Genomic DNA, 121,896 nt, shown 5'->3' on the forward strand with positions numbered 1-121,896 from the left:
CTTCTCTGTGTTTTCTAGTTCATGTTAGATTGCGTTGTGTTGGTGTACAGCAGTCATGCCAATTGAATTTAGGGCTTTGACCAGACTATTCTAGGACATTTCAGTGTACCCCCTTAAACCACTCCAGTTTAGCTTGATCAGTATCTATAGGGTTACTGTCCTGCATCCCAGTATTAAATCTCTGGCAGAGGTTTACTAAGAAATTGCCCAGTATTTGCTGCCATCCATTTTTCATTCAATCCTGACCAGTTTTACAGCCCCTGCAAATGTCTACCCCGCTAACCCCCCCACCCCCCGATGCTGTTATCATCATCATCATGATGTTCTTGGGATAATGTACGTAATTTTTCCAAAAACTATCATTTTACTTTTATTTGACCAGAGAAACTTCTACTGTGAGTTTCAGGAGTCTGCCACATGCTTCTTCATGAACTACAAACGTGATTGATGTTTTCCGTAAGCATTGGCTTTTTTTCCAAACTCTGTGGAGAGTACTGCATCATTTTTAAACCCCAGAACTTTGAATTTCATTGTCAGGCAAGGTCAGCTAAAAACTGAAAAAAATATATGTTCGCTTTACAAGTTCTCAGCTCAGGTCTAAATTAGCATGGAGCTAAGATGAGCGAATCTCGAGCATGTTAGGGTTCGTCTGAATTCTAGAGTTCTCCACTTGATTACTGGTTGCGGAAGAAGTTGGATGCTGCAGTTGAAGGCCTATGTATTCATGATCTCCAAGCAGTATTAGGCCTCATTCACACGTCAGTCTTTTTCATCAGTATTTGTTGATAAGAAAATACTGAATCCTTTGCAATCCGTTGATTTCTATGGTGCTATTAATACATCCTGTTAATTTGCGTTTCCGCAATCCGTGACGCCTAAAAATAGGATAGGTTGTAATGTGATCCACAATTGCGGTGCGGACACTACAATAGAAGTCTATGGGAAAGTGCAAAATTTGCGGAGAGCACATTGCAATCCACAAAACCATCGGTAATTTAGGATCCACATTTTTGTGACAACACCAAGCTTATTTTGCCGTCCCTTTTTTTGTTTTATTTACAACTATACCATTGGGCTATGTTTACACTAAGGAAGTTCGTCAGAAATCACGGCCTTGGTTTCTGCGATACCTACGTAGTGTTGCAGGCTGAGGGAATCCTGGACGGAGTGTATACACATGGTGTATATTCCGTCCGGGGTCCCTAGCAGCGTCGCAAGAAACTGACATTACAGTTTTCTGCTCCCGCTTTTCACTGAATAGAGGCCGCAGAAAACCCTGTCAGTTCAAACAATAGAGTGTGCGGCTCTGGTCGCACGCTCTATTGTGTGCAGTGGGGAGTTCTGATGAGGGTGCGCACGGAAGCTCCTGCATCAGAACTCAGCGGTGCTAAAGATCATCAGGCAGGTACTGCAGTACTGCCAGGTCAAGAAACGTCCAGCCTCTTACCAAATGTGAACATCTTTAGAAGTAAACAGAGAGTAAGGACCTAAAATCTACCTTTTTTTATTTATAATTTTTTTGCTATAAACTATTTAAACTCATACACCTAGTTATTGAACAAGGACAATAATTTATTGTTTTTATTTTCTTTACACAGATCACATATTGCCTGTGGTTGTTGCATCAGCCAGGAAGTCCACCTCTGATACCCATATGCCCTAACAAGGTATATGGATAGTAAACTATACTTTGATTTTTTTAATTTTTTTTTTTAGAAATACAAAAGTGTAAATAAGTCTAACAATTCACTGTCCAACTATTATTTCCCAGGCTATTTATGCTGACCTCCACACATAGTAAACTCTTATTTTTGGCATGCATCCAGTCAGCAGCCCTAATCTACAGTTGTGGTTCAATTAAATAAAATTATTAATTGCAAATGAATGCTCTTCTGTGCAGTGTGCTGTGTATTCCAGTTTTCCGGATATACTGTATTAAAGCTAATAATACAGTATCAGTATTCAAATACTATTGAATGTAAATAAAAATACAAAAAAAATAAAACTTTTCAAGCACAATAGGTATTATATACTGTTAGGGTATAAACCCACACACCGTATATGCAGCAGATATGCAACAAATACGCAGCAGATTTGTTGGTACAGATTTGATGCTGTGTTCAGTTATTTAGATCTAATCTGCTGCGATTTTGCTGCGAGTTTGCTGCGAGTTTGCTGCGTATCGCAGCAGTAAATACGCTGCATATACGGTGTGTGGGTTTATACCCTAAGGCTATGTTCCCACACAGTTTTGCTCAGTATTTTGCAACCAAAACCAGGAGTGGATAGAAACCACAGAAAAGCTACACATTTTTTTTATCCACTTCTGGTTTTGATTGCAAAATACTGAGCAAAATAACTGTGTGGGAACATATTCTGTGGCCAGGTTCACATTACTTGAAACACCGGCCGTTCTGTGACCCGGCCAGGTCACAGAACGGCCGGTGTCAATGAAGATAATCTCGGATGATCTTCATTTGTGCCAAATTGAGATGCGGGTGCATCTGTGTGCACCCACATCCCAATTCACCATAGCTGACAATGGAGAGTGCAGCCAGAGCCGCATTCTCCATTGTGTGACCTGTCAGGCTTGTGCGGCCGCTATTTAATGAATAGTGGCCGCACATTACTGACAAGTCAGTTTTTTGTGCTGCCGCTAGTGATCCTGACCGAAGTGTATACTATGGGGGAGATTAATCAAAGGGTGTAAAATTTAGACTGGTGCAAACTACACACAGCAGCCAATTACAGCTCAGCTTTAGGCAGTGCTGAAAGGAAAGCTGAGCTGTGATTGGCTGCTGCGAGCAGTTTGCACCAGTCTAAATTTTACACCCTTTGATAAATCTCCCCCTATGTGTATACACTCCAGCCGGGATTCCCTCTGCAGTGCACGTAACTTTTGTATTATTAACGGCCATTGTTGCAAACCGGCAACAACGGCCGTGATTAATACACAACTTACGTCATGTGAACATGGCCTAATAGTAAACTTGATCATCCTCATACTCTGTGTTACCATCATTGTGTATTGTGTAAATGTATAGAAACGTGTGTCTTTTGGTCACTTGAAGTAGCACATAGACAGAAACTAATTTCTATAGATAACCGCAGGTATTTTGAATACTAAAGTCCTTTATTTAACAACACAGAAATGTCACAAAAACAACTTTACCGGGCAAATTAATGTGTATTTTTTTTACAGTTTTTTACATGCCCCATAGGTGATTTTTTTTTTCTCATAAATACACTGTTTTCCAAAACTGCTTTTTCCATAACTGCACAAGCATACATATACCTTACACATATATCTGTTAGAAAATGTCATAGATTACAGCACATTTCAGAAATAGGAGAACATCGTGAAGGGATTACATATGAGTGGGCCATAAATTAAAAGGACAAAAAAAAATGCAGTTCCCTTTTTTTAATATAGTAATCATTCTAACATCCAGTAGGAGCTGTCTTTTATTTGCTAGGAACATAGTAGATCTCAGTGTGAGACTGCCAAATTTAATGACAAACAAAATCTGGAACATTTAGTTGCTACATGGAACCAACTGTTTGAAATCACTATGCATCTAGCCATGATCAAAGACCTACTACTGTTATTTTGCTGAAGATAGTCGACCTTAAATGGTATGTTCATTTAACACATTTCTTTCCTCATTATCCGATTACAGATGTAACCAATATAAATATTGTTATTCTTTTGAATTAATTGTAGGAGTTACATGCCAAGATTCTTTAACACAAATAAGCTTCCTTTCCTAATTCGCGAGATAAAATGAAGATTTTACACATTGTAGTGCCTGTTTAGAATAGTACTTTACTACTGTCTGTACCCTATTTTAAAGAACACCTTAACATCGAAAACTTGAACTGAACATCCATTTGTTGAGCCAGGTTGGCTCATATTATGGAGGATGGAAAAGCTATTCATATATTACCAAAATGGCCACATTTCTGCTGTTAGTCACTTATTCTTTTGTGAAACTTTGAGACTAGAGATGATCGAACATGGGGAAAAGTTAGGTTCTATCGAACTCGAACCTTCTACATTTGATTCCCGATGCCTTCCCGTCCCGTGGGGAAGGTGGAGACTGCCTGAGTACCGCCTGGAAAACAGGGATACCGCCTATTACCTAGGCTGTATCCCTGTTTTCCAGGTGGTACTCCGGCAATCTCCACCTTCCCCACGGAACGGGAAGGCATCGGGAATCAAATGTAGAAGGTTCGAGTTTGATAGAACCTAACTTTTCCCCATGTTCGATCATCTCTATTAGAGACTAACAGCAGAAAACATCTACTAGGCAGGTGGGTATGGTAAAAGATATATATAATATATATATATATTTTTTATATATGAGTGAATCAGGTGGCAGGTATTATTGAGCGCCTGCCAACACCAGAAAAGCAGTTTGTTTCCTCCTTTTCACTTTGTTTTCAAGAGTCGTGTATGCTGCAACCTGTAGGAATTCTGTGTGCCACCATATGTTCCAAAATATGGCACAACATCCAATAGCACAGTGCTTGTCAAACTGTGGGGCGCCCAATCGTTTTTTGGGGTGGGGGAGGGGGGGGCATTTTTTACGAAAATGACTATAAGTTGCACAGTCCTTTGCCTGGCTGCAACCACATCTGGTTCAGGAACATTATTGACTCATTTCATACTTATGTTATACAGAGTCTAGGAGACGTTTTTATTTTTTATATTTATTTTTTGCACGGACTTCCACCACAGATGGTGAAGTCCCGGCATCCACTTGGTCAGTCTGTTGAAGCCAAGGCATCACTTTGCTTTGTTGAGTAAGGCTCCAGTAAAAAAAAAAAAAGTTTGAGAAGTGCTGTATAACACATGCCTCCATATGCTTCTGTCGGAAGTCAGAGACACTCAGGTGCAATAGGGCTCAATAGACATCTATAGTTGGCATATTATAGCTAGAGATGATCGAACACCGGAAAAAGTTAGGTTCTATCGAACTCGAACTTTGTCGAACCTTTCGCATTTGATTCCCCATTCCTTCCCGTTCCGTGGGGAAGGAGGAGACAACCCGGGTACTGCCTGGAATTCAGGGATACAGCTTAGGTAATAGGCTGTATCCCGGAATTCGAGGCGGTACTCGGGCTGTCTCCTCCTTCCCCATGGAATGGGAAGGCACCGGAAATCAAATGCGGAAGGTTCGACAAGGTTCAAGTTTGATAGAACCTAACTTTTTCCGGTGTTCGATCATCCCTAATTGTAGCCCCATAAAACTCAGATTTATTGAACACGTGTGTGCATGAACTTATAAACAGGATGTATAATATTAGAAAAGAAAAATAGAAAAAAAGGTTTTGCCTTTTTTGTTTGCCTAAAAAATAGCTCTATCCTTGCTTTTAAGCTATTTATAAGACAACCATGCAGCCCCTTTAAGTTCTATTCTACTAGCTACCCCTACAAACTAGTTTTTGTAGATTTTGTAAATTTTTTAAAAAAGTTTTCTGATCCAAGGGTGGCAAGCACAGCTACTCCAGAGCCCTATAACAAAGCCCTGTGTAGCTCCTATGCTATTTACTGTATAACCTAGTAGAGCCTCACAAGAGTGGAATATCAGTTTAGACTTAACTTACTGGTAATGTAACTATGAAGAACAACAAGTTTTAAATTACCAAAACGTAAAATGAAATACACTAAAATATATTCAGATAAACCATATAGTCCACATTTATAATGTGTGTGTTTTTTTTATATAAATTTAAATCGAAGAATTACAGGATTAGCACTGCAGTAAACCTTCTTTCTTCACTCTCTGTAACGTATAGCTTTAATTGGATTGGGCATGTAAGCAGCACAATTACAATATATAGATCAACCAGTTCTTTAAAACAGAAAGCACACAAAGACATGCAACATTAGGGTATCAGACAGTGAGTACATTGGTAAGAAAAACTGTAGATAGTGTACACCTAATGTAGCTTGAACTGAATCATTTTACATCTCCGATAGAGCAATTACAACTTCCATAAGGCTATGAAAATGAACCAGTAAAAGTGCAAACAAGGCTTTACTTGTGTCTGATTACTAGTAGCGAATTGATACTCCACAACAGTATCTTGTATTGGATAAACAGTAATGTATAAAAAAAAAAATAACAAAAAAAACATAAAAAAAACAACTATTTCGATCGGTAAAGGTGGCTAACCAGATGAAATCATTTCTTACGTGTGTTTTTTTTTTTTTTAAAGCTACCTAAATATTTTAGATCTACTCAATGTAATTTTAAAACATTTATTACAAAAACCCCCCACAAAATTAAAACATTTAAGACTCACTTATAAGATACATACATAGCTAAAACATTAGGTAAAAATATTTATCTGCTGGAGGGGCTTTTCGATCGGTGCTGTTCAGTAGGTCTATAACAAAAAAATCACCCTAAATTGCTACACAGGTATGAAAAAAGTTACACGTTAATGCAACGGCTTTTATCATGGTAAAAAGGAAAACAAAATGGCATAGGCAATTCCAGAGTTGGAGTGATACGACTGACAAGGCATCCCCCGGCAGATATCTAAGGGGCTTTTCAGTAGAAATCTATGTATATAAGCTTTTATTTGGTATTATTTGAGACAAAATAGTTCTATGCATTACATCAGGGACCGATTGAGACGTGGGTCCAGACTATGGGATGTCATTTATTGTGAGATACTCAGCCACTGATTGGTGGAACACACAGTAATTCATTCCATTCTGTGAGGCAGAGGACTTGTTCTGTGTGTACAGTGCCATAGGAGCATAAGGTATGTGCACACTGTGGAATTCTCGCAGATAACTTCACGCGGATTCCGCCACTCACCCTAAAGCGATCTGGCTTGACTGTCCACCTGTCCCATAGACTCCACCCTATGCCCAGGTCAATTTTGCCGTCCGCCCAAAGAATTGACATGTCAATTCTTTGAGTGAACGGTAAAATCTGCCTGAGCATAGAATGGAGTCTATGGGACAAGCGGAGAGTCAAGCGGGAGCACGCGGGGGCGAGCGGCTGAATCCGCGAGAAGTTATCCGCGAGAATACCCTAAGGTGCACCTTCTCAGTTGCGGAGGCCTTGGGCCCCATCCAGTAGCCTCACCACTCAATCCACCCCTGTAATGAATAAAATTTTATATTTAAATCCTTCAGAAAAAAAAAAAATCTTCAAGTCTGGAGTTGCCTGGCTGTATTGGACATGACCTATATATACAGAAATATATTTATATATATCTATATGCATGTTTTACTCTTGTCATTACAGTGAGAATGCATTTATATTTTACAGTGTTTACAGTTACTATAGAAAAACCTAACCAGAAGGCATGTACTCAGTTACATGGTCACAGGACACTTCTGTTTCCCTGAACAAATAATTCAAAAGACTGGTCCGATCGGACAAACTACAATACCATATGCTGCTTTTACTCTGGTCTATAAAGCAGTGAAAGTGGGTCATCTGTGGTAAGTGCTTCTGGGGGGATATCCTCTTAATAACACAAGTGCTCATCTACATAGAGGTCAGAATGTTTGCTTGGATTGCTCCTTAGATACATAAAAAGGGAGAACAGGAAAACATCGCCATCACGGACAGAAGACACTTTCCATACAGTTGACGTATTTGACAATTTTCCTTTCTTTTTTTTTCATTTTGGAATTAAAGGTTTATTTCCTGGGAATGTACAAAATTTATGGCAATTGGGGGAAAAAAAAAAAAATTAAAAAAAAAACACTAAACAAAACAAAAAAATAATAATAATAAAAAAATAAACAGTGCTGTTGTTGCTGTGACTATCCAGCTGGCGAAATAATGTTTAAAGCTAGAATTTATTGCTCCAGATTTTAAGTTGCAGAACCACACTGCTGCTTACAAACTGTTAATCTTCATATAGATGCTCAGACATGATTGTCTCCTTGTGTCTAAACACACAAAATACAAGCTGCTATCTGTACAGTTTACAGTACTGAAACACATATTTGGAAATGAAGTATAGATATGTTAATTTCTCAAAGATACATCATATTACAGCAGGGGTTTTCCCAAATCTCTCCTTTTTGTAGTCACTTTAAAGTAGACAACAATTTCACTGTTAATTATAGCTAAAGTACATTTAAAGAAAGAACCTGTGTACTAAATGTAAGTAAACCAGCCAGGCTCTGGTGATGTTTTTTTTCCCCCTTAGTTTTTGTATTTTTTCGTTTTTTTTTTTTTTTTTTTTTTCTTATTTTAACATTATTCATATTTTTCTTTTGAGGAAACCCCTGTACACAAATGAAAATAGTGTCTCAGCATATTCTTCAGTCACGGACTTAGCAGTTCCCAAAACAAGACCAGTGCTTGTCAATCACTTCAGAGTGCCTTGAAAATATGATATACATCTGCTTAAAAGAACCATCGGAATGCTTCGGCGCTGGGGACCGGTGTTCTCTGCAAATATAAAGAGAAAAGGGTAGGTTACTAGGCGGTAAACAAGACGTCTGCTTCAATATAGATCTAATTGTTTCTATATCACTTTTCGGCAAATTTAAAGTAAATGAACTACTTAAATGTCGATATTTTCATAAATTGCCTCCAGTAAAAAAAATTCTATTAAATCTCTAAAATAATTTATGAATTCAAAACATAAAAATGTTACAATCTGGCACAATGTTAAGGCATCTATATAAAATGTGTTATCTGCTGTTCTAAATTAAGAAGAATACTAAACCTAAAAGAGTTATCCAGCGCTACAAAAACATGGCCACTTTTTCCTCTCTCTTGTTTCCAAATTGGGTGGGGTTTGGGACTCAGTTTCATTGAAGTAAATGGAGCTTAATTGCAAACCACACCTGAACTGGAGGCAAGGGGGAAAAGTGGCCATGTTTTTGTAATGCTGGATAACCCCTTAAAGCTCTTTTCATATACAGCCTAAGGGTACTATTAGGTGGGCCAATGGGGCCTGATAATAAATGTAAATGAGCACCGATCTGCTAGATCGGTGCTCGTATACTGGGCCTATTACACGGCCCAATAATCGTTTAACAAGGGCTGCAGGGACATCGGTAACGATGTCCTTGCAGCCCTTGTTTAAACTTTATACATTACCTATCCATGCTGCAGGGCTTCTCTTCCTCTGTGCTTCTCCCTGGGTCCGCGCGCACCAGCTTCAGAGTGGCCTGTGTCAGCTGACAGGCCACTCAGCCAATCACTGGCCAGGACCGTTGCCTGACACAGGCCACTCTGAAGCTGGTGCGTGCGGACCCGGGGAGAAGCACAGAAGACGAGGAGCCCTGCAGCCTGGATAGGTAATGTATATTGTCAGTCGGCGGCCGCGCACCGCTATTACACGTAGAAGTATCAACGATCAGCCGATGACAACGATCATCGGCTGATCATTGTCTTTATTACACAGAACGATAATCGTCCGAATCGGTCCAATTCAGGCGATTATTGTTCTGTGTAATAGTACCCTAAGGCATATGGTCAAATGATGGCTCTGTACAAGTCTACTAACCTGTTCGTCTACTAACTAACTACTAACTAACTAACTCATCTTACTAACAACTACTGTGTTTAAACTTGGAGGAACACATATGTTTTCTCTCTTGGGTGAAATAATGTATTATGGAAATATTCTCTCCTATAGGATAACTTATAGATTAAGTAGATTGCCTACAGTTCCGTAGTATGGGGATGTTGCGTATGTTGAGTAAGATATAAGTGAAATAATCAAACTGGTCAATGAGGGACATTTACTAAGGAGTCTAATGTGTGCGACTATTCTAATGAGAATTTGTGTATATTTTGTTCCAATAGCTTGTGACTAATTCATTCAAATGTATCACTGCCATAGTGAATCTAAGTAAAAAGTTGCAAAAAAGTCACATAATTGCAAAAATTGCACAAGCCTATTCACTTGGTACTGACTAGAGATGTTCAAACATCAGGAATTTTCGGGTTCGATCGAACTCAAACCTTCTCGAACCTTCGTCATTTGATTCCTGATGCCTTTCCGTTCCGTGGGGAAGGTGGAGACAGCCCGAGTACCGCCTGGAAAACAGGGATACAGCCTAGGTTCGAGAAGGTTTGAGTTCGATTGAACCTGAAAATTCCCGATGTTCGATCATCTCTAGTACTGACCAAACCTAGGCCTGCACCTATTTGTGTGACTTTTTAAAAAGTCGCAAATGATAAATTGGGTGCTAATCCAGACTTACGCAAACTTTTGGTTGAATACTCAAAACAGGTAGATTAAAAAAAAAGTCACATCTAAAAAATATACTGGTTCATAAGTAGAACTTAGACCAAAAATGGGTGAAAAATCTAATTATTCACCAAAAAATAGGCACAAAGCCTTTGTTAAATTCCCCCCAATGTCCCTTTAAAGAGAACATGTGATCGGTGCAAAAAAGTTAAGTTTTTATATCTAGTCTCTGGTGCCTGTGATTCCAATTGTGTTTTTCCTTTCTTGCTACACGCCCACCCAACACACCTGTTCCCAAGATTTAGAGAGGTTTTACTAATTGGTTGACTATCTTTTCACTAAATCAGATGTTATTGCAAAATAAGCAGTGGTTATGTTCACACAATGAACTATTTAAAAAAAAAATAAAACCATTGTTTTTGAATAAAACAACAGCTGTTCTCTTTTTACTGCAATGAAATGCATTGAAATCAGTAGAACAAGGGCTGTTTCTACACAAAGCAATGAACAACCGTTATCCAATACATTGTGTGAAAACAACAGCCGTCGTTGCATTGACTTCAAAACATTTCATTGCAGTTTGAAAAGAACGGCCGTTGCTTTAAAGGAAAACAACGGTCGTTGTTTTCAAAAATAGTATGTTGTGTGAACATAGCCAGTGAATGCTTGGCCAAGAGGACATGATTGGGATGTTCATGATCAGACCTTCTCCACTCTACACGATTCTTGACCCCTTAGCCTCATATTTACACCCCCTTAGCCTAGCATTTACACCCTATTTTGCAATAAAGTTTCTGCCCATCTAACTATTCATTCAAAAGTACAAATTCTCAAAGAAAAATAACCCACTAAAGGTTCTATATCTCAGGAAGCATTGCGAGAAAGTAAAAAGAGGTTGTAAGCAGGGCACCTGAGGCTATAACATGGTATAAAAGACCATGTTATAAGGACATTTCAATTTGAATTGTTTCATTTAATAAGAAAAACACTAAAAAATCTACAATTTTTTAAGCATTTTTTTTCTTAGGTTGGTTATATATAATGCAACAAATGTATGTACCATAGGGGATGCCTCAATAGCTGCTATTAGATGATCTGATCTTAAAGTGACTCTGTACCCACAATCTGAAACCACTTGTACCTTCGGATAGCTACTTTTAATCCAAGATCTGTCCTGGGGTCCGTTTGGCAGGTGATGCAGTTATTGTCCTAAAAAACAGCTTTTAAACTTGCAGCCCGTGCCAAACGGGAGTATCTGTGCCCTAAGTTTGCACCACCCCTCCGTCCCTCCTCCCCACCATCTTCATCATTAGGAATGCTCCAGGCAGATTGTCTCCTATTCGTCAGCTGTGTGAATACTGAACATGGGCTGGATCGTTAAGGCACCTATGCAGTGTTCAGCATGGAGAAAATGTTTCAGTGGCATTCCTAATGATGAAGAGGGCGGGCAGGAGGGACGGAGGGGTGGTGCAAAGTTAGGGAACAGATACTCCCGTTTGGCACGGGCTGCAAGTTTAAAAGTTGTTTTTTAGGACAATAACTGCATCACCTGCTGACCCCAGGACAGATCTTGGATTAAAAGCAGCTATCCAAAGGTACAAGTGGTTTGGGGGGGGGACAGATTGTGGGTACAGAGTCGCTTTAAGGTAGTTCCCTGCCCTATAGATAGTATTGTCTTCACAAACAATCCTATTTTATGGAAAGAGAGGATAATGCTAGCGTGGCTAGTCTGTCCTATTCAAGTCTGGGGGGGTGGGGGGCAAAAAATGTGGCAAATACCAGCAATATGAACATATATTTTCTCAGCCCTTGGGGACCCTGCTCCTCTGTGAAGGCTCGTGTGTAATGCATATGATGAACATAGAGCAGGAGGCTTGCCAACATGATTTTCCTGCCATATACTTAGCAATTATTGCTGTACAGTTAGTAATTATTCCTATTTATAATGTAATAATCTACCAAAATAAACAAAATATAATTCAAATATAAAAAAAATATCAGATGTAGAGAGAATTTCATTTTCATTTCTATTAAGAAATAATTCTATAAGAGAAAATCTGGAAAAGTTGGGAAAAAGGTTAACCCATTAACAAACATCCAATATAACAGTGCCTTAGAAATACAAATTCTCTATATAGTTTAGTAGAGACTACAATTCATAAATAGTATCTGCGCTAGGACCCTATGCCCTCTCTGAAAGTTTACGGTGTTAGAAGAGTAAAAGTAAATTCATGCTAACCTTGTACATTGCATGCTATAGTAAATGTCTGTTATTCTGAAAATAAAAAAGAAAGTATAGATTAACACAGAGCTAAAAAATAAAAAATAAATAAAAAAAAGAACAAAAACACATTCATCTACCATCATTTCTCAACAAACTGCAGGACAAGCAAATTTTACAAGGAAGTAAAATTCCATTCTGCAAGGATTGTTCTATGTTAATTAGGATGCTCAATGCAGTAAAAGAATTAAATAGGGCGAACAACATCCTTCCACTGACTTTCACAAAAATATAGAAGGTGAGGCTAAATTGCTAGAAAATTCTTAAATTTCTATGTCGAAATAATAATTTGTTTTGCGAACAGGTCTAACTTTTTTTTCATGTAAAAATCAAAGGCCTACAAGGTACAAAACTGGAAAAAAAAATTCAAAAAGAGGATCTGAGTAGGCAGCCAAACAAGATTTTGTATGGATATCTAATCATGGCCGTTAACAACTCAAAGAACTGAAAACTGTACAAAACACTTGAGTCTAGGATCAGGAAGATCTCCGTAATTTCTCGATACATTCAGGGTATAAAAAGACATGCAGAATCATGGCAGAAATTTTTGTGGTTATACCATTCATCTAAATGGACGATGTATACATTCATGTCATATGCTTTTAGAAACCACCAATGTACAGTATAAGGCTATGTTCACACAACGATTTTTAATGGCTGTTATTTGATACTCAAAATAATGGCCGTTATTTTGAGTACCAAATAGAGACTTATTTAACATACTTTGGTGGCGGTCATTGCAATGGTATGTTAGTAAAGTACATTGCTCAAGTTTTGGTTGAATGATGGCAGCTTTTAACATTTTTTTGGGGTGTGGCTATTATTAAAAGGCGGCCAAAAAAACATGTCTGCGGCATGTAAATATACCCATAAAGATTTAATTAAAGGTTTTCCTACATGATACAATTGTACCAAACAAATTTTCTGATGCTAGCTATGAAGTTAGATGTATTCAAGAATGCAACATATACTGAGGCAGAATTCTAGCTGAATTTGTGCCAAAATCTACAAAACATGCCTTGCAACCCATATACTATGTATGTTATACTTTCCAAAAGGGTATGCTTCTTAGCCTGGGTTCACATTGCATTTTTGCAATCCATTTTTGTTTTGTCATGCTTTTTTTCCCCCCAGATGTGTTTTTCCATTGATTTATTGAAACAGATGTGTTTTTCTATTGATCCATTGAAACAGATGTGTTTTTCTATTGATCCATTGAAACAGATGCGTTTTTCCATTAATTTCCAATAGGGAAAAAAAAGGATCCTTTTTTTTTTAACAGTCACAAAAATGAGGTCGACTACTTTTTTGTGTCTGTTAAAAAAACTGATCCGTTTTGATCCATTTCTTTTATAATGGAAGTCAATGGAAAAATGGATCAAAACGGATGAACACAAATGCATCTGTTTTTTGCAAAAAGTGGATGAAAAAAACTGATTGCAAAAACACAGTGTGAACCCAGCCTTCCTGCCAAGTAGTTTACTGGGAAGGTGATGTCAATTAAAGGGGTAGTGCGGCGCTAAACAATTATTCACAAAATAACACACATTACAAAGTTATACAACTTTGTATGTTATGTTATGTATCTGAATGGCCCCCATCCTCGTGTTTCCCCCCACCCACGCTAGACCCGGAAGTGTGGTGCATTATACTCACCGCATCTCGTGTCGACCCCCATCCGCCAACTTGGGACAATGATGTCATCTTCGGGTGGCCGGCTGAACCGCTCCATCCGTCCCTTATGCCGGCCCCCCTCTGCCGCGTCATAACTGTGCTCAGCCGTGATTGGCTAAGCACTGTTATGCTCAGCCAATCGCGGCTTAGCAGCTGGCGACGCGGCATGGGGGGGACGGATGGAGCGGTTCGGCCGGCCTCCCGAAGCCTACGTCATTGTCCCAAGATGTCGGACAGGGGTCGACATGAGATGCGGTGAGTATAATGCACCACACTTCCGGGGGTGGCGTGGGTGGGGGGGAAACACGAGGAAGGGGGCCATCCACATACATAACATACATTACAAAGCTGTATAACTTTGTAATGTGTGTTATTTTGTGAATAAATGTTTAGCGCCACACTACCCCTTTAAATTCAACCCTGTGTGCCATACTTTAGTGCAGGAGGATAACTTCATTTTTCAGCAGACTTTTGCATTGAGTTAGTGCGTGGAAACTAACGACCATTGTGGCTATCAATAACATACAGAAGGAGTGGTGATATTGTTTCCTCATGTCACTATTGGACACCCTAAGAAACAGCAGCATGGAGAACATTATAGAGCAGAACTGAGCAGTGTAAGTTGTGAATCTAGCACTGGTTTGAAATAAAACTTGCTGCTCTTGTGTGTATGCCTCTCTCTCTCTCTCTCTCTCTCTCTCTCCCCACCCCTCACTCACTCCCTCTACCTCCTCCTTCTGCAGCACCAGACCCCAACAGCAGTATTAGGGGGAATGTGTAATGAGAAAATAACTTATTGTTCAAATTTGTCTTATAAAATATGTAGAACATATTTTATAAGAATGGTGATTTCTTTATCAATATTATAAAATAATCCTAAAATCTTGCAGTTTTCCTTCTCACCACTGGGCTAAAACTAAGCTGAGACTTCCTGTTGTGTCTGTGGTGATAAGAGGAGGCTGCTGTAAAGTGATCTGTAGAGCATGTGATACTAGCAGATAGATGAGACAATAGCAGCTCCCTGTGGAATGGAGTACACTCAGTTATGTTTCACATCGTCTATGTTCATGAGTCTTGCTGTAAAGCATGTCACTAAATGCTGTTAAAACAGCTGAGACATAGCAATGTACATAAAGTGAAATAAATAAAAAATACAGTCAGAAAATTAGATTAAAAACAGAATAGAATAAAAGGACACTTTTTGTATCTGACTCTAATCAGTAAAAGAAAATTTAGGAGACACATGCCCTTTAGGGTCTAATGGGGACATTTATGAAGACCGGCATACTCGTATGCCGGTCTTACAATAGCCCCCGCCCCTAATTGCCCTGCCGGATTCACTAAGAGGCGCACGCCTCCTAGTGAATTCAGCCTGACCTGCACCTGACATATGGTGGGCACAGAAATCTACACCTGTTCCTGAGGTGTAGATTTCTGCAATGATTTAATTCATGGTAAATCTGGCACTGAAGGAGGCCATACCCTATCATTGCCTTGCCACACCCTTAACAGAAAAAAGGAAAAATTGGCAGCACATCTATGACTCTGTTCACACTGCAGGTTGCACACTGCCTGTGGCTTAAGTACAGAAAAAAAAAAAAAAAAACAGAAGGTGCAACAGCAACCCACAGGTGCAAGGGCTTACCGTACATACTCCTCTCAGTGTACACACGATAAACGCCTGCTCTGTAGATATTAAAAAGTGAGGATCTTAGCAAACTATTTGATCAAACAGAGTGTCCCCTGTCACCAACGTTAAGGTGTCCTCAGAGACATGGTCCCTACTCCAGCATTCTCACACTAGCAATGGCCTCTCCTGGGCTGAATAAGCCTACCACTGGGCAGATAGGGGCCAAATAATCTCTTTTTATAGCACCTTTGGGACATGGGTGGAGTGCAAGCCAAAAGGAGGTAGTCACAACCCCACACCCTCTCCCATCAGGCAAACAAAGGATAGGGCAGGCATACGCCAGGGAGAAGGGACATCTTCTTCCTGGCGTATGCCAGTGGCGCAGCTATCATGAATGCCCCCCTAAACCTTTATAATAGTGCGCTTGGTTCTTTAACTTCTATCAATGTCATCCTGGAGAACCCCTTTAAAGTTAAATAGATGTACAGACTTGGAGCTAAACTTATTTAATTGGAGAAGCATTATGTGCTATGAATGCAGGTGTCTAACCAAATGTTCTCCACTCAAGAGGTAATATCTAATTTTAATAAACTGATCCTGGTTTTATTAAACTCTCAGGCATCTTTGTACGCATTGCTTTTAGGTAACATTTATAAAATGTCAGGAATTAATTTTTTTTTTCCCCCCGAAGATGCTGGAATTTAAGGCATCTGCTCAAAGATGCTACCAATTCTTCAATGTCATCAATTATCCTTTTGGCCTCTGCCAGGAAGATATACCTTGGTTTAGTTTCATAACCTTTGTTTAGTTTTATATCTGCATTTATATATATATATATATATACCATTGCAAACAAAAGTATACCACTTTTTTTTTTTTTTACTGTGGCCGACTGCTGACATGTGCCACCGTAGGGCTATATGCTGGCATATGTTGGTGGTATACGTCAGGGAATACTCTGTTGCATGTGTGGTTTGAACAGAGCCTTATATGTGACTGTATGTTTTTGTGCAGCATATTGTTGATTCCTACGTGACAGTGCGCCTTTAATGCTGAGAGAAAACATACTACTCTAAGATTAGTCTGAGAGCCTTCCAGCAGCAAAGGGATTATTAATATTTAAACGTCAAAAGCGCCGACCTCCCCCACTGTATGCACTCTAGCGCTGGGATGAATGTGTTGCCTTTTATCACTTTCTTTGTTTTGTATTACTGCAAAATACAATGGAAGATCTCAAAGAAGCAATGGATTCTAGACTGGGGACCAGCACAACATTGCATACATTATAGAAAGGGCAGTGAGAGACACATCGAGAGCAGACAGACGGATGATAATGGCGAGAGTCTGACCATTTAACACCATTACGGCTTCACTAGTACTAGATCTCTATTAGTCGCTGTTACTACAATATGCATAAAAAATTACCTTCTGTGAAGGCATAGTCCAAGAACAATATTTTTAGATGTTAGAAGGTCAGATAGATGTGAAGACTGAGAGGTGGACCCACACACTATGTCTCAATTTAGTGACATAACTGGCTGTGATCTCCAGTGATATGAACAGGCGGCTCCATTAATTCACTAACATACTCAATTGCCCATTTCCAAAAACATACTTCGTGCATGCACTATATTTGACCAGTAAAAATAATATTTTCTCTATAACCCCTTCACATCCACAATACATATACATACGTTCCTGCCGCAGATGGCCGTGCAGCAGGAGCGTATATATACGTTCCTGACAGGGGCTTTTGATGTATGCGGGACCTCTGCAGTGTGAGTTGTCTTGCACACATCGGTTTGCCGAGGGCCGGAGATAATGACAGGCAGCTGCGATACCACAACTGCCTGTCATTAACCCCTTAAACGCTGCGATCTATAGCGATCACGGCGTTTAAGGAAGTCAGTGACAGGTCCCAATCAGGGCCCAATTGCTTGTACCGACGGGCGGGGGTAAGTCACTTACCTCCGACCTGTCGAATGGGCCATCTGTGCATAAAGTCAGGCAGTCAGGAAGGCTCTATGCACAGATAGTCGATAACACTGATCTATGCTATACAATTGCAATCTAATTTGCATGTTTTACAGGGAAATATAAGTGTAAAAAAAAGTGTAATTTGAATAAATGTTTTTTAAAAGTATTAAAAAAAAAGTATATAACCCCCCTCCCCCCAATAAAAGTTTAAAATACCTCCTTGACCATTATATAAAAAAAAAAAAAAAAAAAAAGATTACATTATTGTTCCCACACGGTGAACGGCGTGAATGGAAAGAAAAAAGACTAGGATTGCTGATTTTTTTTTTTTTATATATATCAAGAAAAAAATTAATAAAAAGCAACGAAAAACGAAATGAAAATGAAAAACGCTATGGCTCTTAGACGGCGAGGAGGAACATTAATTTGACCCGGACATTTGGGTATCAATGGCCTCAGTCATGAAGGGGTTAGTTTTCAGAGGTAACTAAAACCTGGATGTTGCTCATTAGAACACTAGGAGACCAAACATCATGCAAGTACTGTTCCCTAACCTTTCACCAAGAGAACCACGGGTCCTATATCTCTCTCTCGAAGAACAATAAACCATTGGGGTAACAATAAACCATTCTGTAATTGGCAGTGAGCTCCATGTTTTAGCTAATTGTCTTACCTTCCCCCACACAAAGCATTTATGTGCAGCCTTAAATTAGTTTATTACTACTATAACATCTCTGGAATCCATCTTAACATATGTAAAATCCATCCCTTCCTATTGTCGTATCAGTTAAAACTCTTAATGTTGCTCTGATTCATTCCCATATTGACTACTGCGATTCCTTACTAATCGGCCTTCCCTTCTCTTAACTCTCCTCCCGCCAGTCCATTCTTAATGTATCAGCCAGGCTGATCTCCCTGCCCATCCGCTACTCCTCTGTGCCAGTGACTACATTGGCTCCCTATTAAGCAGCCAATGCAATATAAACCCATAAAGCTCTTCATGGTGCTGCACCTCCCTACATTTGCTCTCTCGTCTCTGTCTACCATCCTACCCGTGCTTTAGGCCTAACATCCTCCATAATCAACACTTCTCACTTCCGCCTATACGGACTTCACCCGAGCTGAACCAGTTCTATTGAATGCTTTGCCTACGGGTACTATTACACAGAACGATAATCGGACAAATCGGCCCTATCCGGCCAAATATTGCTCCGTGTAATAAACACAACGATCAGCCGATGACAACGCATCGCTACGTGTAATAGTGGTGCGCAGTCGGAGGCTGACGATTTCCACTGGGTGGGACCGCTGTGGCCAGTGCTTGGCTGAGCTGCCTGTCAGTTGAGACTGCCACTCTGAAGCTGGAGCTGGCCCTTAAGCCTTATTCCCGGTCCATAAATATGGACAATGTGCTACGGAGTAAGGAGCTCCTGGCATTAGCATTCATCATTGTGCTAGGAGCTCTGAATCCGTTTAAATCTTTGCGCTACTGTACTGACACAGCCATTACTGCACTGACACAGCCTACAGTAAGGTTATCACACTACTACTGCACTTAACATAGATTAGAATATTTCTTGTTTAGGTCATCAACACATAAAGTATCACTCGATAAATGCAGCACCATTTAATTTTTGGCAACAAGTTTAACATCAATGACAGCGTCTACAATATATTATGTATCCATAGATTAAATTGTTATTTGGCAATCCGATAACTCTGAAATATTACCTAGGCTGCCCGAGCCAAAATTCTTACTACTTCTTAATGTGTTTATACATTGGCTGATGATTAGGTAACGAACATCCCTACAACTTTTGTTCCCAATCACTGACCACTGTACACAAACTAGTGATCAGCTGGTAAACACTCATTTGTCGACTGATCGCATCTTTTATATGAACATTCATATCATTGTTTGTCGGCACGTCTCTCTGTATGTAAACTGGGAATTTGCTGCCAACTCCATCAGGAAATATGTTTTAAAAAAGTATTGCAAGAACTATTCTTTGTTCAAATCCTTTTCAATAATTGGAAAATGAAAATGGAATCCAACTCAAACAGGTGCAGATCAGTTTGCTATATGGTCAGTCGGCCATTGTTACAGACAGTACTTCGACCTATGTACTAATATACTACCATAATTATGCCACTTAGATTTACTTGAGATTAGTTGCAGTATCGTGCTATATTCACACATTATGTAAGTTTGTCTGTAATTGCGGATTCGCAATTATGGACAAATTTAGGACCCATTGATTTCAATAGGGCTGTTCACACTGTCCACAGTTTTACGGATCCGTAATCCGCAAAATTTAGTGAAAAGCCCTGAAATAGACTGAAATTATGGATCCATAATTTTTATGGAAGAAACATCTGCAAATCCGCAAAAATTACGGATGAATAATCATTTTAAAACATACCCACCTTTTTTTGCTGATCCACAAAATCAATATGGATTACTGATGCAATACAGATGCAAACCATCAGGTATATTGCTTTAAGGTTTTTACAAGAACAGACTGGCACTGGTGTGGGGATGCCGGTGCTGCTGTTCTTTCTTTGAAACACAGCCTGGTTCCCGTGTATGGTGCCGGTCTATTCCCGGGCTGAAGCACTGGTGGTGGGCCCACCTGCCTCCAGTGTGACAAAACCCCTCCCCTCTGTGATGTGCCTCCATTATGAATAAATTGAGCTGCCTCACAAAGGGTAGGAGTTTCAGCACACTGGGGCCGGCGGACCCACCTCCAATGGGAATAGACAGGCGCTGTGCGCAGGAATCGGGCTGCAGTTCACAAAAAGGATCCCGCCACCGGTGCATATTATACATTCCAGCCAGAATCTCTAACGGTGCCGTAGAAAACTGACATGTTTTCAGTGAATAGCGGCCACAGAAAACATTGTCAGTGCACACAGTGGAGCGAGCGGCTCTGGTAGCACGCTCCATTGTGTGCTGTGGGGAGTTCTGATGCGGGCGCGCACGATGTGCCCGCATCACAACTCAGCGGTGGTAAAGATCATACAGCCGGTACTGCAGTACCGGCCAGGATGATCTTTTCTGAGACTGGCTGTTCCGTGACCCGGCTGGGTCACGGAAGGGCCGGTCTCATACTACGTGTGACCATAGCCTTACAGTGAAAGGTGATGGCAGTATAGAGATAGGATAGGATCAGGCCAAATCAGCCCTCTGATTCACAACGGCCTCGGCACTGGTCACAAAGGATGCCTCCCATATAAAATAAAAAAATCTTGCTGTATCTAGTTAAAAGAAAATCTAGATGATACTTTTCCTTTAATTTTCTGGTTCAGATGCTAATATGTCATTGGTAACTGTTATGAAAAATCATTAAAATGTTGTCTCTGGAAGAAAGTGGCCATGTTTTTCTGGATAAACCCTTTAAGAAGTCACTCTCCAAAAATAATGATCTCTAAATGTGAGAACACTACTAAAAGTTTAAAAACTAAATTATCTGACAAAAGATTTAGGCCCCTTTTACACGTATGTCAATTCTGTTTGCGTAATTTATTGCTATGGCCCCATAGCCACATCCATACATGTTACGGGTCTGTGTTTGGGCTGAGTCTGCAACGCAGAAAAATACTGGCAAGTTATGAAGGGGTTAGTGCAACCGCGAACGGATTGCTGACAATTGTGGAGACATATCCATGCTATAGGCGAGACTATGGATGTGTGAATGTGGCCTTAGGCTACATTGCTAACACCAGTTACCACACTGAGCTACTATAGTGCTTGCTTTGAAATGTGTAGAGAATGGATGCCATATTACAACATGGACTGAAGCTCTGGGATAAGACATCACAAAGCAAGAGAAGACCAGATCACAGGGGGAGATTTATCAGGAGGCCTTGAGGTGTCTTTGTTGCCCATAGCAACCAATCATTTTACCAGGGCTCATATATTTGAAAGCTGAGCTGTGATTGGTTGCTGATTGGTAAGAACATTGATACTGTAAGACCGCTTGATAAATCTTCCCACAGTTTCAGAACAAAATAGATATATTGGGGGAGATTTATCAAACATGGTGTAAAGTAGAACCGTCTCAGTTGTCCCTAGCAACCAATCAGATTCCACCTTTCATTTTCCAAAGAGTCTGTGAGGAATGAAAGGTGGAATCTGATTGGTTGCTAGGGGCAACTGAGCTAGTTCTACTTTACACCATGTTGGATAAATCTTCTCCATTGGCCGAGATTTACTAAAACGTCTACTTCTTATCGGTTTATTTATTATTATTTTTTGGTTATGTTCCCACTGCGTTAGTAAACCAATGGTGGAATGGGCATCACCAACTATGAGCGCAGTAAAGTATACATAAATCATATGACCACAACAAAAGAAGAAAAAGCTGTATATACATTTTTTTTATTGTTGCCAAGAAAAGACATGTTAATAGACAGTAGTCTATTGATAATTATGGCTGCAAATAATGGAGATTTATCAAACATGCTGTAAAGTAAAACTGACTCAGTTGCCCCTAGCAACCAATCAGATTCCACCTTTCATTCCTCACAGACTCTTTGGAAAATGAAAGGTGGAATCTGATTGGTTGCTAGGGGCAACTGAGCCAGTTTCACTTTACACCATGTTTGATAAATCTGCCCCAATGTTCATGAACAAAGCCTAAAGGGGTATTCCACTCAAAATTAACCTTTAATATGTTGTTGCCCTTGCTGAGCACAAAATCGCGCTGTCCCTTCTCGGTATGTGATTGGCTGACTCTGCTATCACCACTGAGACAAGTCGGTATCGGAGGTGAAGGCGGGATCAACTGGTCGGGAACCCAATATGGCTCAAGAGGACACAGGGGGAGCGTAAAAATGTAAGTATAGGCTGTTTGTTATGTTCTCACCAAAGGCAGTAACCAGAGATGAGCAAATTTTCAGTGCTATCAAGGCAAAGTGCTTCACTAGGCTCGGCCATTGGCTTGTCAGCCAGCTGCCTTTGAACTCCATGCTACTTCTCTCTGGGTGCCTGAAAAAGCTGGATCCAGTTTTGGAAAACTGGGAGAAGTTTCCCAGGACTTGATTCAGCTTTTCCAAGCATCTAGAGCGGAGCGGCACAGAGTTTAAAGGGGTATTCTGTCAAACACCTTTTTCTTTCAAATCAACTGGTTTCAGAAAGTTATATAGATTTGTAATTTACTTCTATTTAAAAATCTAAAGTCTTCCAGAACTTAAAAGCTGCTGTATGTCGTGCAGTAAGTGGTGTATTCTTTCCAGTCTGACACAGTGCTCTCGGCTGCCACCTCTGCCAATGTCAAGAACTGTCCAGAGCAGGAAGGGTTTTCTATGGGAATTTGTTACTGCTCTGGACAGTTCTTGACTCTTGGCAGAGGTGGCAGCAGAGAGCAATGTATCAGACTGGAAAGAATACACCACTTCCTGCAGGACATACAGCAGTTGATAAGTATGGGTAGACTTGAGATTTTTAAATAGAATCTATATAATTTTCTGAAACCAGTTGATTTGAAATAAAAAGATTTTCACTGGAGTACCCCTTTTAAGACAGCAAGCTGACCGCCAAGCTTAGTGAACAGCTTCGCTAGTACTGTAAATTCACTCACCCCAAGCAGAAGAACCCTGGATACCTTGTATATGGTTAGGCGTCAGGGGTGAAAATCTGCAGCCACTGCTCTATAGAATAAATAATTTTGCATTATTTTAAAAATTAAAAATGATATTTTATCAGGAAATGTGTATTTTGTATTTATATATTTTTTACTGTTTCCAAAAACCTGTAATGGTATTATGTGGAATAACTGTGCCAGCGAACACGATCTGTCTCTGTAGGATATAAACATAAAGCAGCTTGTTGTCTTATTGCCATAGCCAATATCTATAGAAAAGGAAGCACAACTAAAATATAAATTTTTAATGGGGACGGTTTGTAGAAGAAAAACATTTCCAGGGTGACATATACCAACAAGAAAGAGACATATAAGCAATCGGCAACCAGTGGCCCAAAGATCACATGCGGCCCTTGGTGCTGTCCCTACAGCCCCCGACTCCCATCATTCTATCTGTATGCTGTACATTACAGCAGGGAAGCAGAATGTTCATGCAGCTGTGTACTATAATTCATCTTCACACCCAAGACGGGAGAATTTAACACTTTAATGATCCTGTCAAGGGCTGTGGCGCCACTATACACATTTATAGTAAAATTGATAGGTTATGTCATGAATGTTTACTTGGTGCGAGTTCTACTAATGGAGCCCCTAACCTACCAATCTTGAGGAAAGAGGTTGTGTGTCCTTATATGCAAGACCACCTTTTTGTCTTTACTTACAGCACCACTATACACATTTATGGTACACTGATAGATTGTATTATACATGTTTGTTGCTGTCTGGCTAATGGGACCTCTGCCTTACCAACTCTGGAGGTCCTGTGTCTGCACATGCAAGATCTCTTCCATTTTAGTAGCATGTATGTGTATTCACTTGGATTCTCCAATATCACCTATAAACTATATGTTAGGACTAGGGTACTGGACAACAAGAGACAGGAGAAGCCCTGGCGCTGACGCCTGCCCCGCTGTCCCTGCCTAATTGCCTTGACTACCCTAGGTGGCAGTGGACAACTGGTCAACAGTCCCTAGCCTAAGCAGGTGAAAAATAGAACACAGACAAGACAATACAAAAAACAATTACTCAGGGTCAGAGGTTCGGGTCAGCAACTAGTGGTCAGCACAGCACAATAACGTAATCCAAAAGAGTCTAAAATCAAAGCCAGGAAGTCACGGGGAACCAGAATAACAATCAGTAAGTAATGCTAGGTCAAGATATACTTGGAGGTACAAGGCTCTATAGCAGGCAGGGAATACTAATAGGAAAGAATACTTATGGAGCCCGGAGTCCCAGCTCCAGGCGTGATTGGGGCTGAGACTTCAGCTCCAAGCCGAAACTGACAGCTGACTGGCGGTGCCAGATGCCAGTCAATTAAAATACAAAACACCTTTTGGCTATTGGCCAGGGGCAGTGAAGCCCTGGCCGAGGTTACATCAATAGAAAGAGCCTCTGTGCCTCTAACAAGCGGCAAGGCCAGTCATCAGGGAAACCATCGGCGCGCTCTCTGCACCCAGCTGGGTCGGTTGCCAGGGACGCCATCGGTAAAGGGCCAGCCGCACACTCCAGCGATGCAGGGAGCCGCCCAGCTCCTGACACTATATTACAGTGTTACTGCATATGTGCAGCCACCTCTCTACTGGAGGAAACAAGATAGGTATTCTGGGTGCCTTTTGGAAGTAATTTTATTACGGTTTTTAAATGAAGAAAGGCAAAAAAAGTACATTATTCTATTCCCATCTGGCTGTAATATATACACTCACGGGCCACTTTATTAGGTACACCATGCTAGTAACGGGTTTGACCTTTTGCCTTCAGAACTGCCTCAATTCTTCGTGGCATAGATTCAACAAGGTGCTGGAAGCTTCCTCAGAGATTTTGGTCCATATTGACATGATGGCATCACACAGTTGATGCAGATTTGTCGGCTGCACATCCATGATGCGAATCTCCCGTTCCACCACATCCCAAAGATGCTCTATTGGATTGAGATCTGGTGACTGTGGAGGCCATTGGAGTACAGTGAACTCATTGTCATGTTCAAGAAACCAGTCTGAGATGATTCTAGCTTTATGACATGGCGCATTATCCTGCTGAAAGTAGCCATCAGATGTTGGGTACATTGTGGTCATAAAGGGATGGACATGGTCAGCAACAATACTCAGGTAGGCTGTAGCGTTGCAACGATGCTCAATTGGTACCAAGGGGCCCAAAGAGTGCCAAGAAAATATTCCCCACACCATGACACCACCACCAGCCTGAACCGTAAATACAAGGCAGGATGGATCCATGCTTTCATGTTGTTGACGCCAAATTCTGACCCTACCATCCAAATGTCGCAGCAGAAATCGAGACTCATCAGACCAGGCAACGTTTTTCCAATCTTTTACTGTCCAATTTCGATGAGCTTGTGCAAATTGTAGCCTCAGTTTCCTGTTCTTAGCTGAAAGGAGTGGCACCCGGTGTGGTCTTCTGCTGCTGTAGCCCATCAACCTCAAAGTTCGACGTACTGTGCGTTCAGAGATGCTCTTCTGCCTACCTTGGTTGTAACGGTTGGCTATTTGAGTCACTGTTGCCTTTCTATCAGCTCGAACCAGGCTGCCCATTCTCCTCTGACCTCTGGCATCAACAAGGCATTTCCGCCCACAGAACTGCCGCTCACTGGATGTTTTTTCTTTTTCGGACCATTCTCTGTAAACCCTAGAGATGGTTGTGCGTGAAAATCCCAGTAGATCAGCAGTTTCTGAAATACTCAGACCAGCCCTTCTGGCACCAACAACCATGCCACGTTCAAAGGCACTCAAATCACCTTTCTTCCCCATACTGATGCTCGGTTTGAACTGCAGGAGATTGTCTTGACCATGTCTACATGCCTAAATGCACTGAGTTGCCGCCATGTGATTGGCTGATTAGAAATTAAGTGGTAACGTGCAGTTGGACAGGTGTACCTAATAAAGTGGCCGGTGAGCGTATATACAGATTATAGAAATGAGCGAAGCAAATTTTTGCAAGCTTTGTTTTAAAACTTAATGGCAAAAAAAATTACCCTACCTGTCTGCACTCCCCTGCTGTCTCCTTCTGTAGCTCCAGTGTCTTCTGTGTCTGTCGCCTAAAGCCCACTCAGCCAATTACTGACTGAGACATCTCTGGAGTAACAGCCTGCTCAACCAATTACTGACGGGACAGTAGTGGCCAGTGATTGGAAGAGCTGTCTGTCATTCTCGAAACACAAAAATGACATCACGCTCAGCCAATTACCGGGCACAAAATTATCCCATCTCAGTCAGTCACTAATTGGCTGAGCAGGTTGCCACTCCAGAGATGTCTCAGTCAGTAATTGGCTGAGTGGGCTGGAGGCAGCACAGAAGAGGACACGGAGACACAGAAGACACCATAGACACAGAAGAGGACACAGAGACACAGAAGACACCATAGACACAGAAGAGGACACAGAGACACAGAAGACAACAGAGACACAGAAGAGGAAACCGGGGGAGCGCGGACAGGTACGTATTGCACCAAAACAGCTAAACAATTATTTAGCAGTTTTAGTGCGGTTTGTTAAAGTTCGATTCGCAAGTTTTAAGCCAAAATTTTGCAAACCCGACGAACTCATTTTATTAAAACTTTGCTCATGTCTAATACATATACATATTTATTGATATCCAGGTACTGTATAAGGCCATGTTCACATGGCATAAGACACCGGCCGTTCCGTGTCACCGGGTCACCGAACGGCCGATGTCAGAGAAGATTATCCCAGCCGGTACTGCAGTATTGGCTGGATGATCTTCAATTCTAATGAATTGGGATGCGGGCGCATCCATGCACACCCGCATCCCAATTTCGCCACTGCACACAATGGAGCATGCGTCCAAAGCCGCACACTCCATTTTGTGAACTGACATGTCAGTTTTTTGCGTCACAGCTAAGGATGCCAGTCAGAATGTATACTATGGGTATACACTCCGGCCAGGATTCCATGGACGGCAGCCAAGTTCTGTAGTATTCACAGCCGTTGTTGCCAATTTGTGATTATTACGAAACTTACGTAGTGTGAACATAGCCTAAGCCTGTCTTGAAAAAAACTTGCCAAATTGTGAGCTGAAGGTTATGATTATCTCAGATAAAGTAGCTCACCATCAACAGCAGCCATATATTGGGGGGGGGGGGGCAGAGCTGAAATGGTAATAAACTTGGAATTGAAGGGGTAAGGATATAGATAACAGGGAAGGGGGGACATGGAGGAAAATACATTTTTCATTAAATGCACACAAATACAGGTGAGAGGGGGCACAGAAAGTAGTTTGACCTATACCAATATAGTTGTGTGGACTATAAAAAGAACAGTTTATGTAAATGGATATAACAATCCACAAAAGATGTTTTTCTGTTGATAATATTCACATTTAACAGGCTGCCAAAAACAGCACCTGCATGCTACTGGGAAACCAGCAGGGAGGCTGAAATTTTCTGCAGCGGTTCATAAAATACAGCGCCATTCTTTATAATCATCTGGACAAGGTCACCTTGATAAACCAAAGCTATGTGACATTATTATTATCATTATATACTGCTAATCCATAAAGCCACTCTGTCAGATATCCCATTACCCCCCATGGTGCTGAGCTCAGGATGGTTTCCAAAAATTTGCTTCAGTTTTTTTCATGTAAAAAGGGTGGACTCACACGCACCGCATTCGCAGCAAATTTCACGCTACGAGTTCCTGGCAGTGAAATCCTCTGCAATACTGATTTCTATTTAAGTCTATGGCACTCCATTCCCGCAACATTCCAGTAAAACTATGGATTTACAATGAAGCAAATAATACACCTGTATGCGTTAAGCTCTTAAGCGCCCTCTAGTTGTAGCAGTGTTTACCCATATAGTAATTTGAAGGGATACAGAGATGCATAGAGCTTTGATATACAGTAATAAAAAATTAGTAGGGATAGATTTTTAGACCTAAAAATAAAATTGTGGTGAAAGGATTACCTGACTTATGGAAGAGATACAACATGACTGCAGAAAAATATGTCTTCTCCTCATGTGGTCAACATCACATGAATAAAGTGGCTAGTCATGGTACGGTCCTTCAACCATATCATTTATTTTTTATAAAAAAAAACGTGTAAAACAGATGACAGGTTAGCCTATTATATTGTATCCATTTTTTCTAGGTACCAGAAAGGAAAAAACGTACCACAATGTTATCAACGCAATCTATCTCTATCTATCTATCTATCTCTATCTATATGTCTATCCATCTATCTATCTCTATCTATATGTCTTTCTATCTATCTATCACCTATCTATAGATAGATAGGAGATGGATAGATAGATAGATCTACCTCCTATCATCTATCTATCTTCTATCTATCATCTATCTTTCCATCTTCTATCTATCTATTATCTATCTATCTATCTATCTATCTATCTCCTATCTATTATCTATCTATCTATCTATTATCTATCTCCTATCTATCTATCTTCTTTCATCTATCTATAATCTGTGTTTCTATCTATCTATCTATCTATCTATCTATCTATCTATCTAGATATTTTCAGATAGATGTAGATAGAGATAGGTAGATATGTATAGATATGTAAATAAGAGATAGATAGATAGATAGATAGATAGATAGATAGATAGATAGATAAAAGATATTTAGATGGGTGGAAATTATCCTGGGGGCCCACCAATGAAGAACCAATGAGAAACAACATGTTAGTCAGTGTTTGTACAGGTTCTAAAGCTGGGAGCCTACCGGAGGGCCCTCTGGCGGACCAGTCCAACACTGGATAGATAGATAGATAGATAGATAGATAGATAGATAGATAGGAGATAGATAGATAGATAGATAGATAGATAGATAGGAGATAGATAGATAGATAGATAGATAGATAGATAGATAGATAGATAGATAGGAGATAGATAGATAGATAGATAGATAGGAGATAGAAAGTCATTTCTATATATCTTCTATCTATCTATCTATCTATCTTAAATCACCGACGTATGTATGTATGTATGTATTTATCTCTCTATCTATCTATCTATCTATCTTCTATCATCTATCTATCTAGATATCTACAGATAGATGTAGATAGACAAAGATAGTTAGATATGTATAGATAGATAGATAATTAGACAGAAGATACTGTATATAGAAATATCTATCTATCTCTATACTTGTAGATGTATTTATAATTTTAATTGAGTTAGGGGTACATATATATATCAGGACATTCTGCTGCGTAACCTCTTAGATATAATTGTCCAGATGATGTTCTGTATAACATACAAAGGTCCCTATTACAAGGGAATAAATGCAGCTTTTAGATCTAAAAAGCAGCACATTTAGAAAGCAACGCTATAAGATTTTCCCAAATTACTGCGAGGGTCTTTGTCTCTCTGGGGTAAAGACTGGGCTAATATGACATTATTTCTCTTTTTCCTTTAATGTGATAAAACAGATAGCTGAAAATTGCATTTTATTGATTTTGCTTCTATTCAATAAAATAAGAACCTTTCGAATGAGGAACGCCAAGGACGAGGATAACAATGTGCTGACCAATATTTCTCGTATTTTCTCACCAAAATGGAAGAGGTTATCTGTATAAGAAATTTTTGCTGCCAGACTGAGCACTAGCACATTAGCTGCTACGTGTTGGCCATTTCCTTTCAAGCGGTATAAATTCAAGAGACCCAGCTGGGGAATCAAGCTATTGATGAGATTACGGTGAATTTCTGGATCTCGGTTATGCTTGCAGGGAATCATTATCCTGAGTGACAGGGAAGACAGATTCCCTGGGAAATGAAAGCGGGGGAGGGGGGCGTTAGGGGATCCTGGCAGATCGCCATTGTCTGAGGCAGCCTTCGTCGCTCACGCAGGTGCAAATGCAGGCTACAGCAGCTCTGCTCCCTGGAGAGATAACACATGAAACCTGCAGCCATGACTCCCAGTAAGAGGCAATGCCGTGAAGCTGGGTCAATGAATATATTATGCTCGGAAAACCTGAGCGGAATTGACCTTCACAGGCTTGACAGACATAACCAGCTTTCCTCCAAAATTAAAAACCTTGCACGGTACCGGCGGATTGCATATTACTCCGGCGATATTGATCATGAATATGATGAGAGGGTTATTAAGGGTGCAGTGTTTTTTAAGGACTCTAAATCACACATTTTAAGAGGGGGGGAGGGGGGGACTGCAAATAGCAGCTCTTCATTGTTTTCTCGGAGAATATTTATATATATATATATATATATATATATATATATATATATATATATATAATTTTTAATTAATTTTAAATATAAATAATAATAATAAAAAAAAAGAATTCCGCATTTTGATAACCCCCCTCCACATTGATTATAACCTCTAAACCTTGTTATAGAGTGTAAGCTCTTCATCCTAATGTATACAGCACATCGGTTCGATGCACACTCTCGCAATTATTTGTTTAATGCTCAAGGTAGGGAGCTGACTAGGGGGGTAGGGTTGATTTCCAATTCAGCTACTGGCGTTAAAGGGGTCAGAGGTGACGCCCGCACTGGCAGAATTTGATTTAAGAAGCTTCCAGCTGAGCATAAGTCAGGGAGCGTGGGCTGTGCTGTTATGTCAGGTCCCTGGCTGGATGTCTGGTCACAGATGGATTTACCACAGAGGAGCAGGCTGCACCCTCGTAGACAGCTAGGGCTTCACTATACCACCTTAACGGCTGTACAGTTATATTTATGTGACATGCTCTGCTCCCATCAGCAATATTTATGTCACAGCCTCTTGTCTCTCACCAGGCTCTGCTTGATTGCATTTGTGCACCTGCTCTAGTCTCCAGATGTACAGATATAGACCATGTACCGCACCGTTCTCAAACATATAACATATATACATATAGATAGATAGATAGATAGATAGATAGATAGATAGGAGATAGATAGATAGATAGATAGATAGATAGATAGATAGATAGATAGATAGATAGATAGATAGGAGATAGATAGATAGATAGAAGATAGATAGGAGATAGATAGGTAGATAGATAGAAAGATAGATAGATAGATAGATAATCAATGAGTTTAATATGCGGTATTTAAAATGTTTGTCATATATGTGTATATACATATATATATATATATATATATTTATTATATCTATATCGATATTATATATAGATATATATTAACATTTAAAATAAACATATATTTATTTATATATTTTTTAAATATAAATAAATATATATATATATATATATATATTAATAAAAATGCAAAAAATCCACAGCACTCGTTACAAAAATGATGATCGGGTGCCAACCACGGCACTAAGGGTCCCTCGTGCACAGATATAGATCAGAAAAATCGTGGTAGCACTCCAAGTAGAAGCAATCAGTGGTTTATTTTCCCATAGGCAAACAGCCTATGAGAAAACAAACCACTGATTGCTTCTACTTGGAGTGCTATCACAATTTTTTTGATCTATATCTATATATAGATATATATATATATATAGACATATATACATACACATATATATGATATAAACCATGGGTCTCCAAACTGCGACCCTCCAGTTGTTGTAATACTATTTCCCATCATGCCTGGACAGCCAAATCCAAAGCTTTAGCTGTCCGGGCATGATGGGAATTGTGGTTTTGCAACAGCTGGAGGCCGACAGTTTGGAGGCCCATGATATAAACATTATAAATACCCCTTTTTGAAAAAACTCATAAATAATAATTAAATAATTAGAAGTGTCTATTTCATTACTACTCCCTCAATTCTTAAAGGGGTTGGCCACTTTATAGTAAAATTGTTCAGTGTACAGTATTAGTAAATGTAGTCACTGTATATACTGACAGCAGCTCCCTGTGTACCTCATAGAGCTAAACTCAGACTCCCCTCCTTCAGGCTGTGCTGTCCTGCTCTGTGGTGATTCTGTCCATAAGATGTCCGACATGGAGAAGCATGTGACCCTGCCCTCAGTGTCCACCACTGATCCTGTATATACCTATGGAGGACACTGGGGGGAGGGCATGGTCACATGCTACTTCTTGTCCGACAGACTCACCACAGAGCAGGACAGCCCAGCCTGGAGGAGGGGAGTCTGATATTAGCTCTATGAGGTACACAGGGAGCTGCTGTCAGTACAAACAGTGAGCACACTTACTAATACTGTACACTGAACTATTTTACTATAAAGTGGCCAACCCTTTTAAAGGATTTATGATATTAGAGAAACATGGCCCCTGCATTCCAGAAATAGAGACGCTCTTGCTCATGGTTTGTGTCTGTTATTGCAGCTCCATTCACTTGAATAACCCTAATTAAAGAGTTACTCTGGAGAGAAAAGATGCATATTTTTTTTTAAACCACTTGGTGTCAGAAGATTTGGAAAAGACTTTTATTTAAAAAAAACAAAAACCTCGTTTTCCTGTACTTATCAGCTGATGTACGCTCTGTAGAAAGTGGTGTATTTTTCCCACAGTGCTCTCTGCTGCCACCTCTGTCTGTGACAGGACCTTACCAGAGCATTAAAAAATCCCCATAGAAAACCTCTCCCGCTTTGGGACACTATGGCACCAGCTGATCCGAAAACAAATAGTTTTCTCCAGTGAACCCCTTTAACTGCTATAAACTGACTTTAAACTTTTAGCATATTTGTTCCAGTATATAGGTTTATTCACACATGTTGCTGCAGATTTGTTGCAGGAAGTGATGTATTCTTTCCAGTCTGGAGAGCAGGAGAGGTTTTCTATGGGGATTTACTGCTGTTCTAGACAGTTCCTGACATGTACAGAGGTGGTAGCAGAGAGCACTGTGTCATACTGCAAAGAATACACTGCTTTGTGCAGGACATACAGCAACTAATAAGTACAGGAAGATGTGAGAATTTTTTTTAACAGAAGTAAATTACAAATCTCTGGCTCCAGTGCTGAGAATTGCGGCGGGTCTCTGGCTATCACTGATAGCCGGGACCCGCCGCGGATGACACAGGCGCAACTCCTGCACCTGTGTCATCCTGTGGCGTGAATTAACATAGGCATAGGCTGCAGCGACGTTAATTTACTGCCCAGCAGCAAGAGGGGGTTATTAATAATCTAGTCACTATTTGTGGATATGATACGGAAAAAATGGGCCTTTGTAACAAGCTTGTAGGGTTCTGGCTATATTTCATGAGCAACATAGGTGAATATTTTTAGGCTACAATTCTGTGGCTAATGATTTACAATGAAACATGATTTATATTTATAAGCTTAGGCTACAATGTAATACGGTGCTTACATGATGCAGGCGCAGCTAGTACTGCCTCCACGTGTCATTAGTAATGCCGCAACCTCTGTCATTCATTCACATAATGCAAAAATGTCCTGATAGAGAAGCGAGGATAACCATGGCTGCTAGGCTCAATGAATATTTCAGAAAGTAAGAGGATAATACTATAAATAGGATCAGGGGATTGCGCATGAAAATGTAAGTCAACTACAGGTATAACCCCTATAGGCCCAAGTGCCGCTGTATGGTGCCTTCAAAACACACCATATTTCCCTAGATTGCTTCTTGAAAGAATACATCTCATGCAATGGGATTTCAAGTTGTTAGGATCATCATCATTTCCAAATTATGGCAGATCCACTTTAGGCTGGGACCTGCATCAGGGGACAGGACTGTGGAGGTAATCTCTTCATAGCTGTAACCCCTCTCTCCCCGGACAGAAAGTGCTGCATGTATGGGCCCACACCTTCCCTGCTTAATACTTCCTGCTCCCTGCAGTCTTTGTCAGCCCTTGTGTTTCCCATCCTCTCCATTCCTGTTATAATGTGCCTGCACTTACACTCAGCTATACACACTGCTGCTATAATGTGTCTGCACTTACACTCAGCTATACAGACTGCTATAATGCGCCTGCACTCACAATCAGCTATACACACTGCTGCTATAATGTGCCTGCACTCACACTCAGTGCAGACACATTATAGCAGCAGTGTGTATAGCTGAGTGTGAGTGCAGGCACATTATAGCAGCAGTGTGTATAGCTAAGTGTGAGTGCAGGTGTATTATAGCAGTCTGTATAGCTGAGTGTTAGTGCAGACACATTATAGCAGCAGTGTGTATAGCTAACACTCAGCTATACAGACTGCTATAATACGCCTGCACTCACACTCAGCTATACACACTGCTGCTATAATGTGGCTGCACTTACACTCAGCCATTCACACTGCTGTGTAGGTCTGGCATTCTCACTTCCTGATTGTAGATACAGGACGGAACTGCAGATCTGAAGGGTGTGTTCAGCATGGACCAAACTTTTTTCAGGTTTATGCACTTACTTTACATTATACTCCACATGCTGATTGCTTTACTGTACAGTAACTTATAATATCACATATTCAGCTGTTTCTAAATGTTTGTTTCATCTGTTCTACATGTTATTCAGAATTAAAAAAAAATGTGGGTGTGGAACCAATTGTCTGCATTTCAATGATTTCTTATGGGAAAATTTGCTTTGGTTAAAGAGTGGATTTGGATTACAAGCACGGTCCCGGAACGAATTATGCTCATAATCCAAGGCACCACTGTATAAGAAAAAAAAAGATAATTCCTAATGTATATGTCTGATAAAATAGCTAAATCAGAGGATGTCACTTTTAACAGCCAGTACAGCTACAGCAGGGGTAGGGAACCTTGGCTCTCCAGCTGTTGCAAAACTACAACTCCCACCATGCCTGGACAGCCAAAGCTTTAGCTGTAGTTTTGCAACAGCTGGAGAGCCAGGGTTTCCTACCCCTGCACTACAGCATTGATCCGCTTGTGGCAATGAGGACTATGGGCAGTCCCTGCTAAGGAAGCACAGCCTAGTGGATTTTATAGAGTCTAATACCAAGGCAGACTAAGCAAAAGGGATCTAAAGGAGCGCAAGCTCCTGGGTGCACCTGTTAGAAAGCATGCTACATTAACCGAACATCCCACTTGGCTGCAGATTAAAGGGGTTGTCTCACAAAGATATCCCATGTCCATATGCACAATTATAGCATATGGACCTCACAGAGGGGAGTCCGCCGCTCTCATCTCCCTTCTACCAGTTTCGGTAGAGCCACTAACATACAACAACCTTCAGCATACTCTAGCCTTTATGGCGTTAAATGCATAGCTGTATATTTGCTTCATTGGGTCGGTGCGATGCATAGGATATCCTGCCCAAATGACTTCTTGGGAGCATGCCGTTTCTCTGGGAAACAAAGACAAGAAACCTCTGTGTGCATGTCATTTTACACTTTAGCTTTTTTCTTTTTTTTTTTCTTTTTCCAGGATTCGATGAAAGTCCCCAACAAATTAATTGTACTTAAATGTTGTACAGTGCTTCTATGAGGACTTTATTATAGACCTGTAGTTGTATTTTATAGTAGGAAATACAGTGTTTAAAAAACCCAATGCACATATATATATATATATATATATATATATATATATATATATATACTGTATTTTCCTACGTATAACACTACTTTTTAACCCACTAAAATCATCTACGGCGGGTATCGTCTTATAGGACGCGTGCTGTGAAATTGCAGAACCAGACTGGATAATCTGCGATCGCCACATACGGCGTAGGGCGGAGCAAGCTGCTCCGGTATGGAAAAAAAGAGATATGGTAGAGTGTCCCTGTGTCCAAAAAATCACACCTCTTTCACCCGTCTGGCCGCCCTTGTATCCTACCAATATTACTGTACCTCCTTCACTGTCTCTCAGATCTCGCTGCTGTCTGATGTTTTTTAAATTTTTATTTGGCGTGTGTTGGAAGAGGGGTAGTCCTATACGGTGAGTATATCCCAAACTCTATATTTTAACTGGAAAAGTTGGGGGTCATCTGATATGCTGGAAAATACGGTGTGTGTGTGTATATATATATATATATATATATATATATATATATATATATATACATATATACACACACACACAAAAGTGGTGCAAAGTAGCAGACTCAAAGGTAAATGCTGCCTTTAATACAGCTGTTTGGGTCAACAAAAGGAAAGCAGTTACTTAAAGGGGTTGTCTAAATTATTTAAGCATTTTTTACAGTGTGCTATTGTGATAATATAATAAAACATATGCTACACACACCTGTTTCATCCTCTCTCTGTCCTGCACTGCTGATGCTGCTGCTGTCCTCCCCGGGGGCTTTGGTTATTTCAATGCAGTGATGACATACTCGTATATACAGCAGCCAATGACTGTTAGCAGTGTGTCATTGCCCGTCTATGAAAGAGAGTGCCGCGGCTCTCCACTCAAAGAAGTGACATTCCGCCTAATTTACCCTAACAAGCTTATTTTATATATTTATATTTTATAAATTTTTTTGTGTGTTTTATCAATTTGGACAACCACTTTAAAGGGAATGTGTCATCAGAACATGACCGATTGTTTAAATCAAGATTTTATGTTAAAGTGTAACTATCATTTCCATAAATTCACAAGTTTGTGTCAGTGGGGGTCCGGGTGCTGAGACCCCTACCAATCCTTAAAATGAAGGGGCAAACACCCTCAGCAGCGTGCTCTGACCTTTATCTCCACTCTAAACTGCAATAAAGAGCAGTCTATGGAATTATAATGGAAGCCTTTGGAACTTCCGAAAATTCCGTAAATCTGACTTCTCATAGACTTCCATTATGACCATACACCAGTCGCTGTTTAGAGTGGAAATAAAGAGTGCTGCTTAGCGTGTCTGCCCCTTAGTTCTAGCATTTGGAGAAGGGATGGCAGCACACCAGCACTCAAAATATCGCACCCACGAAATTTGTTAGAGGGACACTTCAAACACTTTTCTTTTACATCATGTGATTAGCTGTACGCAGAATAGGGATTATATACCATTTTTTCTTAGCACAGTAAATAAAGATTTACACATAGACATCAGGAAGGAATGGGAAGACGAAGTAGAGTGGGACACTAAAACATTAAAATATCCTCTAAAAATCAATTGGCCCAGTTTAAGATACTCAACCAAATGTACTCACCAGCAATTTAACAAAAAATGGGACTTACTGTATAGACCGCTCAAACATGGCTGATGCAAATAATTTACATTTAGGGTAGCTTCACACAAACCGGATCCGCAGCGGATTTCACGCTGCAATATGAAGCGAAAAGTAAAGTAAAGTAAAGTTCTAGGGGGGTCACATACCCGGAGCAGAATTTTCATTCTGCTGCAGATATGTGACCCGGACTCTTTAACCCCCTGCCGCCTGCCGCCCCTGCCCGAAGCATACATTACCTGCTTGGCGCCGCGGCTGTCGGAAGCTCCCGGTTCCCTTCCCTCCTCATCAACCAGTGCTGTGCACTGATTGGCTGAGTAGTGAGGGGAGCGGGAAGCTTCACACAGCCGCGGTGCCGAGCAGGTAATGTATGCTTCGGGTCGGGGGCAGCCCTGGAGCATACATCACCTGCTCAAGGCTCCTGCTTGCTTTGGAGCCTGCCGGCATCTTCCAATAGTCAGCCAATCAGTGCGCTGCGGCGGGGCAGCGCACTGATTGGCTGACCGCCAGGAGATGCTGGGAGACCCAGAAGCAAGCAAGAGCCTGAAGCAGGTGATGTATGCTCCAGGCCGGGGGCTGCGGGCAGCGGGGGGTTAAAGGGATCGGGTTACATACCCACAGCGGAATGAAAACTCGCAGCGTGAAATCCACTGTGGATCCGGTACGTGTGAAGCTACCCTTACTGTGGGAATGTTTCTATCTACAAATATTATTAGTGTCACGGTGGTTTACCTTGTCTACAAGTATTATAAGAGAGGTGATAGAGGTGATTTTGAAATACAGCTCAGTGCTAGGTGTATTATCGTGGATGCCCACCTGATCTCCCTAAATATAAGAGGGTAGTACTTAAAGGGGTAGCAGAAGCTTGTCTCTCACTTTCTGAGATTTCATATCCACACACATAGCTGTAGAGTGTCTCCAATATTGTGGAATCACTGTGCAGCTATTGGACATCACATGTGGGCATGCTTAGATGATCACACCTTAGCCCCGCCCCCCCATCTCGGAAGGAAGAATTAAAGAAAGCGTTTCAGCGCAGGCAAGCAGTAGGCTTTAGTCGTCTGCAGACCCTTTAGGCTTCTTCTTATTGCTAAAGTAACCATTTTTAAATCTTGGCTAACACTGGAAGCCCTGTCGGTTATAGAATGGGAAATTCTACTTGTTAAAATACAAAAATATATTAAAAAAAATATATTCTTTGATGGAGCTAAGAAGGGCAATGCTATGTATAAAAATATTTTGGGGAAATTGAATAAGAAATGACAGGTTCAAGAGACGTTTCCTGCGGAAATTTTTCCCGTTCTCTTATACAGATGGGTGGGTTGAGATATATAAAAAAAATATATATATATATATATATATTTTTGGGGATTTTATTTTTAATATTTTTGTAATTTTCTATCTTGCTGTCTATATTATACAATAATCCCGAAATCTTGCAGTTTTCCTTCTCACCACTGGGGCTAAAACTAAGCTAAGACTTCTTGTTCTGTCTGTAGTGATAAGAGGAGGCTGCTGTAAAGTGATATGTACAGCATTACAGTGACATGTGACACCTGTAGATAGATGACATCAGTATAAGACAATAGCAGCTCCCTGTGGAATGACCTCTTCAAAGGTCACAGAGTACGCTCAATAATGTTTCACATCCTTTTAAAGGAGACAGACTATTGTCTTCTATGTCCATGGGACTTGCTGTAAAGCATATCACTAAATGCTGTTAAAAAGAGCTCAGGCAAAATGGCAGCCCCCATATCAATGTACAAAATTATAAGCAGAAAATAGAGACAGTTTGAAAATAAAGAACATATTTCGGTTTCCGACTCTCATCTCAAATTAAAATACAAGAAATAAAAAGTAAAAATCTAGGCAACACTGATACAAACATTTTTTGTTAAAATATCTACAAACAGCTCACTAATTTTCCATTGTGTACACTGAGGTTTTAAAAGGGGTCGTCAGTCCCTTCCTAATGGTTTGGTGTACTTTGCATCCATGATGTGTCCATACGCATTTCTCATGGTTGGAGCCAATTACTGGCCTCAGCGGGGTTGTGCCGCATAATGACCCCTCTTAGCAATATAAATCTTATTGAATCGATACATTTTACATCAGACTCCAAATTAGGTTTAGTTATTGAAAATTGGGTCATAAATGGGCTACACATTCCACCACATATAACCCAATTTGTCACTCATAGCCATCATGTCGGGTTTTAAACGTTCCAAGGCCTTCGTAGAAAACAAGCAACGTGTATAACGTAATGGTACATATGTAACGCTTTCTCCATAGTACGTGTTTCTATGTAGACTGAAATACTACAAAAAAATATAGATTTGGTGAATCATTCACACTTTCTACACAGATACATATGCACTGACGCTGTTATTTTCCATTTAGCTCAATCTAATGCCAATTATAAGAAAATTCCCAGGATTGGTTAATTCTAGAAAACATCTATTTTTGAGGCTATCTCAAAGTAAAGGACACTTTCGTGTTGTCACTGATGAGACGTCTGTTAAACGCAGACAAGATCTTCACACAGCCGCTAATAAGATGCTATCACTTGTCAAAACAATGCAGAAACCTATAGCTGCTGATGTCAGAGGAGATCATCCCTTCTGTGTAATTACAATCAACTGGTGAAAGTGAGGCTGATGAAAACTCTTACGTGTGCAGAAGCCTATGGCAAAAATATACAAGGATGCACTGATTTTCAAAAGCATTGGAACGGGTTTGTTAGTCGTAGGAAGCATGGCTGTTGATCGTTTGCTAAGACGCAAAGAACTCAAAAGAAATGTAAAAGATAAATGCGAGATAAATTTAATACAATGAAAACGATCGAGGCCATGTTAACACCACATAAGTTGTGTATTGATCATGGCCGTTGTTACCGATTTGCAACAACGGCCATGAATAATACAAAACTTCTGTCTATGGGTTCCGTCCGGAGTGTATACACATAGTATACGATCCGGCTAGGATCCCTAGCGGCTGCACATGTTAGTTTTGTGCGGGCGCTATTCATTGAATAGAGGCCGCAGAAGCCTGAGAGGTCACACAATGGAGAGTGCGGTGCCGGACGCACTTTTCATTGTGTTGAATGGTGAACTGGAATGCGGGCGCACACGGATGCACCGCATCTCAATTCAACAGAATTGAAGTAATCCGGCCAGTACTGCAGTACCGTCCGGGATAAACTTCACTGACACCGGCCGTTCTGTGACATGTCTGGGTCACATCGCGGCCGGTGTTATACGTAGTGTGAACCCAGCCTAAAGATAAATATAACACAATAAAAACGATTAAAAAGGTATGTATAATACAATGAAATTAAGTTGAACTCCCCAACCTCGCTCAGCAGTGATCAATAGCCCCGTCCCCCCCAACCTCATTTAGCAGGGATCACTGGCGACAAGCCCCCCCCCAACCTCGCTCAGCAGTGATCAATAGCCCCGCCCCCGCAACCTCATCGGTGATCGATATCCCCTAAAAACAGCCAGGCACACAGCCTCCTTTATCACAAATTTTGCACTCTTAAGTATCAGAGCGGAAAAAAAAATTGCAACCAAAGTAGAAAACTAGACATATTCTGCAGCATAAATGATATTTATTCTATCAGCACATTCTATACTTTGAGCACCTTCCTGCCACTTTACCATATCCATTTTAGTTATCTTAAAAGCAATGTCTATTGTGTCTCAGACAGAGGTTTCATGGTCAGTAACACTATTATTATTCTTTTTAAATGGAACCTGTAAGCATTCCTGACCTATTTATTTTAGTAAGTATTGTACATGCTATGACCTTAATATAACAATTCTGGTACTTCCTTTCTTATACCTCTGTAATGTGCTGTTATTCTTACGTCGTTGAACTGTCACTGTCAGATTGGATTGGATATTGTCAGACAGTATAGGGACATACTCCTAATAGGTAACACCTTTAACCTCTTATAAAATATGTCCGCATTCATGTATACCTAGGGCTGCTGCAGGTTAGCACAACCCCCATGTACATATTTCATGTACAAATTAACTAAACTTTGAGTGACGTTAGCAAGTGGTGACAGGTCCTGACAATCAGCCAGGGAACTATCACCAGTCACGTTGACCAGGGAACACTGTGATTGGTTCGTCATTGCAAACTGACCAATCGCAGTGAAAAGTGACAGGAGGGGATGGCCTCTGACAGTTCAGACCCAGGAGATAAGAACAGCCATGCAGCACAGTAATCACTAACATACACACACACACACATTGCAAATTTATCCCTTCCTACCCTTATTGTCGCCCCTATACCTTGTTGAGAATAGTCTCTCTTATCATCCATTACTGTACCTATAGTCACCCCTGTTACTGTATCTTGTTTTCCCTGTCCCGTTGCTGTACCTGTTCTTCTGTCCTGTTAGTGTACCTGATCACTGCTTCTGTTAATATACCTAATTATCACTTCTCTTGGTGTACCTGATCGCTGTTCCTGTTAGTATACCTGTTACTCCTCTTAGTGTACCTGATCGCTGCTCCTGTTAGTATACCTAACTGTCACTCCTCTTAGTGTACCTGATCGCTACTCCTGTTAGTATACCTAATTGTCACTCCGGTTGGTGTACCTGATCACCGTACCTGTTAGTGTACCTAATTGTCTCTCCTGTTGGTGTTACCCAATCACCACTCATGTTAGTGTACCTAATTGTGGTTCTTATTAGTATACATGATTGTCAATGCTATTACAGTATGTGAAAATGAAAAAGAAATTGCTGCTAAACTTCTATGCCCTATAACATCCCAAAAAGTAAAAGTACCTTAAGGGTATATTCACACGAACGGGTTCGCAGCGAGATTCTCGCTGCGAGCCCGGCAGGTCCTGGCAGTTCCCATACACTACATACTTGCTGCGGTCTAAACGACCGCAGCGAGTATGTAATTCTGCCGCCCTTAACCCCTTCTGCTCCCGCCCGGCTCCCCCGCTGTAAGCATACTTTACCTGTCCTCGCTGCACGGTTCCGGCGTCCTGCTCTCCCGTCCGGCCAATCAGTGGCTGTGGCTGGGCAACACACTAATTGGCCGGGCGGGAGAGCAGGACACCGGACCCGTGCAGCGAGGACAGGTAAAGTATGCTTACAGCGGGGTAGCCGGCCGGGAGCAGAAGGGGTTAAGGGCGGCAGAATTACATACTCGCTGCGGTCGTTTAGACCGCAGCAAGTATGTAGTGTATGGGAACTGCCAGGACCTGCCGGGCTCGCAGCGAGAATCTCGCTGCGAGCCCGTTCGTGTGAATATACCCTAAGGGTGCCTTCACACCTACCGGATCCGCAGCGGATCTCACTTCTGCGGATTCGCAGCGAGATCAGCTGCGGATCCGGTACCATTTACCCCTATGATAGCACATACTCGCAGCAGGATGGACATCCCGCTGTGAATATGTGCTTTAACCCCCCGTTGTCCACAGCCCCGCCGCCGCATCCCCGGCCGCATTAGCCCATCCCCGGCCGCATCCAGCAGCCCGCATCCCCCCATCCCTGGCCGCATCCTGAAGCCCGCTGCCGAGCAGGTACTGTATGCTCTCGGCGGCGGGCTGCAGTGAGGCGCAGCTGCAGTGAGGCGGCCGACTCCTGTCCCGCTCAGATCAGCTGAGCAGGACCGGAGCCGGGAGCCTCACTGCAGCCGCGCCACCGAGCAGGTAATGTATGCTCTCGGCGTCGAGGCTGCAGGATGCCGCCGGGCTGCAGGATGCCACCGCTGCGAGTATGTGTTATCATAGGGGTGAACAGTATCGGATCCACAGCGGTTCTCGCTACGAATTCGCAGAAGTGAGACCCGCTGCGGATCCGGTAGGTGCGAAGGTACCCTTACCAAATATTGCAGACACAGAGTAGACATATTGTAAATGTGAATTACTATCTCATTTGTGTTGTGTGACTGTTTTTTTTTATATAAGCAAAGAATTTCTAACCTAGAAAAATGGTAATTTTTTATAACTTTTGAGAGCTTTTCACAAAGAACAGGTTAATGTATCGACCAAAATGGAGTAGTGGTAACATAATAATGAAAGTATACCCCTAATCATAGTCATCCCGTTCCTGTGATGTCACAACTCCACTTAGAAATGCCCAGAGTGACTAAGGCGGGACATCTCTGCAGTCACTGACTGGCTGAGTGGGTAGTTCCTGTCCAGTTGTGATAACACAGGAAACCCAGAGATACAGACTGGAAGGCATTTTATTATGTATACATGTTTCTTTTAGTTGCATTTGTGCCTTGATCCCTAACTTTGTTTTCTGACCGATTTTGGGGCCATAGCCTTGCTTGAGTAAGGTTTTTAGCAGGGATGGTCCGAACCTGCCGAGGTTCGGGTTCGTACGAACCTGAACTCTCGGCAATGATTCCCGCTGTCTTCCACCTCCATGGAGAGGGTGGATACAGCCGGAGGACCGCCTGGAAAACTGGGATACAGCCTATGGCTATGGCTGTATCCCAGTTTTCCAGGCGGTCCTCCGGCTGTATCCACCCTCTCTACGGAGCGGGCAGACAGCAGGAATCATTGCCGACAGTTCAGGTTCGTACGAACCCGAACCTCGGCAGGTTCGGACCATCCCTAGTTTTTAGTCACACTCCACTGAGTGGGTGGAAAAGAAATCCAGAAGGCAAAAAGTTATTTAAAAAACGTGCTAAATTCATCATACATTCTGTGAAATCATAACTTTAACAAATTTCATAGTGATATAAGGGAAAAAGCGCAAGCTTAAAAAGACACGAATTATAAATCCATCTGTTGTGTCTGTTTGTTCATTAGAAAGGTGTCCTGCTTTCAACATGTCAACATGCAAACATGCAGTGGGCTTGCTATAGAAATTCTGCATCACATCATTTAGGAACGGCAGCATGAAAATACCAGTAGTAGTGAACAGCTTAGAGGAACAGTGCCTTACATAGGTTCATATGTGAGAGATGAAGAAATAACCCTGACAACTTCAGGAACTATTTACAGATGTTGAAAACATGTTGCCAAAAGTTGCTGTCATCAGATGTTGAAAATAAATGACACAGCCAAGCAGCCATGCAGCCTGGGGAGAGGGAGGATAAAAGAAATAACATGCTCTTACCTCCCCCACTCCAGCACCGGTGGCTGTGGCGGTAAGCACTTCCTGGTCTGAGCAGGGACCTGGGTCATGGCGTGTGAGGTCCGCTCAGCCAATCAGTGGCCTTATAGGGGTCCTGCCTCAACTGGCTGAACAGACCTCACACATCACAACCCGGGTCCCCGCTCAGACCAGGAACCAGGAGGACCAGAGCGGTGGTATGCGTCCACCAGCACTGGAGTGGAGGAGGTAAAAGCATGTTATTTCTTTTATCCTCCCCCTTCTCAGAACTTGCCAAAAAAAATGGGTCTAGCCGGACTCCTCCTTTAAAACCTGCTTACTAGAGTACTAGAGATGAGCGAACTTCAAATACGTTCAGGTTTGTCCAATTCTGAGGGTGCGGCCGTTGGCTGAACCAGTGGCTGAAGAAGTTCAATGCAGCCCTAGGGAGTCCTGGAAAACATGGATACAGTCTATGGCCTATAGCTGTATCCATGTTTTTCAGGATTCCTTAGGGCTGTGTCAAACTTCTTCAGCCCCCAATAGTCAAATGGCAAGAGTTCGGGTTCGGACAAGCCCGAACATACTCGACGTTCGCTCATTTCTACTGCAGACCCTTTTAACCTTTTCAGCATTATGCATATGCTAAAGCCATGTGCATGGAACTTGTATAGAGGTACACAGACCCTCTGTGATGTTCTATGGAGCCATGGGCACTGTGCTGCTATATGGTCTGCACCAGGGGCGTAACTACCACGATAGCAGCCATAGCGTCTACTATGGGGCCCGCCACATCAGGGGGCCCCATGGCCTGCTCCTGCAATACACTGGGCCCCCTGAACTGTCATCATTTGCAGTACGTGGTGGCCTCCCGGGTTTTGTAAATGTCCCTTTAACTTCCACACTTCTGAATAGCGCTTGTAGTTATGTAGCTATGACTACACTTGACGGTTTAGTGGTCAAACGGGGGGGGGGGGGGCCCTATCAAAAGTTTGCTATCGGGACCAGACGTTTCTAGTTACGCCCCTGGTCTGTACATATGATACCACACTACTGTGGGCACCTAGGCATCTGATGGAACATGCTACAATTTCAGATCCATCATATCCTATATGAAAACTCTTCCGCACAGACATACAGGGTACAAAAATTCCCCACAAACCTCTATATGTGTCGTATTACAGCTCTGTAAAACTCAGTGCCCTAACATGATCACAAGCCTGAGCCCCACGTTATTATACATGTATGAATATGTTATTACATCTTCTAATGAGGCAAACACCGCTGCAGAATATGCTGCTGCATTATAACTAAAATTCTAACTATGATTAGTAGAAAATGCGAATGTTCATATAGCGACGAGCAATATCGCCCGTATATTTCATCACTATTCTCCAATATTGATAATAGCTGATCAAAAAACGGGAACAAAACTACCGTACATGCAATATATTTCAGGCATGAGTATAAGCAAAAAATAAGCAACCTCCTTAACAGTTCTCCAAGCTGTAGTTAAACATTCAGCCTTTACTGTTACCCTGAGGGTCCTATGTAGTTCCGAATATTTATAGTTCCCCAAAGTAACTGGAACTATTAAATCTATTTCCTAAGAAGAGCCCCAAAATGTGTGACGGGGAACGATAAAAAAAAACGTGCTGGATGGGACTGATTTATAGTAACGGAAAGGATTTACATTTGTCAAATTTATTTCTCAAAAGATAAAAAAATAAGCAACAAATAAACACAAGGCAAATAAGTAATCAGGTAATAAAGAGACGGTGATCCAGAACTGCTCGGAATATTCTAATGATGCCCATTAGGAGGCTCCCGCTGGAGCTGTTCCAGACAGATCCCGGGGAGAGCTAGCCCCAGGGAAGAACCAGAATACACTGGAGAAATTATATCTCTCCCCTTTGGCCTGATACCGCCTCCAAAGAGAAGATGCAGCACATGACCAGACAAAGGGAAGCAAAAGCTGGCGTGCTCAGCTTGCCGCCGCCACCGCCGCTGATATCCTCCCTGTGAGAGACAGAAGGAGATGATGAAGATGATGAACGTGATGATGCACGTAAACAACGACTAATGTAGAAACAAAAACCGATAGAGCCTAGTGCATTATTTACACCCCAGTCAATCCTGATAAAGGTAATGAATGCTATATAGATATTAATTATATTTATAACCTGGAAACGTTTTATGACAGCAAATAGCTGGATATAGCTGCGCAGCTCACAACATGGGATAATTGCAAATCCTGCAGGGTTTCATAATAAGGCCTTTGGCTGTCAACAAACGCAAAATCGCTGCTTTTTTTTTTTTTTTTTTTTACAACAGCCTATGGCAATGATAGTATTCCCCGTAGCTGTGTACATCATTTGAGTTATGCCTTATGTACATGACAGAGCTGTGTGCAGGATTCTTTCCAGGGATAGACGGATACCACTGCAGGGGCTGGATGTGCTGCCATTTGCTGCTTTAGTGATACGTAAGGGAAAGTATCTTGCCGTCCACACTTCTAGGAGAGAAGACGTAGAGATGGAGCATGCCACATTGGTTTTTAGGGATTTGTATGATACTAGACAAAATACCATCTCTCCCTTTTCCGTTAGAGACATGCTTAGGTAGTTTTCATCTTCAGTGTGGGTTCACACTAGAGACGAGCGAACCTCGAGCATGCTCGAGTCCATCCAAACCCGAACTTTCGGCATTTGATTAGCGGTGGCTGCTGAAGTTGGATAAAGCCCTAAGGCTATGTGGAAACCATGGATATAGTCATTGGCTGTATCCATGTTTTCCAGACAACCTTAGAGCTTTATCCAAGTTCAGCAGCCCCAGCTAATCAAACGCTGAAAGTTCGGGTTCGGATCGACTCGAACTCGGTTCGCTCATCTCTAGTTCACACGTATCGTATCCACAGCGGATTTCATGCTGCAAGTTTGCAGTGAAATCCGCTGCAAATACGATCCCTGTGCATACTTTACCTGGTCCGCGCTCCGGCTGCATCTGAGACTCCCGGTCCCCATAGGTCCTGCTCAGCCAATCAGTGCACGGCCTTGTCGCAGTCACTGATTGGCTGGGGGCGGGACCTATGGGGACCGGGAGCCTCAGATGCAGTCGAAGAGTGGAGCAGATAAAGTATGCTCTGGGCGGCGGCGGGTTAAGAACTCGGCATTGACAAACTCGAGTATGCAAATGACAGGGATCGTATCCACAGCAGATATGGTATGTGTGAACTCACTCTTAAAAAGGAAATATAAGCTGAACTCTAACCTGCTGATAGCCCCCTGTAGTGCCGGGGATGCTGAGGAGGAAGGTATATGTCTTATCTTCCCCCTCGGCACCAATCGTGTTAGCGTGCCCCCTATTTCTAACTGTGTAACTGCAACACTACAAATGACCATGGCCTGGATCCAAAGTAATCTGTGATCCTGTTCTTTGCAGCACATTGTCAGCTGAAATACAAAGCAAACACCTGCTGTGTATGGAGTGGGCTCAGCTCTTTAGACAGTTCTATATACCCTTCTTTAGTCATCTGCTATAAATATGTGGCGGATGTTTAAACTGTTAGGAAATTAATAAAAATATATTGCAAAATCTAACATATATATATTAGATTAGAGGCCTTAAAGGGGTTATCCACCTAAGAGTGAAAAAAATGCTATCTGGTCTAACACACCAAGTCCCCCTGATTATTTTGAGCTGTCTCCTGTCTTTCTAGCTGCCGCGGTTCCTGAGTTAAAAGTTTTTCTAAAAGCCAATCTATATCCAAGATAGAAAACTACATTTCCCATCATGCATCTCCCTGATTGGTCCGGTTGTGTACTCGCCCCCTTAGCTTTCTTTCCTGCCCGCTTCTGTCATTATAATTGCACAGTAAACACAGAACAGTTTTTTTCATTGATTTTGCATCACATCACCCTAATATGTATTCCAAACTAGCTGATGATGTAGCAGAGCTGATGCACACATGGTGTAGCTATGTGCTGCATAACGGGCATCTGTTTACCGGGGTGTTTACATAGGTTTAGATCTAGATGCTTGCTGACTGTGAATGAAAACTTTCTAGTTCCATCCAGACTCTGAGAACATCTATAACACAATATACAGAGCTGTGACACAAAGACAGGTACATATACCTGCATTTACTGACGGCAAGCAGAGATAGAACTATAACGTTTCATATTACAGGAACCAGGGGACGCATGTAAGTCTATGGAAGCAGCACAGGTGCATGGAGATGATGCAGATTATATCTCCAGGGGGTCAGGTTACCAAGTTTATAGACAGCTAACAATTGTGCATGTCAAAGGGTTGTCTAAGTGAACAGTCAGTTCTTGATGTTGATGTTTTTGAAGCAGGAAAGATGGGCAAGTAAGGATCTGAGACACTTTGACTAGGGCCAAATTGTGACGACTAGATGACAGTTCTTGTAGGTTGTTCTTGGAATCCAGTCCTTCGTATAAAAGTGGTCAAAGGAAACATAACCTGTGAACCAGGTTCATGAGCAGCCAATGATACACAAGGGAACAAAAACGAGCCTATGTGACCTGATTAGAGGTAAGCGAACCAGGTTCGGGTTCGAGTCGATCCGAACCCGAACGTTCGGTATTTGATTAGTGGCGGCTGCTGAACTTGGATAAAGCTCTAAGGTTGTCCGGAAAACATGGATACAGCCAATGACTATAACCATGATTTCCACATAGCCTTAGGGCTTTATCCAAGTTCAGCAGCCACCGCTAATCAAATGCCGAAAGTTCGGGTTCGGATCGACTCGAGCATGCTCCAGGTTCGCTCATCTCTAGGCCTGATCCCTTTCAAGAGCTATTGTAGCATATGCAGCTAAAAGAGCTAATGCTGTCTCTGATAGAAAAATGTCAGTGCATTGTAGCTTGCTTCATGTGGGGCTGCATGGCCACAGACTGGTGAGAGAACAATGCTGACCCTTGTCTACCAGTAAAAGTGCCTATAATGGGAACATGAGTACAGGAAATAAGGAAATAGTAAGGTAAGCCAGTACAGCAGTGTGGTGTGATGGGTATAACCATTCATGTGGGTGTTATTTCAAGTGTATTTATTGTTATAACTTTAAAAACCTAAATTAAGAGAAGATCTGAAATAAAAGTTTGCAATTTCCATTCTTTTTTTTTTTTTTTTTAGTTATCATAGAAAAAACTGCACTTCCTGTTTTCTGACAGTTTTTTTTTTCCAAAGAGTCAGAGAACAGGAAGTCCTGTGTTTCCCGGGCCATCTGAACGCTCACAGAGAGAAGGCAGTCATGTGATTGATGGACACATTGAGCCGTGACTCTCTGTACAGGCCGGCACTTCATTTGTTTAGTCTGTTTTTTTTTTCAATCAGCACAAGACTAAAAATCTGCCTTAAGGAGACTGGACCTGGATTTCTGGTAAGTACAGCTTTGTTTTACAGCATGATAACAACAACAAAAATGATGAATGTAAATTGCAAATTTGCTTTATATCACATCTACTGTTGATTTAGATGTTAGAGGAGACCTGTCACCCCGGCTGCCGGGGTGAAGCCCCTTATACTTACCCCTTCCTCAAAGTCCCGGACCCCGTCCCGCCGCCGAGAAATCCCAGTCGGAAGCCGTGCGCATGCTCACCAGAGATGAATCCGATACCCATAGAGAATAACTGCTCCAGTCATTCTCTATGGGCGTCGGACTCCTCTCTGGTGAACGCACACGCACGGCTTCCGACGGGGATTTCTCCGCGGCGGGACAGGGTCCAGGACTGGGACTTTGAAGAAGGGGTAAGTATAATGGGCTCCACTGGGGGCTCGGGCGGGCTTCACCCCAGGAGCCGGGGTGACAGGTTCCCTTTAATAGTTATAACGACAGGTACACTTTCAGGGTACAAAAAAATTTTTTATACATACATTTTTTTTTTTTTTTTTAGAAATATTTGCTTAGTTTCCCTTTTATGACACTTTGCTAAAATGAAGAATAAAGATTAGGAATTACTATAAAAAATAAATATGATTTTGGCCCGGTCCAATCCACAGTACATGACTATATTTTTAAATCTGAGCGTTATAATCATGTTCTATAGAATCATCAGCTGCCTAGTGCAGGAACCCATCAATCGTATTTCTCCACACAACATCGCTCCCGGTGACACCCACTGTGCAGGGAACTACAATAAAACCCCATTTACTAGTACTAAACACAGCGGGAAGCATGAGATGTTATGTAGGGAATATGCCAAAGGAACCTCGGCCCCTTTATTCTTGTGACCCCTATGGTGCCAAAGGCCACAACCCAACCATTTTTAATGTTATGCCGTACCCTCATAAGATGACATAGCAGTCAAATATGGGAATACCTCTTTAGTCCCTTCATGACCAAAGGTCATTAATGCAAGGATGTCCATGTCATGTCCATGTCACATTGAAGCAGTGTTCCTCCTTGTCGTCTTAGAGCCATGACGCTGTTATTTTTCCACCTACAAATTTCTTTGCCCCATGAACTATAGTTTTTATTGGTAACATATCGGTGTTAAAGAAAATTTTAAATTTTTTTTTATCAATAATTTAATGATATATAATTTTAAAAAATCTGCAATCCTGGTGTTTTTTACCCTCTTTTCGTTTATGCTGTTCACCTTGCCTGAGGCAGACTCTATGAGAAAATCTGACTGCACAGAGGTAAGTATTCTTCCTCCATCTGTCAGGGAAAGTGATTAGAACCCCTGCAGTCACTCTGAAGGGGATCCAGATTAGTCAGTGAGAGGTATTTAGCTAATTGGGCTGATTTGGTTCCCAGCACTGCATATAGCTCCATGTACCAGCAATGGCAGCAGCTTTATACCTGAAGAAAATAAAGTTTAGTCCCCCGACGCGCGGCAGGGAGAGGGGCGGCAGGTAGTCATCTGGGCGGCTTCCCGCCCATGTCTAGTTACCACTCTCTGCCTGTCAGGGCACTCCCATTACTGGAGCCTCTCCCTGTCAGCCATCCCCGTCACCATCCCTGTTGACGGGGAGGGAGCGGTTACTAGACATGGGCAGGGAGCTGTCCAGATGACTACCTGCTGCATGCGGGGGGATTAAACTTAATTGTCTCCTGTATAAAGCTGCTGCTGTAGCCATGGGCGACACATGCCGCGCACTGCACAGGAGCTTTATACAGCGCTGCAGGGAACCAAATCAGCCCAATTAGACTGATTGGTTCCCTTTACACGCCGTGATCATTATAGGTCGCAGAGATTAAGGGGTAAATGGCTTGTCATTATTACCGGCTCCCAGGGCATTAATGTGTGCCGGGCTGATCCCACTGAAGCAGCCCCGCACACATTAAAACCCTTTATGCCAAAAACATATATATATATATATATATATAGACCAACAAAACACAACAATTCACTGTTCTCCCTGAGTTCAGTGATTGCTGTGTTTTGTTGGTCTATTTATCATTGCTCCAGTAGCCAGAATCCTGCTCCACACTGACGAGGGGCAAATACCCCGAAACTGCAGTCTGTGGATGGATGCCTAGCCTTGGTAGCCCTTGTCTTATGTCGTTATACTCGCCACAGAGTTAGACTTTGACTCACAGGGGCCACCCTGGTGTTTCCCTATCAAGGTCCTAAAGCTCGCAACAGAGTGAGGACCTGAGGGACTACGTATCAGGGTGGTTTGGTGCTCTCCCCACTAGGAGGCACCCCTTGGCAATGGGCTTCCTTCTCTGGAGAGAGGGATATCTGACTATTCCCGTGTTTTGAGACTCGTAACTGAGGCTCCACGGACCCCTTTTTTGCATACATATATATATATATATATATATATATATATATATATATATATATGTATATACATTCCTAATGGATGGGGCATAGGCAGTAGAAATGTATGTAAGTTAAAATTCAGATTGTGCAAAATATATCCTACAAACATGAGTTAAATATCCTCTTTAATCCTATAAAAATTGATTTCGGTAAGAAGCAGACATTGCATATAATGTAGTCTTTCCTTACAATACTTGTTATCTCTATCTGATGAAATCCACCCAAACGTGTTTAATTGTAGATGTGGTAATGTGTCGCAGGGGTAACACTCCGCTGGTGATATGTTAACGCACAGGGATACGAATATGCAATACAAACATAGAAGGAGATAGCAGCCCTCAGTCTGGTGGTTAGAATTCACACGGTTACGGAAATGTAGCAGTAGAAATCCTGCTGCTCGCTTTGTGTCAGTGGGAGATGGAATCAACCAGAAGGATTTGCACTTTGGTTTCTGAAGCATGGCCTGTGGCTACACAGAGGCTAGACCTCCTACATAGCCGGAGCTGTAAAGGGCTGAGCAGCTGTGTGTGGGCCCACCAGAACTGTGCACAGAGGAGTAGATACACATATACAGAGCACGTGGATGTGTCTATACAGCGTGCAACTCTTCTATTATTTGTCGCCGTTCAGCTTTAGAGCTACGTTCTTCTAAATGCATGACAAACAAGTGTCACATGATTAATAATGGATGCCCTATCACATTGCCAGACATTAACAAGTGTGTGAAATTATTAATTATTGTTTCTGCGGAATATATCTCACACTTTGCGTTGTGCAGGTGTTAGTTTTTTTAACAAATGAAATATTGGGCAAATTTAACTATTTGCAGTCATGGCATACAAATCTTACAATAGTTACTTACAATTGGTAAATTCTATTTAGTTCTACAGCTGTGCAGATGCATGTTGGACGAATCCTCTGAATTTTCTGGTGGGACTGACTAACCATCTAATGTATACGGCGCTACCCGTTCTTTTCCGAAAAGTTGATTTAAGGGCAGAGAAGGCATGTTGCATTTTTCAGGGGGATGAGACTCCGACAGAAGTGGCTCCTGAGCTGAGGGTGTACTGTAAGATTGAGGGAGAAGTATAAGCAGAACAAGAGGGTTCAATTGCTCATATGTATAGAAAATAGAAGATTGTCGGCAGAAAAAGACCACTGGGTCCATCTAGTCTGCCCTATAAGTATTTCCCTTATTATAATCTTAGGGGCCTATTCCACGGGAGCGATAATCGGCTGAATCGGCCCCATCCGGCCGATTATCGCTTGGTGGAATAGAGAAAACGATCAGCCGATGATCGTGTCATCAGCTGATCGTTCATTTAGGTTTAAACCTAAAATCATCGTTCGCCACCCTCGCATCGCTACGGTGGAATAGCGGTGTGCGGGGGCGACCGATTCAAGCAGAGCAGCATACATTACCTGTCCGGGCTTCTCCTGCGCTCTGTCTTCCTCCCCGGGTCCCGCACGCAGCATCAGCAGCTCCGGAGCGGCCTGACTGAGCTGTCAGACTGCTCAGCCAATCACTGGCCAGGAACGCCGTGGCCAGTGATTGGCTGAGCGGTCTGACAGCTCAGTCAGGCCGCACTGAAGCTGATGCTGCGAGCGGGACCTGGGGAGGAAGACGGAGCGCAGGAGAAGCCCGGACAGGTAATGTATGCTGCAAGGACATCGGTAAGGATGTGCCTGCAGCCCCCTCGCTTAACGATCATCGGGGCCGTTTACATCGTTGCTCGGCCCGTAGAATAGGGCCCTTAATCTTAGGATAGATATATGTTTATCCCAAGCAGGTTTACCAACCACATCTGCTGGAAGTTTGTTCCAGGCATCTACTACTCTTTCAGTAAAGTAATATTTTCTCACGTTGCTTCTGATCTTTCCCCCAACTAACCTCTCACTGTGTCTTGTTCTTGTTTCTATAAACACTTCCCTCCTGAACCTTATTTAGTACTTTAAAATATCTTAAAGCGACTCTGTACCCACAATCTGCCCCCCCCCCCCCCCCCCAACTGCTTCTACCTTTTAATCCAAGATCTGTCCTGGGGTCCATTCGGCAGGTGATGCAGTTATTGTCCTAAAAAAAACTTTTAAACTTGCAGCCCTGTGTCAAATTGGCGTGGCCTAGAGTGTCTATGCCCTAACATTGCACTGCCTCTCCCTCCCTCCTCACCATTAGGAATGCCCCAGGCAGGATTTTTCCTATTTATCACTTGTCTGAACAGTGCACAGGTGCCTTAACGATCCAGAACATGTGCAGTGTTCAGACAGGTGATGAATAGGAGAAAGTATTCTAGGGGCGTTCCCAATACTGAAGAGGGCGGGGAGGAGGAATGGAGGGGTGTCACAATCCTAGGGAATGGATACTCTAGGCCATGCCAATTTGACAAAGGCTGCAAGTTTAAAACTTGTTTTTTAGGACAATAACTGCATCACCTGCTCAACGGACCCCAGGACAGATCCTGGATTAAAAGCAGCTATCCGAGGGTACAAGTGGTTTGGGGGGGACATATTGTGGGTACAGAGTCACTTTAAAGTTTCGATCATGTCCCCCCTTTCTCTTCTTTCCTTCAAACTATACATATATTACACACAACCAAGTTTACAGTAATCAGAAACCTGCTTGCATCCAGTTCTTATAGTTGCTATCAATAGCAATTTTATTGATATGGAAACCATACACAAGCTGCCATTAATGTTAATTGTATCTCTCTGGACCCGGCACAGCGTGCAATCCATTTGCTGTGGGAAGCTCTGGTATCCATGGAGACGATCATGCCGGGTCGGTAATGGGCGAGACCCCAATTGGATCAGAATCAGAATCGCGTGCAGCACCGACCCGGCATGGTTATCTCCATGGATACCCGAAGTTCTGCGCGCCAAAAAGACTGCACACCGCACCGGGCCCCGTCTGTGTGACACTTTAACGGGTCAAAAGTAAGCTAAATCTACAACATAAGGAACTTTTCTTAATGTGCTGGCTTATACTTCTTATAGTTCAGTCCACACATCTCATAGTGCTGCGTAGATTGCTCTTCAGGAGTTATATGCCTTCTAGTCCCCTCTTATAACAAGCACTATTACAGAGAGAAGCTGTAGCTACATCCACCTCCTCACCCTCTTTCCTGTCGCTGCACGCGCTGTATTACTGCAGACAGATATTTTTGGTGACATAGAAGATTTATGAACATTTACAGAGAGCTCAGGCAGAGGAAAGGGAACTACAGGATGCTAGAAGGTGAAGATGATGCCACTGTCCTACTAATGATATATTTGTATATGTCCTACTACATGTCCTACTAGTCTACACATATAATGGTTGGTAAATTTTAATAGCCATTTCACCATCTCCGTCTACAAGGAAAAAATTAAAAAAAATTAAAAAATGTTCCTGTTTTTACAGGTTCAATGTCATTCAGTTGTCCCTAAACTAATGGGAGTAGCCTAACTTTTATGATGTCTCCCATCATACACTTTACACACCGAGGTAGGAGTCCTGTGCCCCTGAGTGGTCATCCACATTTCCTGTGATTGGAGTCCGTGCATGGACGATGTGCTACGGACCAGAGTTCAGAGCTCATTGCATAATCATTCATTATGATGCTGTGAGCTCCGAAATAGTTACATCTTCGCGCTACTGTACTGATTTAGTATAGTAGCACAGAGATTTAAACATAATGAACGATGATGCAGTGAGTTTTGAAGTCCGATCCGTAGCACATCGTCCGTGCATGGACCGTAAATACAGAACATGTGAAATCTTTCTAGAACATTCTTAGAAATAGACCACACAAAACTGTCACAGCAGACTAGCTTTAAAAAAAAGTTACCGTGTTAACCACAGTTCTCCATATCCCTTACAATGTCCAAAGACTGGATTGTGTCTCTCACATTGTATCGCTGATGTTTAGTAACTATACACTGTAAGGCTATGTTCACACAACGTAAGAGACCGGCCGTTCCGTGACCCGGCTGGGTCACGGAATGGCCGGTCTCTAAAAGATCATCTTTCACGCCACAAAGTTCTGATGCGGGCGCATCAAACTGACATGTCAGTTGTTTGCGGCGCTGCGAGGGATCCCGGCCAGGGCGTATACCATGTGTATATGCTTCGGCCGGGATCCCATAGAAGATAAGGCAACGCATATTTCCGTAGAAAGTATGGCCGTTGTTGCCGATTTCAACAACGGCTGTACTTTTACGAAAATATACATTGTGTGAACATAGCCTGAAAGTCTGTTGTTGGTTGATGTACCTACTCTTTGGCAACCTCTGCCATGCTCCCCTGTCTGCACTGGAATCCGCTGTGAATCTCTTACTGTCAGTCTGAATAGGGTTACACACTTGCATACATTACCTGGTCCGCGCTCCGGCCTCCTCCTATGTCTCCAGGCATCCTGACTTTCCGCTCAGCCAATCAGTGGGAGTGGCAGGACAGCGCACGGATTGGCTGAGTGGGACATCAGAATGCCGGGAGCCACAGGAGAAGGCCGGAGAGCAGACTAGGTCATGTATGCACCATGCCGCTGCGGGTTAAGGGGCCGATGTTTACATACTCAGAGAGGGATGACAATTCTGCTACAAGTGTGTAACCCTATTCAGAATGGCAGTAAGGCATTCACAGCGGATTCCACTGGAGATCCTATACATGTGAATCAACAAATTTCACAAATCGAACAAAAAGAACTTGAAAGGAAATTACAAAGAACCTGTTATTGAGGAAAAGTAATTTAGAAGCGAAGTCAATGTTAACATTTTTGTAACTTAAATAAGAATATATTTTTTTTTTATTTACTTTTTTTTTCACCCTAAAAAACATAGCAACCTTAACTTTGCAAAGTCTGGTTCAACGTTAATAGCTTTGGAACGGATTCCAAGTGGTACCTTGTGTGTCATTCACTTGAGAAATACGGTACTGAACAAATTGCAAAAATGCAAAACACTGAAACCATAGCGGAGCTTTTTATAGCCATGAAATAAATTAAGTAGAAGTCTACGAAGAGGGGAAAAAAAAGTATTCCCATAATATCCGAGTGTAGAAGTTAACAAGCCTGCTGGGATCTTTTTAGCCCCCGCAGAGCTGAGACTTCAACATTATTAAATGTCTGTCGCATCTGAAGTATGGTGCAACATAACTCAATAAACAACGGAAAGCATACGACGCCGGGTGGGGGGGGGGGCTTTAGATTACCCTGCAGAATAATTCAGTTTCAGGACAGGTGTGAGAGAACTAGATACGAGTGACGAGAAGACAACCCTGTGCACTCCTTATAATAAGGTGGTAAACTGTAGAACAGGGATGGGGAACCTTCGGCTCTCCAGCTGTTGCAAAACTACAATTCCCATCGTGCCTGGAAAGGGAAAGATTTAGCTTTGGCTGTCCAGGCATGATCGGAATTGTAGTTTTGCAACAGCTGCAGGGCCGAAGGTTCCCCATCCCTGTTGTAGAACATCAAAATATCTCCAGATTACAGATGGCGACCTCTTACCATGGTCTGAACTCTTTCAATACTAAACCGCATAACTGATGAATATGTAGCGCTATCACCTCTGCCTTAATGCTCCATGCCATGAAGACATATGTTTTGGTGAGCAGAGGGTAAACTAGCGGTTAGGCAATTGCCTTTATGATGTCCCCCATCATTTGTACAACTGACAAAATTTGTTTATAGTGCAGTGCCTGTTTAAATCTAAGGGCCCTATTACACAGGACGATTATCGTACGGAAAATCGTTATCGTTCGAATTTAAATGATAATGGTCCGTGTAATTGCAGGCAACGATCGTTGATCGTTCATTTAGATCTGACCATAAGAATGGTATTACCTGGGATGATTTTTCGGCGATTAACGATAAACAATCTCAAACAACCACTATGACAAACAATCTTAAATCGTTTGCCCTATTACACAGGACGATGATCGTTACTTATGGTCGTTCTTGCGCTCGTCCTTTCATGGCTGATAGACCAGGGAACGACCAAATGACGTGTTATTACACCGAACAAAGTTCGAACAATCGACGATGGAAATAGGTCGAGATTCTATCAAATGATCAACTATTACTCCTTAATCGTTTAATCGTTGCCTGCTATTACACAAAGCGATTATCACTTAAATCCGGCCCTAAAATCTTTGTTAATCGTTCGCTGTAATTCCACATTCTTTTACTAATCGTTCAGTGTAATTCCAAATCGTTCCTCCTTTGGCTATGTTCGCACAACATTTTTTCATCTCCGTTTAAAATGACGTCCGTCTAAAATAACGGACGTCATTTAGCAGCCTGGCCTCCCCTTAGTGCAATGACTGGTGTTTGTACATTATTCTAGTTTGGGATTACTAATAGGCCGTTGGATGCGGCTTAATTGAAAAGTCCATTGAATAATAAAAACGTAGAAAGAACAGTGACAAAAGAAAAACTGTGCGTGAACAACTAATAGAAAACGTCCGCTGTTTGCAAAAGACGTCCGAAAATAATGATCAGGTTCATTATTTTGAATGTTATTCAATGCATTGTGTGCATTGGACGTCCGTCTTCCCATTGACTTCAATGCATTGCCATTGCAGTCAGTTAAATCGCGGCAAAAACTGACTTTTTTAAAATATCAAAATCGGCCGCCTTTTCTTTATTTTTGACGTTGTGTGAACATAGCCTTGTGCTGCAATCAGATGGAGTAAACTATCGTAGTAATGACTATCACTTTGTAAAATATGGAGAACGATTCCAGGTTAAGGATAAATAATCTCGTTTGCTATCTTAATTGTTAATTGTTGAAGATCGCTTTGTCTAATAGAAACCGAATACAACGAGGGACATTTACTAAGAAGTCTAATATGTGCGACTGTTCTAAGGAGGATTCGTGTGTATTTTGTTCCAATATCTTGTGACTGATTTATTAACATGTAGCACTGCCATAGTGACTGCATCTAAGTAAAAAGTCGCAGAAAAAGTTATAAAAAAAGCAAACATTGCGCAAGCATATTCACCAGGTACTGACCAGACATAGGCCTGCACCTGTTTGGGGCAACTTTTTTAAAAAAGTTGCAAATGATGTATTAGGTGCTTATCCCGGATTATGCAAACTTTTTGAATACTCAAAACAGGCAGATTAAAAAAAAATAATTGCATCTAATAAATATTCGCCCATCGAATACTAGTTCATAAATAGAACATAGACCAAAACTGGGTGAAAAGTCCAATTATTAACCTAAAAGTAGGCACAAAACCTTCAATAAATTTCCTTGAAGTAGTGGTAACAAAATTTCTGCTGTTCCAAAATTCCTTCTAATAAGGAAAGCTGAAGAAATATGGAAACAATTGTTAAAATATCTGGAGATAGTTACAATAGCTTAAAACCACAATAAAAGCCATCTCCATAACCTTTCCAATAGGTCCTACCAATGGGCAGGTACTAAACCAAAAAGTCCCAAAACATGGAATAGAAAAATATAAACACTATAGCAGGTCCTTGGTAACACGTCTTTGAAGAACTGGCAGTGATCTGAAGGTCAAGAACGGACAAGAAGACTTGGCGTACCAGAAATCACAATTCTATACTGGTATTTTTATCATGCCTTAGGGAGGAAAAAAGATAAATATTCAAAAGTTTCCTCAAAGACTGATCCTATACCGTGAGATGACACAATATTCACGAGAGTCTGATACTTGTGTTGGAGCCAGTAAATACAGTAAGTGCTTAGACTTTAGTGACAATTTCTAAATACTCTGTTAAAAATAATAACATGAAGCCTTGAAGACTTGGCATCTAGCGGCGGAAGAGTAGCCAAAAAGAATATCTTATAATAATGTCAACAGCCTCTGGATTTGGGCTTCGCTTTGAATTAGAACCTTTGGCTAGCTTTAGACACTTGCGTTTTGAATTCAGCCAATAATTTATATTCAGGTTACTGAGCAGCAACATATAAAAGCTCAGAAATTCTCGCCCATTCCGAGCTCACAGTACAGTCAGATTCAAAAGATTGGCGCTGAGTGCTGCCTCGTATCAGAGGAAATGGGTTTCCTGAACAGGGATCCTAGACTGGCCTCCAAAAACCTGCAGTATTTTTCCCCATCGCCGACTTGAAGGAATTATTATCCTGTGAATAATTATAAAATTTACTCACATAAAAATCACACAACAGGTTCTCATTTGGATTTTTTTTTTAAAAAGCCTTTATACTGTATGTAGATACTGCTATTTTTGCACCTCTTCTGTTCTTTTGATTCCCTCTTTGAACATTCACTTAAAGGAGTTATTCAGCATTACAAAAACAAAGCCACTTTCGTCCAGAGACAGCACCGCTCTTGTCTCCAGGTCAGGTGTGGTTTGTAATTAAAGGGGTACTCCAGCGGGGGGGGGGGGGGGGCACTTTTTTGCTGGGACCGTGGAGGAGGTGGCCGAGGGAAAAGACGTCCACTCACCTCCCCGGTTCCAGCGGCGGGTCCGGCACCGTGGCGCTCCGATGCCCGGTTCCCGTCCGCTTCACGTCTCAGGTCGGAAGCGGCCGGGAACCGGGCACCGGAGCGCCACGATGCGGGACCCGCCGCTGGAACCGGGGAGGTGAGTGGTGCCAGCAAAAAAGTGCCCCCGCTGGAGTACTCCTTTAAGCTCCATTCACTTCAATGAAACTGAGTTACAAAGCCTGCACCCAAACTGGAGACAAGAGTTGTGCTGTCTCTGGAAGAAAGTGGCCATGTTTTCGTAGAGCTGGATAACCCCTTTAAAGGGGACCTGTCCCCCCGGCTGCCGGGGTGAAGCCTGCCTGACCCCCCCCCCCCGGTGAAGCCCCCTATACTTACCCCTTCCTCGAAGTCCCGGACCCCGTCCTGCTGCCGAGCAATCCCCTTTGGAAGCCGTGCACGCACTCACCAGAGATTAGTCCGATCCCATAAAGGATGACTGCTCCAGCCATTCTCTATGGGCGTCTCATCTCTGGTGAGCGCGCGCATGGCTTCTGACTGGGATTTCTCGGCAGCAGGACGGGGACCAGAACTTCGATAGGGGAATAAGTATAAGGGGCTCCACCAGGGGGTCGGGCAGGCTTCACCCCAGCAGCCAGGGTGACAGGTCCCCTTTAATGTGTCTTCTTCAGGGGGTTACACATGTCAGTAGTTCAGCCACACATTGTGAACCCAGGTAGTGGAGAGATTCCTGTTATCATAGAGGCCGGCCATAAAGATTTACTGAACCCAATAGAGGGAATCAAAGATATATCAAGGGGCACCGTAACAGCAATATCCAAAAACAAGAGACACTTTTCAAGAATTATTCCAATTTTAATGTTAATTATGGTGCAACCAATCGCCAGACAGATCATTTAAATCAGATTTTATTATTAATATACACTTTGAGGGAGGGACTGCATCAGCAACAGACAGCCACCATGCTCTGTGCTGGCTATTAAAGGGGTTATCTAGTTAGGTAAAATACATGTTTAATAATTCCCCCTCCTGGAGACTAACAAACTGCTTCATACTTGTTATTGCTTTATCAGTCTCCTTCCCTGAGTTCTGAGTATACTGCCTTCTGCTTAAGACACAGAAAACTTTGGATAGGGTTTGCCAAAAAGGGTAGATCACTGTGAGATCACCAGCAACTTGACCTCAAAGGGGTCACCAGTCATCGGGGAAAACTGGACAGGGACAATGTTTACATGAGCATCTCCAAACGAATGAGGTGTATCTCCATATGTTATCGTATGCTACTGGACAGCATCATGTAGATGTATCTCCATGACAATTATCAACTTGGAAATCATAGCACTTACTTATTAACTGTGCCCTGAGAGGGGGCAATATAAATGTGGAGCTCTGGAGATGACACCCGCAGTCATCTGGAAATACGACACGTGCTTCATCTGTATATAAGCAACGTCTTGTGTATGTGGTAAGCAGTGCTCTACGTTACCAACCACTTAATGTTTCAATAATTTTTATTGACAGGGTTTTTGAATTTTTTTTTTTTCACACAGTACAGCAAGAATGAGCAAGTAAAAAATAATCGTAGCAGGTATAGGGATCAATAATCATACACTAGTGCAGTATGGGGAATCACATTTGAATAAGTGTGGTAGCACGTACTAAACACTTTGTAGTTACCAACCACTTAAGTCGGGTAAAGCATTATGGAACTGCCATAAACTGGATTCCTGCTAGCCTATCAGGCACAAAATATCCTTGCTATAAACTACAGTTTTTTTTTTCAGAAAATAGCACTGAGGTCAAAGTAAGAGAATGGCCTTCATCCTCAGCGCCATGTGAAGCTTCTAACCTGCGGTTTGTTACCAGGGATGGATTTCTCCTAACTACAGGCAGTGAACAGCAGATTACAGAGAAGTGAGACACCTGGTGGCCAAGACTTTTGAGTTTTTTTTTCTAGGGTATGGAGTTATTTTTCATAAATGAAGTGATTTACAAAAATGATAGAAACCACAATGGAATGGATTGGATTATATAATATGCCAGTGCCGGACTTCCCTATTGCTATTAGCAGAGGAGAAAAAACGGTGTACCGGGAAGATGTGAGCGTGTTTGCCTCTTCTAGGAGGGTGAAGGTTGTGTCTAAAAGGTAAATTAAAGCTTTCCTCCTATCCCAGCAGCAGTTCAGTGCTAAGTGTTAACCCTTCCTTGCTGTGCTGCTACTGTGTGCACACAATGCTGCCTCCTGAATTTAATCCCCCCCCCCCCTCATACACACATCAGTCTGCAGACTTGTCTTCAGCAGCGCAGTGTTTGGCCATGCACAGTGTAGACTGTTTAATTCTATGCACTTCCTCCAGTGTTATATTATGACGTAGCAGAAAGGACTAGGTGATGTGACTGGCAAGTGAACTAAGAGAGGAAGTGCCTGTATGAGTACTACTGGCAAACAGCCCAGCTCTGGTCCTGCCCCTTGAAACTTAAAAAAAAAAAAAAGTTATAACTTTGCACCATGGGGAGGGGGGGTCTCTGAGGCTTAAAGGGATTATCCAGATTAGAAAAACATAGCTACTTTTGTTTGCAAAACAGCACCACTACTGTCCCCAGGTTGTGTGTGGTATTACAATTCAGCTCTCTACACTGGAACTAAGCTGCAAAACCACCAGGAGAGGTGCTCTTTCTGAAAAAAAACAGCCATGTTTTTCTAAGCCTGGATAACCCCTTTAATAATAGCAGTGGCAGTGCTAAAATCACCTTTTCACCAAGATGAATGGTTTGTCTAACAAAACCATGCAGGTTTTTTTATTTTTTTTATTTTATCTTTTTGAAGTAGCAGGTAGGCTTTAACAATCACGTGCATATGAGTTTAAAAGCATTTACACCAGCTCCAGTATATTCCAAGTGAAGACTTCCTTGTGGGTCCCTTTCCCTCCTAATCTCTGAATACATTGTGCTGCTTTTGATCAGCCGCAAGCCTCAAAATGTTCAGGAACGTCTGCCATCTGACATAGCCTCAAGAAGTGTCTTTTTAGATAAAACACAAAAGTGTTCACAGACGGAGGGAAATAAAGATATTTTGCAAACCACAAAAGTTTTGTCCAGCTTTAAAGGGGTTATCCAGCACTACAAAAATATGGCCACTTTTCCCCCTCTCTTGTCTCCAGTCCAGGTGTGGTTTGCAATTAAGCTCCATTTACTTCAATGGAACTGAGTTCGAAACCCCCACCCAATCTGGAGACAAGAGAGGGGACAAAAGTAGCCATGTTTTTGTAGCGCTGGATAACCCCTTTAAGAAAACCCCCCAAAAAGGTTCCTTCCAGGATTTTCTCTGTCACTTGCTCTGCTTAGGCCCCTTTAATTATAGGCCAATATGTAAAAATAGTGTATATAAAGAATATACATAGGCAAACGCATTGACCTATCATACAGAAATCTGCTGCTACCTATATGGAAATTTTAAACAAATATTTTACTGTTGGGATTTGACCTCCCAGGTCATGTTAGTCAATGACCACTAATGTGCATGGCTCACTTAAAGGGAGCCTGTCCCCAAGACATTGCTATCTAATCTATCACCATTATGTTATAGAGCTGAGCAGATTGATATATATATCTTTATGGGAAAAGATTCAGTATAACTTGTAACATGTTCATTGAAATCCCTGCCCTAAATAAAGGAGTCCTGTGAGCGGTGTCACTCAATGGATGGGACTCTTCAGCATGGAAAGATCAGAGATTTCAGAAGTTATACTGAATATTTTTCCCATAAAGATATCTATCAATCTGCTCAGCTCTTCCTGTTCTATAGCATGATGCAGATAGCTTAGGTAGCATTTTGCTGGTCATAGGTTCCCTTTAAGGCCTTTTTACATTAGAGAAGTGCTGATCAGCGAGATCAGCAATCATTTGCAATGTCTTTACAAGGCACGATTTATTGAGCAGCCCAGCTGCACAAACATTGTCTGCATCGTTTGTGCGGCCATTTAAAGAAAGGAGACTGACAGCACGGATATATGCATATATCCGTGCTGCCAGTTTACAGATGCCATCACATCAGCAGTTATACTTACCATCAGTGCTGCTGTGATCCAGCATCTTCACCTTCTTCCCGACAGTGTCACATGCCTCCTGCTCTTCGGCCACTGTTTTTTCAGCCCCCACTCCTCCAGCTGTCCGGAGGAGATACAGCGACCTGAGAGCAGAATGGAAGCAGGTGAAGATGCCGGATCACAGCAGCACTGATGGTAAGTATACACTGCTGATGTGATGGCATCTGGAAACTGGTAGCATGGATATATGCATATCCGTACTGTCAGTTTCCCTTTTGCTATCGGCCACACATTTCCTGTTTACACAGGAAGATGTGTGGTCAATAATGATAAATGGTAAAGTGAGCTCTAAGGTTGCGAGCGGGCAAGGATCAGGTGTTTTTTCCGCCCATATAAAAGGCCCTTTAGAGTAAGGCCACATGGGGTGGTATTGAAATAGCCATGATTGATTGTTAATGGTTGTATGGTTTTGTGGATTATATAGGTCTGAACCTGCCGAGGTTCGGGTTCGTACGAACCCGAACTCTCTGCAATGATTCCCGCTGTCTGCCCGCTCCGTGGAGAGGGTGGATACAGCGGGAGAACCGCCTGAAAAACTGGGATACAGCCATACCCATAGGCTGTATCCCAGTTTTCCAGGCGGTCCTCCCGCTGTATCCACCCGCGGGAATCTGATGCCAAGCGTTCGGGTTCATACGAACTTAAACCTCGGCAGGTTCGGACCATCCTTACTGCAAATATAGATATCCATTTAATGTCAGTTTTTCTTGTGGCCGGATGGAACCCAAATACAACGTCCGGATTCATTCAAATACAACGTTTGTTTAGCATAAATCACGGCCGTTGTTGCAAATTGCAACAACGGCCGTGATTTATGCTAAACATACGTTGTGTGAACATGGCCTAATACTTGAGAGCCGCATGAATCTGTAGGTAAATGGCAAAAAAAAAGCTCTGTGCGGCTTTACCCATAACAAGCTATGCAGAGTTACGTATCGTTTTTTGGGAAGAAACGCGGCAGATTTAAGAAATGTCCTCCTCTGCGTCTTCCCTAAAGCTTCTGTATTTGTCTTAATTGTGTCAACAATAAAAGTGTTTCATCTAATGATCAACAATCTCTCGTGACTTCACTAAGTTTATTCATGCCTCAGCGAGAGTGCACATCACTTACATTAGAAAGAGGCGGCTTATGATCTATCAAGATTACTTGAAAAAACTGTGTCACAGGAGGCTGACATCTGCTTCCACGCTATGTGACTGTATCTTAAAGTGAAATCGCCTTAAACATAGCGGATTGATTTCAAGTTGTAACTAGACCGTATATTGGAAGACAAGAAATTCCACATGGACACACTGTACTATATAACATGATTCCAGGTATCTGGCTTACTTTACACTGTTACTGCTCCGGCACAGCCTGAACGTATAGATATTTTATAATGCAGCAATGTAGCAGCATTAGGCTGGGTTCACACTACGTTTTTGCAATCCGTTTAAAAAAAAAAAAAAAAAAAACAGATGAAAATCGGATGTAAAAACGGATGCACGTGTGTGCATCCGTTTTGATCCGGATGAAATGGATCAAAACGGATCCAAAACGGACACAAAAATAAGGTCGACTACGTTTTTGTGTACGTTTAAAAAAACATGATCCGTTTTTTTTTTTTTATAATGGAATTCAATGGAAAAACGGATCAAAGCGCGTGTGCATCCGTTTTTTCCATACATTAAAAAAAAAAAAAAAAAAAAAAAAACGGATTACAAAAACGTAGTGTGAACCCAGCCTTAAAGTGTCACTGTCGTGAATTTTTTTTTTGCAGAAATCAATAGTCCAGGCGATTTTAAGAAACTTTGTAATTGGGTTTATTATCCGAAAAATGCATTTTTATCATGAAAAAGCAGTTTGAAGCTCTCCCCCCTGTCTTCATTGTTCTCCTATGGAGAGAGCTAAAGAAAAGACCAAAACAGGACAACAAAGAGTTAATCTACAAATCCCTCACGGGATATCTCCTGTGACAGTCACCAGTGACCTGTCTGAGCTCGGATTACAGCTGTCACCCAGCTCCGTGCCTGTAATCCTCTGTTATCTGCTTTCTGCTGCCGGCTAACTCCCTCCTTCCTCCTCCCCCCTCCCCTCTCCCTAGAGCAGACAGCGTAGGTCTCCTGCAACAAGTCACAATTTTCAGATTTTTTGGAGTGGATGAAAAAGAGGAAGGAGGGGGGGACCTGGGAAAAGGCTTTTTACATGCAGATAATGGCAGATTTGGCTAATAAACCCAATTATAAAGTTTCTTAAAATCGCCTGGACTATTGATTTCTGCAAAAAAAAAAAAAAAAAAATATGACAGTGACTCTTTAAATGAATAAGATGAATAAGATTTGGGGGGCACAGTATTTTTCACTGTTATACTCAGAGGACTATTTTAACCAGAGGGCACAGTATCTGGCATTATATTTAGGGGTCAAAGCATATGGCGCTATGATACTTAGGGGACACGTTGTGTGTGGCACTATTAAAATAAGGGGGCACGATATAAGACTGAATTGTATTCAGGGGGTACAGCATATGGCACTATCCAGGGGGTACAGAGTGTGGCAGCATTATGTTCAGGGGGCACAGCATTTAGCAGTTTTATATTCAGGGGTTGTACTGTATGGCAGTATTATATTTAGTGAGCACAGTATGTGGTACTACTACATTCACATGCAAAGTGTGTGGCAGTGTTAGATTGAGTGGGCATGGTATGTGGCACTAGGGCGGGGCGATATCGCCAAAAAATAAAATCTACTATTTTTAATTTTTTTTCTCGATTCTCAATTTCATTTTTTTGTGCTAATTACAATGGGTGTAGTAGTAGAGGAATAGTGGTTGAGGGGTGGGGTGGTGTAATAGTAGAGGTATAGAAGATGAGGGGTGGAGTAGTAGATGAAGGGAGTAGCAGTAGTGAAAGTAGTAGTATAAGGAGTGGGAGTAGTAGTAGCCATAGTAGTGGAGGTAGTAGCAATAGTAGTGGCAGGAGTAGTAGTATCAGGAATAAGAGTAGTAGTAGCAATAGTAATGGAAGTAGTAGTACTACGAGTGAGGGTAGTAGTAGCCATAGTAATAGAAGTAGTGGTATCAGGAGTGAAGGTAGTAGTGGCCATAGTAATAGGAGTAATAGTAGCAATAGTAGTTGGAGTACTAGTTTTAGTTAGGTAGAAGTGGTAGGGGAAGGGCGGGGTGCCAGTAAGGCCCCAGGGGCAGCTCAGAGCCCAGCTACTACTGCTGCTGGTTTTGTTGCAGTCGATCGGCTGGCAGCCATCTTATGGGTGCGGGCATAGGGCGGGCATAGGGCGGATGGCAGCAATCGTGTGGGAGTAGGCGTCTTGTGGGTGTGAGTGGCTGCAAGCAGGGGGCCGGCGGCGATCACGTCGGTGCGGCATGCGTTCCCGCTCTGAGCGCCACTGCTCCTCCTACAGGCCGGAGCGCACTTTGTTTTTCTTTTTTGAAAATCAAATTCACAATTTTTTAAATTTTTTTAATCAATTCACAAATTCTAGGCGAATTAAACAAATTAATTTGGGGGCTCAATATTTGGCGGTATTATATTCACCAAAGAATATGGGCACAATGTTTGGCAGTGTTATATTTAGTGGGCACAATGTGTGAGAGTATTATTTTCTGGGGTTCGGTATTTGGCTGTAATATTTTCTGGGGGCTCGATATTTGCCAGTATTTGGCAGAATTATATTCAGGGCACAGTGTGAGGCAGTATTATTTACAGGGTGGCGTGTATGATACTATGAGGATTTTCTTCAGGGGTCCGTTTACATGGGTTGACGCAGTGCCCCAAGCCTTACAAGGCTTACAAGCTTTACAAAGCTCAATCATTCGTGTGGCCTATTAACTTTATGATACTTGCCCACACATTCCTGTTTACATGGGAAAATGTGCAAGCGACTACCGATTCATTTAATGCCTGCACAGAAGCTGCTGTCAGATGATGAACAAGAGGAGGGGAGGGCACCATTTAAATTTTTGCCTCAGGCAGCAAAAAAGCTAGAATCGGCCCTGAGGATAAATGTGTAATCGCTGGGGTCTGACAAACTGGACCCCCAGAGCGGAGCTGCCGAAACAAAAGAACATTTAACTCCACGTACATGTGGCACTATTTGGATTTAGATCCATGGTTCCAGTATATAAAGGAAGCAAGACTAACGGAGACTCTAACATACCAAGTCATTGACCACAAGACTCTGATTCTTGGAACATAAAAAGGAGGAGAACAAGACATAACTTGTAAAAGTAACACGTAAAAGTGTTCTTTTGTTCGCAACTTTTTTTCTGCCTAAACTGCGCGATTTATAGATGACAGTTCACAAGCAAGTGATAAAAAACTTATGGGAAACTGCCAACAATTTAACCCTACAGGATGTTTTGACTGGGAGATTCAAAAATTGGCAGCCAAACACATAGGGGCAGATTTATCAAACATGGTGTTAAGTGAAACAGGCCCAGTTGCCCCTAGCAACCAATCAGATTCCACCTTTCATTTTCCAAAGAGTCTGTGAGGAATGAAAAGTGGAATCTGATTGGTTGCTAGGGGAAACTGAGCCAGTTTTACTTTACACCATGGGGGGATATTTATCAAACATGGGGGGAAGCAAGAAAGTAAAAAAAACTGTTAGATTCAGAGCACTTGAGACTAACTCCATCAATGTATATGTTTTTATTGTGGACTGACCACAGATCCTCTTTGAGCCATTTTTGACACCTGCAATGCCTCAGTCACCCATATTGCAATGAATGCTGTAAATAACCACTTTAATCTCTTAACCCCTAGTTGCACCATGCAGTTATAATACGTCATAGTAGGAGGTTAGTTTATATAACAGTATTATAACTGCGTGGCTTTAGATGCTCGCTGTTTACACAAACAGTGACCGAAAGCCGCAAATAAACTGTCAGCTGATAGCTGACAGTCTAATGTAACTGCCACTGGACCCCCAAAAGAGTTCCAGCATCGGCAATTGCCGGCATTGGTGGATCGGTAACGGTAATTGGTATGGTAAAAAATACATAGGATTACATTTTTAAAAAAAATGTATAGTATGGTACCGTGTTAGCCAGAAAAATCCATATCGTGGTAAATACTTGAAATCAAAGTATTTTAGGAGTGATACCTTTATCGGCCAACAAACAATTGTTAGAGCTGTGAGCTTTCGGGATTCACAAGATCCCTTCGTCAGACAAGTATCACTCCTAAAATACTTTGATTTCAAGTATTTACCATGATATAGGATTACATAGGAATCTCTGCAAAGAAAATGCAAATTTTTACTTTTCACTCTTACTTTGCAGTTATTCCTGTGAAATGCCCAAAGGGTTAAAAAACTGTGTGACTGTAAATTTGAATACTTGAAAGGGTGAAGATTTCAAAATGGGGTAAATTATGGGGGTTTCTAGTATACAGGCCTCCAAAATATACTCCAAAACTGAACTGGTGTCTAAAGAATTTCTCAGTTTGAAATTTTCATGAAAAATGTGAAAATTGCTACTAAACATTAACGGCCTCTGTCATCCTAAAAAAGTAAAAGCCTGTTCACCAAATGCTGTTATTATAAAGTAGACATGTTCTAGATATGAATTAATAAATAATTTATGTAGTATTACTATTTTCCTTATTGGCAGAGACTTTCAAATGTAGAGAAATGCTATTTTTTTTCAATTTTTCACAACATTTTGGAGTTTTTTCACAAAAAAATTCTAAAGTTATAAACCCAAATTTACCACAACATAAAGTAGAATATGTCATGAAAAAAAAACAATCTTGGAATTACAAGGATTGGTTAAAGCATTCCAAAGTTATTGATGCTAAAAGTGACACATGTCATATTTGAAAAATTTGGCCGCGACATAAACGCCAAAACTGGCTGCGTCCCCTAAGGACAGATGGCGAGTATACCCTTCATGCCACAGATAAGAGGGTACAGAGAGGGTGGCCCAACATTCCTGATCTCGCATGGTAAACTCGCACTGATTTCAGAAAGTTATATAGATTTGTAATTTACTTTTATTTAAAAATATCAAGTCTTCCCATAGTTATCAGCTGCTGTATGTCCTGCAGGAAATGTTGTTTTATTTTCAGTCTGACACAGTGCTCTCTGATGACATCTCTGGCCGAGACAGGAACTGTCCAGAGCAGGAGAGACTTTCTATGGAGATTTACTACTGCTGTGAACAGTTCCTGTCTCGGTCAGACTGAAAAGAATACACCACTTCCTGCAGGACATCCAGCGGCTGATAAGTACTAGTAGACTTGAGATTTTTAAATAGAAGTAAATTACAAATCTATATAACTTTCTGAACTCAGTTGATTTGAAAGAAAAAGATTTCTTCTAGATAACCCCTTTAAATGTGTAAACAATACATGCGATCAACAACTAAGAATACAAACAACTGCATATACCTTAATTCCTTCAGATAGGAGCGACAATTGCGGCCTATGGACGACGAGGAAATAATCAGCCTAAAGAATAAATGTCTGAATAATTTGCCAGGAGAGGAAGACTCAAGGATCTCTGGTTCATTTAAGGCTGGATATTCTTTAAGGGGGAAAATAACATTAGATTTCTTTCCCTTGGAGAAGCACTGACCTTGTTCTCCGCCATACTTTACAAGCCACAGTCTCTTTATATAATTGGTATTCACCTGTTATAAACCTTGCACCATGCTCCTCATGATAAGCTCTTCCCTATTTCTAAGTAATCCCCATCTTTTATCCTCAACAAGGCTCAGGAAATGAGGAAATTAACTTTTCCTGTGGTCTCAGGATATTTGCAAAATACATTTATTCAAATACACTTGGGACAAGCCCATGAGTATGCCGAAATATTATTATTATTTTTTTATAGCTGAAAGAATCGATATTCGTAATGGCAACTGCACTACGCCAAACCTGACTGTGTTTTCGGCAGGCGCATCAGGATCAGATTTGATCAGCATGGGTTTGGTGGGTGTTGTCTATTACTTCTATGATTGGTTAAGTATATTTAAAGGGGTAGTTCACAAAAAACTTTCTTTTAAATGAACTGGTTTCAGCAAGTGCCAGAGATTTGTAATTTACTTACATTTTTTTTTTTTGGAGATTTGAAGTACTTATCAGCTACTGTGTGTACTGCAGGAAGTAGTGTATTATCTCCAGTCTGACACAGTGCTCTCTGCTGCCACCTCTGTCCATGTCAGGAACTGTCCAGAGCAGCAGCAAATCCCCATAGAAAACCTCTCCTCTTTAGAATGAAAATAAAACACCACTTCCTACAGGACATACAGCAACTTATAAGTACTGGAAGACTGGAGATTTTTTAATAGAAGTATATTACAAATCTATGTCACTTTCTGGCACCAATTGATTAAAAAGAAGTTTTTTTGTGAACTACCCCTTTAAGGGAAACAGCTCCAGTTGTCTGAATACTCTTCTTTAAAAAGTCATAGCCAAACATATGTAGAGGGATACGTTAGTCTCCAGGATGTAAAGTAACACGTCAATTACCATGCTTATTGTCTTTTTTATTCCTTTTTATGCAAACTTATGTAGCCCCCCGCCTTGAATTAATTTTCTATTTTGATATTATGTATTTTTATTTGTTCGTATCAAATAAAGTTAATATTCTTTCTTAAAGGGAACCTGTCACCCCAGCTGCCGGGGTGAAGCCCAGCCAACCCCCCAGGTGGAGCCCCCTTTCTTGAAGTCCCAGTCCCCATCCCACCGCTGAGAAATCCCTGTGGGAAGCCGTGTGCGTGCTCACCAGAGATGAGTCCGACGCCTATAGAGAATGACTGGAGCAGTGATACTGTATTGGCGTCGGACTCATCTCTGGTGAGCGTATGCACGGCTTCCGACAGGGATTTCTTGGAGGTTGGAAGGGCCTTCACCGGGGGGTCGGGCAGGCTTCACCCCAGCAGCCGGGGTGACAGGTTTCCCTTAAGCTTGTAAAAGAGCAAGAGGAATCAGTCATTGGGTGACAGTCCTTGGGTCTGACCTTATCTTATTCTCATTTCCCTCATAATTTCAGTGATACCCAGTGTGCATATATCAGGGCTCCAGATGGCGACCAAAATGGTCGCCAATGCGACTGATATCTTGCAAATGGCGCCCAGATTTCTGGGCGCCATTTGCGACTGGCCCCGGCGGCGGCTGTCTCTTTAAGGACTTCCGAACGCTGCACCGAAGCACGTGGCGCCTCTGCGGCCGTCCGTCCAATGAATGACGGACGTGCTGGATGACGTGTGCGGGGACACGCTTCTCCAGTGACGTCATCCAGCACGTCCGCCATTCATTGGACGGACGGCCGCAGAGGCGCCACACTCCTCCAGCGCCTCTCTCCCGCTTCTCCTCACCCGGCGGTTGTTCAAGTGCACCCCAGCGGCACCAAGATTGTGGATAGTGTGGGTGAGTACAACCGGAGGGACGGCAGGGGTGGCGGCTGGCCACTAATCTGTGTGGGGGGACCGCGGCCTGGGCGGCTGATTGGTAGTGTCTGTTGTGATGACGGCCAGGTGTGGTAGTCAGTGCGTGTGGGGTGTGGGGGGGGGGGTATGTATAGAATGCACAGTACCACTTCCCTCAGTGTCAGTATGTATAGACTGCACAGTACCACTTCCCTCAGTGTCAGTATGTATAGACTGCACAGTACCACTTCCCTCAGTGTCAGTATGTATAGACTGCACAGTACCACTTCCCTCAGTGTCAGTATGTATAGACTGCACAGTACCACTTCCCTCAGTGTCTGTATGTATATACACTGCACAGTACCACTTCCCTCAGTGTCTGTATGTATATACACTGCACAGTACCACTTCCCTCAGTGTCTGTATGTATATACACTGCACAGTACCACTTCCCTCAGTGTCTGTATGTATATACACTGCACAGTACCACTTCCCTCAGTGTCTGTATGTATATACACTGCACAGTACCACTTCCCTCAGTGTCTGTATGTATATACACTGCACAGTACCACTTCCCTCAGTGTCTGTATGTATACACTGCACAGTACCACTTCCCTCAGTGTCTGTATGTATATACACTGCACAGTACCACTTCCCTCAGTGTCTGTATGTATACACTGCACAGTACCACTTCCCTCAGTGTCTGTATGTATATACACTGCACAGTACCACTTCCCTCAGTGTCTGTATGTATATACACTGCACAGTACCACTTCCCTCAGTGTCTGTATGTATATACACTGCACAGTACCACTTCCCTCAGTGTCTGTATGTATATACACTGCACAGTACCACTTCCCTCAGTGTGTGTGTATGTATACACTGCACAGTACCACTTCCCATATACATTGCCACAGGGGCTATATGTCATCGGCTGCCCCTAGTAGATCATTGCCGGTAAGATGGCAGCTGGCTGAGGGAACACACCGGCAGCAGGGGGGTATATGGTTGTCAAGTTGCAAGTTTCCATCTTGAACGTTTTCAAACTAAGAAAAGAAAGGATCTAAAGGAGGAGGATGCTGCCGTGGCCTCTGCACACAGTAAGTCCCATGTAACATAACATTAATTTTACATGTTTTAAAATGTTGGCGACCAAATATTCTATTTGGCGCCTAAATTTTTCAGGTTAGGAGCCAATGGCTCCTAGGTAAATTTTTTAGTCTGGAGCCCTGTATATATGGCAGAAGCAGGATTTAAAGAAGAACATTTTTATTAAAGTATTGTATTGCCCCCCAAAAGTTATACAAATCACCAATATACACTTATTACAGGCAATTCTTATAAAGTGCTTTTTCCCCTGCACTTACTACTGCATCAAGGCTTCACTTCCTGGATAACATGGTGATGTCACTTCCTGGATAACATGGTGCTGTCACTTCCTGGATAACATGGTGATGTCACTTCCTGGATAACATGGTGATGTCACTTCCTGGATAACATGGTGATGTCATGACCTGACTCCCAGAGCTGTGCGGGCTGTGGCTGCTGGAGAGGATGATGGCAGGGCGACACTAAGGGAAACAGGGCACTGGAGGGACACTGAGCATCCCTCTGCCATCATCCTCTCCAGCAGCCACAGCCGCACAGCTCTGGGAGTCGGGTCGTGACATCACCATGTTATCCGGGAAGTGACATCACCATTTTATCCAGGAAGTGAAGCCTTGATGCAGTAGTAAGTGCAGAGAAAAAAGCACTTTATAAGCATTTCCCTTAATAAGTGTATATTGGTGATCTGTATAACGTTTTGGGGGCAATACAATACTTTCATAAAAAATTTTCCCCGGACTTCTCCTTTAAATCCTGCTTCTGCCATACATATGCACACTGGACTGGGTATCACTAAAATCATAAGGGAAATGAGAATAAGATAAGGTCAGACCCAAGGACTGTCACCTGAGAGGGATCTTATTCCAGCCCTTTGGTGAGTGCACTTGGCTGCGCGCCAATAACAAAGTGAAGACGTGCCTCTAAAAACACCTATTCTCCAATATCCAGTCATTACTATGTTACACTTTACACACCGAGCAGACTGTATACCATGCTAATATGCACACCTGTGTAAAGTAACCCATTATAACTCCATGGACCTCGGTTATTGTATCTACAAAGTTCTATACAGACATAAATCCCACTGAATCAACAGGGAGGAAGGCCTCTTTAACAATTTCAATATAATATTAGGTTTTCTCTGCACTCGGTTTAAAGTCCTAACATCAAGCAGATGGTGGGTGGGACTGAGTATACAGAGGGCTCCATGCCTTAGTCTCACAGATGCTAGGTACACTCTGATAGATACCGGAAAGGAGCTACAGTATATTTGCCAAGTAAACAAAGGTGGATTGATCATTTAATGGCACCGACAAGAGGTTAAGATTCACCTTTGGAACCACTTTAAGCAGTATATTAGACAGGCGCCTACAGTGTATTTCCAGCCTAGTTTTATTGTATATTTTATATATATATATATATATATATTTATGCCTGTGTATGTCCTTGCTGAGTTCTCTCATATATGTGCAGCTACCGGTTGTTCTCTCCTAGGCTGTGACCTCCACTGGAAGAAACAGACATTTACATTATGGCCAGCTTACCTCGGTGTTAGAACAGGGGTGTGGAAGGACAATACAAGGATTGACAGGCAAACTGAAAGAAGAAAAAGAGCAAAAGTAATGAAGAGTGTTCAGGTAGAAAAATGGCAGGCAATGGTTTCAACTTTTCAGGAGGAACAGCTCTGGAATGAATACGTCGGCCCTGATATGCTTAAAGCGAATGTACCATCAGGTACTGTACATTCACTTTAAGTGTTGCATATGAATAGAAGTCAGTGCTGCAGTCATTTTTTTGATTTGCGGCCCGATTCCTGCACACGGCGCTGGTCTATTGGCCAGGCTGCAGAACTATAGGCGAGCTGGCCCGCCCCCAGTGGGAGGAAAACCCCTCCCCTCTGTGACACGAATCCATTAAAATCGATAAAGCCGCCTCACAGAGAGGCGGGAGTTTTCTCACACTGGGGGCGGGCCAATGCTTCAGACTGGGCTGGTGCGCGGCAATAGATCGGCGCTGCGTGTGGGAACTGGTCGCAGTTCAAAAGAAGGACGGCGGCACCGACTTCCCCACACCGGCATCGTTCTAGTCATTTGTAACACTTAAAGCGAATGTACCTGATGGCATAAATGGACACCACATAAACATTTTTTTTTAAAAAGCATGCCAAAACAAAAGAAATATCAAAAGTTTTGATTGGTCGGGGTCTGAGTGTTCAGATCGACAACGATCAAGGCTGAATAAGTCAGTGTGCAGCGTATTCAAAGCGAGTTCGTCTAGGTTACAGACACAGAGCGGGGAGAGGAACATGTGTCTGTGCGGTTGTTTCCCAGCTCGTTCTGCTGATCTGTCAGAGTCTAAACACCTGGACTCTGATCAATAAAAACTTTTTACATGTCTCTTTAAAGGGGGTTATCCAGCGCTACAAAAACATGGCCACTTTTTCCCCTCTCTTGTCTCCAGATGGGGTGGGGTTTGGGACTTGGGGACTTGGGACTTTGGGAGTTGGGACTTTGGGAGTTCCATTGAAGTAAATGGAGCTTAACTGCAAACCACACCTAAAGTGGAGACAAGAGAGGGGGGGGGAGTGGCCATGTTTTTGTAGCGCTGGATAACCTCTTTAAAATGTTGAAAAGTTTTTTTTTTTAAATAAAGGGTACTTTGTAAGGGTTTGTAGGTTACCATTCAAAAAATTCAATAGGTACAACATATGGACAGGTATTTATAGGTTCCATTCCACAACAATGTTTAATTCTTGAAAATGTGTCCTTTACCAAAAATGAAGTCTCACTTTAGCACCAGCCTATGTGCCTCTAAAAATGTTCATAAATATCCCCCCAAGTGTTACCACACCCAGATTTATAAATATGTCTTAAGGTGCGTTTACACGTAACGATTATCGTGCGAATTTGCGCGATAACGATCGAATTCGAACGATAATCGTACGTGTAAACGCAGCGAACGATCAAACGACGAACGAGACATCGTTCGTTTTGATCTTTCAACATGTTATTAAATCGTCGTTCGCAAAAATTTCGCAGATCGTTCCGTGTAAACAGTCTTCGCGCAAGTCCGGCCGCCCGCAGCACAGCCCCGCCCGCCACCCGGCCCCCCGCTCGCAGCCTGGCCCCCCGCTCATCCGCAGCCCCCTGCGCCGGCTCGATCGCCACCCCCACCGCTCTCATCGCCGCCGCTCCAATCGCCCCCCGCCGCAGCTCCGATCGCCCCCGCCGGCCCACGGTCATACGTTACCTGCTCCACGGTCATACGTTACCTGGCTCAGCTCTTCAGTGCACTGATTGGCTGAAGAGGGGCCGTTTGAAATTCCCGACTCCCCTCTTCAGCCAATCAATGCAAGGCAGCACTGATTGGCTGAAGAGGGGAGTCGGGAATTTCAAACGTCTCCTCTTCAGCCAATCAGTGCACTGAAGAGCGGAGCCAGGGATGTCTGAAGACCTGCTGCACGGAGCAGGTAACGTATGACCGCGGGCCGGCGGGGGCGATCGGAGCGGCGGTGACGGGAAGGTGGCGATCGGAGCGGTGGCGCCGGGGGGGGGGGGGGGGGGGGTCGACCGAAGCGGGGGCGGGTGGCGATCAGGGTGGCGGCGATGAGAGCGGCGGGGGTGGCGATCGAGCCGGCGCAGGGGGCTGCGGATGAGCGGGGGGCCGGGCTGCGGGCGTGCGACCGCAAAACGATTTTTCCGTACGAAATATCGTACCGTCTAAACGCTGATCGTTATGAAAAAAAAATTGTTACTCCGACATTGTTAATCGTACGATCGGCCCAATTATCGTTTCGTGTAAACGCACCATTAAACAAGAATTGGTGTAACTTGCCCACAATATCCAATCAGACTAATCTATTAAGAAATGATTAGCTTAAATAATGAAGCAATGTGACTGTGCCACAATTCACACCAGATTGATAAGAAAACCCGACTTTGCCACTAAAAGCCAAAAAGGGGATGTGGCCTCCAGGTTTTCCGAGTCCTCAACATATTCATCCATTTTTTTACAGCCATTTTCAACATGACATTTTTCACAAAGAGAGAGAAGGTGGAGAATAGCAATGTCCTAAACGTGTTGTCCTTATCAGCCTTAGTATTTTAGATGGTTTGTCTCTATAGTCTTTTATATGTGCACAACTTAGCAGGTGATCGCTAGATGTTTTTGGAAATAGTTAGGGATGAGCGCAACTCCTGCATGCACAAGTCAGATCTATTGGCATTTGAATACTGGTGGCTGAAGAAGCTGGATCCAGCCCTAGGACATGTTCACATGGCGTAAGAGACCGGCCGTTCCGTGACTCAAAACAGCCAGTGTCAGAAAAGATCACCCCGGCCGGTACTGCAGTACCGTCCGGATGATCTTTACAGAATTTGGATGTGGGCGCATCCGTGCACGCCCACATCCGAACTCCCCACTGCACACAATGGAGCATGTGGCCGGAGCCGCACGCGCCATTGTGTGAACTGACAGGGTTTTCTGCAGCCGCAATAGCGGCCCCAGAAAATTGACATGTCAGTTTCTTGCAGCGCCGCTAGGGATCCCAACCGGAGTGTATACTATGGGGGAGATTTATCAAACATGGTGTAAAGTGAAACTGGCTTAGTTGCCCCTAGCGACCAATCAGATTCCACCTTTCATTTTCCAAAGAGTCTGTGAGGAATGAAAGGTGGAATCTGATTGGTTTCTAGGGGCAACTGAACCAGTCTGAACCACTTTACACCATGTTTAATAAATCTCCCCTATGTGTATACACTCTGGCCAGGATTCCTTAAAGTAACACTACCTGATAATTATGGAACTTACGTATTTGGGAGTTCAGGAAAAGCTTATGGCTGTATCCATGTTTTCCCAGGTAGCAGGTTTGGATGCAAAGCATTTGGGTTCAGACAAACCCAAGCGTGATCGAGATTCGCTAATCTCTAATAACTAAAGGAAATAAGGTTTCTACACCAACAAAGAAGCAGATTCTTTACTGTAAGAGCAGGGAGATTCGAGACACTCTGCCAAAGGAAATTGCCTTGGTGAACTCACTAAAAGATAGATGTCTTTCTGAAGTACAGTAACACATTACAATCAGTAGATTACTGGAAATGGGTTGCTGGTCTAGGGATTTATTTAAGGAAGATGGGGGGGATTTATCAAACATGGTGTAAAGTAAAATGGTCTCAGTTGCCCCTAGCAACCAATCAGATTCCACCTTTCATTCCTCACAGACCCTTTGGGAAATGAAAGGTGGAATCTGATTGGTTGCTAGGGTCAGCTGAGCCAGTTTCACTTTACACCATGTTTGATAAATCTCCCCCTATGTGTCTTTAGAGGAAAAAATTTTGACAAGTCACAGAGACACATCAAATGTTGTGATCGTATTGTTTAGACCACGACTGATCAGGAGAACAAGGCGGGAGAAGTCCATGTACAGCGCACTCTCCCCAGACTCTGTGTCATGTGACCGGGATGGCTGCATGATGTAAATCTATGGAGCCGTCCAGCTTACACAGACACACAGAAGCTCCGCCCTCTCCCCGCTGGTTCTCCTGATCAGTAGCGGTCCAAACCCTCACTCCCCAACCAATCAAAGGTTTTGACGTGTCTCTATGACATATCAAATGTTTTTTTTTTTAAATTACAGCTACGCTTAATATTTATTTAGTAACGATGCAAAGGATCACATTTATCCTGGCGTACAGGCTAGTTTCATCCAGAAACAGGAAAACTCTTGTCCTTGGTTGGCTGCGGTTTTGTAGCTTCACCGAAGTGAATGGAGCTGTATTGTAATACCACATACCACCTGAGGACAAGGGTGGCGCTGTTCTAGCAAGAAAGTAGCTGTGCTAACATATATTCCGGGGGCTTCCCAGGCACGTACAGAATACATACACAGTGAGGAAGGAGAAACTATACTTGCCTTCAGATATACATATTGCATGGCTCGCCTGTAAATTATTTGTTCACTTTTAATGGGCAGTATGCTTCCAGACAGGTAAACAATAATGTAACTTTTACTTATAAATAGAATATTCAGTTGCCACAGCAACCAGCCACAGCAAGATAGTGTTTAGCGAGACGTCTTACAATAGGTATCAGTTAATGCAGTATCACATTGGCACATTCCGAGGAGGAATCCGTGTATTACATCCAGGTTAGCACAGGCAAAGACTTAGAATAAGGACAGTTTCACACTGTGCAGTTTTTCTCGTGTATTTTTTTTTAAGCCAATACCAGCAGTGGATTGCCTTTATGAAGGGATAGCTCAGCAAAAAAAAAAAATCTTTTAAATCAACCGGTGCCAGAAAGTGCCAGAGATTTGTAATTTACTTCTATTAAAAAATATCTTTCAGTACTTATCAGCTGCTGTATGTCCTGCAGGAAGTGGTGTATTCTTTCCAGTCTGACACAGCGCTCTCTGCTGCCACCTCTGTCCATGTCAGGAACTGTCCAGAGCAGTAACAAATTTAAATAGAAAACCTCTTCTGCTCTCCAGACTGGAAAGTATACACCACTTTCTGCAGGACACACAGCAGCAGATAAGTACTGGATTCTTTTTTTAAATAGAACTAAAAAATACCTGTGACTCTATTTATAATACAAAAGCCGGGGGCTCGATTCAGAGATCAGCGTGGGGTCTCCCACAGGATAGGGGAAAAGTTTATTTTTCCTGGAATACCCCTTTAAGGACTTTGATACTTGCATTTCAAAAGGGTAAACAGATCACAGTCAAGTCCAAGCCTAAGATTAACCCTTTAAGGACATGGCCCATTTTCGTTTTTACGTTTTCGGTTTTTCCTCCTTGTGTTTAAAAGGTCATAGCACTTGCATTTTTTCACCTAGAAACCCACATGACCCCTTATTTCTTGCGTCACTAATTGTACTTTGCAATTACAGGCTGAATTTTTGCATAAAGTACACTGCGAAACCAGAAAAAAATTCAAAGTGTGGTGAAATTGAAAAAAAAAACGCATTTCTTTTATTTGGGGGAAATGTGTTTTTACGCCATTCGCCCTGGGGTAAAACTGACTTGTTATGCATGTTCCTCAAGTCGTTACGATTAAAACGATATATAACATGTATAACTTATATTGTATCTGATGGCCTGTAAAAAATTCAAACCGTTGTTAACCAATATACATTCCTTAAAATCGCTCCATTCCCAGGCTTATAGCGCTTTTATCCTTTGGTCTATGGGGCTGTGCGAGGTGTCATTTTTTGCGCCATGATGTGATCTTTCTATCGGTACCTTGATTGCGCATATACGACTTTTTGATCGCTTTTTATTACATTTTTTCTGGATTTGATGCGACCAAAAATGCGCAATTTTGCACTTTGGGATTTTTTTGCGCTGACGCCGTTTACCGTACGAGATCAGGAATGTGATTAATTAATAGTTCGGGCGATTACGCACGCGGCGATACCAAACATGTTTATTTATTTATTTATTTGTTTACTTTTATTTAAAACCTGGGAAAAGGGGGGTGATTCAGACTTTTATTAGGGGAGGGGGATTTTTACTATTAACAACACTTTTTGTTTTTTTTTTACACATATACTAGAAGCCCCCCTGGGGGACTTCTAGTATATACACTTGGATCTCTCATTGAGATCTCTGCAGCATAGATATGCTGCAGAGATCCATGAGATCGGCACTCGTTTGCTTTCGGCTGCTGCAGCCGGAAGTAAACGAGTGCCGAGCCGAGGACGGCGCCATCTTGGACGCGTCCCCGGCCGGCATCAGTAACGGAGATCGCTCCTCCGGGACAAGGTCCCGGAGGAGCGATCTCCCCCACTAGACACCAGGGAAACGTTGCCTCCGGTAATCGGAGGCAGCTGTCAACTTTGACAGCTGCCTCCGATTAGCTAATTAGCGGGCACGGCGATCGGACCGTGCCCGCTAATAGCGGCGGTCCCGGGCTACACGCGGCACCCGGGATCGCGGCACTTCAAAGCGGGGCCGCCGCGCGGCCCCGCTTTGAAGTGCTAATGAGGACATAGGACGTACCGGTACGTCCTATGTCCTTAAGAGGTTAAAGGAGAAGTCCAGCAATTTTTTTTTATTAAAGTATTGTATTGCCCCCCAAAAGTTATACAAATCACCAATATACACTTATTACGGGAAATGCTTATAAAGTGTTTTTTTCCCTGCACTTACTACTGCATCAAGGCTTCACTTCCTGGATAACATGGTGATGTCACTTCCTGGAAAACATGGTGATGTCACTTCCTGGATAACATGGTGATGTCACTTCCTGGATAAAATGATGATGTCACTTCCTGGATAAAATGGTGATGTCACGACCCGACTCCCAGAGTTGTGCGGGCTGTGGCTGCTGGAGAGGATGATGGCAGGGGGACACTGAGGGACACAGGGCACTGGAGGGACACTGAGCATCCCCCTGCCATCATCCCCTTCACCAGCCACAGCACGCACAGCTCTGGGTGTCGGGTTGTGACATCACCATGTTATCCAGGAAGTGACATCACCATTTTATCCAAGAAGTGACATCACCATTTTATCCAGGAAGTGACATCACCATGTTATCCAGCAAGTGAAGCCTTGATGCAGTAGTACTGTAAGTGCAGGGGAAAAAAAGCACTTTATAAGCATTTCCCGTAATAAGTGTATATTGGTGATTTGTATAACTTTTGGGGCGCAATACAATACTTTCATAAAGATTTTCGCCTGACTTCTCCTTTAAGTCGCACTGTGTGTATTCTAACCACTGCTATTGTTGACTTTTTGGCTATGTTCACACGCTGTACAAACAACGGCCGTTCTGCCATGAACAGCGGTTGTTTAGCGCTACCTACAACCAGAATTAATGATCATGATAATAAATGGTGTAAAGTGGAACTGGCCCAGTTGCCCCTAGCAACCAATCAGATTCCACCTTTCATTCCTCACAGACTCTTTGGAAAATGAAAGGTGGAATCTGATTGGTTGCCGGGGGCAACTGAGCCAGTTTCACTTTACACCATGTTTGATAAATCTCCCCCAGGGTGTCTATTTTTATTTACTTTATCCACTGAAACCTTTGATTTTATTCACTTACTACATTTACTTTCAATTTTTTTTTGCCGAGCTCTTGATAATTTGGTCTTAGGCAGAAGTTCAGTGTAATCGGAGATGGACTGGTCGTCCAGATGACAACACTAAGAAGGGAAAACTACACAAAGGCTGCATTCATACGGTCATATTACGGCGCTGTGTGAATGCCATATATTTGGCAAAGAAAACTGGATTGGATAAAGCCTCGAGAATGCAGGAAAAAATTTCATTCAGACAGTATTTTATTAAGGAATATTTACCATGAGAGGTTCCAATTGCATTTCTTGGAGACCATTTACTAAAACCAAAAATCAATCTTAAGCAGTTAAAGGGCAACTCCAGCAAAAAAAAATCTTTCAAATCAACTGGTGTCAGAAAGTGCCAGAGATTTGTAATTTATTCATTTAAAAAAAAAAATCTAAAGTCTTCCAGTACTTAGTAGCTACTGTATGCCCTACATATGTATGTCTATTACATAAAGAAGCTGATAAGTACTGGAAGACTTGACATTTTTTTAATTATAGTAAATTATAAATCTCTGGCACTTTCTGACACCAGTTGATTTGAAAGACAAAATTTTTTTGCTGGAGATGCCCTTTAAATATGAGAACCAATCAGATTCTAGATCTGATTTCTCACAGAGCTTTGGCAAACATAAGCACTACACTGAGGTATCTTGGGATCCACCGGGGGGGTCGGGCGGGCTCGGCGCTGTGCCCCCGGGTGACAGGTCCTCTTTAACGGATCCGTAAACTTTTAACGTACAAAAAAAGGGGTCAACTAAGGCCTCATTCACATGTGCAGTAATTTTTCTGGACCGCAAAACCTCCCGCTATTTTTATACATGGTCCATATAAATTCATCTGTAATTGCATCCATTTCCATAAAATGCGAACAGTACTAGTTTGCATATAATTGATCCGTGTTTTTTGCAGATATTACAGATGTGACATCTGTGACGTCCGTACAAAACACGGATCCCATAGACTTCTATTAGTAATCTGTACCGCAATCACAATTCGCGTAGAGCATGTCCTTTTTTTTTTTTACAGAACGGAATACGGATCAAAATTAACAATTTAATTTTTTTTACTTTAACTGACAACTTAACTGAACGTGTGAATAAGGCCTAAGTTTTTATGCACGCTAAAAAAAAACTGATCAGTTTTGATCCTTTTAACTGCAAAATTAAAGTCAATGGAAAAAAACTGATCAGAATTAGAGATGAGCGAACCGGGTTCGGGTTCAAGTCCATCCGAACCCAAACTTTCGGCATTTGATTAGCTGGGGTTGCTGAACTTTGATAAAGCTCTAAGTCTGGAAGCTCTTGTCTGGAAAACATGGATACAGCCAATGACTATATCCATGATTTCCACATATTCTTAGGGCTTTATCCAACTTCAGCAGCCACCGCTAATCAAATGCCGAAAGTTCGGGTTCGGATGGACTCCAGCATGCTCCAGGTTCGCTCATCTCTTATCAGAATCTGTCTTTGCATCCGTTCTTTCCATTAAATTAGGGATGGGGAACCTTCGACCCTCCAGCTGTTGCTAAACTACAATTCCCATCATGCCTGGACAGCCAAAGCTTTGGCTGTCCAGGCATGATGGGAATTGTAGTTTTGCAACAGCTAGAGGGCCAAAGGATCCCCATCCATGCATTAAACGGATACGTTAAACCAACTGCAAAAACGCAGTGTGAACCTGGCCTAACCTGCAGACTCCAAGTTCCCTTCGGCTAGTTACACACAGGGGATGAATAAGCACTACTCCAAAATACAGGTCCATGCTGTACTTGTGGCCCAATGTAAAATCACGGATAAAGTTGCGTTCACGTCAAGGTAACAGCCCCTGTGAGACCTGCATGCTTATTACACAGCAGCTCAGCTATATATATATATATATATATATATATATATATATATATATAAGCATACATTTTTCATTAGGTATATTTATTTAGAAAATTTGCAGCACATTAACTATTTAGATGACATAGTACATGGTAAACCTGGATAGATTTATACCGCATCAGGATCATTAGTTTGCATTCATTATTTCACACCACCAGCTATTATTCCGAAGCTCTAATACAGTCTGGGAAACGAGTGGCACGCTGCCAGCAATCGCTGTGTAACTGCTGGGCATGCTATACTGCCTACACAGTTTTTAATCAGTCTACTTCCTCATGTGAGGTTCACAAGCAAGCATGTGGTGTGGAGAAGTAAGCAGTATACTATACCAGAAACCTTAAGAGCCAACTAATCCCTTTTGATTTTATGTGACGCCATGTTCACACAACGTATATTTTCGTAAAAGTTGACAACGGCCGTGATTAATATGAAAATATACGTAACCTTGCTGTCTATGAATTCCGTCTGCCCTCTCCGTGGAGAGGGTGGATACAGCGGAAGGACCGCCTGGAAAACTGGGATACAACCATAACCATAGGCTGTATCCCAGTTTTCCAGGCGGTCCTCCCACTGTATCCACCCGCTGCACGGAGCGGGCAGACAGCCGGAATCGAATGCCGATCGTTCGGGTTCATACGAACCCGAACCTCGGCAGATTCGGACCATCCCTACCGCTATTCATTGAATAGCGGCCGCAGAAAACCCTGTCAGTGCACACAGTGGAGCGAGCGGCTCCGGCCTCACGCTTCATTGTGTGATGTGGTCTGATGTGGGCGCCTACGGATACTGCAAGATCATCCGGCAGATACTGCAGTACCGGCCGGGATGATCTTTTCTGAGACCGGCTGTTCCATGACCTGGCTGGGTCACGTAACGGCCAATCTCTTACCAAGTGTGAACATAGCCTAAGACAGGAAAGGACCTTTAATGGACAAAGTCATCTATACTTCTGATACCCGCCTTTAACAAAACAATAAGAACTGTCTCACAGACTAAGGCCCTGTTCACACAACGTAAAAAAACATTAAACAACGGCTGCCGTTGCAGTTTTGCAACCGCGGCCATTATTTAATGAAGTGGCTTAATACATTAATATGGAATCCCGGACACACTGTATACACTCTGGAAGGGATTCCAAGTGGCTACACCAAAAACTGACATGTCAGTTTTGTGCGGCCACTATTCACTGAATAGTGGCCGCTTAAAAGTGACAGTGCAGACAATGTAAAGTGTGGCTCCGACTGTACTCTACATTGTCAGCTATCAGTCCCCCACCTCCAGCCCGAAATTATTTTTTTGCTTACCCTCAGACCCTTACCCTCCCTCCAGTTTTTTTAGACCGTGCAGTACTATCAGACTAATTCTTTGTTGCTTAAAAATGTCAAAATTGCACAAAATTTTGGTGCAGCTGTTTACCATCTTTTGAGCAGGTTTCAAATTTACTCATGTTTGAGTAAGGGAAAATTGCACAAAATTCTCAATGGTTTTTGCGCACAAATAGATGGAAAAAAAAAATTGCAATTATTAGACTGAATGCTAAATTCCCCCCATTGTTTTTGGCTTCACTTCCACCGTGGACGTTTATAAGAAGCCGATGATGTCACAGAAAGCTTTAGATTTAGAAGTTGAAAAGGATCTAATAAAACATGCAGTAGGTGCAAGCTCCTGAGTAACCTAAGTCATGTGAAATATTTATGGAAAGAATCACGAACGAGCATTCTTCTCAATTATTGTTTTCTTCCTTCTCTATAAAATTCATTAAACAGAATATATTCATTTCATTATGCTACCAAAGGAAAAACCCAATCTCCACCAATGCAAAAAGATGATCAGATATATAAAGGGAGGTGATAAAATCTACACAATTTACATGGTCACTGTCACGTCAAACCAGTTCCCTCCATGATAGCCTACTGTATGTCAGGGATGGGGAACCTTTAGCCCTCCAGCTATTGCAAAACTACAATTCCCATCATGCCTGGACAGCCAAAGCCAAAGCACGGTCTCTATGTTCTTCTAATAAGCTAAAATTTAAATCCTCAATAAACCAAACTTCTCAGATTCCTCAGGCTTAAGGCCCTATTCCACCAACAGATTTGACGACAGATTATCTGCCAAAGATTTGAAGCCAAACCCAGGAACAGACTATAAACAGAGAACAGGTCATAAAGGAAAGACTGAGATTTCTCCTCTTTTCAAATCCACTCCTGGGTTTGGCTTCAAATCTTTGGCAGATCTGTTGGTGGAATAGGGCCTTTATAACATAAATGACCCTGAATGACCACTCCCCTTGTGATGGTTCCCTAAATAGTTTTCATGCACTTAGTATCTGCACACACAGATTGGCTGGCGACCGGTTCCTACACCTGAATGGGCACAACCCTTACATACGAAGGCTGGACTGTTATACAAAGCACTTTCTGCCTTGCAACCCTATTCCTCATAGATTGTAAGCTTTCATGAGCAGGGTCTCATTTGTCTTGTTTCAGTCATTAGTCTGTAATTTTGTCATGTCCGATTGTTCTCATGCCCTCAGAAATGTAAAGCACTGCAGAATTTGTTGGCGCCATATAAACATTATTATTAGAGACAAGCGAAGCAAATCAAGATGCACTGTGAATCGCGCTGTCCATTCCCTTTGTTCTGCGAAACGAATTCCCATTGGTTAGTTAATGAAATCTGCAAAAAAAAAAAAAAAATGGCGGCCGCACTTGCTGTCTGGAGAGAAAGGGTGAGAGAAAGGGTGAGAGAAAGGGATTGATCGTAATCCCTAACGCCCATCCAATCAGCTGCAGGCACATCTGTGATGTCAGCACCTCCCCCTCTATATAAGGCGGTTCAGTAACGGAGGTGGCCAGTCGGCTGTGTGTGGAGGAGAGAGCAGGATGGCAGCAGGCAGTTAGAGCAGAGCAGGGAAAGACTAACAGAACAATATAGGGACAGAGAGAAGAGGAATAACGGAGATTGGATGATTGACATTTTCTTTTTGTGATTTTCCGATATTTGACACTTTTACAACAACATGATTTAACAAATTCGCCCTTCTATAATAGCCCCAGTATTGTAGCTACTATAATTTGGGCTATATTTTGGGATCTTAATGAGTTTGACCGAAAATTCACGAGGCTCACAAAACAAATTTCCGTCTGTTGCACTCATCTCTAGTTATTATTATTTGAGGTGGGGCTTATCATGTGCAATGTGCCAAATAGGGGGAGAGAGAAAGAGAGCTGAGGCTTTCTCCATCCCCCAGAGGGTCCTCGCTGTTCATGAAAGGTAAACCAAGGCTTCCTTCTCATCTCAGCAGAAAGTCAGTGCTTCATATAACCCCCCTTCTTAATTGTGCTGTCTATTCACAAAGCAGAAACAAACACCTTCACTTAGACGGGAGCGGGACCCAGACTGCACCGCCACAGGTAAGTAACAGATCGCTCCTGGGTGGCACCCAGCGGCATTACAATCACACACAACCTGGAGACAGGTGTTGTGCTGTTTTTGCAAGAAAGTAGCTGTTGTTTTTTTTGTAATCCTGGATAACCCCTTTAAACTTTACAAAGATAAGGAATCCTTTCGGCTAGGATAATACAGATGTTCTGCTCTTTCTTTGACAAGCAGAAACCTATTGAACAGTGGACTACTAGACAGAGGGGAACATTTATCAAAAATTCACCCTTGGCATACACCTCAGAAAAAGCACAGTCTAATTTTTTTTGTAGCCTATGCCCAGCTCAAATGATGGGCAGACGGGCAGGAGCACGGCAAGGGTGTGGAGGTGTGGCCTTCTCAGCGCCAAATTTCTCATGGTTTACGCCTAGTAGGTCACACTGGCTTTACTAAAAGGCGTGCAACTGGGGGCCGGGTAAATCCATCCAGGTAACTGGGGCTAGGCTTTATTTAGGATTGGTGTATGAGTAGGCCGATCTGAATAAATCCTCCCGCGAGTTGGCAGTGAGGAGAGACTGAGCATGTGTGTCCACCAGTATTCATCTCAGTAGGTGGACATGCATCTATCATGCAGTATAATCATTCCTCAGGTCATCATCATGACATATTTTTCCTATGTACACTGCAAAGAGATATCTGATGGGCAGACAGGGAGGAGCACAGCAAAGGGGTGGAGGTGTGGCCTTCTCAGCGCTTAATTTCTCATGGTCTACGAATAGTAACAGGTCGCACCGGCTTTACTAAAAGGGCGTGTTCCCAGTCATGTTTTACCCTCCTAGTGGGAGTAGACCCTGACATTAAGGGGTAAGCGTTGATTTGCATATCCGTTCTTCGAAGCATTGTCAATGCACCCTAAATGGCTTAGTTAATAATTTTTTAATGAGGTTGACACAAATTATGATATTTATTAATGGGACGACTCGAAACGCGATAAATAAAACACGATTGATTCCACCAAGATTTGTTTCGTCAGTGAAGCACACTATGTAGGGATTAATATTCAGGTTAAACCAAGCTCATAGTACATGTACTGTATACGGGTGCAGCTTATTTCCCCTTTCACCAGTGAAAACACATGCATGCTCGGTCGAGGGTGCATCTATAAGGGGAATTTGAGAGTAAAAGCTTCTGGCCGAATGCACATTTAGCGACAGCTATCTAAAGTGTATGGGCACCTTTATTCTAACAGACAGATTGTCAGTTATCAATTCTTTCTGCAAAACAGTGTGAATGGTTTGTTTGTGCGCACTAGATAATCGGTGTGGGCGAGACGGCTGTATGCCTATTAGACGAGAAGTGACAGATCACCTCAAACTTTCACTGCTCCACCACTCTATTTAGCTCAGCGCCGGAAGCAGGTTACAGTCCATCAATGCAATACTTGACTTTGGAGATTGTCCAGAGGGTGGATCTAGAAGATCCTATTTAAAGTTAACCTGTACCATTATATTACATACTTTAAAACTGTGCTTGATGAAATTCAGTTTTGACACAGTTAGGGCCCTCGGCCCATCGTTATAACGTTTGAATTTAAACAATTATCGCTCTGTGTAATTGCAGGCAGCGATTGAAAAATCAGCATGTTCGAGTCCATCCGAACCCGAACGATCGGCATTTGATTAGCAGCGGCTGCTGAAGTTGGATAAAGTTCTAAGGTTGTCTGGAAAACATGGATACAGCCAATGACTATATCCATGTTTTCCACAAAGCCTTAGGGCTTTACCCAACTTCAGCAGCCACCACTAATCAAATGCCGAACGCTCGGGTTCGGATGGACTCGAACATGCTCAAGGTTCGCTCATCTCTATTCATATGTCTTTGATTTAGATCTAAACCTAAAATTATCGTTAATCATTCGCTGTAATTCCACGTTCGTTCGCTCAAGTTCTGCATTTGTTCACTAATCGTTCAGTGTAATTGCACATTGTTCATTGTGTTGGATCAGAAGTATCGTAGTAACGATCGTAACAAACGACTATTGTTCTGTGTAATAAGGTGAATGATTTAAGGTTGACGACAAACAATCTCATTAGCGATCATTTATCGTTAGTCATTAAAAATCGCTACGTGTAATAGGACCCATTGGGTCTGTTCACACTGAGTAAAACTGGCGTAATTTTTTGCACGGAGTCCCCGCTGCAGACTCTGCTCGGAATCCCACCTGCCTCAGTGTGTCAATGCAATGCCTCGCGTGTCTCTGCTCTCTGCCCAAAGATTTGACATGTCTCAGGCGAAAATCTACACCTGCGCCTCTTAGTGAATCCGGCAGGGCAAAAGGAGGTGGGGCCTAATTTAAGACGATAAATTCCCCTTCTATATCTATATTCGAATGCATAAATAGGTGGAGAATCAAGAACTCCAAGGCGCACAAGCTAATATGTACAATGGCGCCCCAATGCACTTCGATCAGACTATGACTAAAGGGATATTCCACTCAAACATAACTTTTGATATGTTGCTCCTCATGGTGAGACTAACAATTGCTTCCATACTTGTTATTATCTATTCAGTCTCCTTCCCCCAGTTCTCAGCTGCTGCTTTCTGCTGAAGACATGAAAATCTTTGTGTGAGCTTTTCTCTCTGTCTCTCCCTCTTCACCCCTCCCTTCTGAGACAGCTTGTGTAAACAAGTCCCTATCAGGCTGTATCTGCAACATTGTAGCTTCTTTGTAACTCTGGGAGGGTTAGTCACAGTGAGATCATCAGCAACTTGACCTCTGATTAACCCTCCCAACATTACTGTTTTTAGAGCAGAGTGGTGGTTTGTAACCTAGACAACGAACTGTCAACAATAGAAAGAAAAAAACGGCATTTCAGGAGAAAGAGGCAAATTTGCTAAATGAATGTACTGGCAAAAATATTTAAAGGAGTTATCCAGTTTTCCCCCCTCTCTTGTCTCTAGATTGGGTGCGGTTTCAAACTCAGTTCCATTGAAGTAAATGGAGCTAAATTGTAAACCACACCTGAACTGAAGACGAGAGGGGGAAAAGTGGCCATGTTTTTGTAATGCTGGATAACCCCTTTAACTTGATGAGCCCTACAAGATTAACTAAGTTGGTTGAGATGAGAATACCCCTTTAAACTTTTTCATGTCCCTTAAACCATTCCTGAAAAGCAGCCGAGTACATTATCCTGCTAATAGAGGCAACTGCAATGAGGGAATACTAGTGCCATGAAGGTGAGTGGTAAAGTGTAACTTTCACGTGCCAGAGCACGTTTTAGCAGAACAATGCCCAATGCATGACTGTATCAGGTGTATAATGGGTCTCTCCCTTCCCCTAGGTAAGTGACACACATGATATAACACATGATAACACAATTTATTATACCACACCAGCTTCTTCCCATGCCCTGCAGTTCGCTTCTGATGTTCAAGTGCCCACTGTGCCGGCTTCTGGTGGTGGACAGGGGTCAGCATGCGCACTCCCGACAGCCATGCACCCCATAATCGCAGAGCTGAGATGTACCTGCCATTCTGACACCTTTCTATTATAGCCAGGATTACCTATTAGCAGTTTATGCTACAGTAGCTCTTCTGTGGGATAAGACAAGACAGACATGTCTTCTCTCATGTGCATCAATGAGCCTTTGGCACACATGATCCTGTACATAGTATAAGACAGATGCTGTGGCGGATAGAAGCTGGTGAACATGATGGAGAGGACTCCTTCCCTGCCCTTTGTGCACTTCATATCAATGAAGATATCGGAGAATGCATAGAAGAATGTGACAAGAGATCATTGTGATCAGCTATTTTGTGACTAGGTTATGCTGCCCTTAGAAAGGGCTGCACAGGCCTAGCAACAGATCCACTTTATCGTCACTGGCCTTAGGGCCCTATTACACGGGACGATTATCATGCAAAAAATCATTATATCGTTTGAATTTAAACGATAATCGTTCTGTGTAATTGCAGGCAACGATCGAAAAATCGTTCATATGTCGTTAATCGTTTATTTAGATCTGAACCTAAAATTATTGTTAATCGTTCGCTGTAATTCCACATTCGATCGCTCAAGTTCTGCATTTTCTCACTATCGTTCAGTGTAATTGCACATTGTCCATTTTTTTCTGTGATCAGAAGGAATAAACAATCATAGTAACGATGGCAATAACGATTGTACCTAACGACCATCGTTCTGTGTAATATGGTGAATGATTTCCGGTTAACAAACAATCTCGTTTGCGATCATTTATCGTCAGTCGTTAATCATTAAAAATCGCTCAATGTAATAGGACCCCTGGGCTTGCCCATTTTTCTCGATTTCAACCCCTCGCTGCCTAATGTATCTCCCCCTTTGACGATACCATCGCAACAATAATCAATGTTAATCACTGTACCTGTCAATTTGATCCGAAATTGGAATGTTACGGCCGATCTGCGTACAATGCATAGAAGAATTTAACTTTATTTATAGACAATACACTATTTCGTACCCTGAACCGGATCTTGATGTTACATCCTATACATAAAGTTGCCTCAAGTCAGCTCATATAGTTAAAAATACCTAATGAAGACTGTAGATTGTCACAACATAGCAATTAGTAGCTGTCTGCAAACTACAGGAGGAAGGGAGAGCGCTTCCGTCCCCAGTCATGGGTTTCAGATTCATAGTTAATTGGGTAGAAAATATAAAAACAAATGAATAGCCAAATGCAAAGTACAAGTATAACAAGAATACCCACCATTCCTGTTATACCGTACAATTTATCTGAGAGACGTCGAGAGAGATATAGATGGAGAGAGAGACAGAGAGAGAGAAAGAAAGAAAGAGAGAGTTTTTAGCTTTTTTTCTATTAGGAAATAGAAGTATGCCCTAACTTGTGCTTGGACATGTGCTAGCTAAAAATAAGCTGCCATTTTGAATATATTATTGGCTAATATTATCGAAAAAATTAACATGTCAATCTTAGAGCTTTTTAACCCCATAAATACCAAGCAAATTTAAAATTTTTACACTTTTGTGCCAGGAGCGGCATGGTACAGAGAGTCACGACTAACAATTCCTCACAGTTCATAATCCCAACAAGTACAAGTGAATCCCTACAATATCTGGAACCACAACATGCACCAGTAATTGCCGATACATGTTGTGGTCCCAGATATTGTGGGGATTCTCTTGATGGGACTATGAATTGTCCCACTTTTTTTTTTTTTAATTTGTTTTGTTGTTTGGTGTGACTTTCTACTACTCATGACTATACGTTTATACATTTCTCTACTTTTGACATAGTCGCTTTTGCTGTGGTTGTTTGATTACTGGGGATAACTATTTGCACCTCACTATTATTATTAGCTATGGCTATGTTCATACATAGTGGGCCCTAATGGGGACAGGGACCAATGTGAGCTATATAAAACACTGCGGAATAAGTTAGCGCTATATAACAGGGCTCCAGACTAAAAAATTTACCTAGGAGCCATTGGCTCCTAACCTGAAAAATTTAGGCGCCAAATAGAATATTTGGTCGCCAACATTTTAAAACATGTAAAATTAATGTTATGTTAAATGGGACTTACTGTGTGCAGAGGCCACAGCAGCATCCTCCTTTAGATTCTTTCTTTTCTTAGGCCCAGTTCCCACTGAGGAAAGGTAGCGGAATTCCGCGACAGAATTGTCCGCCGCTGAATGCTGTTAGCCTCCCGCTCATAATGGGAGTCTATGGGAGGCGCGCGCTCCTGCCCTGTCCGCGCTGAAGAATGAACACACACACTGAGGGAAGTGGTACTGTGCAGTGTATATACACACACACACACACACACACTGAGGGAAGTGGTACTGTGCAGTGTATATACACACACACACACACACTGAGGGAAGTGGTACTGTGCAGTGTATACATACAGACACTGAGGGAAGTGGTACTGTGCAGTGTATACATACAGACACTGAGGGAAGTGGTACTGTGCAGTGTATACATACAGACACTGAGGGAAGTGGTACTGTGCAGTGTATACATACAGACACTGAGGGAAGTGGTACTGTGCAGTGTATACATACAGACACTGAGGGAAGTGGTACTGTGCAGTGTATACACACACACACACACACACACACACACACTGAGGGAACTGGTACTGTGCAGTCTATACATACACCCCCCCCCCCCCCCCCCCCGCACTGACTACCGCACCTGGCCGCCATCACAACAGACACTACCAATCAGCCGCCCAGGCCGCGGTCCCCCCACACAGATTAGTGGCCGGCCGCCACCCCTGCCGTCCCTCCGGTTGTACTCACCCACTATCCACAATCTTGGTGCCGCTGGGGTGCACTTGAAGAACCGCCGGGTGAGGAGAGGCGGGAGAGAGGCGCTGGAGGAGTGTGGCGCCTCTGCGGCCGTCCGTCCAATGAATGAAGGACGTGCGGGATGACGTCACTGGAGAAGCGTGTCCCCGCACACGTCATCCAGCACGTCCGTCATTCATTGGACGGACGGCCGCAGAGGCGCCACGTGCTTCGGTGCAGCGTGCGGAAGTCCTTAAAGAGACAGCCGCCGCCGGGGCCAGTCGCAAATGGCGCCCAGATTAATAAATCTGGGCGCCATTTGCAAGATATCAGTCGCATTGGCGACCATTTTGGTCGCCATCTGGAGCCCTGTATAAATAAAGCAGTTATCAATGAAACATGTAAGAAGTGACCATCCCCTTTAACACAAAGGTTGGGTTCACATTACAGAATCCACGTGGATAAGTTTCGGCGCTCGTTCCTGTTCGCAGTGATGCACCTTTGACACCATTCGGCGGGCCGATTCCGCCATCCCCTGAAAGAATTGACACATCAGTTCTTTCGGCGGATAGCGGAATCAGCCCACCCATAGAATGGGAACGAGCGACGGAATCCGCCTGAACTTATCTGCGCGGATTCCGTAGTGTAAACACACCCTCACAGATAATGACGCCAACAGCAATTATTTTTTTTTGTGTAAAAATAATCATGATCAATGGTGGCTTTGCAGTGTATATAAGAAATGAAAGTCAGTCTGGTTAAGTTATGATAATAAAGTGTTTTAAAACATTATTTAATACAGACTGCTGGTACTTGCCCTCATCATCTCCTGCTTGAACTACTCCGCCACCAGAGCAACAAAACGGCCAATTAGCATAATAAATCAATCAATGTTAATATGACAGAAATGGCGGCAAAGATGAAGAAACATCCCTTCATCCTCAGCGCCCTGTGCTCTATAGCGAGATATCAGCAGATTAGATTCTTAGTTTCCCTTTAAAGTTAGTTTGGGAAATAATTGCCACTGGTTTAATTTGTTTATATTATCCAGATTTAAAGTGACACTGTCACCCCCTTTTGTGCATATTGACATCTCTACACAGGTGTAACAGGTAAATTTAGCAGTTTTCACACATTATTTTATATCATACGACATGGTGCTTGTTCAAGTAAAAAGTGATCTTTTATGAACTGCAGATTGTGTTAAGTGGGCGGGGCCTTGCGGCATTAGAGCCACTTAGCCCCACCCACAACGCCACCGCTGGCCCCGCCCCCTTGGCGGCCATTGGTGGGCCGACCTAGAGGGGGTGGGGCCTAGACCTTTAGGCCAGCCTGTTCCAATGGTTGGTGAGGGGGCGGGGCCAACAGTGGCATTGTGGGCAGGGCTAAGTGGCGCTAATGCCGCAATGCCCCGCCCACTTACCATAATCTGCAGTTGATAAAAGATGACTTTTTACTTGAACAAGCACCATGACATATGATATAAAATAAGGTATGAAAACCGCTAAATTTACCCTTTACACCTGTGTAGAGATGTCAGAATGCACAAAAGGGGTGACAGTGTCACTTTAAAAAATTCTTTTATCTTTTAGAAAACCCACATTTGAATACCCTATTAGGGAATTCTGAAACTCCTCCATACACTATCCTCATTTATTAGGGTGCATGCACACTACGCAATCCGTATGACCCGTCGTGGATTCCGTCACTCGTACCCGCCCGTGTCATATACAATTTTCTATTGCCGGGGAGATTCATAGCCTTTGGGCAGATGGTGGAATCGGCCCGGCCATAGAATGGTGTCTATGGAGCCGGCGGAGATGCGTGCCGCCGTGAGCGGGTATGAGCAACGGAATCCGCGGTGGGTCATACACACGGATTCCGTAGTGTGCATGCACCCTTAGGCTATGTTCACACAACGTAAGTTGTGTATTAATCATTGCAGTTGTTGCCGATGTGCAACAACGGCCGTGATTAATACACAACTTATGTGCAGTGCAGTTAGAGGGAATCCCAGACGGAACATATACACATAGTATACACTCCGGCCAGAATCGCTAGTGGCGCCACGAAAAACTGATATGTCAGTTTTCTGCGGCCGCTATTCATCGAATAGTGGCCGCAGGAGACATGTCAATGCAGACAATGGAGCGTGCGGTACGCTCCATTGTATGCAGCGGCAAATTGAGATGCGGGCGCATACTGATGTGCCCGCATCTCAATTAATAATCAGAAATAAAGATGATCCGGCCAATGATCTTCTCTGACACCAGCCGTTCCGTGACCCGGCCAGTGTCTTACGGCATGTGAACATGGCCTTAAAGAGAAAGGCAGCTGTTTATTGCAGCTTGAAAAGACTCTGTACTCACAATCTGACCCCCTAAACCGCTTGAACCTTCGAATAGCTGCTTTTAATCCAAGATCTGTCTTGGGGACCGTTCGGCAGGTGATGCAGTTAATGTCATAAAAAACTACTTTTAAACTGGCAGCCCCGTGCCCTTTGGTCGAGGCTTACATTGTGTATGCATTAGGCTGGCACAACCTCTGTCCCTCCTCCCCACCCTCCTCATCATTAGGAATGCTCCAGGCAGATTGTCTCCTATTCATCAGCTGTGTCAGCCCGGCACATGGGCTGGATCGTTAAGGCACCTGTGTAGTTTTCACTGCAAAGGAAAAGGAAAAATGGTGAAGAGGGTATGGAGGAGGGACGGAGAGGTTGTGCTAGCCTAATGCATACACAAACTAAGTCACGGCCAAAGGGCACGGGGCTGCCAGTTTAAAAGTTGTTTTTACATGACAATAACTGCATCACCTGCCGAACGGACCCCAGGACAGATCTTGGATTAAAAGCAGCTATCTGAAGGTACAAGCGGTTTGGGGGGGGGGGGGGCAGATTGTGGGTACAGAGTTGCTTTAACATTGGGCATCCTGGTAGAGAAAAACCCTGTGATCAGTTTATCATCTTGTAACATTTCTAAGGCTGTGTTCACATATGCTTTCTGCCAGCATAATGGCAATCCCAGCAAAAGACCTAACTGGGATCCTTAAGGTGACGGAAATACCTGCCATGCAACAGATCCAGTATGACCCATGCGTTATGTTTTGTTAGAAACATAAATGGCAACACAAGTGAGAACAGTGCCATATACAAAGAAACAGCACAAACTGGAATTATTTACCAAAAACTAGGCGCAAAGCCCTTGATAAATTTTCCCCATTGTCACTAACATCCTCACACTACATGGTGGCCAATAATTTTGTCAAAAGAAAGAACATTCTAAAGAATATTTTAACAACTACCATTCCCTGTGTAGGAGACACAATGGGGGGAGTTTGATTAATACAGTACTAAAGTTAGATAAACCAGGCCAGACAGAGGTACACTTTGCCACATTTATCACTAAAGTGCAGACTACGTAGACGTTAGTATATATATATATATATATATATATATATATATATATATATATATGTTAAATGCATTTTTCTCATGTTGGCTAGCTTTACTCTGATGTTTTTGAGCCCAAATTATGGTGAACATTAACAATGTGGCTAATCCAGGCCTCAATAAATTAGTCACATCCCTTTTTTTCTAGAACTTTCAAAAACTGCTCATCTCTGAGAAAAAAGAGGGGATAGACAGTGATTTTTCATCCCTTCCAAACCCCTATGTCCACCGACATCATATTTTGTGGGAGTGTCAGGAGAGCCCCATACTATTGAATAAGGGGTTCGGTAGACAAAATTATAAAGTGCATTGGGTTTAGACCAATTGGTTTGCTTAACCCATTTATGTCCATAATATATGTTCCTGCTGCAGTAGAAATGTATATATATATATATACGTACCTGACTGTGAAGGGGTTTCAATGTGTGCCGGGCTGCTCACAGTAAAGCAGCCCGGCACACATTAAAACCTCTTCATATTAATGTCCCAGGAGCTGGAGACAATGATCTGTAGCGATTGTGGCCTTTAAGGTAGTCAGTAACAAATGAAGTACCTGTCACTGATTGATCAGGACAGAGGAAAAATACTTACCTCCGCCCTGACAGATCAGCAATCTTCTCATAGAGTCTGCCCTGTGCAGATTGTCGATACTACTGATCAATGCAATGCAATGGCATAGCATTTATCAGTAAATATAAGAGGGCTTATAAAATGGGGAAAAAAATAAAGGTTTTAAAGATATGGGAAAGCCCCTCCCCCCAATAAAATAGAAATCCCCCCCTTTTCCAATTTTACAAATAAAAATAAAGATTTTTATATTCTAGCGTGCGATCAAAAACTCCTATTTCCACCTAAATGCCACCAATAAAAACTAAAAATCATGCTGCAAAAAATATGCCCCAACCACCCCTGGAGTTGAAAAAATAAAAGCATTATAGCTCTTAGGGTCCTATTACACATAGCGATTTTTAATGATAAACGACTAACGATAAACGATCGCAAATGAGATTGTTTATCATTAACCTAAAATCATTCACTATGTTACACAGAACGATGGTTATTAGTTACGATCGTTACTACGATCGTTATTGCGATCGTTACTATGATCGTTTACTCCTTCTGATCTCAGCAAAACAATGAACAATGTGCAATTACACTGAACGATTAGTGAACAAATGCGGAGCGAATGTGGTATTACAGTGAACAATTAGCGAACGATTATCGATAATTTTAGGTTCAGATCTAAATCAACGATCAACGACACACAACGAGATCATTGCCTGCAATTACACAGAATGATTATCATTTAAATTCGAATGATATAACGAATTTTCGCACGATAATTGTCCTGTGTAATAGGGCTCTTAGAAGAAGAGGAGACGACTGCTTCTTTGTGACCTGGGCATCCGTGCATTAATGACCTTTGGTCATTAAGAGGTTAAAGTGCAATTCAGGTTCCAAACTGCTGCCACTGTCATATACAGTAGCTGTTAGGTCAAGGGGACACATGTTACCTTTTAATATATCTAGTTGTACTTCCAGAACATAGAAGAAGGGTTTTATTCTCCAGTTTGAATAGTCAAAGAGGTTTTACCAAGCCTCTAAAGTGCTGCAGACTGGAATGCCCCATCCCTATATCTTTTTGGCTGACGTTAACCTGCAAGCCATTTTTAAAGCAGGGTCAGATATGGGAGAGGGAGAAATTAGAGCCCTCAACACTTCAGAGACTTGGAAAAGCCTTGGAAAAGCCTCTCTGACTCTTTTAACATGGTTGAAAGACAAACGACAGCAACGATCAGCCGACATGAACGATGTCTATTCCACGGGACGATTATTGGCCGTAACAGCCGATAATCATTCCATGGAATAGGGCCTTAAGCCAGATTTACCAATTTTTCAGAGTCTAAATTTCTATCTCAAATAGCTACCAATCACGGTTCATGTTGAGAAACAAAATCTGAACTGTGATTGGTTGCTCTCTGAGACAGAAATCAGACACATTTCTGATAAATCTGGGCCACAGTGTTGCACCTCAGATCGTGCCTCCTTATAGCCTTCTTTTGGGGCCACTCTGCAAAAAGATAAAATAACACCCTGGGCCAGATTTACTAAGATGGTTGCACATTTTCACGGCAGAGAGTGGCTTTTCAGAAGAATCTGATTTATTAATTTGGCGCAGGGCTGGGCTGGTAATTTTTGGGTGTGATAAACCGGCATAGACTTTTTGGGCGCATTAACCTACATTGTGAGCAGACAATGGAGGGAATTTATTGACAGTGTAGTCGAGGGTTTTTGTGTTAAATTTTGCAAATGTTTGCACAATCATTTGCTCAAAATAATTTTTGAGCTCAAATTTAGATTTTTTTTTTCTTCAAATTTTGACCAAAAAAATTTGCTCAAAAACCCCCCCCAAACTTTTGGGTCCTGGCCCGTCCTTTAAGCGATAAATGTGTGAGGCAGGAGGAAATCATATTTATAGCTAGTCTTTTATTATATGCAACCTTTTACTTTTTGCACAATTTTTTGTGCAAATCTACACATGGTCTGAGCAATTTTATTTTCAAAGTATTACACAGCCTGAGCTGCGCTGTAAACGAGTGTCTAAAAGCTAGATCGACGCTCACAAACAAACCCTATTACATGGCTCAATGATCATGTGTCCATGGCTGCATGAACATCGCTAGATTGTTCTTGCAGCCCTTTGCTAAATTCAGCCATGGGGAGATGAGCCGTCATAGCAGATTATTTTTTGACAGGGTTAAAGGGAATGTTCAGCTGACGAATGAGCAAAGATATGTGCCTGATTTTGGGGATAATCTCTCTGTAATAGGGGCTTAAAGGAGCTATCCAGCACTACAAAAACATGGCCACTTTCTTCCAGGGACAGAACCGCTCTTCTTTCCAGTTTGGGTGCAGGTTTTGCAACACAGTTCCATTGAAGTGCAAACCACACCTGAACTGGAAACAAGAGTAGTGTTGTCTCTCGAAGTAAGTGGCCATGTTTTTGTAGTTTATGCAACTTTGCATGGATTTGCACAAACTTATCATGACTTTCACATGACTTTTTGTAAATCATGCATACTGCACAAAAACTTACGTAGATAATTCTAGCAGTATTCACACTAATAAATGACAAAATGATAAATGCCCCTTCCCCAAAATATTTGTCCACAGAACATGAAACCAAGTAGGAATTTAAATCTCTTTGTCAGGAAAATACTGCGGCAATATGATTGGTCGTTCTCAAGCTCCCACTGTTAGTATATCCATTTTTTCCACTACGTCAATTACAGTAGTTCAGCAATTTATTAGAAATAATGCAGATAGCATCTAGTACCTATGTAGTATTAGTATGTGTAGTAGTAGAAGTAGTATGTGTATGGAGTGGGCTTATAAGCTGAGACCGCTCCATACTTCATACAACCCTTAACACAGCCCAGATTTTATATATATATATATATATATATATATATACAGCCTACACTTTATTTTACAGGTATACTCTCATCTGGGCATGTTTACCCCTTTACATAGGATAGGTGATTAAAAGCTGATCCCTGGAGGTCGAACCACTCCCGAGAAAGGGAATGCCGCCCCCTGCAGTGAATGTAAATGGGGGCCATTGCATCTAATAATCTTTTTTGATGTCAGCAATGACAATCACCAGTCTGATCAGCAGTCCTCAAACCCGCCAAGCAGCCATAATAGTTGCCACTTCACATTTACAACAATACATTGGCTCCAACACTGTCCAGTATGCAGAATATACAGTATGTACTGTAACTAACATGTATTTGCTGGTATAAGGGTCCGTTCCAACTATGGAACCGAATCCTGCCCGCTATGTGTTTTTAAATGGGAGGCCTTGTGCGCCTTCACTCAAAGAATTGACATGCCAGAATTTTGGCGCCGATTCCGTATCGTGAATAAACCCTTAGAACAGTCATTCTTATGGTGTGTTTACACGGAACGATAAATCGTTCGAATTTTCGCAATTACAATCGCATTTGAGCAATAATGGGCTCATGTACACACAGCGATCTTTCATTGTGATCTTTCAACATGTTCTCAAATTGTCGTTGGCTAAAAATTCGCAGATCGCTTCATGTAAACAGTCATTCAAAGATTGACCCTATGTGTGAGATGGGCTTAAGCGATCTTAAAATTGATCGCAATAACGATTTTTCTAACGATTTATTCGTCTAAACACTGATCGTTATAAAAACCAAATTGTCGCTTTAAAATCGTTAAACGATTGATTGGGCGATTTATCGGACCATTATTATTATTATTTACTGAATGTATACAGGAATTATATAATGGGTGAGACACACCTCTAGGCTATGTTCACACTACGTAAAAGTATGGCTGTTGTTGCCATCCCATAGAACAGGCATGTCCAAACTTTTTTCGAAGAGTGCCAAATTTGATGAAGTGAACATGTGCGAGGGCCGACCATTTTACATGCTACATGCTATATGCTTTATAACACAGGCAGATAATAGCAAGCTGTGAAATAGTCGCACATCAGATAATGGAATTATAGCACAGTGAAAGGCAGTCAGGGGTTAATGAAGGGTATGACAGCTTGCTACCACAGATTCCTATATGCTCCCTTTATGTATCGTGAGTGTATAGCCCTGCTTTTCCTTGCCTACAGTAGCCAACTCCTCTTCAGAGAAAACCACTACCTATGTATGGCTGCAGAAATTTTTTGTTCGAGGACCCTGCTGGTCTAACCCTTCTGGAAGAGCAGGGTGGCGTTGGAACTTTTAATATATATTATTTATATAAGTTATATATAACTAAGCTGAGGTCATCAGTCTCCTTGACCTCTGAGGAGTTGTAAGATTCTCCAGCCCTAGAACTCACGACGTGCGAGATCTCCAGCTGGCCGGATCACCGTCAGTACTCAGTACTGAAATCTCGGAAAGCCGAAATCTCGCGATGTCCGAGATGTCAGTACTCAGTACTCTAGTGCACGAAAAAGGAAAGCCGAAATCTCGGACATCGCGAGATTTCGGCTTTACTTTTCCGTGCACTAGAGTGGCGTGGCGACGAGAGCGGCAGCGGCAAAGCCGCAAGGTATCTGCTGCTGCTGGATACCTTGGGGGCCGTAAAAGTTCGGACTTTGGACATGCCTGCCATAGAAGAACACAGCCTGTTCTTCTATGGGATCCCGGCCGGAGCGTATACACACAGTATACGCTCCGTCCGGGATCCCATGCGGCACAGCACAAAACTAACATGTCAGTTTTCTGCTGCCGCAATTCAGTGAACTGCAGCCACAGAAAGACCTGTCAGTTCACACAATGAACCGAGCGGCTCAGGCCACTTGCTTCATTGTGTGCTGTATGAAGTTCTGATGCGGGCGCGCGCTCATGCGCCTGCATCAGAACACTGCGGCCGGAAAGATCAAAGAATTATCTTTGCAGAGACTGGCCGTTCCAAGACCCGGCCAGATCACGGAACGGCCGGTCTCTCACATAGTGTGCACATAGCCCTATAATGTAAGAAGATTAAGAAGAATTGTAGGATTTTATCTTACAAGTAAAAGAAATGTTTCCATCCTAGCAACATACATGGTCTTCATTCCAATCATGTAGTCACTAGGTTTCCTTGTTTTATTTAGTAAAATTCTTCACCTTTAAGAGACAATTTTAAAACTTGGCCTGACTTGTAGAGAATTTCCCTTTTTTTGACTTCCTTCCTGTCTGTCACTGCTTCTCTCCGGCACACTGACATCACAAGGACAGACATAGTGATTTGTTGGCGTAGGATGAGAACACCAATTACGGCCGCTCCTTCGTAGACTGAAATAGCACCCCCCCCAAGCATTAATTATTTAGGAATTCAACGATTATGGTAGGAAGGATTTATGAAGGTCCTAGTAAGCAGCAGCATCACCATCCTCCCCCCTTCTAGTTCTGACCCCATAAACCAATCTATGAAGAAAATAAAAATATATATATATATTTTTTTTGTAATTTATTTTTTCGTCATTGGTTTATGGGGGTCAGAACCTCCCCGAGAGGCGATGTATATAGATAGATCTTCCCTCATTTGTAAATTCATCAGTCTTCCATAAATAATAATAATATGCCGGTAATTCTATAATCTAGCGATGACAGACCATGCAATCATTAGTTGTCAGCTCAGCAGCGGAGCTTAGTGCGGCTGAAAGCATGGTCCCGTGACTCGGTGTCAGACACATCCAGGGTGGGTAATCACATTCATTCATAGAGGACGCACAATCGCATATTTCAAGCCTAATTAATCTCCTCCACAATTCGTTCACACCCAAGTCTATCTATCTGCCCTGAAATGAGAAAAAAAAAAGAGCTGTACAGTGAGATAAATAAAACAATACAGAGCGCACTCTTTAGCTTTCCAAGCCGATGTATAGGCAGAGGTACAAGCCGGTCCCCTAAAGTTTATGGCTAATTCACCCTTGCATGCACCATCTTTACAAGTTGTTTCCTAGAGTCATCTGTCTGGCAGCTGAAATTGGTATGCTGTCTCTGCCTGATGTAATAATGCAAAGGAAAATTTATGCTTCCCTTCTACCAGGTGCTTTACGGAAAGAATTATGTAATCAGCTATTAGATGAGTTTTACTACACAGATGGTAAGGCCTATCACTCATGGCTCCACCGCATCACTGTTTGGGGAGAGGGGACAGTTTCAAGGGCACGAAAACAACGGCGTTATAGGCAGAAGTTATAGTGTAAGATTATCAGACTATAGTGGGTAGGCTGCTTAAAGTGTTACCCCGGCTTTAGTGAATATAGCTTATTCGCTGCATAATAAAACTATGCTGTTATCTCATAGATTTTGTTCACGACGGCCGTTTTTTATCAGATGGATGTCATTTAACGACAAAAGACGGACATTACTTTATAACAGCAGCCGGGATTATATATATATCACCAGCTATACTAATCACAACCCATAGGGAAGAGAAGGACTGCTTCTGGATCCTTTTATTTTAATTATGGACCAACTTTTTACCTATGGCCAGTTTCACATAAGATTAAAGGGGTACTTCAGAGAAAAATTTATTGGTGGCAGAAAGTTATATAGATTTGTAAATTACTTCTATTTAAAAATCTCAAGTATTTAAGTACTTATCAGCTGGTGTATGTCCTGCAGGAAGTGGTGTACTCTTTCCAGTCTGACACAGTGCTCTCTGCTGCCACCTCTGTCTGTGACAGGAACTGTCCAGAGCAGGAGAGGTTTTCTATGGGGATTCACTACTGCTCTAGACAGTTCCTGACATGGACAAAGGTGGCAGCAGAGAGCACTGTGTCAGACTAGAAACAACATACCACTTCCTGCAGGGTATACAGCAGCTGAAATGTAATTTACAAATCTATATAACTTTCTCATACCACTTGATTTGGAAAAAAATATCACTGGAGTAGCCCTTTAAAACAGCCACATTTCTGCATCCATGTTTCAGCCACAAGTCTTGGCCCAACCATGGGCCTAATGGACCAAAGTGAAAGCAACATAGATATGATGATTAGACTGGGGGGCTGGGCTGGAACTTAGAGTCATGACATAAATGCAGAAAAGTTACCATATTACACTGAAACTGGCCAAAATATCCGAAATAGCTGGATGACAACTAATATTACAATTCTTTTAATGAGTTTTCTAACAAATGTAACTAAGAAACAACATGCCATTAGAGGTAAACTTATAGTGCACCTGTCGTTATACTTTTCAAACCCTAAATCAACAGTAGGTGTGATATAAAGCAAGTTTGCAATATACATTCATTATTCTTTTTTTAGTTATCATGGAAAACACAGCACTTCCTGTGTTCAGGTGCTTTGTTTTCTTCAGAGTCTAAACACAGGAAGTCCCGTGTTTTCCAGGCCATCTGAGCGCTTTCATAAAAAGGCAGTCATGTTATTGATGGACACACTAAGCCGTGACTCTCTGTACAGGCCGGGACTTCATGTATTTAGTCTGTTTTTTTCAATTAAAAATCTGCCTTCAGGAGACTGGATCTGGATACAAGTAAGTATAGCTTTGTTTTACATGATAACAAAAAAAAATAATGAATGTATATTGCAAACTTGCTTTTCTACACATCTACTGTTGATTTAGACGTTGAAAGTTATAGCCACACTTTGTAAGAAAGGAACACTTTAAGGCTGGGTTCACACACAGTATATTTCAGGCAGTATTTGGTCCTCATAGCAACCAAAACCAGGAGTGGATTGAAAACACAGAAAGGCTCTGTTCACACAATGTTGAAAAGTGGATGGCCGCCCTATAACGTTAAATCAATGCCATTATTTCAATACCACCGCCGATGTTTTAAAATAACAGCAAATATTTGCCTTAAAATGACGGCCATCCACTCAATTACAACATTATGTGAACAGAGCCTTTTTGTGTTTTCATTCCACTCCTGGTTTTGGTTGCTATGAGGACCTAACATGAGGACCAAATACTGTCTGAAATATACTGTGTGTGAACCCAGCCTAAGGATTAAAAGGTATAGTCACATACCTTTAACAACCCTATTCAGGTTTACAAAAAGATTTTTCATTCACAGAAATTTCTGCAATGAAACTGAAATGAGTAAAAAAAAAAAAAAACAATTTTATCAATTGCACTTCCCCAAACAACCAAAAGATGAAAGACACGCTTTATAAAACATATCTAAAACTTTAACGGATAAAAGGCGAAAGCATAAATAGCAATTCCCTTGTATAAGAGGTGATTACAGTATGTGTTGAGGACTGTCCCTTGCCCTGCACGTCGGCTGTCATACTGCAGTGGTGAATTAGAATTCCTGCTGAGTTTCCTGCTATATTACTGGAACATTGCTGCTTATACTGAAGCTATTTCGATATTCCAAACCTAAAGTCTGTCTGCCTGATGGGTACGTTCACACGCACCGGAACCGCAGCAGATTTCATCTAATTAACTAAACACAGCATCAAATCTGCGCCATCAAATCTGCTGCGGATCTGCTGCGGATCCTGTACGTGTGAACCTACCCTAAAGAAGAAGTCCGGCGGAAATTGTTATTAAGTATTGTATTGCCCCCAAAACTTATACAACTCACCAATATACACTTATTACGGGTAATGCTTATAAAGAGCTTTTTTCCCCTACACTTACTACTGCATCAAGGCTTCACTTCCTGGATAACATGGTGATGTCACTTCCTGGATAACATGGTGATGTCACTTCCTGGATAACATGGTGATGTCACTTCCTGGATAACATGGTGATGTCACCTCCTGGATAAAATGGTGATGTCACTTCCTGGATAACATGGTGATGTCACGACCCGACTCCCAGAGCTGTGCGGGCTGTGGCTGCTGGAGAGGATGATGGCAGGGGGACACTGAGGGACACAGGGCACTGAGAATCCCTCTGCCATCATCTTCTCCAGCAGCCACAGCCCGTACAGCTCTGGGAGCCAGGTCATGACATCACCATTTTATCCAGGAATTGACATCACCATGTTATTCAGGAAGTGACATCACCATGTTATCCAGGAAGTGACATCACCATGTTATTCAGGAAGTGACATCACCATGTTATCCTGGAAGTGAAGCCTTGATGCAGTAGTAAGTGCAGGGAAAAAGCACTTTCTAAGCATTTCCCGTCATAAGTGTATATTGGTGAGTTGTATAACTTTTGGGGGCAATACAATGCTTAAATACTTCTCCTTCTCCTTTACTACATCATGGCTATGAATGAGCTTACTTCCTGGTTGGTTCATGCATAAACCCTGTAACAAGTATAAGTGGAATTGTAGTTTTCCTGGAAATAATAATTGGTAGAAATACTACCAACCTGTATTAGAATAATTAAGAACTAAGATTGGCTGCAGTTTCTTAAAAGTTGTACTCTGATAGTGAGCTCCACATTCCTCCATAGCAACGGTAGCTTTATGAAAGAGCAGAGCATGTGCTGCGGAGGACCACCATGCTGGCATCACTAACATCTGGATGAGGAATTACAGCCTGGGAGGCTGGGCATTTAGTGGCTGAAGCACACTGCCTAATTCATTCTTTTACTGCAGCGGCTAGGCCGACGGCTCCAAAGTTAATGGGCCATCAGTTTCTGTAAGGTATGTCATATTTACGGAAAAGCGGCCTCTGGGATCTGGCTTTATTTACCAAGTGCCGGCGTATTGCACAAAAGGACGCTTATAGACAAATGCAAAAAAAAAGGATCCGAGACTGAACGACAACTAATGAGTCCTGTATGACATACTGTCTGCAACACCTGCACCACAAAGCAATTACACAAGGTGCAACCATAATGGACTGTATTACCAATAATCCTATATAGTACAATACAAGGTTCTGACAAACAAAAATCCCATCAAATATCAGGCAGACCCACATGGTCATGGGCTTTAAAGGGGTACTCTTTTTATTTCAAATCAACTGATGTCAGAAAGTTATATAGATTTATAATCTACTTCTATTTAAAAATCTAAAGTCTTCCCATACTTATCAGCTGCTGTATGTCCTGCAGGAAATGATGTTTTCTTTTAAAGGGGTTGTCCAGCCAAAATGTTCTTTCAAATCAACTGGTGTCAGAAAGTTATACAGATTTGTAATTTACTTCTAGTAAAAATTCTCAAGTCTTCCCATACTTATTAGCTGCTGTATGTCCTGCAGGAAATGTTTTATTTTCAGCCTGACATCTCTGGCCGGGACAGGAACTGTCTAGAGCAAGAGAGGTTTTCTATGGAGATTCATAGAAAACCAAGACAGAGTTCCTGTCTCGGACAGAGGTGGCAGCAGAGAGCACTGCATCAGACTGAAAATAAAACAACAATTCCTGCAGGACATACAGCAACTGATAAGTATGGGAAGACTTAAGATTTTTAAATAAAAGTAAATTAAAAATCTATCTACCTTTCTAAAACCAGTTTATTTGTCGCCAACAATTCCGCTAGATATGTCTATAAGGCAATAAAGATATATGTCCCCACTGACACTATATTCATATACCCTATGAAGACCTGTGTCCTTTATTTCGGCAACCAACATGGCCACAAGCCTTTACAGGAGAACGATCCTAAGGAGGAATATGGGCACATTTTTACATCCTATATTACAGCCACAAAGTCCAGAAACAATTGTAGGTCTAATAGGACCCAAACTATTAGCATAATAGGGATCTATAGGACTCAGGTCACACTTGAGGCCATAGTATGGGCACATAAATGAGGTCTGAAACCAAAAAAGAGCTTCTAGCATAGAGGTAGGGAACCTTGGCTCCCCAGCTGTTGCAAAACTAAAACTTCCATCATGCCTGGACAGCCAAAGCTAAAGCTTTGGCTGTCCAGGCATGATGGGAGTTGTAGTTTTGCAACAGCTGGAGAGACAAGGTTCCCTACCCCTGTTTTATGTCTTTATTTGAAGTGACAGCAGCTCTTCTATGTCCACATGACAACACTCCTTTCCTATGCTCTGGCAAAACTGAGACTGCTCGCAGGGACTGAGATCATGGATTTAAAGCGTCATCCCCATCAATAATCACAGATTAAGAGGCTTGGATAGTGGCAGCTCTGAGTGACATTGAAGGCGGTTCACACAATGTCAGTAAGAAAAGGCCGAACAAGAGCCAGGAAGAAAGATCATAGGGGCAGGAAAGGTGATAAAAGTAAGACACCTTGTATAGGACATTGTGATTTTTCCAATAACCATGATAGGCAATCTCATATTGGATTGCTTAAAGTGAACCTGTCAGTCCTATGAGTTGCAGACAATGATGCAATAATTTGAAATTTACAATTTACTTTTAAAGAGACTATCAGTAAGTTTATCCTGTCCTATACATGAGTAACATAAACTAGTGACAGAGAAGCTGAACAAGATGATGTATCACTTACATTGTTCTCTGCAGCTGATTCAGAGATATCCTACTAAATAACATAGACAATAAGTAGTCCTCTCCATTATGTGCATGAGTTCGGTAGTCCTGGATATTCATGAGAAGCAGGAAACTCCGCCCACCAGCTGCTGATTGGCAGTTATCTATCCATGCTGTGTATAGGCAGCAACTGTCAATCAGCAACTGGAGGGCGGGGGGGGGGGAGGGGTGTGGCAATAATCCTATTCTCCTGCATATTAGGAGAACGGCTGAACAGAATGATGTAAGTAATACACTGATCTGTCCACCATTTCTATCACTAGCTTATGCTGCCCTCATTTAAGGTGGAATAAACCTATTGGCAGATTCCCTTTAAGGAAGCAGGGTCAAACTCCTAGCTTTGCACTTCAGCAGCTTGACCCCACCTCCTTGAAACTTCAGCCCAGAGTTTAAAAAAAAAACTTCTGTTATTGCATCATTGTTTGTCAGCCTCTGTCTGCAGCTCCTAGATGGATTGGCTGACAGATTCACTTTAAATAACCAATAAATAAATCAGAAGACCTGAAGCAATACAAATGTTTTCTACATGCCCAGGACATCCAATGAGTTTGTCAGAGAACTATTATTATAATTATCGCCAACATATACCATCACAATTACGATGCTAAAAGGAGTTTTTCCTGTTTTTACAATCTCTGCTTGTTGTGGAGAACGTATCACATCCAGAGGCTGAAAACTGATCTTCAAGGGTAACCTGGTATGTAGCTTGTCCTGGTTTATTACTCACAAGCTATCCATTTGTTAGTTAGCCCTAGTCATGTTCTCTGCCTTTGGATGTATACAAGGACGCTTCCATTTTCTGACAGTAAGCAAAGATCTTGAAAACGGTGAGAATGTAAAACACGCAAAAAGTTACATAAAAGTTTTATATAAATCCTAAGGCAGTCCTCCAAATCCAGTCATCATGGCCCAACAACAGGTCATGTTTTGAGGATATCCCATTCACAGAACACCTGATGCACTGAGTATAAGGGTACTATTACAAGGGCCGATTACAGCCCCATCATTTTAGTAAACAAGCACCAATCTGCTGGATCAGCGCTCGTTTCCTGGATCTATTAGACGGCCTGATTATCAAACAGTAAGGGTTGCATGGACATCGTTAGCGATGTCTGTGCAGTCTTTGCCCAAACACTTGACACCTTACCTATCCCCGCTCCTGGTCCTCTCTTCTGTGCTCTGCAGCTTCCCAGTCCCGGCGGCAGCGGCGTCTGAGCAGCCTGTCAACTGACAGGTCGCTCAGACGCCATTGCCGCTGGGACTGGGAAGCTGCGGAGCACAGGACAGAAGACGAGGAGCGGGGAGAGGTAAGGTGTCAGGTGTTTGGGGAATCATTCGCTATTAGCTATACTTAGACATAGGTCGACGATTTTAGGTCCTAAAACAATCCTCAAAACATGACCTGTTGGAGAACTGGACATGAGAAGCACTGGCCTAAGGTATCACTGACATCACAACTGTGGTTTCAGGACAACCCATACTACTCATAAGTAGAGGCAACATAGGTGGCCTGGTGTATGGATACACTTTCCGATATTACAAATGACGTCCTCTATAATAACAGCATGCCATCCATGTTACAATGGGTCCTCTACATCCATATAACCATCTACAACAATAAGTTATCACATGTAAAAAAGTGGGTCCAATGCCCGTTTCTTATGGGGAAAAAAAACAAAACACCACCAGCTACCTTGGTAACAAAGCCTATAAAACACATGGGCCCAAGCATTACGTCAACCGATTGTATTTCAGAAAAAGATAGTAGTTTATAATCCAATAAAGTTACCTGGACTGGACCGAATACACTGATGTTATTTTTTTCCAGGCAAGTAAACAATGCACAAACTATAATAAAAACCTCCATAAACTAAAGGGCTGCACACAATAAATCATTCTGTCAACTGGATATTGATTTTGTGGGGTGGGGAAAAGATGAAACTTCCAGCAGTTCAATGGCTTTATTAATATCAATAAAACAATTACCACTTCACTTAGTTTACAACATTCAATGCAGAGACTTATATAAAAATCTTTAGGTGCCCTGGGCTCTACAGAGGCGACACAGACAGAGATGATGGAGGTTAGGAGCCTGAGCCGGCCGCCCATGGGCCATGCTGAGGCTGACTTGACTTTTAGCTGCAGCTGCCACATTGTAATTGCAGGAAGTGTGTGATGGCAGACGTAAAACAAAGCTCATTACTGAATGAGTCCGAGGCTGATCATTTATGAATGAAAGGACTAACCTTCCGTGTCTCATTTACAACAGGAATAGCACAATGTTTCCAGCAAGAAAAAAGTACCTTACATTCATCAAACTCGGGATAAAGCAGCACTGCCTGCATGGCCTACATTGCAAAGCTGACTTAAAGGGTTAAAGGGACACTACACCTAAAGTGGAAAGCTAAAAATAGTTAAGTTATTAAGAGTTGTTCACATTTTTCATATATTTATAAATATATGCTTAAATACAGTTACATGACAATATAATGTAATATAAGTGCACACGGATCACTAAGGGTGTTGTCCAAGGGTAAATAAAAAAAAAATGTTTATATGTGGCTGGGATGGAGTAAAAATAATAATAATTAAAAAAAAAATACTCACCTGCCCTCATTCCCCCACATCTGACACTAATGGTTCTCTAGGATGTACCTGATGATGCACTTTCCCAGCAGGAACTGCGCCAGCCAATCACTGAGTGAGGCAGGACCACTGTGGCTAGTGATTGGCTGAATGGGGCAATGCCTACAGAGACTATGCATCATCAGGACCCAGCTGAAAGAAGCGGGGCCATCGGTATGGCAGCTGTGGTAGATGGGAACAGGAGATTATACATTTTATTTTTACCCCGCCACACATAAAACTTTTTTTTTTTTTATCCCTGGACAACAGTTTTTTTCAAACTTACAATTAAAAACAACAAGAATTAAATGGGGCATTCAGCCTTTTCTCAAAAACTACATGGAGGCACAATGGTAGGGCAAATAAAATGTCCAGTACCACCCCCTGCTCCAGAGTCCCTGGCGGAAGTACCCCAATGACATTTCCATCCACTGAGGTCTCTGTGGTGACATGTAGAGATGAGCGAACCTCGAGCATGCTCGAGTCGATCTGAACCCGAACTTTCGGCATTTGATTAGCGGTGGCTGCTGAAGTTGGATAAAGCCCTAAGGCTATGTGAAAATCATGGGTATAGTCATTGGCTGTATGCATGTTTTCCAGACAACCTTAGAACTTTATCCAAGTTCAGCAGCCCCCGCTAATCAAATGCCGAACGTTTGGGTTCGGATCGACTCGAACCCGGTTCGCTCATCTCTAGTCACATGCAATTGCCTTTACTTGTGACCACTTAGACCAGTGACAGACTGCAGAAAGGGACGTCATCAGGAAACTCCCACACAGGGCCCAGGAGCGGTGGCAGCAATGAACCAATGTAATACTGAAGGGGTGAATATAAGTTTTTTCTTATTTTCTGACCCTGTGTAATTTTGTAAAAAAGCTGTAAAAATCCATTAATATTGAGTAATATAAACTAGTTCTATTAGAGCAGCAGACATACAGACAACTTTTATAAGAGTTAGTTATAAGAGTTGCATGGAATCAGACACCTTGTGGGGTGCATCCAAATTGATGATGCAACCTGGAATTGTAAGGCACTTTTGGTGTTGTGTCCCATTAAGCCTCCGCGCACCCCCTGTGCATACCTGTGTGTCACTTATGTACACCTCGACGAAGCTGAATCTCATCCTGTACTCTCACAGTGATAAAAGTAATGCATGGAAACCAAAAAGCTATTGACCAGACAAAAGGCAAAAAAACAAACAAAAAAAAAACTACCTCTGTAGAACTATAGCAGGCCGATATTGCACTTCATGGTTCAGAACGACAGCAGTTAGTGTACAACAGGTCCATAGCAGCACATTCACACATACACGCACACACATGAGTGTTTTTGGATGTAAGATAAAGTTTATTGCAGATTTCACTCAGCATTAGTTTAGTGGTTTAGGACTTTTACAGGACCAAAAAAATAACATTTTACAAACATTTTCTGTATAATTTAATAGGACTGGGTACAGATACAGCAGCTCTTTTTTTTTTAAACACAATCGTATGACACTGAAAAATCCAGTTAGTTGAGATGATCTAGCAAACACGCACACGCACACGATATACTTGTACCACCCCAGCTGCTTTTACGAGGCAGTGCAGGGTTAATACTTTCTATGTGTGAGGAAAAGTTGTAAAAGTGTCAAGCTGCATGGGCACACACACATACACACCAATAAGCTCTCTGTTCACATCTGGCTGTGCATAAAGGACAACCTCACAACCCTCAGGAGGTATCAGAAAAGGGATAGTGCGTCTTGAAGCCAGACAAGAAGCACTGGAGGGGTGGAGGGATGGGGGGAAGCAGGGAGCTGGGAAGGCAGGGAAAGAAAGAATCATCTCCTCTGACCTCTAGTGAAGTGCCAGGTTTTTTCTTAAGCTCTTCACATTTCCTAAATTTGCAGATCTGGTGTCCAGTTTTGCGGTTCCTGCAACTGCTGCAGACTCCACAGTTGATGAGCCTCTTGCAGGGCACACAGACCCCACACCTTTTCCTCTTCTTCTTGGCAGGGTTCCCGCCGGCTCCCGAAGAATTATTCTGCGGGCAGTCTGCCAGATTGGCAATTTGAAACGCACTGTCTGTGACGGCTGCCGAGGCTGCTGCGGGGGAGTGAAGGGCTGTCATGACGATGACCCCTGGAGGTAATGAGATGCCCCCTAGAGCCGGAATAGCGGAAAAAGTTCCAACGCGTTCAGGGAGATTCATTATCTCTGCTTCAGCGGCGCCGCATTTGAGCTTGTTCATGCATTCCCCTGCCAAAGGTCTGCAGTGTTCAGGGGATAAGGTGGAAAGGAAATTATTATTTGCCATTTGCAACGACTCTGGCGCTCCGCCAGGCTTCCCCAGCCTTTGGGAGTCGTTTCTGTGCATGCTGGTCCTATTAGGGTTGATAGCTGCTGATTTCCTTCCCCAAAGCATTGCATTATCGCAGTTCCAAGGAGACATGCCAATCCGGGCACTGGGGAAGATAGGAGTGGTGATCCTGGCAATCTTAGCAGCCTGAGGGAATGCACCATTGGTTTTGTAAAAGGTAGCAAAGGACCTATACCTCTCCATTTCCGAATTGTAATCCATGAGGCTGTTCAAAGCCCCCTCCACCAGGTTATCCTTGGGGAGCACGGCAGCCTCTGGGTTCTGTCCATTCTCCACGCAAACATTAGTGTTCATATTGGACATCTCTGAGGAGGGTAGGTGGAAGGGGGTAGGAGGGGAGAGAGGGGGGAAACCACCGAAACTGCTTAATTCAGTCACCTTTATTTTTGGGTGAGACCTTCAATAAGCAACTGGGGTTTTATTTTTCAATTCTGTGTGGTTTGTGCAAATCGGGAGAAGTGCCTTTTTTTTTTTTTTTTTATTTCTTTGTAGGTGATTTTTCAGCAGACAGCAGTTTGTCACGGAGCATCTTCTTGTGCATTATCACAAACGCCAACTGTTCCAAGTAAAACAAAGAGAATCATTCCAAAAAGGTGCACGGGAAAGAGAGAGAAATAAATACACTGTCAAAATCATTTCCATCACATTAATAAATATCATTCCCCCCACCCTCCCCCTCCTATTCCCCCGAACATAATTGAATTGCATAATAGCATTAATAGCTGGATGGAATACCTGAGACTGCTGAGAGGTGGCGGGGGGGGGGGGGGGGGGGGAGGAGGATGAGGGCGAAATTGGGGGTGTTGACAAATGCCAAGGGAGACAGAAAGTAGAGATCAAAAGACATGTAAATCAGAGATGGAAAAGGGTTATGGTACCTCTAACCAGAGGGCATTGAACGTTATGAAATGCACCAACAAAGTCTTGTCAAGGCACGGAAATGCTGGAAGGCTGCAAGCAAAATGGGCTTGAACAGAGAAAAAAAATGAACAGGAAATTAGCAAATTAAGTGCTGAGAAAGTCGACAATGCATCAGGGTATAAGCACAATGCCAGCGAGAGGCCGCCTGTATACCATCTCCACTATAAAAAAAAAAAGGCAGGCAAAATAGGAACTACCAGCTGCCACAGTGTCCTTCTGTGTCTGACGGTCATTAGTCTGAATCCCAGCACAGCTGGCTCTGCTAGGGTCTTAATTCAATGTACCAAGGACAGGTCTCAATTGGAGCAGCCATTTAAATGATGGGGAGTGGGGAGGTGGGCCCCTGCAATGGGAAGGAAGGAAGGAGGGAGAGCGGACGGCAAGAGCAAGAGATGAGAAAGGGGCCAGATAAAAATAAGTCAGGCAATTTCATATTCTTGTGGTGTTATCTAAGAGCCGGCAGCTGTAGCGGGAGGCTGAGCTCTTTACAATCACAGAATGAGAAGCCCTCTGCATCCCTAAGCCCTGGTGACAGCGCACAGTGACAATACCAGGCACCTGCACACAACAGGACCACAGTGGCTTCATTGTCTCCCCATGCGGGAAAAAAAAACACAGGGGCCGCCAGCATTAGTGCGTCCACAACTTTTCTTGCATCTCATCTCTGAGGCGTCTGCATAGTAAACAGCCAAGCCGACAATATTATTAATATTATTATTATTATCATCATTATCACTCCAGGTCAACTTCGCCCTCTTCTCCCTCGTGAAGCACGTCAGCCCCATTTCCCTAGAAATATCCTAACTTCAAAGTTCAGGCTGGCGATCAGTTCTGCTAATTAACCCTATAATGAGAGTAATGAAGCATTACCCTACGAGAAGACGGCACCATCCCCCCCCCCACCACCAACCTAACACAACAACATAGCGAGACATAGGAAATCCACATGAGCCGCATCCTCTGGGAATACTGATAGGGATCTGAAATCCCAAGATGTGCCAAAGAGGAAGCGCCAACGTCTGTGCCCTCTATCAAGGAAAGGCGAGCCTCTGAACGCTCTGAGGTTTGATGGCAGTACAAAGGCTGCCCCAAAAGGCTCCAGGCTAAATGCAACCGGGAATACAACGCATGGATGGGACATTCCGCACCGGCCAATATTGCGACGGGCAAACTTGCCTACTCCAAACTAGTTAGATGCCAGCCCGACCGCCGGCTCGCCAACAAAATACCAATTTTTCTAGTGTTCTTATGAAGTCGGAGAAAAGTAATGTGGCAAGAAATGAAGAAGAAGTGATGAGCGTTGGGGGGGGGGGGGTGGCAAAACAAGAAGTAATAGTTGATGTGACTAGTAGTAAGCACTGTGTATGCCAGGGGAGGAGGAGGAGGGTGAGTATGCCATGTCTACTCGGAGGAGATCAGAGGTCATGGCTCCCCTGCGTGGGGGAGGGGCAGATTAATTAATAAATGAAGGCACAGCACTTACCATAAGTCACAGCAAAGGGCACACTGACTGATGGCAGGAGGGGGGAGGGGGACAAGGTGGAACAACAAAATCTGGGTACTTACCAGTGGATGGAGGAGAGGACAGGCAGGCTGCTGCATCTAATGCCCCCCACACATCGCCCCCTGGGCAGGAGGGTCACACTCCAGGTGCCCGGGCAGCTCCAGGACATGGACACTTTATTACTTCCTGCTGCTGCTATGAGTGGGGCAGGTGAGCAGGGTGAGGAGGAGGGTGAGGAGCGCAGGGTGAGGAGGAGGAGGGTGCCGCCGCCGCCGCCGGTCTCTCGGTGGTCCCTGCTCTCTCCCCTCAGTATGTGTGTGTCTCTGGCTGGCTCTCCCTGTGCGCTGCTCTCCAGTCAGTTTCCAGTCGATGTGTGTGAGGAGGGAGGGCGGGAGGAAGCAGCCTGGGAGTCAGTCAGTCTCTCTCTCTCTTTCTCTGCGTGTGGCTGAGAGGCATGGGGGGGCTGTGAGGGGAGGAGGAGGTGAGGGGGGGGGGGGGAGGAAGCAGGAGGGGGATGGGGGAGAGAAGAGAGAAGGAGGAGGGAGGCAGGAGAGAGGTGGAGAGTTATTGGCGCCGAGGTGAGGAGGATGCAGGGATGTGGACACCTACTGATGATTGGCTGCAAATTACACCGGGAATCAGAGGCGCACACACGGCCACTGCTCCTCTGTAGTCTCCCTCCCCCTCGTCCTCCTCCTCCTCTTCCCATTACACCCCCCCTTCTCCCCTCCACAGAGCAAATCCTCGGCTCAGCTCCGGAGCAGCCACGTCTCTGCTCCCCCCGCCGCCCTCCGCAGGGACACGGCTGCCATTATTATTATTATTGTCTGGGGGTCGCTGTGAGGGGAGTGACACCGCTCGTCGTGCCGGGTGGGGGCGGCGGCCGAGGGGGATAATAAACTTCACGCTTCTCAGCATCCTCCTTCTTCTCTGCTGGTGACAAGACATTTCATGTGACCTCCCTCTCCTTTATCCCCGAGGTGTGAGGCGGCGGCGGCGGCATGGTGTTTCCTTCAGGAAGCCGTCTGTGTATACAGCCCCACTATATCCATCTATATACCGTGTATACAGCCCCACTATATCCATCTATATACAGTATATACACCACATCCATCTATATACCGTGTATACAGCCCCACTATATCCATCTATATACCGTGTATACACCACATCCATCTATATACCGTGTATACAGCCCCACTATATCCATCTATATACCGTGTATACAGCCCCACTATATCCATCTATATACAGTATATACACCACATCCATCTATATACCGTGTATACAGCCCCACTATATCCATCTATATACCGTGTATACACCACATCCATCTATATACCGTGTATACAGCCCCACTATATCCATCTATATACCGTGTATACACCACATCCATCTATATACCGTGTATACAGCACATCCATCTATATACTGTGTATACAGCCCCACTATATCCATCTATATATCGTGTATACAGCCCCACTATATCCATCTATATACAGTATATACAGCCCCACTATATCCATCTATATACCGTGTATATAGCCCCACTATATCCATCTATATACCGTGTATACAGCCCCACTACATCCATCTATATACAGTGTATACACCACATCCATCTATATACCATGTATACACCACATCCATCTATATACCGTATATACACCACATCCATCTATATGCAGTGTATACAGGACATCCATCTATATACAGTGTATACAGCCCCACTATATCCATCTATATACCGTGTATACAGCGCCACTATATCCATCTATATACCGTGTATACAGCCCCAGCACATCCATCTATATACAGTGTATACACCACATCCATCTATATACAGTGTATACAGCCCCACTATATCCATATATATACCGTGTATACAGCGCCACTATATCCATCTATATACCGTGTATACAGCCCCAGCACATCCATCTATATACAGTGTATACAGGACATCCATCTATGTACCGTGTATACAGCCCCACTACATCCATCTATATACCGTGTATACAGCCCCACTATATCCATCTATATACCGTGTATACAGCGCCACTATATCCATCTATATACCGTGTATACAGCCCCACTATATCCATCTATATACCGTGTATACAGCCCCAGCACATCCATCTATATACAGTGTATACACCACATCCATCTATATACAGTGTATACAGCCCCACCACATCCATCTATATACCGTGTATACACCACATCCATCTATATACCGTGTATACAGCCCCACTGTATCCATCTATATACCGTATATACACCACATCCATCTATATGCAGTGTATACAGGACATCCATCTATATACAGTGTATACAGCCCCACTATATCCATCTATATACCGTGTATACAGCGCCACTATATCCATCTATATACCGTGTATACACCACATCCATCTATATACATCGTATACAGCCCCACCACATCCAGCTATATACAGTGTATACAGCCCCACTATATCCCTCTATATACAGTGTATACAGCCCCACTATATCCATCTATATACCGTATATACAGCCCCACTATATCCATCTATATACCGTGTATATAGCCCCACTATATCCATCTATATACAGTGTATACAGCCTTACTACATCCATCTATATACAGTGTATACAGCCCCACCACATCCATCTATATACCGTGTATACAGCCCCACTATATCCATCTATATACAGTGTATACAGCCCCACTATATCCTTCTATATACCGTGTATACACCACATCCATCTATATACAGTGTATACAGCCCCACAACATCTAGCTATATACCGTGTATACAGCCCCACCACATCCATCTATATACAGTGTATACAGCCCCACCACATCCATCTATATACAGTGTATACACCACATCCATCTATATACAGTGTATACAGCCCCACTATATCCATCTATATACCGTGTATACAGCCCCACCACATCCATCTATATACCGTGTATACAGCCCCACCACATCCATCTATATACAGTGTATACAGCCCCACTATATCCATCTATATACCGTGTATACAGCCCCACTATATCCATCTATATACAGTGTATACAGCCCCACCACATCCATCTATATACCGTGTATACACCACATCCATCTATATACAGTGTTGCACCACATCCATCTATATACAGTGTATACACCACATCCATCTATATACAGTGTATACACCACATCCATCTATATACAGTGTATACAGCCCCACCACATCCCTCTATATACAGTGTATACACCACATCCATCTATATACAGTGTATACACCACATCCATCTTTATACAGTGTATACACCACATCCATCTATATACAGTGTATACACCACATCCAACTATGCACAGCCCCACCATATCCATCTATATACAATGTATACACTATATCCATATATATACAGTGTATACAGCCCCACCACATCCATCTATATACAGTGTATACACCACATTCATCTATATGCAGTGTGTACCTCCCCACCGCATCCATCTATATACAGTGTGTACACCACATCCATCCATATAGTGTATACAGCCCCACCACATCCATCTATATACAGTGTATACAGCCCCACCACATCCATCTATATACAGTGTATACAGCACATCCATCTATATACCGTGTATACAGCCCCACCACATCCATCTATATACAGTGTATACACCACATCCATCTATATACAGTGTATACACCACATCCATCTATATACAGTGTATACACCACATCCATCTATACACAGTGTATACACCACATCATCTATATACAGTGTATACAGCACATCCATCTATATACGGTGTATACACCACATCCATCTATATACAGTGTATACAGCCCCACTACATCCATCTATATACAGTGTATACACCACATCCATCTATATACGGTGTATACACCACATCTATCTATATACAGTGTATACACCACATCCATCTATATACAGTGTATACAGCCCCACCATCCATCTATATACCGTGTATACAGACCCACTATATCCATCTGTACACAGTGTTTACACCACATCCATCTATATACCGTATATACAGCCCCACCATATCCATCTATACACAGTGTATACACCACATCATCTATATACAGTGTATACAGCCCCACTATATCCATCTATATACCGTGTATACAGCCCCACTATATCCATCTATTTACAGTGTATACAGCCCCACCATATCCATCTATATACAGTGTATACAACACATCCATCTATATA

General features: G+C 42.6%; 1 protein-coding gene across 4 annotated transcripts; it reads right to left on the bottom strand.

Annotated features, from left to right (window-relative positions):
• Positions 1-6,960: 6,960 nt before the first annotated feature.
• CXXC4 (CXXC finger protein 4) lies at positions 6,961-118,368 on the bottom strand. 4 transcript variants are annotated; one of them, XM_069978403.1, is made up of 5 exons: positions 117,740-118,368; positions 114,728-115,808; positions 75,807-75,858; positions 12,431-12,466; positions 8,396-8,435 (listed from the first exon to the last, which is right to left on the bottom strand). In XM_069978403.1, exons 2-3 carry the CDS (start codon positions 115,553-115,555, stop codon positions 75,814-75,816), a joined length of 873 nt encoding a protein of 290 aa, XP_069834504.1. In that variant the 5' UTR covers positions 115,556-115,808; positions 117,740-118,368; the 3' UTR covers positions 8,396-8,435; positions 12,431-12,466; positions 75,807-75,813. The 4 variants fall into 4 exon arrangements, with proteins under 4 accessions (XP_069834503.1, XP_069834505.1, XP_069834504.1 ...); XM_069978404.1 differs by lacking the exon at positions 75,807-75,858 and having other exon boundaries at positions 8,367-8,435; XM_069978402.1 differs by lacking the exons at positions 12,431-12,466; positions 75,807-75,858 and having other exon boundaries at positions 6,961-8,435.
• Between the last annotated feature and the right edge of the window lie 3,528 nt (positions 118,369-121,896).

The sequence above is a fragment of the Dendropsophus ebraccatus genome, chromosome 7 (assembly GCF_027789765.1).
Source record: "Dendropsophus ebraccatus isolate aDenEbr1 chromosome 7, aDenEbr1.pat, whole genome shotgun sequence".
Lineage (NCBI taxonomy): Eukaryota > Metazoa > Chordata > Amphibia > Anura > Hylidae > Dendropsophus > Dendropsophus ebraccatus.

What these genes read in the sequence shown, in the direction of transcription:
- CXXC4 (XM_069978400.1), bottom strand. Translation starts at nt 115,555, where the DNA reads ATGTCCAATATGAACACTAATGTTTGCGTGGAGAATGGACAGAACCCA.